Here is a 142,683-nt window from a genome sequence, read left to right as displayed (position 1 = left end):
CAGACCCTCGGACATCCCTTCGCGATTCTCCGGATCCGAGTCCGGCGGCACGGGCACGTTAACCATCACTGGGGTCCAAGCCGAGGACGAGGCTGTCTATTTCTGTGGTGGCTGGGACAGCAGTGCTGGTCAGGATTGAGGTACCCCAGAGGATGCTTGTTGCTGACCATGGATGCTGGGGGATGCTGTTTCTAAGGAATGACTGAGGTTTGAGAACTGCAGTTCACAGGAATGGTTTTGCAGATTGATAGTGCACCAGTGGCCCTTGGCTTTAGGGATCCCTGGCAGGACCAACACCCTGTTCTGCCGTCTGGACATTTGGCCAGCTCCATGTCCAGTGTAACTCTCCATAAATCTGACAGTTTTTCTCAGCAGTTGAAGTGTGGTATGGGAAGTATCCCCTAATGAGGGAGCTGAGTGGCAGCTGGGGAAAGATGTGCTGTCAGGTTCCTGCCTTGTGAATGGAGTCTGAATTTCATGGAGCAGCCATGGCCCAGGCATGTGGTGACTTAAAAGCTAGACAAAGTCCAGAGCACAACCCCACCAAGTGTGAGGACATGGAGCTGGTGGGATTGCACCATGGCCTGGACCCCTCCCCTCCTCCCAGTGTTCACCTACAGCTCAGGTGCCATGGCCAGACTTGCTGTGCCTGGACAGGGCTTCTGCACACAGGGCCACATCCTGCTGCTCTGGGAAAGCTGAGTCACTGGGACACAGATTTATCTCCTTCTTCCTCATCTTCTTCTTCCCTCAATTCTCTCTCTCTTCATGTTCCCTGGTCCAGGCAGCATCTCTGACTCAGCCATCCTCCCTGTCAGCCAACAAGGGAGACACCATCAGGATCACCTGCTCTGGGGGTAGCAGCAACTTGTATGGCTGGCACCAGCAGAAGGTTCCTTGCAGTGCCCCAGTCATTGTCATCTACCAGGAGGACAATAGACCTTCGGGCATCCCTTTGCATTTCTCCGGTTCTGCATCCGGCACCATGGCCACGTTAACCATCACTGGGGTCCAAGCTGAGGACGAGGCTGTCTATTTCTGTGGTAGCTGGGACAGCAGCAGTGATGCTGGTGAAGTGACACAGATTTTCAAATTAGGTGGAAGGGAATTAAAAAATTAGATTTTCAATTCCTCTCACGGCCAAGTAGAGTAGTAGATATGGCACTAAGGCAGGTTTATGTCTCCTCTGCATAGCCCTGGCTATTAGTACCATTTTTAGTCCTAGAGAACAGGAGGCTGGAGACCACTGTCCTTGTCCCTACAAAACTCATGGCATTGCTGTGTTTCCGACCTCACTGCCTCTTGCTACTTACAACCATGTCCTCCTGCATCTACCAGAGCTGCCTCTCTGCTGAAATGCCTTGGCCTGGGCTCCACTCCTCAGATATGCTGGTGACAGTGTCAGGCTCCATTCTCATCTGACTATCGCGTTCCCTGTAACCTTGCTCCCCAGCCAGGTCTGTTCTCCAGGGGCACTGACTGACCCCTGTCTCCTCCTCTCTCTCCTCTCTCTTTCCAGGTTCCCTGGTCCAGGCAGCAGAGACTCAGCCATCTGAGGTGTCAGCCAGTGTGGGAGACACGGTCAGGATCACCTGCTCTGGGGGTAGCAGCTACTATGGCTGGTATCAGCAGAAGGTCCCTGGCACTGGCCCTGTCACTGTGATCTACGAAAACACCAAGAGACCCTCAGGCATCCCTTCGCGATTCTCTGGATCCACATCCAGTGGCACGGGAACATTAACCATCGCTGGGGTCCAAGCCGAGCACGAGGCTGACTATTTCTGTGGTAGTGCTGACTACAGCAGTGGCGGTTATGGTGTATCATGAAAACAAGAAGTAGGAAGTGACAATTCCAAGGATTTCCAGACTCCAAAACAAAACAAAATATTTTCTCCCTCTTGGCTCACTGTGGGATAGGTTTCTATTCCCTCTGTACAGCAATGGCTTTGAATGTCCTTCTTTCATTGTCCCACAGAACTGGAGGTTCTCTTGTTCTCCACCACGACTGAAGGTCATTGTCCTTGTCCCTACAAAGATCAGTGTGGCTTTCTCCCACAGCCCATCACACCTTGCTACTGATGACCATGTCCTCCTCCTGCTGCCTCTGTGCCAAGGTGCCTTGGGCTGTGTCACTGTGATCTATGGCAGCAACAACAGACCCTCGGGCATCCCTTTGTGATTCTCTGGATCCTGGTCCAGCTCCACGGCCACGTTAACCATCACTGGGGTCCAAGCCGAGGACGAGGCTGTCTATTTCTGTGGTAATGGGGACAGCAGCAGTGGCAGCTTGTTTGGTGATACAGAGATACATGGAAATAATGTACAGACAAATTAAAACAGGAGACTCTCTCTCAGAGCTCTCTCTCAGAGCTGAGCACGGCTGTGGGTTTGATGCAGCTTCACGTCCCCCCTTCTAGAGGCCATTGGCTGTGAACAGCCTCCTCCTTGTCCCAGGCTGTGCACGAGGTGACCCTGGGGCTGTGCAGTGCCTGCCATTGCTGTGTCATCAGCCCCACCACCTCATTCTGCTGCCAGCCATGTCCTCTTCTCTGACAGGTCTCTTCATGGGGCCCTGGCCTTGGGCTCAGGCCTTGGGCTCTGTCTGAGGCAGTGATCCCTCTGTTCCATCAGGACTTCTTGGCACAGGAGCACTGGTCCTGCAGGTCAGACAGGGCTGTCCTGGGGCACACACTGACACCCCTCTTCTCCTCTCTCCCTCTCCACATTCCCTGGTCCAGGCAGCATCTCTGAGTCAGCTGCCCAAGGTGGCTGCCAATGTGGGAGAGACTTTCAAGGCCAGTAGCTGTGGCTATGCCTGGTCCCAGCAGAAGTCCCTGTCACTGTGATCTATGACAGCAGCAAGAGACCCACAGCGGTGGCTGCCAGTCCCTGCCAGTTCAGGGCTGATGCCAACTCATCTCTGGGGACAGCAACAGTGACAAAAGGACCCTGTGTCTGTGTGAGAGGCTCTCCCCTGTGAACACAGGCTGCCGTGGGCAGGGTGCCGTGCAGAAACAAACTCTGATGGTTGTGGCTGAGGCTGGAGGAATCTCTGCAGCTGGTGCAAGCCGTGGCAGGGCCGAGTGGCAGCAAGGGCAGAGTCCTGTGCCGGGCTCTGCTCTCAGTTCCTGCAGTGCTGTCCCTGAGGCCCTTCTTGTCCCCACACGGTGTCACTGTGGCTCCACCGCACAGTCCTGAGGCTCACGGGGCAGGCAGGAGCCAAAGGGGCTGTGGCCAGCGCGGTGCCCGCGTGTGCCAGCGAGGTTCAGAGCAGCCCCGCAGGCTCCGCTGGCAGCTGCCCTGGTTCGTGGTGTGTGCAGGAGGCACAGGGGCTGCCCCTGGCCGGACCGGAGTGCAGGTGCTGTGTGCTGGTGATTGGTACAAACACCGGCTCAGCTCTACCCACGGGTGCTGAGAAGCTACTGGAGACCCTCAGCTCACTTGGAATTTGGAGGAACCGGGGCTTGATTTTCCTTTCTTGAACTTTCTGGTCTGGGTGTGGTTCCCATTCCCTTTCAAAGCCCCATTTCTCTGCTCTGCACTTGCCCTGTGGCAATTCAGAGAGCCCGAGGGTGGCACTCTCGATTGAAGCAGGACATGTCCAGTGAGGCCATGTCCTAAGGGGCAAGAACAGGCTCGGGGTGGTCCCAGGCTTCTCTGTGAGCTCCGCAGCCACTCTGAGAAAGAACAAGACAACCCAGCCAAATGTTGCTGCCTTTTGGTGGGTCAGAATTGCCTATAGTAGGAAGAGGGAGCAGTGGAACAGGAGCTTCAGGGAGCAATGGAGGACCAGTGCCTGAGGATGGTAGAGGCTTAAAAGCCAGTCAAAGGCGCTGAGGACCGCCCCATCAATGTAAGGACATGGAGCTGGTGGGATTGCACCATGGCCTGAGCTCTTCGTCTCCTTGCAGTGCTCACTCACAGCCCAGGTACCATGGCCAGTCTTGCTGTGCCTGGACGGGGCCTTTGGGCACAGGGGCCCCGTCCTGCTGCCATGGCAGGTCTGTGCCCCTGGGACAATGACTGACCCCCGTCTTCTCCCCTCTCTTCTCTCCCTCTCCAGGTTCCCTGGTCCAGGCAGCGGTGACTCAGCAGCCATCCGAGGTGTCGGCCAATGTGGGAGGCACGGTCCAGATCACCTGCTCTGGTAGCAGTGGCAGCTATGCCAGGCACCAACAATGCCCCTGTAACTGTGATCTATAACGATGACGTCAGACCCTCGGACATCCCTTCACAATTCTCCGGATCCTATTCCAGCAGCATGAACACGTTGACCATCACTGGGGTCCAAGCTGAGGATGAGGCTGTCTATTTCTGTGCTACCTATGACAGCAGCAGTGGCAGCAACTATGGTGTGTGGTGACCATGAGTAAGAGCACATGACAAAGACTCAAAATGCTGAGGAAAGATTCTGGCCCTTCTCCCTCCTGGCATCTCTTGGTGTAGCTGGTCCCCCACAGCTTCTTGATACAGATGGCCGTGTCCTCCTGTGCTGCCAGAGCTGCTTTTGTGCAACCGTTCTGCAATGGGCTGGGCTCTGCTCCTGCACTGTGCCTGAGACCATGTCCCTGTGTGTTCTTGACTATGGCTGGCTCCAGCAGAAGGTCCCTGGCAGTGCCCCTGTCACTGTGATCAACTGGGATAACAGCAGACCCTCGGACATCCCTTCGCGATTCTCCGGATCCAACTCCGGCGGCACGGGCACGTTAACCATCACTGGGGTCCAAGCCGAGGACGAGGCTGTCTATTTCTGTGGTAGCTGGGACAGCAGTGCTGGTCAGGATTGAGGTACCCTGAAGGATGTTTGTTGCTGACCATGGATGCTGGGGGATGCTGTTTCTAAGGAATGACTGAGGTTTGAGAACTGCAGTTCACAGGAATGGTTTTGCAGATTGATAGTGCACCAGTGGCCCTTGGCTTTAGGGATCCCTGGCAGGACCAACACCCTGTTCCGCCATCTGGACATTTGACCAGCTCCATGTCCAGTGTAACTCTCCATAAATCTGACAATTTTTCCTCAGAAGTTGAAGTGTGGTATGGGAAGTATCCCCTAATGAGGGAGCTGAGTGGCAGCTGGGGAAAGATGTGCTGTCAGGTTCCTGCCTTGTGAATGGAGTCTGAATTTCATGGAGCAGCCATGGCCCAGGCATGTGGTGACTTAAAAGCTAGACAAAGTCCAGAGCACAGCCCCACCAAGTGTGAGGACATGGAGCTGGTGGGATTGCACCATGGCCTGGACCCCTCCCCTCCTCCCAGTGTTCACCTACAGCTCAGGTGCCATGGCCAGACTTGCTGTGCCTGGACAGGGCTTCTGCACACAGGGCCACATCCTGCTGCTCTGGAAAACCTGAATCACTGGGACACAGATTGATCTCCTGCTTCTTCATCTTCTTCTTCCCTCAATTCTCTCTCTCTTCATGTTCCCTGGTCCAGGCAGCATCTCTGACTCAGCCATCCTCCCTGTCAGCCAACATGGGAGACACCATCAGGATCACCGCTCTGGGGGTAGCAGCAACTTGTATGGCTGGTACCAGCAGAAGGCTCCTGGCTGTGCCCCAGTCACTGTGATCTGTATCAATAGCAACAGACCCTCGAGCATCCCTTCGCGTTTCTCTGGTTGTGCTTCCGGCAACACGGCCACGTTAACCATCACTGGGGTCCAAGCCGAGGACGAGGCTGTCTATTTCTGTGGTAGCTGGGACAGCAGCAGTGATGCTGTTGAAGTGGCAAAGACAGATATTCAAATGAGTTAGTGGGGAATTAAAAATTTAGATTTTCAATCCTTCGCATGACCGAGCAGAGTTGTGGGTGTAGGACTGATGTAGGTTTATGTCTCCTCTGCATAACCATGGCTATGAATACCATTTTTGGTCCCAGAGAACAGGAGGCTGGGGACCACTGTTCTCATCCCTACAAAACTCATGGTGTTCCCCACCTTACTGCCTCTTGCTACTGATGACCATGTCCTTCTGTATCTACCAGAGCTGCCTCTCTGCTGAAATGCCTTGGTTTGAGCTCCATTCCTCAGTGACTGTGCCGATGTCCATTCTCCCCTGACTGTGGCATTCCCTGTAACTTTGCTCCCCAGCCAGTTCTGTTCTCCTGGGGCACTGACTGACCCCCTCGCCTCCCCTCTCTCTCTCCAGGTCCCCTGGTCCAGGCAGCAGCAGTGACTCAGCCATCCTCCCTGTCAGCCAACATCGGAGACGCCATCAGAATCAGCTGCTCTGGAGCTAGCAACAACTGGTATGGCTGGTTCCAGCAGAAGGTCCCTGGCAGTGGCCCTGTCACTGTGATCTATGATAACACCAACAGACCCTCGGGCATCCCTTCGCGATTCTCCGGATCCTATTCCAGCGGCACGGGCACGTTAACCATCACTGGGGTCCAAGCCGAGGACGAGGCTGTCTATTTCTGTGCTAGTGCTGACGGCAGCAGTACTGTCCATGAAAGCAGTGCTCAGGCTCTTGGTGATGGTGTATTTTTCACTTCTCTTTATTGATGAACCTTTCCCTTGTGGGGAGGAGTTTCAGAGCATACACAGATCCTACCCTTGATGCCTGCGGCTAGTTTGGCACTTGATTTGCCAGGTTTTGTCTGCAGTTCTGTCCTAATGCCACATTCTATCTGGTGGCCATAGTGTGTTGAAGATATACCCAGTGTTTTGTCATGCATTTTAATCACACAGAGCTTCTCACTGCCTAGCAGCTCTGCTGGGCCAGGCTGGGCTCTGATTCCTCCATGTTTCTGTAGCCATGACCAGGTCCATTTCCCTTACTGGGTGATGTTCTATTGCTCTGCTGCTGCCGCCTCTCCTTCCAGGGCCATGGGTCTCTAATCTTCCTCTCTGTCTTGAGGCTGTGTGTCCCACTGTGGCACCAGAACCATTGGGCACGGGGACTGTCACACTGCCTAGGCAAGCCTGTGCTCCTGGGGAAATAACTGACCCTTCTGGTCTTACCCCTCTCCCTCTCCTGGCTCCCTGGCCTAGGCAGCATCACTGAGTCAGCCTTCCTCATTATCATTAAACATGGGAGAAACTGTCAAGATCACCTGCTCCAGGAGCAGCAACAAGCAGGAACTATGGCTGGCACCATCAGAAAGTTCCTGGCACAGCCCCTGCCACTGTGATCTATCTTACTGATAATAGACCCTTGGACATTCCTTCACTGTTCTCTCTATCTGTATTCACCACCATGAGCACATGAACCATCACTGGTTGTCCAAGCTGAGGACGAGGCTGTCTGTTTCTGTGGTAGTGCTGAAAGCAGCAGTACTGCTGGTGAAGTGACAAAGACAGAGGAATTAAAAGCATAGATTTTCAGCCCTTCTCGTGGCCAAGCAGAGTTGTGGATGCAAGACTGAGGCAGGTTTATGACTCCTCTAAATTACGATGGCTATGAATACCATTTAATGTCTAGAGAAGATAAGGTGATTTTGTAGCAGGGTCCATTGTCCTTGTCCCAGTGAAATTCATGGGATTGCTGTGTTCCCCACCTGAACAGGCTGATCTGTGCTCCTGGGACACTGACTGACCCCATTTTCTCCCCTCTCTTTTCTCTGTCTTTAGGTTCCCTGGTCCAGGCAGCATCTCTGACTCAGCCATCCTCCATGACAGCCAATTTGGGAGACACCTCAGAGTCACCTGCTCCGGGGGTAGCAGCAGCAGTGGCTATGGCTGGTTCCAGCAGAAGGTCCCTGGCAGTGGCCCTGTCACTGTGATCTACGACAGCAACAAGAGACCCTCGGGCATCCCTTCGCGATTCTCCGGATCCAGCTCCGGCACCACGGCCACGTTAACCATCACTGGGGTCCAAGCCGAGGACGAGGCTGTCTATTTCTGTGGTGGCTGGGAAAGCAGCAGTGGTAGCTATGGTGTGAGGTAACAGTGAGTAACACAAAGTGACAGATTCAAAAAACAGGGGAAATATTTTGGTCCTTCTTCCTCCTGGCAGCTCATGGTGTAGCTGTGTCCCCCACAGCCTCTTGGTACTGCTGGCCATGTCAATCCTGTGCTGCCAAAGCTGCTTCTGTGCAGCCATTCAGCACTGGGATGGGCTCTGCTCCTCAAAAGTGCCTGTGACCATGTCCATATCTGACAGTTGGATTCCCTGTAACCTTGTGCAGGCAGCTGAGTTTACCTGGGACACTGACTGAAGTCATATTCTCCCCTCTCTTTTCACACTCTTCAGGTTCCCTTGTCCAGGCAGCATCACTGAGTCAGCCATCCTCAGAGTCAGCCAATGTAAAAGACACAGTTAGGATCACATGCTCTGAAGGGAATCCCAAAAAATACTTTGCCTTGTACCAGCAGTAGGTCCCTGGCACTGGCCCTGTCACTGTGATCGATGCTGATGACAAGAGACCTGCGGGCATCCCTTCGCAATTCTCCGGTTCTGCATCCGGCTCCACGGCCACCTTAACCATCACTGGGGTCCAAGCCGAGGACGAGGCTGTCTATTTCTGTGGTAGTGCTGACAGCAGCAGCTATGCTGGTGAAGTGACAGAGGAAATAAAAGCATAGATTTTCAGTCCTTCTCATGGACAAGCAGAGTTGTGGATGCAAGACTGAGGCAGGTTTATGTCTCTTCTGCATAACCATGGAAATCAATACCATTTCTTGTCCTACAGAACAGGAAGTGATATTGTGGCGGGGGACCATTGTACTTGTCCCTACTAAACTCATGGCATTGCTGTGTTCCCCACCTCACTGCCTTTTGCTACTGATAACCATATCCTCCTGCATCTGCCAGAGCTGCCTCTCTGCTGAAATGCCTTGGCCTGGGTTTCACACCTCAGATATGCTGGTGACTGTGTTGAGATCCATTCTAAGCTGACTGAGGCATTCCCTCTAACCTTGCTCCCCAGCTAGGTCTGTTCTCCTGGGGCACTGACTGACCCGTTTTCCTCCCCTTCCTGTCTCCTCTCCCTCTCCAGGTTCCCTGGTCCAGGCAGTAAAAGTGACTCAGCCATCCTCCCTGTCAGCCAATTTGAGAGACACAATCAGGATCACCTGCTCTGGGAGCAGCTATGGCAGCTATGGCTGGTACCAGCAGAAGGTCCCTGGCACTGGCCCTGTCACTGTGATCTACAGCAGTACCAACAGACCCTCGGGCATCCCTTCACGATTCTCCGGATCCAAATCCGGCTCCACGGCCACGTTAACCATCACTGGGGTCCAAGCCGAGGACGAGGCTGTCTATTTCTGTGGTAATGGGGACAGCAGCAGTGGCAGCTGGATTAGTAATACAGAGATACATGGAAATGATGTACAGAGGAACTAAAGCTGGAGATTCTCTGTCCTCTCCCTCAGAGCTGAGCACAGCTGTGGGTTTGATGCAGCTTCATGTCCCCCCTTCTAGAGGCCATTGGCTGTGAACGGCCTCCTCCTTGTCCCAGGCTGTGCACGAGGTGACCCAGGGCTGTGCAGTGCCTGCCATTGCTGTGTCATCAGCCCCACCACCTCATTCTGCTGCCAGCCATGTCCTCTTCTCTGACAGGTCTCTTCATGGGGCCCTGGCCTTGGGCTCAGGCCTTGGGCTCTGTCTGAGGCAGTGATCCCTCTGTTCCATCAGGACTTCTTGGCACAGGAGCACTGGTCCTGCAGGTCAGACAGGGCTGTCCTGGGGCACACACTGACACCCCTCTTCTCCTCTCTCCCTCTCCATATTCCCTGGTCCAGGCAGCATCTCTGAGTCAGCTGCCCAAGGTGGCTGCCAATGTGGGAGAGACTTTCAAGGCCAGTAGCTGTGGCTATGCCTGGTCCCAGCAGAAGTCCCTGTCACTGTGATCTATGACAGCAGCAAGAGACCCACAGTGGTGGCTGCCAGTCCCTGCCAGTTCAGGGCTGATGCCAACTCATCTCTGGGGACAGCAACTGTGACAAAAGGACCCTGTGTCTGTGTGAGAGGCTCTCCCCTGTGAACACAGGCTGCCGTGGGCAGGGTGCCGTGCAGAAACAAACCCTGATGGTTGTGGCTGAGGCTGGAGGAATCTCTGCAGCTGGTGCAAGCCGTGGCAGGGCCGAGTGGCAGCAAGGGCAGAGTCCTGTGCCGGGCTCTGCTCTCAGTTCCTGCAGTGCTGTCCCTGAGGCCCTTCTTGTCCCCACACGGTGTCACTGTGGCTCCACCGCACAGTCCTGAGGCTCACGGGGCAGGCAAGGAGCCAAAGGGGCTGTGGCCAGCGCGGTGCCCGCGTGTGCCAGCGAGGTTCAGAGCAGCCCCGCAGGCTCCTCTGGCAGCTGCCCTGGTTCGTGGTGTGTGCAGGAGGCACAGGGGCTGCCCCTGGCCGGACCGGAGTGCAGGTGCTGTGTGCTAGTGATTGGTACAAACACCGGCTCAGCTCTACCCACGGGTGCTGAGAAGCTGCTGGAGACCCTCAGCTCACTTGGAATTTGGAGGAACTTAGGGCTTGATTTTCCTTTGTGTTGTTGAGCCTTGAAGTTTCTGGTCTTGGTGTGGCTCCCATTCTTTTTCAAAGCCCCATTTCTCTGCTCTGCACTTGCCTTGTGGCAATTCAGAGAGCCCCAGGGTGTCACTCTTGATTGAAACATCCTGTGGTTTTTCCAGCTGTTCTGTGTCTGCTGCTAATCAGCCCCCAGGGAGTACAGTGCCCTGGGACCAAGAGGCACCAACCAGCCTTAGGTGCTCCAAGGCAGGTGGATGTGTCCACATGGCCAGGTGGTGCTGTCCCCTGCCCTGTGCTCACAACTCCTGGTGCAGCAAAGCCATGGTCCTACTGGGAAGGAACAAGCTCAGGTTGCTCCCTGGCTGAGCTGAGTGTGCATCAGCCATACTGGGGATCGAGAAGGCAACATGGAGTGCTTTTTGGGGGGCCAGACGTGCCAGCAGCATACATAGGTGGAACTGGGACACGAGCCCCAGGGAACAATGGGCATCAGATATCCCTGGAGGACTTGTGCCTTACCAGGTAGGGGCTTAAAAGCGGCTCAAGGGCCCACAGAATAGTGCCATCAGTGTGAGGACATGCTGCTGCTGGGATTGCACCATGGCCTGAGCCCATCTTCTCATCAGTGTTTGCCCATGGCACAGGTGCCATGGCCAGACATGCTATGCATGAAAAAGGCTTGTTAGCACAGGGACCTTGAGAAGGTCTGTACCCCTGGGACACTTACTGATCCCCATCTTCTCCCCTCTCTTCTCTCCTTCTCCAGGTTCCCTGGTCCAGGCAGTGCTGACTCAGCCATCTGAGGTGTCAGCCAACGTGGGAGACACGGCCAAGATCACCTGCTCTGGGATTAGCAGCTATGCTAATGCTGCTGGCTGGTACCAGCAGAAGGTCCCTGGCAGTGCCCCTGTCACTGTGATCTACCAAAATGACAAGAGACCCTCGGGCATCCCTTCACGATTCTCCGGATCCAAGTCTGGCTCCACGGGCACGTTAACCATCACTGGGGTCCAAGCCGAGGATGAGACTGTCTATTTCTGTGGAGTCTATGACAGCAGTGGTGCTGGTATAATGACACAGATTTTGATGTGAGGTACATGAGAATTACAAATGGAAATTTTCTGTCATTCTCATGATGAGTCAGTGTTCCAGATGTGGGAGTGAGGCAGGTTTTTGTCTCCTCTACACTACCATTGCTCTTAGTTTTTCCCCATTTTGTGTACTAAAGAGTAGAAGTTGCCTTTCGATCTGGTGATCGTTGTTCTGCTCCCTACAAAAATGTGAGTCTTTGTTTCTCATAGAGTTTGTCTCTCTAAGACTTACAAGTAATGACCATGTCTTCCTGCTGGTGCCTCTGTGCTGGTGTGGCTAGGGCTGGGTTCTGCTCTCCTGCTGTGCCTGTGGCCATTTGCCATGTCTGTTCTCCTCTGACTGTCACATTCCCTATATCCTAATCCAGGCATGTCGGTACCTCTTGGACACCGACTGACCCCCTGTCTTCTCCACTCTCTCCTCTCGCTCTCCAGGTTCCCTGGTACAAGCAGCAGCAGTGACTCAGCCATCCTTCATGTCAGCAAACATGTGAGAGACTGCTAAGATCACTTCCTCCAGGGCTAGCAGTGGCGGGTATGCCTGGTACCAGCAGAAGGTCCCTGGCACTGGCCCTGTCACTGTGATCTACTACAATGACAGGAGACCCTCGGGCATCCCTTCGCGATTCTCCGGATCCGGGTCCGGCTCCACAAACACGTTAACCATCACTGGGGTCCAAGCCGAGGACGAGGCTGTCTATTTCTGTGGTGGCAGGGACAGCAGCAGTGATGCTGCCACAGTGGCACAGAGGATTACTGAAGTGATTTAAAAACCTACCATGGCAGAGTTCTGTGAGGAGTTCCTTCATTCCAGTGTGAGGTGTCAGGGTAGAGCTGCCTTCCTTACTGAGCCCTGTCTTTTCCAATCTACAATTCCCCTGGTCCAGGTAGTATTGCCAAGTCAGCCATCTTTGGTATCAGCTAACCTCAGAGAGACCTCAAAGAACAGCTCCTCTGGGCTTAGCAGTAGCTAGACTTAGGCTGGCTAGTCGAGGCAGAGGGACCCGGCCATGCCACTGCCACTAGAGCAACAACATACCCTCGAGCATTCCTTTGCAATTTTCCTTGTCTACCTCCATGGCCAAAGGAGCAGCATGGAAAGGCCGAGGCACGTCTGAAAGGGTGGTGGGGAGAGGTCTGTGCAGGTGGGTGGGGCTGGCCAGGCTGGGCATGCTCCAGGGGCTTCAGGATGCACAGCCCTTCTGTTCCTTATGGTGCTGCTGACAAGGGGGAGAGTCACTGGTGCTGGGGCTGTGCCTGCAGTGGGGGTGTTGTCGCACCTCAGCACTGCTGGGGAAACGTGGGCTTGGCTGGGGCAGCTGCAGGTGTGGAGCCCTGTGCAGAAGGGAAGGGAACAGCCAGACTAGCTGATCTTTGCTAAGATTGACGGGTCTTTGCCCACACACCTCAAACCAGCTGAGCATAGTCCTGTGGTTCCTGAGATACACAAGCTTGTGATGTCCTGCCTTGCAGCAGGACCTGTTTTCCCAGCTGAGTGCCCAAGGGAGAAGGTGGCCTGCAGTGATCCTCCTGCATTGGTGGGCAAGAAGGAAGAGGAGCAGTAGGACACAAGCTGTCAGGAAATGTTGGGGGACACATTTCCATGAAGGTCCCTCCAGGGTAGGCAGTGACAGAAGAGGGTTTTGGGTGCCCACAGCACAGCCTCATCAGTGTGAGGTAAGGAAGCAGGTGGGATGACACTGTGGCCTGGGCCCCTCCTCTCCTTTCAGTGCTCACCCACAGCACAGCACAGGTACCATTGCCAGACTTGCTGGACCAGAATGAGGCCTTTGGGCACAATGACCCCGTCCTGCTGTCATGGGCAAGTCTGTGTCCCTGGGACACTGACTGACCTCCCTCTTCTCCCCTCTCTTCTCTCCCTCTCCAGGTTCCCTGGTCCAGGCAGCGCTGACTCAGCCATCTGAGGTGTCAGCCAACATGGGAGACACGGTCAAGATCACCTGCTCTGGCCTTAGCAGTAGCTATGCTTATGCTGGCTGGTTCCAGCAGAAGGTCCCTGGCACTGCCCCTGTCACTGTGATCTACACCAATAGCAACAGACCCTCGGGCATCCCTTCGCGATTCTCCGGATCCACATCCGGCAACACGAACACGTTAACCATCACTGGGGTCCAAGCCGAGGACGAGGCTGTCTATTTCTGTGGTAGCTATGACTACAGCAGTGGCAGTTACTATGGTGTATCATGAGATCAAGAAGTAGGACATGAGAATTTCAAGGATTTCCAGACTCCAAAACAAATGAAAATCTTTCAGCCATCTTCCCTCTTGGCTCACTGTGGGATAGGTTTCTATCCCCTCTGTACAGCAATGGCTTTGAATGTCCTTCTTTCATTGTCCCACAGAACTGGAGGTTCTCTTGTTCTCCACCATGACTGAAGGTCATTGTCCTTGTCCCTACAAAGATCAGTGTGGCTTTCTCCCACAGCCCATCACACCTTGCTACTGATGACCATGTCCTCCTCCTGCTGCCTCTGTGCCAAGGTGCCTTGGGCTGTGTCACTGTGATCTATGGCAGCAACAACAGACCCTCAGGCATCCCTTTGTGATTCTCTGGATCCTGGTCCAGCTCCACAGGAACATTAACCATCACTGGGGTCCAAGCTGAGGACAGGGCTCTCTGTTTCTGTGGTAGCAGGGATGGCAGCAGTGCTGATGGGGTAATGAAGGCAGTGAGCAACGGGGAAGTGAGACATAGAACCCAGTGTTAAGACTGGAAGGTTTTGAGCCCTTTTTTCTCATGGACCAACAAAGCTCTGATAGTGGAATTGAGGCAGGTTCCTGGTCCCTTTGTAAGGACATGAATGTGCATGACAAGGCACAGGAGGTGTCTCTTTCTCCAGTCCCCATAACAGGAATGGCACTGCCTGATCCTCAGCCCTGTTGCCTTTTGCTTCACGCTGCCCCCTCATGCTGCTGCTCCTGCTGAAGCTGCTGCTGCTGGGCCAGACTGGGCTCTGATTCCTCCATGTTTCTGTAGCCATGACCAGGTCCATTTCCCTCACTGGGTGATGTTCTACTGCTCTGCTGCTGCCAGCTCTCCTTCCAGGGCCATGGGTCTCTAATCTTCCTCTCTGTCTTGAGGCTGTGTGTCCCACTGTGGCACCAGAACCATTGGGCACAGGGGACTGTCACACTGCCTGGGCAAGCCTGTGCTCCTGGGGAAATAACTGACCCTTCTGGTCTTACCCCTCTCCCTCTCCTGGCTCCCTGGCCTAGGCAGCATCACTGAGTCAGCCTTCCTCATTATCATTAAACATGGGAGAAACTGTCAAGATCACCTGCTCCAGGAGCAGCAACAACTATGGCTGGCACCAGCAGAAGGTCCCTGGCACAGCCCCTGTCACTGTGATCTATCTTACTGATAAGAGACCCTTGGACATGCCTTCACTGTTCTCTCAATCTGTATTCAGCACCATGGGCACATGAACCATCACTAGGGTCCCATCCAAGGATGAGGCTGTCTGTTTCTGTGTGCCTTGGACAGCAGCAGCTCTGCTGGTCAGGGTCCATGTGTGTGAGTACATGGGGCTGGTGGGATTGCACCATAGTCTGGGCCCCTCCTCTGTTGCAGTGCTTACCCACTGCTCACTTACCATGGCCAGAGTCACTGTGCCTGGAGAGCACAGGGGCCACGTTTCCCTGACCAGGCTCATCGTTGCTCCTGGGACACTGACTGATCCCCAATTTCTCTACTCTCTTCTCTCCCTCTCCAGGTTCACTGGTCCAGGCAGTGGTGACTCAGCCTTCCAAGGTATCAGCCAACATGGGAGACACATCTCAGGATCACCTGCTCCGGGGGTGGTAGCAACAGTGACTATGCCTGGTTTCAGCAGAAGATCCCTGGCAGTGGCCCTGTCACTGTGATCTATGCTGATAACAAGAGACCCTCGGGCATCCCTTCGCGATTCTCCGGATCCAAATCCGGCTCCACGGCCACGTTAACCATCACTGGGGTCCAAGCCGAGGACGAGGCTGTCTATTTCTGTGGTAATGGGAACAGCAGCAGTGGCAGCTTGTTTGGTGATACAGAGATACATGGAAATGACATACAGAGGAACTAAAGCTGGAGATCCTCTGTAAGAGCTCTCCCTCAGAGCTGAGCACTGCTGTGGGTTTGATGCAGCTTCACGTCCCCCCTTCTAGAGGCCATTGGCTGTGAATGGCCTCCTCCTTGTCCCAGGCTGTGCACGAGGTGACCCAGGGCTGTGCAGTGCCTGCCATTGCTGTGTCATCAGCCCCACCACCTCATTCTGCTGCCAGCCATGTCCTCTTGCTCTGACAGGTCTCTTCATGGGGCCCTGGCCTTGGGCTCAGGCCTTGGGCTCTGTCTGAGGCAGTGATCCCTCTGTTCCATCAGGACTTCTTGGCACAGGAGCACTGTCCTGCAGGTCAGACAGGGCTGTCCTGGGGCACACACTGACACCCCTCTTCTCCTCTCTCCCTCTCCACATTCCCTGGTCCAGGATGCATCTCTGAGTCAGCTGCCCAAGGTGGCTGCCAATGTGGGAGAGACTTTCAAGGCCAGTAGCTGTGGCTATGCCTGGTCCCAGCAGAAGTCCCTGTCACTGTGATCTATGACAGCAGCAAGAGACCCACAGTGGTGGCTGCCAGTCCCTGCCAGTTCAGGGCTGATGCCAACTCATCTCTGGGGACAGCAACTGTGACAAAAGGACCCTGTGTCTGTGTGAGAGGCTCTCCCCTGTGAACACAGGCTGCCGTGGGCAGGATGCCGTGCAGAAACAAACCCTGATGGTTGTGGCCGAGGCTGGAGGCATCTCTGCACCTGGTGCAAGCCGTGGCAGGGCCGAGTGGCAGCAAGGGCAGAGTCCTGTGCCGGGCTCTGCTCTCAGTTCCTGCAGTACTGTCCCTGAGGCCCTTCTTGTCCCCACACGGTGTCACTGTGGCTCCACCGCACAGTCCTGAGGCTCACGGGGCAGGCAGGAGCCAAAGGGGCTGTGGCCAGCGCGGTGCCCGCGTGTGCCAGCGAGGTTCAGAGCAGCCCCGCAGGCTCCTCTGGCAGCTGCCCTGGTTCGAGGCGTGTGCAGGAGGCACAGGGGCTGCCCCTGGCCGGACCGGAGTGCAGGTGCTGTGTGCTGGTGATTGGTACAAACACCGGCTCAGCTCTACCCACGGGTGCTGAGAAGCTTCTGGAGACCCTCAGCTCAGTTTGAATTTGAAGGAACTTGGGGCTTGATTTTCCTTTGTGTTGTTGAGCCTTGAAGTTTCTGGTCTTGGTGTGGCTCCCATTCTTTTTCAAAGCCTCATTTCTTATCTTGTGGCAATTCACAGAGATCCAAGGTGGCACTCTCGATTGAAGCAGAACGTGTGCAGTGAGGCCATGTCCTACGGCACAGGAACAGGCTCGGGTGTTCTCTCCATGATCTGAGAGGTCAGAAGTCATGCTGGGGGAAGGACAAGGCAACCCTGACCAACCTTGCTGCATTTTGGTGGGTCAGAGTTGCCAGCAGTAGGCAGAGGGAGCAGTGGAACAGCAGCTTCAGGGAAGAGTGGGTATCCCATATCTGCACAGGGTCCGTGCCTGAGGAAGGAGAGGCTCAAAAGCCGGTCAAGGGCCCACAGCACAGCCCATCAATGCGAGGACACGGAGCTCGTGGGATTGCACCATGGTCTGAGCCCTTCCTCTCCTTGCAGTGCTCACTCACAGCCCAGGTACCACGTCCAGACTTACGGGGCCACAATGAGGCCTTTGGGCACAGGGGCCCCATCCTCCTGCCATGGCAGGTCTGTGCCCCTGGGACAATGCCTGACCCTCGTCTTCTCCCCTCTCTTCTCTCCCTCTCCAGGTTCCCTCGTCCAGGCAGCGGTGACTCAGCCATCCGAGGTGTCGGCCAACGTGGGAGACACGGTCAAGATCACCTGCTCTGGGAGTAGCAGCAGCTACGGCTATGGCTGGTTCCAGCAGAAGGTAGTCCCTGTGGCCCTGTCACTGTGATCTATGCTGATGACAAGAGACCCTCGGGCATCCCTTCGCGATTCTCTGGATCCCAGTCTGGCACCACGGGCACGTTAACCATCACTGGGGTCCAAGCCGAGGACGAGGCTGTCTATTTCTGTGGTAATGCTGACAGCAGCAGTGGCATCTATGGTGTACAATGACAGTGAATACCAGGAAGTGAGACAGACTCCAAAACCAGGGGATAGATTTTGGCCCTTTTCCCTCCCATCCGGATGTGCAACTGAGGCAGATTCCTGTCCCTTCTGCATTGCCAACCACAGAATGTGCTCTCTGGTGTTGCAGAGATCAAGAATTGACTACTGCTCAGACCCATTGTCCTGTTCACTACAAAGATCTTGGTGTAGCTGTGTCTCCCACAGCCTTTTGATACAGATGACCATGACCTCCTGTGCTGCAAGAACTTCTGTGCAGCTGTTGTGCAATGGGCTGGGCTCTTCTCCTCAAATGGGCCGCTGACCTTGTCCCTGGCTGTTCTGTCCTTGAATGTTGCATTTCCTGTAACCTTGTTCAAGAAGGTCTGTGCTCCTGGGAAATTTGCTCATCCTGTACACTATCATTTTCCACAGGCCCACGTCCAGGCAGCAATAGTCAATCAGCCATCCTCAGTGTCAGGGAACATGGGACACACCATCTGGATAGCCACCTCTGGTGGCATCAGCAGCTATGGCTGGTACCAGCAGAAGGTCCCTGGCAGTGGCCCTGTCACTGTGATCTACAACAGCAACAACAGACCCTCGGGCATCCCTTCGCGATTCTCCGGCTCCGGGTCCGGCTCCACGGGCACATTGACCATCACTGGGGTCCAAGCCGAGGACGAGGCTGTCTATTTCTGTGGTGGTACTGACAGCAGCAGCAATGCTGCACGGTGACACGGAATAATGGGGAACCGATACAAAGCCTTCCACCTCTGCTGTCTCTTAGACACTTATGACTGTGCCCTTCTCCTGTCATTTGGGGAAGGAATGACCTCCCAGCAGCCCTGTCCCTGCACACTGCACCAGGGCCAGGTCTCCCTGTGCTCCTCAGCTGGTGCCAAGAGCCCTGCCGGCTGCCTCTGAGCCCAGCTGTGCCAGAACCCCCTGGACATCACCCAGGGAGCTCAGCCTTATGGCCCCAGCACCCAGAGCAGGGGACATGCCATGGGCCATGCCTTCAAAGCCTGGGAAGGGATGCTTCCCATGGGCACAGGAGCTCTGGTATCATGTGTGAGACTGCTGGGGCAGATCACAGCTGCTCAGGTCATGCTCTGTTGATCTGCAAAAGCAGCTGCCGGGCTAAGGCTGCATTGGCTGTGTTTACTCAGTGCCAGCCCACTGGGCTCACTTTCAGCCTGTGCAGGAGCCCCCGAGAATCTCCGGCCTTCAGGGAAGCCCCTGGCCCCAGTCAATGTCCCACTATGATCCCACAACAGCAAGGAGCTTGAGCCCATCCCCATCCTGTGTTGCCTGAGCAGCTGGCACCTGGCCAACCTTGTCCCCTTCCTTGACATGTTATTCACTCCTGGTGCAGATGTCCTGGCCAGACTCAGGGTGACCAGCTGGGGACTTTAAGCACATGTGTTCTATCCCTGTCCCACTGCCTAGGGAGATCTGTGTTCCCAGGTCACTCATCCTCTGAGGGGAATCACTCATCCCCTCTCCTCCCCTCTCTTCTCTCTCTCTCCAGGTTCCCTGGTCCAGGCAGCATCACTGAGGCAACCATCCTCCCTGTCAGCCAACATGGGAGAGACCATCAAAATCACCTGCTCTGGGAGTAGCTACAGCAACTATGGCTGGTACCAGCAGAAGGTCCCTGGCAGTGGCCCTGTCACTGTGATCTACAGCAATACCAACAGACCCTCGGGCATCCCTTCGCGATTCTCCGGATCCTTGTCCGGCTCCACGGCCACGTTAACCATCACTGGGGTCCAAGCCAAGGACGAGGCTGTCTATTTCTGTGGTGGCAGGGACAGCAGCAGTGATGCTGCCACAGTGGCACAGAGGATTGTTGAAGTGATTAAAAAACCTACCATGGCAGAGTTCTGTGAGGAGTTCCTTCATTCCAGTGTGAGGTGTCAGGGTAGAGCTGCCTTCCTTACTGAGCCCTGTCTTTTCCAATCTACAATTCCCCTGGTCCAGGTAGTATTGCCAAGTCAGCCATCTTTGGTATCAGCTAACCTCAGAGAGACCTCAAAGAACAGCTCCTCTGGGCTTAGCAATAGCTAGACTTAGGCTGGCTAGTTGAGGCAGAGGGACCCGGCCATGCCACTGCCACTAGAGCAACAACATACCCTCGAGCATTCCTTTGCAATTTTCCTTGTCTACCTCCATGGCCAAAGGAGCAGCATGGAAAGGCCGAGGCACGTCTGAAAGGGTGGTGGGGAGAGGTCTGTGCAGGTGGGTGGGGCTGGCCAGGCTGGGCATGCTCCAGGGGCTTCAGGATGCACAGCCCTTCTGTTCCTTACGGTGCTGATGACAAGGGGGAGAGTCACTGGTGCTGGGGCTGTGCCTGCAGTGGGGGTGTTGTCACACCTCAGCACTGCTGGGGAAACGTGGGCTTGGCTGGGGCAGCTGCAGGTGTGGAGCCCTGTGCAGAAGGGAAGGGAACAGCCAGACTAGCTGATCTTTGCTAAGATTGACGGGTCTTTGCCCACACACCTCAAACCAGCTGAGCATAGTCCTGTGGTTCCTGAGATACACAAGCTTGTGATGTCCTGCCTTGCAGCAGGACCTGTTTTCCCAGCTGAGTGCCCAAGGGAGACGGTGGCCTGCAGTGATCCTCCTGCATTGGTGGGCAAGAAGGAAGAGGAGCAGTAGGACACAAGCTGTCAGGAAATGTTGGGGGACACATTTCCATGAAGGTCCCTCCAGGGTAGGCAGTGACAGAAGAGGGTGTTGGGTGCCCACAGCACAGCCTCATCAGTGTGAGGTAAGGAAGCAGGTGGGATGACACTGTGGCCTGGGCCCCTCCTCTCCTTTCAGTGCTCACCCACAGCACAGGTACCGCAGCCATTCTTGCTGGACCAGAATGAGGCCTTTGGGCACAAAGACCCCGTCCTGCTGCCATGGCAAGTCTGTGTCCCTGGGACACTGACTGGCCCCTGTCTTCTCCCCTCTCTTTTCTCCCTCTCCAGGTTCCCTGGTCCAGGCAGCGCTGACTCAGCCATCTGAGGTGTCAGCCAACGTGGGAGACACGGTCAAGATCACCTGCTCTGGCCTTAGCAGCAGCAGCTATGCTTATGCTGGCTGGTACCAGCAGAAGGTCCCTGGCACTGCCCCTGTCACTGTGATCTACAGCAATAGCAACAGACCCTCGGGCATCCCTTCGCGATTCTCCGGATCCAGCTCCGGCTCCACGGCCACGTTAACCATCACTGGGGTCCAAGCCGAGGACGAGGCTGTCTATTTCTGTGGTGGTATTGACAGCAGCAGTGGCAGTTACTATGGTGTATCATGAGATCAAGAAGTAGGACATGAGAATTCCAAGGATTTCCAGACTCCAAAACAAAAGACAATATTTCCATCCTCCACCCTCATGACTCTCCTGGGGTAGGTTTCTATCCCCTCTGTACAGCAATGGCTTTGAATGTCCTTCTTTCATTGTCCCACAGAACTGGAGGTTCTCTTGTTCTCCACCATGTCCGAAGGTCATTGTCCTTGTCCCTACAAAGATCAGTGCGGCTTTCTCCCACAGCCCATCACACCTTGCTACTGATGACCATGTCCTCCTCCTGCTGCCTCTGTGCCAAGGTGCCTTGGGCTGTGTCACTGCGATCTATGGCAGCAACAACAGACCCTCGGGCATCCCTTTGTGATTCTCTGGATCCTGGTCCAGCTCCACAGGAACATTAACCATCACTGGGGTCCAAGCCGAGGACAGGGCTCTCTGTTTCTGTGGTAGCAGGGATGGCAGCAGTGCTGATGGGGTAATGAAGGCAGTGACTAATGGGAAAGTGAGACATAGAACCCAGTGTTAAGACTGGAAGGTTTTGAGCCCTTTTTTCTCATGGCCCAACAAAGCTCTGATAGTGGAATTGAGGCAGGTTCCTGGTCCCTTTGTAAGGACATGAATGTGCATAACAAGGCACAGGAGGTGACTTTTTCTCCAGTCCCCATAATAGGAATGGCACTGCCTGATCCTCAGCCATGCTGCCTTTTGCTTCACACTGTCCTCTCGTGCTGCTGCTCCTGCTGAAGCTGCTGCTGCTGGGCCAGGCTGGGCTCTGATTCCTCCATTTTTCTGTAGCCATGACCAGGTCCATTTCCCTCACTGGGTGATGTTCTATTGCTCTGCTGCTGCCACCTCTCCTTCCAGGGCCATGGGTCTCTTATCTTCCTCTCTGTCTTGAGGCTGTGTGTCCCAATGTGGCACCAGAACCACTGGGCACAGGGGACTGTCACACTGCCTGGGCAAGCCTGTGCTCCTGGGGAAATAACTGACCCTTCTGGTCTTACCCCTCTCCCTTTCCTGGCTCCCTGGCCTAGGCAGCATCACTGAGTCAGCCATCCTCATTATCATTAAACACGGGAGAAACTGTCAAGATCACCTGCTCCAGGAGCAGCAACAACTATGGCTGGCACCAGCAGAAGGTCCCTGGCACTGCTCCTGTCACTGTGATCTATCGTAATGATTAGAGACCCTTTGACATCCCTTCATTGTTCTCTCAATCCCTATTCCACACCACGAGCACATCACTGGGGTCCAAGCCGAGGAATGAGGCTGTCTGTTTCTGTGTGCCTTGGACAGCAGCAGCTGTGCTGGTCAGGGTCCATGGCAGAGCCCCATGAGTGTGACTACATGGAGCTGGTGGGATTGCAGCATAACCTGGGCTCCTCCTCCTCTGCAGTGCTCACCCATAACTCAGGTGCCATGGCCAGACTTGCTGGGCCTAGAGGGCACAGGGGCCACATTGCCCTGGCCAGACTAATCTTTCCTCTTGGGACACTGACCAACCCCCAATTTCTCCCCTCTCTTCTCTACCTCTCCACGTTCCCTGGTCCAGGCAGTGCTGACTCAGCCATCCTCCATGGCAGCCAATTTGGGAGACACCTCAGGATCACCTGCTCTGGGGGTAGCAGCAGCAATGCCTATGGCTGGTTCCAGCAGAAGATCCCTGGCAGTGGCCCTGTCACTGTGATCTACCGGGATAACAGCAGACCCTCGGGCATCCCTCCGCGATTCTCCGGATCCAGCTCCGGCACCACGGCCACGTTAACCATCACTGGGGTCCAAGCCGAGGACGAGGCTGTCTATTTCTGTGGTGGCTATGACAGCAGCAGTGGCAGCTATGGTGTGAGGAAACAATGAGTAACAGAAAGTGAAAGAAAATCAAACAACAGGGGAAAGATTTTGGTTCTTCTTCCTCCTGGCAGCTCATGGTGTAGCTGTGTCCCCCACAGCCTCTTGGTACTGCTGGCCATGTCAATCCTGTGCTGCCAAAGCTGCTTCTGTGCAGCCATTCAGCACTGGGATGGGCTCTACTCCTCAAAAGTGCCTGTGACCATGTCCATATCTGACAGTTGAATTTCTTGTAACCTTGTCCAGGCAGGTGTGTGTACACTGACTGAAATCCTCCCCTCTCTCCTCTCTCTCTTTAGGTTCCCTGCTCCAGGCAGCATCACTGAGTCAGCCATCCTCAGAGTCAGCCAATGTGGGAGACACCATCAGGATCACCTGCTCTGAAGGCAATCCACAGAGATAATCTGCCTGGTACCAGCAGAAGGTTCCTGGCAGTGCCCCAGTCACTGTCATCTATGAGGGCAACAAGAGACCCTCGGGCATCCCTTCGCAATTCTCCGGTTCTGCATCCGGCTTCACGGCCACGTTAACCATCACTGGGGTCCAAGCCGAGGACGAGGCTGTCTATTTCTGTGGTAGTGCTGACAGCAGCAGTACTGCTGGTGAAGTGACAGAGGAATTAAAATCATAGGTTTTCAGTCCTTCTCATGGCCAAGCAGACTAGTGGATATGGGACAGAGGCAGGTTTATGTCTCCTCTGCAAGACTATGGCTACGAATACCATTTTTGGTCCTAGAGAAGAGGAGGTGATTTGTGGCTGGGGACAACAGTTCTTGTCCGGACATTGTATAGCTGTGTTCCCTACCTTACTGCCTCTTCCTACTGATAATCAAGTCCTCCTGCATCTGCCAGAGCTGCCTCTCTGCTGAAATGCCTTGGCCTGGGCTCCACTCCTCAGATATGCTGCTGACTATCTTGGACTCCATTCTCCTCTGACTGTGGCATTCCTTATGACCTTGGTCCCCAGACAGCTCTGTGCTCCTGAGACACTGACTGACATTCTCTCTTCCCTCCCTCTCTCCTCCCCCTCTCCAGGTTCCCTGGTCCAAGCAGCAGCAGTGACTCAGCCATCCTCCCTGTCAGCCACTTTGGGAGACACCCTCAGGAACAACTGCTGTGGGAGTAGCTATGGCAGTTATGGCTGGTTCCAGCAGAAGGTCCCTGACAGGTGCACCATAGCCTGGGCCCCTCTTCTCCTCGTAGCGCTCACTCACAGCACAGGTACCCTGGCTGGCACTGCTGGGCCAGGATGAGGCCTTTGGGCACAGGAGACCCATCCTCCTGCCATGGCAGGTCTGTGCCCCTGGGACAATGACTGACCCCCGTCTTCTCCCCTCTCTTCTCTCCCTCTCCAGGTTCCCTGGTCCAGGCAGCAGTGACTCAGCCATCCGAGGTGTCGGCCAATGTGGGAGGCACGGTCAAGATCACCTGCTCTGGTAGCAACAGCGGCTATGGATGGCATCAACAGTACCCCTGTCACTGTGATCTATTACGATGACATCAGACCCTCGGACATCCCTTCACAATTCTCCAGATCCTATTCCAGCAGCACAAACACGTTGACCATCACTGGGGTCCAAGCTGAGGATGAGGCTGTCTATTTCTGTGCTAACTATGACAGCAGCAGCTATGTTGTGTGGTGACCATCTATAAGAGAAAGTGACAGAGAGTCAAAATGCTGAGGAAAGATTTTGGCCCTTCTCCCTCCTGGCATCTCTTGGTGTAGCTGGTCCCCCACAGCTTCTTGCTACAGATGGCCATGTCCTCCTGTGCTGCCAGAGCTGCTTTTGTGCAGCCGTTCTGCAATGGGCTGGGCTCTGCTCCTGCAATGTGCCTGAGACAATGTCCCTGAATGTTCTTGACTTGGCTGCTGCATTCCCTGTAACCTTGTCCAGGCAGGTCTGTGCTCCTGGGACTCTGACTGGCTCCACTCCTTTCTCCTCTCTTCTCCCTTTTCCATAGGCCCTGGTCCTGGCAGCGCTGAGTCAGCAACCATCCTCACTGCCAGCCAGAGTGGAAGAGACTGTCAGGATGTCCTGCTCTGGGGGCAGCAGTGGCTATGGCTATGCCTATGGCTGGTTCCAGCAGAAGGTCCCTGGCACTGCCCCTGTCACTGTGATCAACTGGGATAACAGCAGACCCTCGGACATCCCTTCGCGATTCTCCGGATCCAACTCCGGCGGCACGGGCACGTTAACCATCACTGGGGTCCAAGCCGAGGACGAGGCTGTCTATTTCTGTGGTGGCTGGGACAGCAGTGCTGGTCAGGATTGAGGTACCCCAGAGGATGCTTGTTGCTGACCATGGATGCTGGGGGATGCTGTTTCTAAGAAATGACTGAGGTTTGAGAACTGCAGTTCACAGGAATGGTTTTGCAGATTGATAGTGCACCAGTGGCCCTTGGCTTTAGGGATCCCTGGCAGGACCAACACCCTGTTCTGCCGTCTGGACATTTGGCCAGCTCCATGTCCAGTGTAACTCTCCATAAATCTGGCAGTTTTTCCTCAGCAGTTGAAGTGTGGTATGGGAAGTATCCCCTAATGAGGGAGCTGAGTGGCAGCTGGGGAAAGATGTACTGTCAGGTTCCTGCCTTGTGAATGGAGTCTGAATTTCATGGAGCAGCCATGGCCCTGGCATGTGGTGACTTAAAAGCTAGACAAAGTCCAGAGCACAGCCCCACCAAGTGTGAGGACATGCAGCTGGTGGGATTGCACCATGGCCTGGACCCCTCCCCTCCTCCCAGTGTTCACCTACAGCTCAGGTGCCATGGCCAGACTTGCTGTGCCTGGACAGGGCTTCTGCACACAGGGCCACATCCTGCTGCTCTGGGAAAGCTGAGTCACTGGGACACAGATTTATCTCCTTCTTCCTCATCTTCTTCTTCCCTCAATTCTCTCTCTCTTCATGTTCCCTGGTCCAGGCAGCATCTCTGACTCAGCCATCCTCCCTGTCAGCCAACAAGGGAGACACCATCAGGATCACCTGCTCTGGGGGTAGCAGCAACTTGTATGGCTGGCACCAGCAGAAGGTTCCTTGCAGTGCCCCAGTCATTGTCATCTACCAGGAGGACAATAGACCTTCGGGCATCCCTTTGCATTTCTCCGGTTCTGCATCCGGCACCACGGCCACATTAACCATCACCGGGGTCCAGGCTGAGGACGAGGCTGTCTATTTCTGTGGTAGCTGGGACAGCAGCAGTGATGCTGGTGAAGTGACACAGATTTTCAAATTAGGTGGAAGGGAATTAAAAAATTAGATTTTCAATTCCTCTCACGGCCAAGTAGAGTAGTAGATATGGCACTAAGGCAGGTTTATGTCTCCTATGCATAGCCATGGCTATTAGTACCATTTTTAGTCCTAGAGAACAGGAGGCTGGAGACCACTGTCCTTGTCCCTACAAAACTCATGGCATTGCTGTGTTTCCGACCTCACTGCCTCTTGCTACTTACAACCATGTCCTCCTGCATCTGCCAGAGCTGCCTCTCTGCTGAAATGCCTTGGCCTGGGCTCCACTCCTCAGATATGCTGGTGACTGTGTCAGGCTCCATTCTCATCTGACTATCGCGTTCCCTGTAACCTTGCTCCCCAGCCAGGTCTGTTCTCCAGGGGCACTGACTGACCCCTGTCTCCTCCTCTCTCTCCTCTCTCTTTCCAGGTTCCCTGGTCCACGCAGCACTGACTCGGCCATCTGAGGTGTCAGCCAATGTGGGAGACACGGTCAGGATCACCTGCTCTGGGGGTAGCAGCTACTATGGCTGGTATCAGCAGAAGGTCCCTGGCACTGGCCCTGTCACTGTGATCTACGAAAACACCAACAGACCCTCGAACATCCCTTCGTGATTCTCTGGATCCACATCCAGTGGCACGGGAACATTAACCATCGCTGGGGTCCAAGCCGAGCACGAGGCTGACTATTTCTGTGGTGGCTGGGACAGCAGCAGTGGTGGTTATGGTGTATCATGAAAACAAGAAGTAGGAAGTGAGAATTCCAAGGATTTCCAGACTGCAAAACAAAATAAAATATTTTCTCCCTCTTGCCTCTCTGTGGGATAGGTTTCTATTCCCTCTGTACAGCAATGGCTTTGAATGTCCTTCTTTCATTGTCCCACAGAACTGGAGGTTCTCTTGTTCTCCACCATGTCTGAAGGTCATTGTCCTTGTCCCTACAAAGATCAGTGCGGCTTTCTCCCACAGCCCATCACACCTTGCTACTGATGACCATGTCCTCCTCCTGCTGCCTCTGTGCCAAGGTGCCTTGGGCTGTGTCACTGTGATCAATGGCAGCAACAACAGACCCTCGGGCATCCCTTTGTGATTCTCTGGATCCTGGTCCAGCTCCACAGGAACATTAACCATCACTGGGGTCCAGGCCGAGGACGAGGCTGTCTATTTCTGTGGTAATGGGGACAGCAGCAGTGGCAGCTTGTTTGGTGATACAGACATTCATGGAAATGATGTACAGAGGAACTAAAGCTGGAGATTCTCTGTCCTCTCTCTCAGAGCTGAGCACGGCTGTGGGTTTGATGCAGCTTCACGTCCCCCCTTCTAGAGGCCATTGGCTGTGAACAGCCTCCTGCTTGTCCCATGCTGTGCACGAGGTGACCCAGGACTGTGCAGTGCCTGCCATTGCTGTGTCATCAGCCCCACCACCTCATTCTGCTGCCAGCCATGTCCTCTTCTCTGACAGGTCTCTTCATGGGGCCCTGGCCTTGGGCTCAGGCCTTGGGCTCTGTCTGAGGCAGTGATCCCTCTGTTCCATCAGGACTTCTTGGCACAGGAGCACTGTCCTGCAGGTCAGACAGGGCTGTCCTGGGGCACACACTGACACCCCTCTTCTCCTCTCTCCCTCTCCACATTCCCTGGTCCAGGATGCATCTCTGAGTCAGCTGCCCAAGGTGGCTGCCAATGTGGGAGAGACTTTCAAGGCCAGTAGCTGTGGCTATGCCTGGTCCCAGCAGAAGTCCCTGTCACTGTGATCTATGACAGCAGCAAGAGACCCACAGTGGTGGCTGCCAGGCCCTGCCAGTTCAGGGCTGATGCCAACTCATCTCTGGGGACAGCAACAGTGACAAAAGGACCCTGTGTCTGTGTGAGAGGCTCTCCCCTGTGAACACAGGCTGCCGTGGGCAGGATGCCGTGCAGAAACAAACCCTGATGGTTGTGGCCGAGGCTGGAGGAATCTCTGCACCTGGTGCAAGCCGTGGCAGGGCCGAGTGGCAGCAAGGGCAGAGTCCTGTGCGGGCTCTGCTCTCAGTTCCTGCAGTGCTGTCCCTGAGGCCCTTCTTGTCCCCACACGGTGTCACTGTGGCTCCACCGCACAGTCCTGAGGCTCACGGGGCAGGCAAGGAGCCAAAGGGGCTGTGGCCAGCGCGGTGCCCGCGTGTGCCAGCGAGGTTCAGAGCAGCCCCGCAGGCTCCTCTGGCAGCTGCCCTGGTTCGTGGTGTGTGCAGGAGGCACAGGGGCTGCCCCTGGCCGGACCGGAGTGCAGGTGCTGTGTGCTGGTGATTGGTACAAACACCGGCTCAGCTCTACCCACGGGTGCTGAGAAGCTACTGGAGACCCTCAGCTCACTTGGAATTTGGAGGAACCGGGGCTTGATTTTCCTTTCTTGAACTTTCTGGTCTGGGTGTGGTTCCCATTCCCTTTCAAAGCCCCATTTCTCTGCTCTGCACTTGCCCTGTGGCAATTCAGAGAGCCCGAGGGTGGCACTCTCGACTGAAGCAGGACATGTCCAGTGAGGCCATGTCCTAAGGGGCAAGAACAGGCTCGGGGTGGTCCCAGGCTTCTCTGTGAGCTCCGCAGCCACTCTGAGAAAGAACAAGACAACCCAGCCAAATGTTGCTGCCTTTTGGTGGGACAGAATTGCCTATAGTAGGAAGAGGGAGCAGTGGAACAGGAGCTTCAGGGAGCAATGGAGGACCAGTGCCTGAGGATGGTAGAGGCTTAAAAGCCAGTCAAAGGCGCTGAGGACCGCCCCATCAATGTAAGGACATGGAGCTGGAGGGATTGCACCATGGCCTGAGCTCTTCCTCTCCTTGCAGTGCTCACTCACAGCCCAGGTACCATGGCCAGTCTTGCTGTGCCTGGACGGGGCCTTTGGGCACAGGGGCCCCGTCCTGCTGCCATGGCAGGTCTGTGCCCCTGGGACAATAACTGACCCTCGTCTTCTCCCCTCTCTTCTCTCCCTCTCCAGGTTCCCTGGTCCAGGCAGCGGTGACTCAGCAGCCATCCGAGGTGTCGGCCAATGTGGGAGACACGGTCCAGATCACCTGCTCTGGTAGCAGTGGCAGCTATGCCAGGCACCAACAATGCCCCTGTCACTGTGATCTATTACGATGACGTCAGACCCTCGGACATCCCTTCACAATTCTCCGGATCCTATTCCAGCAGCACAAACACGTTGACCATCACTGGGGTCCAAGCTGAGGATGAGGCTGTCTATTTCTGTGCTAACTATGACAGCAGCAGTGGCAGCAACTATGGTGTGTGGTGACCATGAGTAAGAGCACATGACAGAGACTCAAAATGCTGAGGAAAGATTCTGGCCCTTCTCCCTCCTGGCATCTCTTGGTGTAGCTGGTCCCCCACAGCTTCTTGATACAGATGGCCGTGTCCTCCTGTGCTGCCAGAGCTGCTTTTGTGCAACCGTTCTGCAATGGGCTGGGCTCTGCTCCTGCAATGTGCCTGAGACCATGTCCCTGTGTGTTCTTGACTATGGCTGGCTCCAGCAGAAGGTCCCTGGCAGTGCCCCTGTCACTGTGATCAACTGGGATAGCAGCAGACCCTCGGACATCCCTTCGCGATTCTCCGGATCCAACTCCGGCGGCACGGGCACGTTAACCATCACTGGGGTCCAAGCCGAGGACGAGGCTGTCTATTTCTGTGGTGGCTGGGACAGCAGTGCTGGTCAGGATTGAGGTACCCTGAAGGATGTTTGTTGCTGACCATGGATGCTGGGGGATGCTGTTTCTAAGGAATGACTGAGGTTTGAGAACTGCAGTTCACAGGAATGGTTTTGCAGATTGATAGTGCACCAGTGGCCCTTGGCTTTAGGGATCCCTGGCAGGACCAACACCCTGTTCCTCCATCTGGACATTTGACCAGCTCCATGTCCAGTGTAACTCTCCATAAATCTGACAGTTTTTCTCAGCAGTTGAAGTGTGGTATGGGAAGTATCCCCTAATGAGGGAGCTGAGTGGCAGCTGGGGAAAGATGTGCTGTCAGGTTCCTGCCTTGTGAATGGAGTCTGAATTTCATGGAGCAGCCATGGCCCAGGCATGTGGTGACTTAAAAGCTAGACAAAGTCCAGAGCACAGCCCCACCAAGTGTGAGGACATGGAGCTGGTGGGATTGCACCATGGCCTGGACCCCTCCCCTCCTCCCAGTGTTCACCTACAGCTCAGGTGCCATGGCCAGACTTGCTGTGCCTGGACAGAGCTTCTGCACACAGGGCCACATCCTGCTGCTCTGGAAAACCTGAATCACTGGGGCACAGATTGATCTCCTACTTCTTCATCTTCTTCTTCCCTCAATTCTCTCTCTCTTCATGTTCCCTGGTCCAGGCAGCATCTCTGACTCAGCCATCCTCCCTGTCAGCCAACATGGGAGACACCATCAGGATCACCACTCTGGGGGTAGCAGCAACTATTATGGCTGGTACCAGCAGAAGGCTCCTGGCTGTGCCCCAGTCACTGTGATCTGTATCAATAGCTACAGACCCTCGGGCATCCCTTCGCGTTTCTCTGGTTGTGCATCCGGCAACACGGCCACATTAACCATCACTGGGGTCCAAGCCGAGGACGAGGCTGTCTATTTCTGTGGTAGCTGGGACGGCAGCAGTGATGCTGTTGAAGTGGCAAAGACAGATATTCAAATGAGTTAGTGGGGAATTAAAAATTTAGATTTTCAATCCTTCGCATGACCGAGCAGAGTTGTGGGTGTAGGACTGATGTAGGTTTATGTCTCCTCTGCATATCCATGGCTATGAATACCATTTTTGGTCCCAGAGAACAGGAGGCTGGGGACCACTGTTCTCATCCCTACAAAACTCATGGTGTTCCCCACCTTACTGCCTCTTGCTACTGATGACCATGTCCTTCTGTATCTACCAGAGCTGCCTCTCTGCTGAAATGCCTTGGTTTGAGCTCCATTCCTCAGTGACTGTGCCGATGTCCATTCTCCCCTGACTGTGGCATTCCCTGTAACTTTGCTCCCCAGCCAGTTCTGTTCTCCTGGGGCACTGACTGACCCCCTCGCCTCCCCTCTATCTCTCCAGGTCCCCTGGTCCAGGCAGCAGCAGCGACTCAGCCATCCTCCCTGTCAGCCAACATCGGAGACGCCATCAGAATCAGCTGCTCTGGAGCTAGCAACAACTGGTATGGCTGGTTCCAGCAGAAGGTCCCTGGCAGTGGCCCTGTCACTGTGATCTATGATAACACCAACAGACCCTCGGGCATCCCTTCGCGATTCTCCGGATCCTATTCCAGCGGCACGGGCACGTTAACCATCACTGGGGTCCAAGCCGAGGACGAGGCTGTCTATTTCTGTGCTAGTGCTGACAGCAGCAGTACTGCCCATGAAAGCAGTGCTCAGGCTCTTGGTGATGGTGTATTTTTCACTTCTCTTTATTGATGAACCTTTCCCTTGTGGGGAGGAGTTTCAGAGCATACACAGATCCTACCCTTGATGCCTGCGGCTAGTTTGGCACTTGATTTGCCAGGTTTTGTCTGCAGTTCTGTCCTAATGCCACATTCTATCTGGTGGCCATAGTGTGTTGAAGATATACCCAGTGTTTTGTCATGCATTTTAATCACACAGAGCTTCTCACTGCCTAGCAGCTCTGCTGGGCCAGGCTGGGCTCTGATTCCTCCATGTTTCTGTAGCCATGACCAGGTCCACTTCCCTCACTGGATGATGTTCTATTGCTCTGCTGCTGCCGCCTCTCCTTCCAGGGCCATGGGTCTCTAATCTTCCTCTCTGTCTTGAGGCTGTGTGTCCCACTGTGGCACCAGAACCATTGGGCACAGGGGACTGTCACACTGCCTAGGCAAGCCTGTGCTCCTGGGGAAATAACTGACCCTTCTGGTCTTACCCCTCTCCCTCTCCTGGCTCCCTGGCCTAGGCAGCATCACTGAGTCAGCCTTCCTCATTATCATTAAACATGGGAGAAACTGTCAAGATCACCTGCTCCAGGAGCAGCAACAAGCAGGAACTATGGCTGGCACCAGCAGAAAGTTCCTGGCACAGCCCCTGCCACTGTGATCTATCTTACTGATAATAGACCCTTGGACATTCCTTCACTGTTCTCTCTATCTGTATTCACCACCATGAGCACATGAACCATCACTGGTTGTCCAAGCTGAGGACGAGGCTGTCTGTTTCTGTGGTAGTGCTGAAAGCAGCAGTACTGCTGGTGAAGTGACAAAGACAGAGGAATTAAAAGCATAGATTTTCAGTCCTTCTCATGGCCAAGCAGAGTTGTGGATGCAAGACTGAGGCAGGTTTATGACTCCTCTAAATTACGATGGCTATGAATACCATTTAATGTCTAGAGAAGATGAGGTGATTTTGTAGCAGGGACCATTGTCCTTGTCCCAGTGAAATTCATGGGATTGCTGTGTTCCCCACCTCACTGCCTCTTGCTGCTGATAACTATGTCCTCCTGCATCTGATAGAGCTGCCTCCCTGCTGAAATGCCTTGGCCTGGGTTCCACTCCTAAGATATCTGGTGACAGTGTCAAGATCCATTCTAATGGATTGCTGTGTCATTCTCTGTAACATTGTTACCCAGACAGATCTGTTCTCTTAGGGCTCTGACTGACCCCATTTCTCCCCTCTCTTCCCTCTCTCTCCAGGTTCCCTGGTGCAGGCAGTGCTGACTCAGCCATCCTCGTGTTACCCAATTTGGGAGACATCTCAGGATCACCTGCTCTGGGGGTAGCAGCAGCAGTGACTATGCCTGGTTCCAGCAGAAGGTCCCTGGCACTGGCCCTGTCACTGTGATCTATGACGATAACAAGAGACTCTCGGGCATCCCTTCACGATTCTCTAGATCCACATCTGGCTCCACAAACACATTAACCATCACTGGGGTCCAAGCCGAGGATGAGGCTGTCTATTTCTGTGGTGCCGATGACAGCAGCAGTGGCAGTAACTATGGTGTATCATGAAAACAAGAAGCTGAATATGGGAATTCCAAGGATTTCCATACTCCAAAACAAAAGAAAATATTTCAGCCATCTTCCCTCTTGGCTCACTGTGAGGTAGGTTTCTTTTCCCTCTGTACAGCAATGGCTTTGATTGACCTTCTTTCCTTGTGCCACAGAACTGGAGGTTCTCTTGTTCTCCACCATGTCTGAAGGTCATTGTTCTTGCTCCTACAAAGATCAGTGTGGCTTTCTCCCACAGCCCATCACACCTTGCTACTGATGACCATGTCCTCCTCCTGCTGCCTCTGTGCCAAGGTGCCTTGGGCTGTGTCACTGTGATCTATGGCAGCAACAACAGACCCTCAGGCATCCCTTTGTGATTCTCTGGATCCTGGTCCAGCTCCACAGGAACATTAACCATCACTGGGGTCCAGGCCGAGGACAGGGCTCTCTGTTTCTGTGGTAGCAGGGATGGCAGCAGTGCTGATGGGGATAATGAAGGCAGTGAGCAACGGGGAAGTGAGACACAGAACCCAGTGTCAAGACTGGAAGGTTTTGAGCCCTTTTTTTCTCATGGCCCAAAAAGCTCTGATAGTGGAAGTTGAGGCAGGTTCCTGGTCCCTTTGTAAGGACATGAATGTGCATGACAAGGCACAGGAGGTGACTCTTTCTTGTGTCCCCATTATAGGAATGGCACTGCCTCACCCCCAGCCCTATTGCCTTTTGCTTCACGCTGCCCCCTCGTGCTGCTGCTCCTGCTGAAGCTGCTGCTGCTGGGCCAGACTGGGCTCTGATTCCTCCATGTTTCTGTAGCCATGACCAGGTCCATTTCCCTCACTGGGTGATGTTCTATTGCTCTGCTGCTGCCAGCTCTCCTTCCAGGGCCATGGGTCTCTAATCTTCCTCTCTGTCTTGAGGCTGTGTGTCCCAATGTGGCACCAGAACCATTGTGCACAGGGGACTGTCACACTGCCTGGGCAAGCCTGTGCTCCTGGGGAAATAACTGACCCTTCTGGTCTTACCCCTCTCCCTCTCCTGGCTCCCTGGCCTAGGCAGCATCACTGAGTCAGCCATCCTCATTATCATTAAACATGGGAGAAACTGTCAAGATCACCTGCTCCAGGTGCAGCAACAACTATGGCTGGCACCAGCAGAAGGTCCCTGGCACAGCCCCTGTGACTGTGATCTATCGTAATGATAAGAGACCCTCAGACATCCCTTCACTGTTCTCTCAATCTGTATTCCACACCACGGCCACATTAACCATCTCTGGGGTCCAAGCCGAGGAACGAGGCTGCCTATTTCTGTGTGCCTTGGACAGCAGCAGCTGTGCTGGTCAGGGTCCATGGCACAGCCCCAGTGCACCATAGCCTGGGCACCTCCCCCTCTGCAGTGCTCAGCCACAGCTCAGGTGCTATGGCCAGAATCACTGTGTGTGGAGGGCACGAAGGCCACAGTGCCCTGACCAGGCTGATCTGTGCTCCTGGGACACTGACTGACCCCATTTTCTACCCTCTCTTTTCTCTGTCTTTAGGTTCCCTGGTCCAGACTGTGCTGACTCAGCCATCCTCCATGGCAGACAATTTGGGAGACACCTCAGGGTCACCTGCTCCGGGGGTAGCAGCAGCAGTGGCTATGCCTGGTTCCAGCAGAAGGTCCCTGGCACTGGCCCTGTCACTGTGATCTACGACAGCAACAAGAGACCCTCGGGCATCCCTTCGCGATTCTCCGGATCCAGCTCCGGCACCACGGCCACATTAACCATCACTGGGGTCCAAGCCGAGGACGAGGCTGTCTATTTCTGTGGTGGCTGGGAAAGCAGCAGTGGCAGCTATGGTGTGAGGTAACAGTGAGTAACACAAAGTGACAGATTCAAAAAACAGGGGAAATATTTTGGTCCTTCTTCCTCCTGGCAGCTCATGGTGTAGCTGTGTTCCCCACAGCCTCTTGGTACTGCTGGCCATGTCAATCCTGTGCTGCCAAAGCTGCTTCTGGCAGCCATTCAGCACTGGGATGGGCTCTGCTCATCAAAAGTGCCTGTGACCATGTCCGTGTCTGACAGTTGGATTCCCTGTAACCTTGTTCAGGCAGCTGAGTTTACCTGGGACACTGACTGAAGTCATATTCTCCCCTCTCTTTTCACACTCTTCAGGTTCCCTGGTCCAGGCAGCATCACTGAGTCAGCCAATGTGAGAGACACGGTCAGGATCACATGCTCTGAAGGGAATCCCAAAAAATACTTTGCCTGGTACCAGCAGAAGGTCCCTGGCAGTGGCCCTGTCACTGTGATCTATGCTGATGACAAGAGACCCTCGGGCATCCCTTCGCGATTCTCCGGTTCTGCATCCGGCACCACGAACACGTTAACCATCACTGGGGTCCAAGCCGAGGACGAGGCTGTCTATTTCTGTGGTAGTGCTGACAGCAGCAGTACTGCTGGTTCAGTGACAGAGGAATTAAAAGCATAGATTTTCAGTCCTTCTCATGGCCAAGCAGACTAGTGGATATGGGACTGAGGCAGGTTTATGTCTCTTCTACATAACCATGGAAATCAATACCATTTCTTGTCCTGCAGAACAGGAAGTGATATTGTGGCGGGGGACCATTGTACTTGTCCCTACAAAACTCATGGCATTGCTGTGTTCCCCACCTCACTGCCTTTTGCTACTGATAACCATATCCTCCTGCATCTGCCAGAGCTGCCTCTCTGCTGAAATGCCTTGGCCTGGGTTTCACACCTCAGATACGCTGGAGACTGTGTTGAGATCCATTCTAATCTGACTGAGGCATTCCCTCTAACCTTGCTCCCCAGCTACGTCTGTTCTCCTGGGGCACTGACTGACCCGTTCTCCTCCCCTTCCTGTCTCCTTTCCCTCTCCAGTTTCCCTGGTCCAGGCAGTAAAAGTGACTCAGCCATCCTCCCTGTCAGCCAATTTGAGAGACACAATCAGGATCATCTGCTCTGGGAGCAGCTACGGCAGCTATGGCTGGTTCCAGCAGAAGGTCCCTGGCACTGGCCCTGTCACTGTGATCTACAGCAGTACCAACAGACCCTCGGGCATCCCTTCACGATTCTCCGGATCCAAATCCGGCTCCACGGCCACGTTAACCATCACTGGGGTCCAAGCCGAGGACGAGGCTGTCTATTTCTGTGGTAGTGAGGACAGCAGCAGTTGCAGCTTGTTTGGTGATACAGAGATACATGGAAATGATGTACAGAGGAATTAAAGCTGGAGATTCTCCTCTCCCTCAGAGCTGAACACGGCTGTGGGTTTGATGCAGCTTCACGTCCCCTCTTCAAGAGGCCATTGGCTGTGAACGGCCTCCTCCTTGTCCCATGCTGTGCACGAGGTGACCCAGGGCTGTGCAGTGCCTGCCATTGCTGTGTCATCAGCCCCACCACCTCATTCTGCTGCCAGCCATGTCCTCTTCTCTGACAGGTCTCTTCATGGGGCCCTGGCCTTGGGCTCAGGCCTTGGGCTCTGTCTGAGGCAGTGATCCCTCTGTTCCATAAGGACTTCTTGGCACAGGAGCACTGTCCTGCAGGTCAGACAGGGCTGTCCTGGGGCACACACTGACACCCCTCTTCTCCTCTCTCCCTCTCCACATTCCCTGGTCCAGGCAGCATCTCTGAGGCAGCTGCCCAAGGTGGCTGCCAATGTGGGAGAGACTTTCAAGGCCAGTAGCTGTGGCTATGCCTGGTCCCAGCAGAAGTCCCTGTCACTGTGATCTATGACAGCAGCAAGAGACCCACAGCGGTGGCTGCCAGTCCCTGCCAGTTCAGGGCTGATGCCAACTCATCTCTGGGGACAGCAACTGTGACAAAAGGACCCTGTGTCTGTGTGAGAGGCTCTCCCCTGTGAACACAGGCTGCCGTGGGCAGGGTGCCGTGCAGAAACAAACCCTGATGGTTGTGGCCGAGGCTGGAGGAATCTCTGCAGCTGGTGCAAGCCGTGGCAGGGCCGAGTGGCAGCAAGGGCAGAGTCCTGTGCCGGGCTCTGCTCTCAGTTCCTGCAGTGCTGTCCCTGAGGCCCTTCTTGTCCCCACACGGTGTCACTGTGGCTCCACCGCACAGTCCTGAGGCTCACGGGGCAGGCAGGAGCCAAAGGGGCTGTGGCCAGCGCGGTGCCCGCGTGTGCCAGCGAGGTTCAGAGCAGCCCCGCAGGCTCCGCTGGCAGCTGCCCTGGTTCGTGGTGTGTGCAGGAGGCACAGGGGCTGCCCCTGGCCGGACCGGAGTGCAGGTGCTGTGTGCCGGTGATTGGTACAAACACCGGCTCAGCTCTACCCACGGGTGCTGAGAAGCTGCTGGAGTCCCTCAGCTCACTTGGAATTTAGAGGAACTTAGGGCTTGATTTGCCTTTGTGCCGTTGAGCCTTGAAGTTTCTGGTCTGGGTGTGACTCCCATTCTTTTTCAAAGCCCCATTTCTCTGCTCTGCACTTGCCCTGTGGCAATTCAGAGAGACCCAAGGTGGCACTCTCGATTGAAACAGAACGTGTGCAATGAGGCCATGTCCTAAGGGGCAGGAAGAGGCTCAGCGAGGTCCCAGACTTCTCTGAGAGCTCCGCAGCCACGCTGGGAACGCCTTGGCCTGGGCTCCACTCCTCAGTGTCTGTGTCAAGGTCCTTTCTCCTCTGACTGTGGCATTCCCTGTAACCCTGCTCCCCAGCCAGGTCGGTTCTCCTGGGACACTGACTGACCCCCTCTCCTCCCCTCCCTCTCTGCTCTCCCTTTCCAGGTTCCCTTGACCATGCAGCCGCAGTGACTCAGCCATCCTCCCTGTCAGCCAACATGGGAAACACCATCTTCACCTGCTCTGGAGCTAGCAACAACCAGTATGGCTGGTTCCAGCAGAAGGTCCCTGGCAGTGGCCCTGTCACTGTGATCTATGGCAGTACCAGCAGACCCTCGGGCATCCCTTCGCGATTCTCCGGATCCAGCTCCGGCGGCACGGCCACGTTAACCATCACTGGGGTCCAAGCCGAGGACGAGGCTGTCTATTTCTGTGGTGCCCATGAAAGCAGTGCTGCTCAGGCTCTTGGTGATGGTGTATTTTTCACTCCTCTTTATTGATGAACCTTTCCCTTGTGGGGAGGAGTTTCAGAGCATACACAGTTTCTAGCCTTGATGCCTGCAGCTATTTCGGCTCTTGCTTTGCCAGGTCTTCTCTGCGATTCTGTCCTCGTACCACATTCTGTCTGGGGACCATAGTGTGTTGAAGATGTACCCAGTGCTTTGTCATGCATTTTAACCACACAGATCTTCTCACTGCCTTGCAGTCCCTGACTGCCTGCCTGGATGTGGTTCCTGTTGATCCATGGGCAAGGGTGTCTCCAGCTGCCCCAGACGCTGGTTTCCACTGTCTGGCTTCAGTGCAGGGGATGAGGAGAGCCCTGAGGGGCAAGGAGAGGTATCAGGCTCTGGCTACAGCAAACTCTCAGGAGTGCCCGGGGTGGGGGTTTCAACCAGGATCTCCATGTGTTCGTGAAGGCAGAGTTCTCCCATTGCTGTTCACGTCCTGAGGAGGGCAGTGCTCCTGTGGCACTAACTGGCTTCTTCTTCTCCCCTCTCTTCTCTCCCTCTCCAGGTTCCCTGGTCCAGGCAGCAGCAGTGACTCAGCCATCTGAGGTGTCAGCCAACGTGGGAGACACGGTCAGGATCACCTGCTCTGGGGATAGCAGCTGGTATGCCTGGTATCAGCAAAAGGTTCCTGGCAGTGCCCCTGTCACTGTGATCTATGAGGATAACAAGAGACCCTCGGGCATCCCTTCGCGATTCTCGGGATCCGAGTCCGGCGGCACGGCCACGTTAACCATCACTGGGGTCCAAGCCGAGGACGAGGCTGTCTATTTCTGTGGTAGCAGGGACAGCAGCAGTGGCAGTTACTATGGTGTATCATGAAAACAAGAAGTTGAACATGGGAATTACAAGGATTTCCATACTCCAAAACAAAAGCAAATATTTCAGCCATCTTCGCTCTCTGTGGGGTAGGTTTCTATCCCCTCTGTACAGCAATGGCTTTGAATGTCCTTCTTTCCTTGCCCCACAGAACTGGAGGTTCTCTTGTTCTCCACCACGACTGAAGGTCATTGTCCTTGTCCCTACAAAGATCAGTGTGGCTTTCTCCCACAGCCCATCACACCTTGCTACTGATGACCATGTCCTCCTCCTGCTGCCTCTGTGCCAAGGTGCCTTGGGCTGTGTCACTGTGATCTATGGCAGCAACAACAGACCCTCAGGCATCCCTTTGTGATTCTCTGGATCCTGGTCCAGCTCCACAGGAACATTAACCATCACTGGGGTCCAAGCCGAGGACAGGGCTCTCTGTTTCTGTGGTAGCAGGGATGGCAGCAGTGCTGATGGGGGTAATGAAGGCAGTGAGTAATGGGAAAGTGAGACACAGAACCCAGTGTTAAGACCGGAAGGTTTTGAGCCCTTTTTTCTCATGGCCCAACAAAGCTGTGATGGTGGAATTGAGGCAGATTCCTGGTCCCAGCCTAAGGTCATGTATGTGTATGACAAGGTGCAGGAGGTGACTCTTTCTCCTGTCCCCATAATAGGAATGGCACTGCCTGATCCTCAGCCCTCTTTGCCTTTTGCTTCACGCTGCCCCCTCATGCTGCTGCTCCTGCTGAAGCTGCTCCTGCTGGGCCAGACTGGGCTCTGATTCCTCCATGTTTCTGTAGCCATGACCAGGTCCATTTCCCTCACTGGGTGATGTTCTATTGCTCTGCTGCTGCCAGCTCTCCTTCCAGGGCCATGGGTCTCTAATCTTCCTCTCGGTCTTGAGGCTGTGTATCCCACTGTGGCACCAGAACCATTGGGCGCAGGGGACTGTCACACTGCCTGGGCAAGCCTGTGCTCCTGGGGAAATAACTGACCCTTCTGGTCTTACCCCTCTCCCTTTCCTGACTCCCTGGCCTAGGCAGCATCACTGAGTCAGCCATCCTCATTATCATTAAACATGGGAGAAACTGTCAAGATCACCTGCTCCAGGAGCAGCAACAACTATGGCTGGCACCAGCAGAAGGTCCCTGGCACAGCCCCTGTCACTATGATCTATACTACTGATAAGAGACCCTCAGACATCCCTTCACTGTTCTCTCTATCTGTATTCCACACCACGGCCACATTAACCATCTCTGGGGTCCAAGCCGAGGAACGAGGCTGCCTATTTCTGTGTGCCTTGGACAGCAGCAGCTGTGCTGGTCAGGGTCCATGGCACAGCCCCAGTGCACCATAGCCTGGGCACCTCCCCCTCTGCAGTGCTCAGCCACAGCTCAGGTGCTATGGCCAGAATCACTGTGTGTGGAGGGCACGAAGGCCACAGTGCCCTGACCAGGCTGATCTGTGCTCCTGGGACACTGACTGACCCCATTTTCTCCCCTCTCTTTTCTCTGTCTTTAGGTTCCCTGGTCCAGGCAGCATCACTGAGTCAGCCCTCCTCAGTGTCAGCCAGTGTGGGAGACACCATCAGGATCACCTGCTCTGAAGGCAATCCCAAAAAATACTTTGCCTGGTACCAGCAGAAGGTCCCTGGCAGTGGCCCTGTCACCGTGATCTATCAGGATAACAAGAGACCCTCGGGCATCCCTTCGCGATTCTCCAGTTCTGCATCCGGCTCCACGGGCACGTTAACCATCACTGGAGTCCAAGCTGAGGACGAGGCTGACTATTTCTGTGGTGGTGCTGACAGCAGTGGTACTGCTAGTGAAGTGACAAACACAGAGGAATTAAAAGCATAGATTTTCAGTCGTTCTAATGGTGCCAAGCAGCATTGTGGATGTGGGACTGAAGCAGGTTTATGTCTCCTCTGCAAAACCATGGCTACGAATACCATTTCTTGTCCTACAGAACTGGAGGTGATTTTGAGACTAGGGACCACTCAAGGACCACTGTCCTAGTCCCTACAAAAGTCATGGCATAGTTGTGTTTCCTACCACACTGCCTCTTCCTACTGATAAACATGTCCTCTTTCATCTGCCAGAGCTGCCTCTCTGCTGAAATACATTGGCCTGCCTCCACTCTTCAGATATGCTGGTGACTGTGTCAGGCTCCATTCCAATCTGACTGAGGCATTTCCTCTAACCTTGCTCCCCAGAAAAGTCTTTGATTTAGGGGCACTGACTCCCTCTCCAGGTTCCCTGGGCCAGGCAGTGTTACTGACTCAGCCATCCTCCCTCATTGCCAATTTGGGAGACACAATCAGGATCATCTTTTTCACAGGTAGTGATGGCAGCTATGGCTGGTTCCAGCAGAAGGTCCCTGGCACTGGCCCTGTCACTGTGATCTACAGCAGTACCAACAGACCCTCGGGCATCCCTTCGCGATTCTCCGGATCCAGGTCCGGCTCCACGGCCACATTAACCATCACTGGGGTCCAAGCCGAGGACGAGGCTGTCTATTTCTGTGGTAGCCAGGACAGCAACAGTGGCAGCTGGATTGGTGATACAGAGATACATGGAAATGACATACAGAGGAACTAAAGCTGGAAATACTCCTCTCCCTCAGAGCTGAGCACTGCTGTGGGTTTGATGCAGCTTCACATCCCCTCTTCAAGAAACCATTGGCTGTGAACGGCCTCCTGATTGTCCCAGGCTGTGCACGAGGTGACCCAGGGCTGTGCAGTGCCTGTCATTGCTGTGTCATCAGCCCCACCACCTCATTCTGCTGCCAGCCATGTCCTCTTGCTCTGACAGGTCTCTTCATGGGGCCCTGGCCTTGGGCTCAGGCCTTGGGCTCTGTCTGAGGCAGTGATCCCTCTGTTCCATAAGGACTTCTTGGCACAGGAGCACTGGTCCTGCAGGTCAGACAGGGCTGTCCTGGGGCACACACTGACACCCCTCTTCTCCTCTCTCCCTCTCCACATTCCCTGGTCCAGGCAGCATCTCTGAGGCAGCTGCCCAAGGTGGCTGCCAATGTGGGAGAGACTTTCAAGGCCAGTAGCTGTGGCTATGCCTGGTCCCAGCAGAAGTCCCTGTCACTGTGATCTATGACATCAGCAAGGGACCCACAGTGGTGGCTGCCAGTCCCTGCCAGTTCAGGGCTGATGCCAACTCATCTCTGGGGACAGCAACAGTGACAAAAGGACCCTGTGTCTGTGTGAGAGGCTCTCCCCTGTGAACACAGGCTGCCGTGGGCAGGGTGCCGTGCAGAAACAAACCCTGATGGTTGTGGCCGAGGCTGGAGGAATCTCTGCACCTGGTGCAAGCCGTGGCAGGGCCGAGTGGCAGCAAGGGCAGAGTCCTGTGCCGGGCTCTGCTCTCAGTTCCTGCAGTGCTGTCCCTGAGGCCCTTCTTGTCCCCACACGGTGTCACTGTGGCTCCACCGCACAGTCCTGAGGCTCACGGGGCAGGCAAGGAGCCAAAGGGGCTGTGGCCAGCGCGGTGCCCGCGTGTGCCAGCGAGGTTCAGAGCAGCCCCGCAGGCTCCTCTGGCAGCTGCCCTGGTTCGTGGTGTGTGCAGGAGGCACAGGGGCTGCCCCTGGCCGGACCGGAGTGCAGGTGCTGTGTGCTGGTGATTGGTACAAACACCGGCTCAGCTCTACCCACGGGTGCTGAGAAGCTACTGGAGACCCTCAGCTCACTTGGAATTTGGAGGAACCGGGGCTTGATTTTCCTTTCTTGAACTTTCTGGTCTGGGTGTGGTTCCCATTCCCTTTCAAAGCCCCATTTCTCTGCTCTGCACTTGCCCTGTGGCAATTCAGAGAGCCCGAGGGTGGCACTCTCGACTGAAGCAGGACATGTCCAGTGAGGCCATGTCCTAAGGGGCAAGAACAGGCTCGGGGTGGTCCCAGGCTTCTCTGTGAGCTCCGCAGCCACTCTGAGAAAGAACAAGACAACCCAGCCAAATGTTGCTGCCTTTTGGTGGGACAGAATTGCCTATAGTAGGAAGAGGGAGCAGTGGAACAGGAGCTTCAGGGAGCAATGGAGGACCAGTGCCTGAGGATGGTAGAGGCTTAAAAGCCAGTCAAAGGCGCTGAGGACCGCCCCATCAATGTAAGGACATGGAGCTGGTGGGATTGCACCATGGCCTGAGCTCTTCCTCTCCTTGCAGTGCTCACTCACAGCCCAGGTACCATGGCCAGTCTTGCTGTGCCTGGACGGGGCCTTTGGGCACAGGGGCCCCGTCCTGCTGCCGTGGCAGGTCTGTGCCCCTGGGACAATAACTGACCCTCGTCTTCTCCCCTCTCTTCTCTCCCTCTCCAGGTTCCCTGGTCCAGGCAGCGGTGACTCAGCAGCCATCCGAGGTGTCGGCCAATGTGGGAGACACGGTCCAGATCACCTGCTCTGGTAGCAGCAACAGCTATGGCTGGCACCAACAATGCCCCTACCACTGTCATCTATAATGATGACATCAGACCCTCAGACATCCCTTCACAATTCTCCAGATCCTATTGCAGCAGGATGAGCACATTAACCATCACTGGGGTCCAAGCTGAGGATGAGGCTGTCTATTTCTGTGCTAACTATGACAGCAGCAGTGGCAGCAGCTATGGTGTGTGGTGACCCTAAAAAAGAGAAAGTGACAGAGAGTCAAAATGCTGAGGAAAGATTTTGGCCCTTCTCCCTCCTGGCATCTCTTGGTGTAGCTGGTCCCCCACAGCTTCTTGCTACAGATGGCCATGTCCTCCTTTGCTGCCAGAGCTGCTTTTGTGCAACCATTCTGCAATGGGCGGGGCTCTGCTCCTGCAATGTGCCTGAGACCATGTCCCTGTGTGTTCTTGACTTGACTGCTGCATTCCCTGTAACCTTGTCCAGGCAGGTCTGTGCTCCTGGAACTCTGACTGGCTCCACTCCTTTCTCCTCTCTTCTCCCTTTTCCATAGGCCCTGGTCCTGGCAGCGCTGAGTCAGCAACCATCCTCACTGCCAGCCAGAGTGGAAGAGACTGTCAGGATGTCCTGCTCTGGGGGTAACAGTGGCTATGGCTATGCCTATGGCTGGTTCCAGCAGAAGGTCCCTGGCACTGGCCCTGTCACTGTGATCTACAGCAATAGCAACAGACCCTCGGGCATCCCTTCGCGATTCTCCGGATCCAACTCCGGCGGCACGGGCACGTTAACCATCACTGGGGTCCAAGCCGAGGACGAGGCTGTCTATTTCTGTGGTGGCTGGGACAGCAGTGCTGGTCAGGATTGAGGTACCCCAGAGGATGCTTGTTGCTGACCATGGATGCTGGGGGATGCTGTTTCTAAGGAATGACTGAGGTTTGAGAACTGCAGTTCACAGGAATGGTTTTGCAGATTGATAGTGCACCAGTGGCCCTTGGCTTTAGGGATCCCTGGCAGGACCAACACCCTGTTCCGCCATCTGGACATTTGGCCAGCTCCATGTCCAGTGTAACTCTCCATAAATCTGACAGTTTTTCTCAGCAGTTGAAGTGTGGTATGGGAAGTATCCCCTAATGAGGGAGCTGAGTGGCAGCTGGGGAAAGATGTACTGTCAGGTTCCTGCCTTGTGAATGGAGTCTGAATTTCATGGAGCAGCCATGGTCCTGGCATGTGGTGACTTAAAAGCTAGACAAAGTCCAGAGCACAGCCCCACCAAGTGTGAGGACATGGAGCTGGTGGGATTGCACCATGGCCTGGACCCCTCCCCTCCTCCCAGTGTTCACCTACAGCTCAGGTGCCATGGCCAGACTTGCTGTGCCTGGTCAGGGCTTCTGCACACAGGGCCACATCCTGCTGCTCTGGGAAAACTGCCTCAGATTGATCTCCTTCTGCTTCATCTTCTTCCCCCCTCTCTTCTCTCCCTCTCCAGGTTCCCTGGTCCAGGCAGCACTGACTCAGCCATCTGAGGTGTCAGCCAATGTGGGAGACACGGTCAGAATCACCTGCTCTGGGGGTAGCAGCAGCTATTATGGCTGGTACCAGCAGAAGATCCCTGGCACTGCCCCTGTCACTGTGATCTACAGCAATAGCAACAGACCCTCGGGCATCCCTTCGCGATTCTCCGGATCCACATCCGGCAACACGAACATGTTAACCATCACTGGGGTCCAAGCCGAGGACGAGGCTGTCTATTTCTGTGGTAGCTTAGACAGCAGCAGTGGCAGTTACTATGGTGTATCATGAAAACAAGAAGTAGAACAGAGAATTCAAAGTATTTCCATACTCCAAAACAAAAGCAAATATTTCAGCCATCTTCGCTCTCTGTGGGGTAGGTTTCTATCCCCTCTGTACAGCAATGGCTTTGAATGTCCTTCTTTCCTTGTCTCACAGAACTGGAGGTTCTCTTGTTCTCCACCACGACTGAAGGTCATTGTCCTTGTCCCTACAAAGATCAGTGTGGCTTTCTCCTACAGCCCATCACACCTTGCTACTGATGACCATGTCCTCCTCCTGCTGCCTCTGTGCCAAGGTGCCTTGGGCTGTGTCACTGTGATCTATGGCAGCAACAACAGACCCTCAGGCATCCCTTTGTGATCCTCTGGATCCTGGTCCAACTCCACAGGAACATTAACCATCACTGGGGTCCAAGCTGAGGACAGGGCTCTCTATTTCTGTGGCAGCAAGGATGGCAGCAGTGCTGATGGGGGTAATGAAGGCAGTGACTAATGGGAAAGTGAGACATAGAACCCAGTGTTAAGACTGGAAGGTTTTGAGCCCTTTTTTCTCATGGCCCAACAAAGCTGTGATGGTGGAGTTGAGACAGGTTCCTGGTCCCTAAGGTCATGAAGGCCCTAAGGCCTAAGGACATGAATGTGCATGACAAGGCACAGGAAGTGACTATTTCTCCTGTCCCCATATTAGGGGGACTCTGCCTCATCCTCAGCCCTCTTTGCCTTTTGCTTCAGCTCCTGCTGCTGCTGAAGCTGCTGCTGCTGGGCCAGGCTGGGCTCTGATTCCTCCATGTTTCTGTAGCCATGACCAGGTCCATTTCCCTCACTGGGTGATGTTCTATTGCTCTGCTGCTGCCAGGTCTCCTTCCTGGCCATGAGTCTCTAATCTTCCTCTCTGTCTTGAGGATGTGTGTTCCACTGTGGCATGAGGAGCATGAGTACAGCTGCCCTGTCATGCTGCCTGGGCTAGGCTGTGCTCCTGGGGCAATGGCTCACCTGCATCTTATTGCCTTTCACCTCTCCCTCTCCAGACTCCCTGCTACAGTCTGTCACCCTTGGTGCCAGCCAGCCTGGGACAAACTGTCTGGGCTACATGCTCTGGGAGCTACAATGAGTATGGCTGGTACCAGCAGAAGGTCCCTGGCAGTGCCCCTGTCACTGTGATCTACTGGAATGACAGAAGACCCTCGGACATCCCTTCATGATTCTCTGGTTTTGTGTCTGACTCCAGAAGGTCAGTGACGTTCAAGCTGAGGTCAAGGCTGTCTATTACTGCGATAGCTTCGACAGCAGCAGTGCTTATCTCATGGTGACACTGAGCCACAGACATGCAAGATCTTGAGTGTCAAAAAGGCTGATTTTGGTGTCCCGTTCCACTCTGCTAGGCATGACCACCTCTTCAGCTTTGGGACTTTTCCTTTCTCCCCTGGCTCCTTTCCCTTTGTGTTCCATGTCTCAGGGCTGTGACTCTGCACATGATGTGGCACAGGAGTAGGTTTCCCAGAGAGCTTGTGGATGACCCATCCCTGGAAGTGTTCTAGACAAGGATGGATGAGGCTTTGAGCAACCTGGTCTAGTGATGTTGAATGTCTGAGGCTCACCCCGCACCCTGTTAGCTCTGTAGCAGGGAAAGCCTGAGACAATCACATTAACTAGGATAAAATATACAAAAGAGGCTCTTTTCTCCCTGGGGGTTCCGTGGTTTATTTCTTCACGGCGTCCAGGAGGCAAAAGAGGAAGATCCCCAAGGACAGGGATCTTTTCTAGGGTCAGGAAGAGGCAGAGGTAATTGGCATCCTGCCAATAGGACAAAGCAGAGGAGATAGGGTGAGACCATAGGTATTACAGGGGTCACAGGAGTCAAGGGACATACCATTCTTAATACATCTTGGATAGTAAATTACAACATAGTGAAATGTGTCCCTGCCCATTGCAGGGGTGTTGATGGTGCTTAATGTCCCTTCCAACTCAAACCATTCCATGATTCTATGACTGTGTTCCCAATGACTGGGCCCTGGTGCTGCAGAAGCTGTGGCCTGGGCTCATCCTCACTGCCCACTGTTCATGTGAGGGCAGAGGAACCTGAGACAATGTTAGGAGCTGCAGCCTGTGGAGCTGCCCCAGAACACCTTTACCATATATAGGCTCCACAGTCTGAGTCGTGCCCAGGGCCTGGCAGCACTGCAGCCACCCTGGAGGCTCAGAGCTGGGCATGTGGGTGTTTGCCAGGACACAGGAGCCCTGGGTGCTCTGGCTGGGTGTGGAGAGCTTCTGCCACAGCCCATGGCTCTCACATGGCTCTGGCTTAGTTGTCCCCAGTGTCCAGTCTCTGCAGTAAAACACCTTGATCTGCTGTGGGGGCAGCAGCAGTGCTTCTGGCTGGTACCAGCAGAAGGTCCCTGGCACTGCCCCCGTCACTGTGATCTACTGGAATGACAAGAGACCCTCGGGCATCCCTTCACGATTCTCCGGCTCTGGGGGCACGTTAACCATCACTGGGGTCCAAGCCGAGGACGAGGCTGTCTATTTCTGTGGTGGTGAGGACAGCAGCAGCAGTGCTTCCACAGTGGCATGCAGCACCTGGGGAAGTGATGCAAAAACCTCCTGCTATTGCAGATATCGCTCAGGAGTCTCTGTTGTGCTCGTTTGATAGAGTGTCAGGTCCCCACCATGGCCCTTACTTCCCTGCACTGCATATGGCTCATGCATCTCAGCCTGGCACTCCTTTAGAGCCCCAGGTCCCTGCCCATTCCCTGGCATTTTGGGAGGGGATATATAGCACTTGGCACATCTCCAGAGGAGGAGGAGAAGCAGGAGGAGGCTCTCACTCTTCCCACTGGGACACCAGTGGTGATCAGGAACTTGTTAACTCCCAGCACAGAAAAAAGGAAACATAAGGCCACTGTTGCCCCTGTGAGGCACCCTCAGGTGCTGCCTGCATCTGCCCAGACACAACATGGAGCAGCACCTGTGCCTGTGTGGCAGTTCCTGCTATGGGACACATACTCTGCTCCAGCAGGTCTCTTCTGTGCTGCTCACAGGAAGACAGCCTGCAGCCCTGCCCTTCCCATGCCAACCAGGCTCCTGGTGCCCTGGGCACCCTGGGGACAGCATAGTCACGGCAGGGAGGGTCCTAGGGGAGAGGGAATTTCCTGGGGCACAGCCACTCTTTGTCTGGGTTGAAACTGCCAAAGACAGCCATGATCCCTGTGCCCTGAGTCAGAGCAGGACTGACCAGGAGCTGCTCTGGCTGCTGAGCACCAGCACACTGGGCTCATTATCAGGTAACAGGGAGGCATTGCTGGGCCCCAGGGCTCAGTGCTGGCATGCTCCCATTGTTCTCGGGTGTGAATGCCTGGGCAGAGCAAAGGTCTTGGTCTTGAGTGATGGATCTCAGCTGTTAGAGGAAGAGCCAGGGCACAAAAGCAGGAAAGCAATGGGGTATTTTACAGGCCTGGAACACTCCTGGGAGGGAAAAATGCCAAAAATGAGCTGTGGAACGGAGGAGCTTGGCATTGTTTCAGTGGCATCACTGGGAGCTGCAGGTGCTCTTGTATGCCCTTGCCACAGTGCCCAGCTCTCCTTTCTCCTTAGGCACTGCAGCTGCTTGGCATGGTACAGGGACAGAAGGGTCAATGCTGGTGGTTTTGAGGCTCAGAGCTGGGAGGTGTCTCTGCTTTGTGTCTGGGGACAAGCTCTGGTGCATCTGGGGTGGTGGGGTTGGGTGTGGAGCAGGGAGGGATGTGCGGAGAGAGGCGCGGGCAGGATCCGGCTGTGACCGCAAGGTCGGATTTGCATGGAGGGGACGTGTCCTGGGAGGGCGGGGGCTTAAAAGGGAGTCAGGGTCCACGGCACAGCCCCATCATTCTGGGACGCTGAGCTGGTGGGACTGAACCATGGCCTGGGCCCCTCTTCTCCTCGTGGTGCTCGCCCACAGCACAGGTGCCATGGCCAGATTTGCTGTGCCTGGACGGGGCCTTTGGGCACAGGGGCCCCGTCCTGCTGCCATGGCAGGTCTGTGCCCCTGGGACACTGACTGACCCCCGTCTTCTCCCCTCTCTTCTCTCCCTCTCCAGGTTCCCTGGTCCAGGCAGCGCTGACTCAGCCATCCGAGGTGTCGGCCAACGTGGGAGGCACGGTCCAGATCACCTGCTCTGGTAGCAGCTACAGCTATGGCTGGTACCAGCAGAAGGTCCCTGGCACTGCCCCTGTCACTGTGATCTACTACAATGACAAGAGACCCTCGGGCATCCCTTCGCGATTCTCCGGATCCAAATCCGGCTCCACGGCCACGTTAACCATCACTGGGGTCCAAGCCGAGGACGAGGCTGTCTATTTCTGTGGTAGCTATGACAGCAGCAGTACTGCTGCACTGTGACACAGAGCAATGGGGAAGTGGTACAAAAACCTCTTGCCTCAGCTTACCCTTGGAGCCCCAAGACTTTGCCCATCCCCTGTCATTTGAGGAAATTATGACCTCCCAGCAATGCTGCCGTGGCCCAGGGTGTCCCATGTAGGTGCCTGCAGACAGATTTGTCCTTTAACTGTTCCCTTGACCAGAGATAGCTATTCTTCATGCCACTGGCTGACCCTCATCTTCTTTTCTCGCTTCTCTCCCTCTCCATATTTTCTGGTCCAGGCAGTGCTCTGTCAGCTCTACTCAGTGTCAGCATTGTGGGACAATCCATCAAAGTCATCTGATCCAGGGATGGCAGCAGATGTGACTGGTACCACCCTAAGTTTCCTGGCTGTGCTCCTGTCACTGGGACCTGCTACAATGACTTGGGACTCCCAGATAACTGTTTGCCATTTTCCACACCCCAGTCTGGCTCCATGAGCACAGTAGCCATCTCTGGGGTCCAAGCCCAGGACAAGGCTGTCTGTTAATGTGGTAATTTCTGAAACAGCAGTGATGATGTTACCATGGTGAAACGGAGCAATGGGGAAGAGATACAAAGCCTTCCTGCCATGACAGGGGCCTGCTAGGAGTCTCTGCTGTTCAACTTTAGTGGGACAGGTCCCTGGCACAGCCCTGCCTTTTCCTGCCCTGTGGTGAATGTGGCTGTTCCCAGTGACGCATCTTCACCCCTACAGCCTTTTCTTTGTCATTTGTGGATGAGAGCGGCTAGGATAGAAGTGAATAGACCATCTCAGATGGAAGAGGCCTTCAATGATCACAGAGTCTAACTGTGTTGCCACTTCAGGGATGCCAAAAATGTAGGGCATGGTCCTAGTGCCTATATAACACTTTCAGGTCTGGGTTATCATCCAGCTCTCTAGGAAACCTGTCCAGTGTTTGCCCACACTCTCAAAAAAGAAATGCTGGGATGACCTCCTGGGCCTGCTTGTGCTCCAGAGCCAAGCTATTCCTGATCTCCCTGGCTGGTGCCCAGGGCCCTGCTGATGCCTCCCAGCCCAACTGTGCCAGGAGCCTCTGGACCCTGAGGAACAGCCCTCTGGAAACTGAGGAGTTAAAAATGGAGATTCTCTGTCCTCTCCCTCAGAGCTGAGCACGGCTGTGAGTTTGATGCAGCTTCACGTCCCCTCTTCAAGAGACCATTGGCTGTGAACGGCCTCCTCCTTGTCCCATGCTGTGCACGAGGTGACCCAGGGCTGTGCAGTGCCTGCCATTGCTGTGTCATCAGCCCCACCACCTCATTCTGCTGCCAGCCATGTCCTCTTCTCTGACAGGTCTCTTCATGGGGCCCTGGCCTTGGGCTCAGGCCTTGGGCTCTGTCTGAGGCAGTGATCCCTCTGTTCCATCAGGATTTCTTGGCACAGGAGCACTGTCCTGTAGGTCAGACAGGGCTGTCCTGGGGCACACACTGACACTCCTCTTCTCCTCTCCTCCACATTCCCTGGTCCAGGCAGCATCTCTGAGTCAGTTGTCCAAGGTGGCTGCCAATGTGGAGAGACTTTCAACGTCTCCTGCTCTGGTGGCAATGCCAAAAGTTACTTCAGCAACACCCTGCTGCATTCAGAACAGCCTCTGGCCTCCTCCATGTCTCTCTCCAAGGAGAAGAGCAGGACTGAAGAGCCCTCCTTTGTCCTCCCACAAAATGAATCTGAAACCCCACTGAAGCCTGAGAAATGCTCAGAAAATGATCATTCACCATAGAGGGCAGTGGCTTCCGCTTAATGCTTTACATAGACAATTTCAGTGATCTTTTTTCTTTTTTTGGATAGTTTCACACTTTGCACAAAAGCACAAACCTCCCCAGAGGCAAAGCAAACCTCTGAAAGAGAAAGTGTCTCAAACCACAAAATCTTCGAAGTGGTACCTGTTTTATTGTGAGCTATTTATATAGTTCCTGTGACTCAGGATGTTCACTGACTCTGCCTCCTTCTGTAACCACTTGCACAAACCACATCATTTGAAAATCTGTGGGTTCAATTTACGTTGCTGCTGTTGGCCTTCAGTGGTCCAAGCTGAGCATTGAATCTGCCAATCTGTGGAATTGGCACCACACTGGGAAAATACTTTTCAAAGAAGCAGCCAAGTCTTTACAGGGAAATTTGGAGTTAATTTGTTTTAGCTGAAACTCATTCTGGTTCACCCTTCCTTGGCTATCACAGCGCTATGTAGGCATCTCCACCTCTTGCCTTTTCATATTTTTAGGGTAAACATTAATTAAAATTAGTTGCCTGCAAAAACCTTCAGCTATTATCTCCACTGCTGGTGATGGGAGCTGCACTGAAAGAGCCCAGCCAGGAGAAATACTCCACAGGTACGATTGTGCCCATACCTTCATCCTGCTGTGTCCATCGGGGCATCTCCAACCCATCACCTGCATTCTTCTGCATCCCTTGGGATATTTCCAGACCATCCATGGGGTCCAGGACTGCTCTGCCATGAGGAAGGAGGTTTTTGTGTGGCCCTGTGTCACTGTGTGGTGTATTCGGGGCCGGGACGACGCTGACCGTGAAAGGTGAGTCGCCGACTTCCCCTCGGTCTGTCCTTTCCCACCACGGAATTTTGACATTTTGTCGATTTTTGGTGTTTTGGGGTTTTTTTCTCGGACTTGGCGCCGGGCTGGGGTCTGACGCCCGTTTGGGGTCGGGCACCGACCCCGGCGTTGGGGTCTCTGTCCCGTCCCTGCGGACTCTGACGACTCTGTGCGCGCCACGGAGAATTGGGGCGTATTTTCTTAATCGAAAAGTCTTAAAATTTGTCCAGGAAACATGTCTGAGGTCTCAAGGGGAAGGAAACTCAGGTTTAGGGCTGTAAAAGAGGTGATTTTTGTCTTTGCCAAAGAAATTTGTCAGTATAAACTCTAAGTCCTCAACTCTTAGTCCTGAGGACTAAGTTTGTCAGCCTCGGTGAGGGGCAGGGGCTCTTCTGCGGAGTCCCATGGCCAAGGGTGCAGGTGTTGTGAAAGGACAGCCTGTCCTCATCTGTGAGCAGTTAAAACAGCATGTCCCTGGAATCTTAGACAAAAAATTCCAGGGGTATCGTAAAGAACCCATTGTCCAGGTAAGTCACGTAAAAAATGTGCTGAAAAAATTGTGCTGAAAATGCTGCCGGAAATGTCGTTTGTCTGTCTTTGTCTGTAATTTTTAAAAGAATTTGATGAAAAATCCCAATTTGAAACAAATTATTTGGGGCTAAGATCAAGAAAAATGTTCTTTGACCATTTTTTCATCAAAAAGTATTTGATTTAATTTCTCGGTCTTCAAATGGAGATAGAGATAGAAATAGAGGTGAAGATAGAAATAGAAACACTGCACGTTGGAGGAGACAGCAGAACCACACCAGAAAGACCAAACGTCTTTTTTCCATCTTCCTTTGGGTGATTTTTAGTGGTAGTTTTTCAGAAACAAGAAAATGTCAGAAAGCAGAACTGGGCAGAAAATAGGATGGTTTGTCTGAAATTTTGGTGTTTTTTTTTTAAATTGCCTTGTAAAATAAAAGAAATTGCTTTATGGCGAAGAAATTAAGATGTAGATGGCAAACAAATTAAGATGTCATTAAATATATATATGTGCATATATATATGTATATATATAAAAAATATATAAAATAAGACTTTTCAGATGTGTATGAGACACAGAAATGTATAAATATTCATGTTAAATGCATTTTATAGAATTATACAGCTATTTATATGATATGGACTACATATGTACGTATACTGCACACTTTATATATATAATGTATATTAGCTGTAAATATAATATATAATACCTGTATGTACATATATGTACATATATGTACATATAGTGTATATAAAACAATATGTATATGTGTGTATGTATATGTGTATTTCACATATATGTATGTATATATGTGTAACATATATATATTATATATTTTTTAGATTTGTATCTATTTATATATTTTTTTATATTTTTATATATAAAAATATATATTTTTATATATATAAAGGGGAAGGTGGGGGTTTCTGGGTGGTGCCAGCAGGGCAGACAGGGGCTGTGTTGGGCACAGGGCCCTCTCTGACCCCGCACTGCTCTCGTCCCTCGCAGGCCAGCCCACGGTCGCTCCCACCGTCCACCTCTTCGCTCCATCCACCAAGGAGCTGGAGACGGGTAAAGCCACCCTGGTGTGTCTGATCGAGGACTTCTATCCGAGCCGTGTGACAGTGGAATGGGCGGCTGACGGCAAGACCATCTCCTCTGGTGTGCAGACCAGCCCGGCCCAGCGGCAGAGCAACAACAACCACTACCTGGCCAGCAGTTACCTGTCGTTGGATGCCAACGCATGGCAGAGTTACAATTCTGTCTCGTGCAAGGTCAGGCACGAGGCTGGAAATGTGGAGAAGACCGTGAACAGATCCGAGTGCTACTAACCCACCCCACCAGCCCTTTGCTGGTTCCCTCCCTCCTCCCCGCTCCTGGGAACAGCGGCTCCCCCACCGCAGATGTCTCTGTCCACATCCTCCCGTCCCCTCTCCTGTCCCCCCACTGTGAGTGTCACATAAATAAACACCGACACTGAACTAGCGCTGGCTCAGCATCCCTGGCTCTGTGTCCTTCCAATGCGCTCGCTCCCCACGCGCTGCCTGGTGTCAGCGCGGTGGCACCGGTATGGGGGGTGGGATGGGAACACGTACACGTGTACACACACACTCATATTGCAGGGGCTCTGTGAAGCTTTTACTCAACCCTGGGGACCCCAATGAAAACTCCTGGCACTGCCAAGACCAGGGAATGAACAGCCTGGGGCACAGCCTGCACTAAGCCCCCATGCACTCATTGAACACATGGCTCTGGCTCTGCCATCCTCGACCCTTGCTCATTGGCCTCTGTGTGCCAGGTGCCTTGTGGCCTGTGATGGAGGCATGGCCAGCCATGTCCCTTTGCTACCAGGCCTGGCTCTGTCCCCCTTTCTCAGTCACCCCTGTGCTTCCCGGAACGGGGGTCCCACTACAACTGCCAGTAAAGCACAAGCACCAGCCTGTCCATCACACCCTGTGCCACAACAACCTGGACTCCTGCATGCCATATGCCCTGTCCCCATCCCCAGCACAGCCCTGGGGATGTTTTCCTGCAGTCCTGCCCATGGAAGGGCTGACAGCCATGGCTGTGCTGGATCACCCCATCAGGGCTGCCAGGAGCCACACCAGGACAGGGGATGGGAGCACCCAGCCATGCTCTGTGCAATTCTGGGGGATGTGTCCCTCACCAGCCTCTTGGGAAAGGGGGAATGGCCCCACCACATACCCCTCCCCAGGCTGTGCCAGGGCAGTGCTTGCTTCACCAGGCTTTGGGTTGCCACGTGTCCCTGCAAATGTGTTCTGGGGACACAGAATCATAGAACTCTAGAATTGGTTGGGTTGGAAGGGACATCTAAAAGTCCCTTAAAAGTCAAGTTTTTATTTTCTTTCTTTTTAATTTGAAAAAAAAAAAAAAAAAAGGCAAAAAAAAAGCTTTAAAAGTCAAGCTCCCTGGAATGAACAGGGACGTCAGCCAGATCAAGTTGCTCAGAGCCCCTTTCAGCCTGACATGGAATCTTTCTAGGGATGGGACATCTGCAGCTTCCTTCAGCTACCTGTTTCAATATCTCACCACTCTCACAGTAAAAAATTTCTTAATTTTATCTGGCCTAAATTGATCCTTCTTTAGTTAAGAAACATTATCTTGTGCCCTACTGCATCAGGGTCTGCTAAAAAGTCTGTCTTCATCCTTCCTATAACCCCCCTTCAAATACTGAAAGGCTGCTGTAAGGTCTTGCCAGAGCCTTCTCCTCTCCAGGCTGAACAGCCCCAGCTCTCCCATTTTTTCCTCATAGCAGAGGCACTCCAGTGCTCTGAGGTATTTGTGACCTCCTCTAGACTAACCCAAACAGGTCCATGTCCTTTTAATGTTGTAGGATCCAGAGCTGGACACTGCACAGCAGTGCTCCCTCCTCATGAGAGAACACAGGGAGAATTCCCTCCCTCAAACCACTGTCCTTGCTGCTTTTGATGCAGCCCAGGATATGTCTGGCTTTTTGGGCTGCAGGTGCCCATTGCCAGGTCATTATCCTGAAATCCTTTGCAGCAGGACTGTTGTCAATTCCCTCGTGCCCCAGCCTGTATTGATAGGAGAGCACAGAGCCCCTTCCATCCTACTTTTTGTCAGGGAGCTGGCAGCAGGCCCTGACCCCAGCTGAGCTGCCAAAAGGCACCTCATGCTCCAAAACAACTTCATTGGCTTTAATCCTGCTTTATCCTCCTCCTCAGCTGGGCAGAGGAGGCCTTGGCACAGAACAGTCCCATGCATATGGTAAATCCCCCTTCCCATCACCCTGCTCAGGGGCTCAGTCACAATGTCCCCTCCCATGTATGGGGGGACAAATCCCATTGCTACAGAGCAAACCCATGTGCAGGCCAGAGCCCTGGGCTGCTGCTGGCCTTAAGGAAGGAGCCATCAGCAGGATGCTCAGCCTGCATCAGTGCCAGGGAAAAGAAGGAAGGGCAGTGATGGAGAGATCTGTCCCACTGTGTTTCAAGTAAGCTTCTTTAACACAGTTTCCTGAGCAGAGAGTGCCCACTGCAGCAGAGGTGCAGGGCCAGCTCCTGGGGGGCTGCTGGGCTTTGAAAGGTGCTCGTGAAGGTGAGGGTGCCTGCAGCACAGCCACATCCATCCATCCATCCATCCATCCCTCCATCCATCCATCCCTCCATCCATCCATCCATTCCAGCCCACTGCTGGGGAATGTGAGCCCGGAGATGACAGCAGCTCCTCCACACTGCCACTGATCCCCTTCCTTGCTCAAGCAAGGCTATTTCCCGGCAAACCCCTGCCTTTAGCATCTCATCCCCAGCCTTGTGCCGCTGCCAGGAGAGCTGCTGCCTGGGACTCTGCCAGCCAGAAATGCCCCAATGACTGAGACCTGCTGCCAGGAAGGATGTTCACATCTTTTCCACTGCAAAGATCAAGCCTCAATAATTACCAATTCCAGCGGTTGTTGAATAACCTTAGGCTGAGGCTGCAGTGAATGACAGGTAACACAGGACCCCCCAGCCCAGCTAGCTGCCAGGTTTTACCCTGAGAAATGCCACATTTCTGGGGAGGGGCACTGGAGGAGAGTGGCAGGGCAATACTTTCCCCAGGTCCTGAGATTCGTCTTGACATTTCCTGAGTAAAGGCCATTCCATGGTCACAGGACCAGCTTTCGTGGGCTCAATTTGGGGCATGAGCTGGGGTCTTGCTTAAGCTCAGGTCTGTGTGGGCAGAGCACAGGCACATCTCTGACTCAGGAGGCAGGAAACCTCACTAATTATTGATTAAAAGATTTTGCTAAATCTTTTCCATAAGCAACAACTGTCAAGAAAAAGCCTGATTAATTATAGATCAGTGGCCCTGGTCCCTCCAGGGCTCCCATCCTCCCCCGCTGCCTGCAACTTGGCAAACTCCCAGCCAAGTTTTACCCTTAACAAGCCTTCAACAGGGCCAGAGAGCCTCAGCTGGGAATTACAGAGGGATGCAGGGCCTGAACCATCCCCTGGCAGGGAAGGAAGCAGCGCCAGGGAAGAGCAATCTGGATCCACTCCTGCACCACCCTCACTGGGGGTGTCTGGTGAGCAAATGTGCTGAGCAGAAGCGAAACCTCCCTCCCCTTCCCAGCTGCAGCTCCTGCTCTCACTCTGCTGGCTCCTGCACTGCAATTTTAACAGTCATTTATTTTCTCATTTTCCCAGCTTGCCAGTAATTTTAAAATGAGGGGGATCTAATTTAGTAAATGAGATGCTTCAGGAAAGCTTTAATTAGCTGCAAAGAGAAGCAGTGGATCCCATGAAGAGTTAGGACTTGGTGAGAACTGCTCTCCCAGGCTGAGGCTCCCAAGTGAGGGCTTAACAAGGCTTTGAGGGCCATTTGATAAACCCTGGGGGTTTGGACACCTTGGGCTTGGAGGGGTCCCACAGTTGAAAACAGAGTGAGGGATGCAGGAATGTAGGCAAAGGAGTGTGGAACCAGGGGAGCTCTTGCAACCCTTGCTCCCAAACCACTGCAAAAAACCTCGAGCACAAAGCTCTGCTCTAGTTCCCAAACCCTCCCTGGGTTCCCTCCATGATGACCACCTCCGGCCACATTTGTGCCCCCAAAACCAGCCCTGACCTGCTTGTTTTTTTAATTGCACATTACTGGGTGATTTCCCCAGGCCAGGCAAGCTTCAACCTGATACCAGGAGGAGGTGGGGTCTCTTTTTGTGGGGACGTGGCAGGAGCAGAGAGAGTGCACCTGGAGCTGATGAAACAGCTCGTCTGGAGAGGCACGGGCGGCGTGGCACAGCGGGACAGGAGGGGACGGGTCCCGCCTGCCCCAGCGCAGCTGCAGCCGCACAAACAGCCGCGTTCCTGGAGGCAGGGCTGAAACTCGAAAGCAAGAGCAGGGTCCCAGAATAGCCCCAACCCAGGCTGGGGGGAGTGGGGCAGAGCCAGACCCACAGCAGTGGGAGGATGGCACAAGTCCCCTCACTTTGGTGCTACAGCTGTGCCCAGCTGAACAAGCCCAGGTGACACCCACAGCCTCTGCCGTGCCTGAGCCAGGGGCGAGCAGCCCCCCAGCACCTGGAGGGTGCTGCTGGTTCCTGCACCCCATCCTGACATACCCTCTGCTCACACAGCCCACTTCTCTGAAGGACTTGGGGAAAGGCTGTGCAGAGCCCAGATTGTGCCACGCCAGCACTGGCCTCCTGTTTTCCCCCAGCCAGCCCCACCGTGCAGCTGTGCAGCAGTGGGGCATCCCCTGGCTAAATTTACTCCTCACCCACTACAGCCCCCAGTCAGAAATTCAAAAGGGCGCCCCAAAAAAGGAAGCGAAACTGTCTCCAGTGGGTGCTGACGTGTGAAGGCAGTGAGCGCCGAGTCGGCTCGGCCCTGAGATGGTGGCCAGCTCTGTCCTCACTGGGCTCTCGCCTTGGGGTCATCACCTTGTGGGGGACATCAGCCCCCGAGATGGGGGGAAGGTCTTGGGACAGCGTGATGCAGCTCAGAATTGGCAGGGTGGGTGGTGCTGAACCAGGGACCCGCTGGGGGCTGGTGCCAAGGCTGTGCCATAGCAGGGAATGTGTCCCCAGGCCAGGGTCACCCCTCCTGTGCCCTGGAGGGTCTCTGACAGGGCACCCAGTGGGGTCTTGCCTGACAGGGTGGTCCCTGCCCTGGTGTGGGATGTCCCAGCTGCTGTACACATGCACCCACACGTGTATGCACACACACTGTACATGTATGTGCAGGTATGTGCACACACACCCCCCCACAGACATCCCAGGGCATCCAGCCCCTGGGCTGGCCACCACTGACCCTCACCTGCGGGCTTTGAGGCCAGGGAAGACCCTGACACTGCCCATATTGTGGCCTTGTGTCCCTGTGCCACCACCATGGGGCACCAGCCTGAACAGCTTCCTGATGCTTTCAGGTCACCCTGAATTTACTCACTCATTTACTGAATTAAACTAATCAGTCCCTGCCTGCTGCCAAGGCAGCCCCTTCTCTGGGGTCATCCTTCAGTCTGACCTGTTGCAGGGTACAGGGGCAGCCTCCACGTTCACAAAATATGGGGCAGGTTTCCCCGAGACTGGGAAATAAAACACAGGTTATAAATTAATAAAATACATGTTATAAATTAATAAAATACATGTTATAAATTATAAAATACAAGTCATGAATGACAAAATACTATCAAACAAACCTGGGCAGCCCTGGGTCAAAGCTCCAGCTAGAGACAGCCAAAGAGTGCAAGACCAAGGTTTATTGCCCTGCAATTAAAAGAGAATAAAACGAAATAAATAAATGTTTCAGGCTGGTGTGGTTGAAAACACAACCTGAGCATTCAAGCCCATTTGTGAAGACGAAAGCAATCATTTGCATAACTGTGTCAAAACAGCAACTGCCAGGGCCTGCAGCTGGCAGGAAGGTACCCCTTTGCTGGAGGTTATTTAGATGTGTATGAAACCACACCAGAGCCAGGGGGAGAGCCCAGTAAACAGCCCCAAAGATAAGTGCCCAGGCTTGTAAGCAGATTGTAAACAAGCTGAACCAACTCAACAATAAACACCTTACAGGTGCTTCAAAATATTTCTTATTTCAATTTTATTGTGGTAGTAAAATGTAATTCCCAGGAGAGCCTCAGCCGGGTCTGGGGTCTCAGCAAACCCTTGTGTGCTCTCATATTTGAGGTAAACAGCTGCTGATCCCCAGTCAGGTGTGCTGATGGAGAAAGATTTGATCACAGGGCTGGTGCTCCCTGTCTGGAGCATTGAATTGCAGACCTTGTTATGACTCCCTGGGTGGGACATTTTAGTTTAATGTTAATAAATTTCTAGGTAGGGAACAGTGGTGACATGGTGACAACAAGGGGGTGGCAGTGGTGGCTGAGGGGTGTGATGGGGGTGGCTGCCAGGGTCCTTACCAGGGCCTCAGGAGGGAGGAGAAGCATTAGGCTCACCCAGTTAGGGAGGACTTTTAGCCAAATTTTCCTTTTTCCCTCTCCACAGCCAGGGTGGGCAGAGCAGACAGCTTGAGGGGCAGTGGAGCAGAACATCGGGTGCAGCCCGGGGTTGGACCCTTCATCCTGTGCATGTGATGTTCAGGGACAGGGCTGGACCTGGCAGTGCCAGTATGATCTTAGACAGCTGTTTCCATTCATCAGGGTTTTGGGTACCTACCCCAGCCAATAACACCATCACCACAGCTCCCCACGCTGTGCACATGCTGCCAGCCCCACACCAGAGCCACAGCCCTTTCCCCTTCCTCTGCAGTCACTGCGGGGAAAGACCACCAGGTTTAAACATTTCTGCCATGTTTTGGGCACTTTTGGCCAGACCCCCCGAGCTGGCTGTGGGCAGGGGGTGCTGATGCACATCACAGCCCTCCAGCTGAGCCAGGCACACTCCCAGGCAGCTGTTTTGACCGCAGACCCACAGCTTGGAAATAGCCCTTGCTAAAATTACAGCCCGCCAAAACCAAGAGCCCGCCAAAACCAAGAGCCCGCTTCGGCCAAACATCAGCTGGGAGCCAGGAATAGCCCTGGCCTCGCCACGCTCTGCTGCCTTGGCACAAACTTTCCAGCACGTGGCACCCTGAGCACACTGCCTGGCCGTGCAAAAGCGGGAAAAGCTGAGTTTGGCCCCAGTTCAGCAATGGCTCATGGGAGGGGGTGCATTGCCATGTTCTTTCCCAGGCAGCCCAGCATTCCCAGCAGAGGCAAAGCACCTCCTCAGATTTCAGGTTCCAGCAGGGCTGCCCAGTGTGTGCTGAGCCTTTGGGGTGGTTTTGGTGTCCAGCTGTACAGAGGGTCTCTGCTGCCAGACCCTGCCTGGTGCCACTACTGTCCTCTGCTGGGGACACCACAGCCAGTCAGGATAGGTTCCCTAGGTGATGGGGACCCTGTGGAGCGCCTGCTCCCAGAGCTACTGCCCAACATTTTGGTCCCCAATGCCTTTGGGAGCCACAGCCTGTGCCTGCCATGGTTCCCCTGGGCAGGCACTCCTAATTCCACTGCCTGGGAATGGTGGGACATGGATGGACATGAGTGAGCAGACAGAATGGAGCACGTGGGAACATGGAGGGGCAGGGAGCACCGGGAGGGACATGATGGGACATGGGAGGAAGAGAGGGCACAGAAGGGGGGTAGTAGGACAGAGGGAGCATAGGAACGCTGAGGCCAGGGACATAAAGAGACAGGGCACAATGGCATCTGGACATGGAGGCTGGTGGCAAGAGGTCTTGGGAGCCAGTGGCACAGGGGACACAGGGGCCAGGGACATGGAGACACAAGGAACAGTTGTATGAAGACACAAGGGACAGCAGCAGAAGAACATGGGGCACAGGGGCATGAGGACATAGGGGGCAAGAACATATGGAATAGAGGCAGAGGGAAAAAGTGAATGACAGGAAGGGATGGGGCACAGGACTCAGGGGACAGGCCCCCAAGGACATGGGGAACAGGGACAGGAGGACACAGGTGGTGATGGCAGGACACAGAGACATAGGCACATGGATATTTGATGCAGGTGGCAATGGTAGAGACAGGGACACAAGAACAAGGGACACAGGGACAGGAGGCACAGGCACACGGGGCACATGGGGCGGTGTTGGGGATGGGGACAGGAGCACACGTGGCAGTGCCAGGGATGGGGACAGGGGCACACAGGGCAGAGGTGGCGGTGCCAGGGATGGGGACAGAGGCACACAGGGCAGTGTCAGGGATGGGGACAGGAGCACACAGGGCAGTGTCAGGGATGGGGACAGGGCACACAGGGGCGCACGTGGCGGTGTCAGGGATGGGGACAGGGGCACACAGGGCACAGGTGGCGGTGCCAGGGATGGAGACAGGGGCACACAGGGCAGTGCCAGGGATGGGGACAGGAGCACACAGGGCAGTGTCAGGGATGGGGACAGGGCACACAGGGCACAGGTGGCGGTGTCAGGGATGGGGACAGGGCACACAGGAGCGCACGTGGCGCTGGCGGGGCCGTGCGGGTGCCCGCGGCCGTGCGGAGGGCGCCTCCTGGCGGTGACCGAGCCGCTGCGGGGCCGCTCCGTGCGCGTGCCCGTGGCGCCCCCGCGCGTCCGTTGTGTCCCTGTGTCCCCGTGTCCCTGTGTCCCACGACTCCAGCCCTGAGCTTCGGGGGGGTCACAGAGCCACATCCCCCCGGCCTGGGCATCGGGGATCTGCGATCGCCTCCACCCACGGCGAGCCTCTTGTAGCCTGGGCTCCCCCCGGAGCTTCGCGCAGGGGGATGCTCGGCACCCACGGGCGGTGCGGCCACTGCTGGGGCTGGGGGCTGGAGCTCGGCTCTGGCAGAGATTCCCTGCAGAAATGATGAAAAACCTCAGCCTGCTCCACTCTTCTCCCAGATAACGGCCTGTGCTCTTCACCCATAATTTAGGAGAAGATGGGAACATGCCTGGAGCTCCAGTACATTAATTATGAACCACCCCACTCGCACAGCCCTGCCCCGGCAGCGCTGGCAGCTGCAGTTATTCCTGCCAGCACAAAATGAGCTCCATGGAAAGATCCCTGTGTCCTGCACAAGGGTACTGCAGGTGCTGTGTTCCAAGGGACACTTCCAAGAGCCAGCCCCAGCCCAGGGGAAAGCAGGGCAGCATCTGCAGCACACGGCCTGCATGGATCCTGAGCCAGGGCCGGGATTTGGCCCTTTCCTGCCCGAGTGCACCACCACACGGGGATATCCCTGAAAGCCTCCCAGACACCACCCCCAGCTCCCTCCCTGCTGATCCCACAGTGCCATGCCAAGCACCTGCCCCAGATGGCAAAGGGACACAGAGGCAGCAACCCACTGACGAGGACCTTGGCTTTATTCCAGTCAATACAGCATGCCCCTGCCAGCAGCTCCCACAGCCCATCTAGAGCAGCATCCCAGGGCAAGTCCAGGCTTGCAGAGATTCACCTCTGCAGAGATTCAGGTTCACAAAATCTTCACCCAGCCAAGGTTTCAACGTGCTTTGTTTTTTCATTTTTTCCCATTTCCCATGAACAAGATGCATCACCTCCATCTCCATCGCAGCAGGACCAGACTCTACAGGGCTGGCAAGAAGAGGCTGAGCAGGGCCAGGAGGAGCAGGGGCAAGAGGAGCTGGTGGTGGCCCCCATGCAGGGACCCACCACTGGCTGTGGCCCCCCGGGAGGCAAAGATCTTCCTGCTGCGGAGGGGCTGCGGCGGGCGGAAGTTGTTGATCATTTTTAGGAGCATGGATCCCTCGAGTGGGAAGTGGAGGGTGCTGACGAATGCCTTCAGCTGTGCAGGGAGAGAGGGAGGGTGGGCAGCTGCATTGCCAGGCACCACAAGCCCCTCCCTGCCCACTGTCAGCCTGCCTCATACTGCCCCACTGCCAACGGCACGCACCCTTGGCATGGCCCCACACCAGTGAGTATCCTCCCACCACCCCCACTGCTCTCCTGAGGCCAGACCCGTAGATAAGCACAGAGGCAGGTCCTTACAAGGATCAGGTCTGGAGTTTTAAAGGAGCTAATTGTGTTTTGGTGCCAACAGTGAGCTCTTAGAGAGCAGGCAGCCCATGACTCCCTCAAGAAAACACATCTGCTAAGATGCTTGAACAGCAGAGGAGAATTCCTTCCTTCCATCCATCCATCCATCCATCCATCCATCCATCCATCCATCCATCCATCCATCTCCTTGGAGCCTCTACTGAGCTTCAATGGACTCCCATTTCTCTTTCTGAATGCCAAGGCTGGACAGGAGAGCAGTATGGATGAGATTTCTCCCTGCTGGCAGATGGCCACATCTCCATTACTTAACCTTCATAAAATTAATTAACTGCCAAGTTGCCAGGAGCATTATTATAGAGATGACTTTTGCTGTGCTCTGCTCAAGGGTCAGGAAGGACAAGGAGAGAGGTCACCCTGGGGATCCAGCCTTTCATGTGCTGGCATGTGGGGCTGCACATGGCAGTACCTGCTCCTGGCCAATCTCCACGGGCTCCTCAAAAACAGTCCAGACGACGGCCTCGCTGCAGTCGGGGGTGGTGAGGGAGCCCTGGTAGCGGTAGTAGCCCGAGAGCCGGCCCACACGCGGCAGCAGCGTGCTCAGGCGGAACGTGGAGGCCAAATCCACAGAGTCCCCTGTGGGGCAAGACAGGGGCACTCAGCCTGTTCCCTGCCAGGGATGTGGTGGGGACAGCAGGGCCACCCCGACCAGTTTCCCCTCAGCAGATGAACCCAGAGACTGGCAGGTTCCCCCACCCAACCCCTTGGGTTGCATCCCTGCCCTCCCACAGCAGGGTCTCCCCTTTCCTGCCCTGCCCCGATGAGGTGGTGGCTCACCAGCGTGGGAGACGTTCCTCAGCCCTGCCACGATGGTGTTGTAGTTGGTGTTAGTGGTTTCAGAGACCTGTGTATGGGGAGAATAAGGGTTGAAGTCAGGCAGAGCCTGAGCAGGGCAGAGCTGGGTCATCCTGTCCTGCCAAGCAACCACAGGCAGAGCCAGCCCTGCCTCACGTTATTGCAGAGCAGTGGGGAAGGGTTCCCAGCCAGCCCTCTCTTGCACAGTCAGTGGGTTCCCAGCCTCTCCCAGCCTTCCTGCCCCTTCCCACTCCCTCAGGACACAGCACAATGCTTACCTGGCTGCACACCAGCACCCAGTTTCTAGGGAGCCCCTGCAGACCCACCTGGAAGAAGAAGCCGAGGACAGCCAGCCCATTGGGGTGCTCCTTGGCCTCTGCCAGTGTCTGGTACTTGGCATTCATGTGGACGATGTGCATCTGAGGACAGCACAGAGGAGTCAGGTGTGCACAACTGCCCCCAGCGAACACCCTGGCAGCAGGACATTCTGCTATGGATCCTTCCAGCCAGCTTGGGATGGCCAGACTCCGAGTCAGCCTTTCCCAGTAAAGCCCTTCTGGTCCTATGGGCATTTCTGTGGGGTGAGTGCTCAGAGGATCAAAGCACCCCAAAGATGCAAGCATCCTTTGAAGGGCATGCAAAAGGGGGCCAGCAGTCCCAGGGTGCTCACCAGACGCAGAACATAAATTCTGCTTTCTTCTGGCAGATAATGAATATTTTAGAGGCGCAGAGCCTCTTTCATCCAGAAGGATCCCAATGTGTTTGGCACAGCATGCTCCTGCTTGCTCTCACTCGCATTCACTAGCTCAGTGTGTGGTCCCAGCAGGGCACAGAGCCCCCCAAAAAAACCCACTGAGTGCCTTAGATGAAGTAGCTTGGTCCATGCATGGTAAAGAAACACCTCAAACCTCACATCAGCTGCTTTTTCACCACCCAGGCAGTTGTGCAGGAGCACAGTTGAACCCACCAGTGCAGAGTCACAGAACCCAGTCACCTGCTGTATGACAGGCTGGGGTCCCTCAGGATCACCCCTTCCCACCACACCAAGGGCCTGGACTGCTCAGAACGTGATGGGAGCTTTTTCTCATGTACCTCCATGGGGAGCTGGCGCCCGTCGAGGGTGTGCTCGGAACCGTTCCGGGCCGGGCTGCCCCAGTGGAAGTGGAGCTGGATGGCGCGGTACCTGCCGGGAAGGCCCCCACCACTGATGGTGATGTGCTCAGAGGCCGACTCACTCGCCAGGGTCAGCATCACTGCAAGGGCAGCAGGACAGGGTGAGGGGGGCTTAGGATGGGGAACAGCCCTGGCACAGCTCCTTTTGCCCCAGCTTCATCCCAGCACTAACATTGACATGCAGCACTTGGCCAGAGCCAAGTCCCTGTCAGGATGGTGACCAGGGAACTGGGACAGGGGAAGGTGCCCAGCCTCAGCACGCACCTGTGTGCCCGTTGTTTGTCAGCCTCCACTTGCCAGGGGGAGCCTGGTCATAACCCTCGAAGAGGATGTCCCCGAGGCCGCCATCCCGCTGCAGCCGGCGCCTGTCGATGTTCACAGGGGACTGCTTGTCGCCACCGCATGTGGCTTTCAGCTCCTTCCAGTGGCTGGGCCCTGCAGAGGAGGAACAGGGGCACCACGGGCAGCCACTGAACCACTGCTGCCCCCAGGGGGGACACAAGGCCAGGGGTGGCTCTGTCCCCAACCAGCCCTGCTGTCCCTGCCAGCCCGGCCATGCTCTCTTGCATCCCATGGGAACTGCTCTCCTGCCCGGCTAAGTTTCCTTCCTATTGATGAGCAGGGGCTTATTGCAGCCTCATCCATAATTCAGCAGGATTTCCTCGAGGGGCTGGGGGCTATATTTAGCCTGGCAGTGTCCACATTGATGCTGATGAAGGGCAGGCTCTTCTCCCTGTCCTTTCTGCCTGTTCCTGGGTTTTGGTGTGTTTAACCTACTCACTCTGGTTCTGTCCAGCTGTGACAGGTGACAGTACCACCTGACCACACGACTCATCCTGGGGCAAATCCTACACAGCTTCCAGAGTGACCACATGATGCTGATCAGCAGCTCCTGGGGTGGTGGGGTCACCATGGCAGGAGCTGGGTGAGGACACAGCAGTGCTGGCAGCCAACTGAACCCACTGCAAACCCACAGTGCTGCCTGGGGGCTGTGAGCAGCCCATGGCCACCACCACAGCCAGACCACACAACCAGCCCATATATGTGGCTTGTCCCCATCACCCCAGCATCTTCTCTTCTTGCAACACTTGTGGCAGCCCACAGCTGTAGGAGGTAGCCAGCCAGCCATCCTGCTGTTCACTGCTCCAGTGTGGCTGCCGCAGCACCCCACTCCTCCTGGGGCAGCCCAGGACAGAGGTGTCAGCACTGGGCACCGCCAGTATCTGGGCTCAGTCCCAGCCAGGGAACAGGAGCTCCCTCGGTGTTTCCAGCCCTGTCCTCCTGGGGCAGCTCCATTCCCAGGTGAGCTCAGCCCATCCCAGCAGGCACCTTGGCTCTTCTCACACCCACACATGGCTGGGCTGCCTTTGCCTACAGCCAGGGTTTGGGGAACTGTTCCCCCAGCAGTGCCCCATGGTTCAGCTCTGACGTTTACCTTCCTCTTGGGCAGACAAAACCACAGACACTTGTGGGCTGTATCCCACCTCCTGCCCCCCTGGGCTCAGCCCTTACCCTTTGTGTTTTCCTCTCATTACTTCAGGCACCTTCTTTCCTGGGAGCTGCAGCCTGGCCATGCCACCATCCCATTCCTGGCACGGTGTAACTGGGTGGCCCCACAGATTACTGGGTGCCGTCAATCAGAGGCCATTCCATGGCTCTGCTGCAGGCACACAGCCGGCTCCACGCTGCTCCAGCCGCTTCCCACCGGCCCCTCTGCCCTGCCAAAACCGGCCCTCGCTGCCAGCCCGGCAGCGTTAAACCGGATAAGACCAAGCCTTGCTCCGACAGGGATGAGCGGAGCCCAGCAATCCACACTCACAGGCCACAGGGCATGTAAACCCAAGAGCTATAAAACAGTTGGGCTGTAACAGCTGATTAAATGCTTGATGATCTTTAATTAACCTTTTACAAGCTATTTGTAATTTGTATTTGTGTGTTTTGAGACAAAGTGCCCCCAGCCATGCTTCCCTCCCCATCCAGGCAGGGCTGCTGCCTGCTCTAAGGGAGCTGTCCCTCCTCAGTCGGGCCCCTGGACTCCGGTCCTCCTTGCTCCCTGCACTGGGTTTCTAATAGAGTATTTTAAAACCTAGACTTAATCTGTTTCAGGTGGAAAGGGGAAAGCTGGTGCTGCTCCAGGAGCACCCGGACCTGGCTGAGGTGAGGGGTGGAGCTGAGTTGCTCCAAGAGGCTCAGGTGTTTGTTGAGTCTCTACAACAACACCCCCGAAAGCCAAGCTCTTCTAACCATTGCCACGTTTGTGTGACACAGGGGGATTTGCACTTTTCCATGCCACACTTCCCACTGGGCCTTGCTGATGCTGCCCAGGGTGCTCTCAGCTGGGCACTGTGGGGAGACACGAGGCTCTGAGCCCTGCAGAGCCCCAACACACCCACACCTGGCACCACTCACCGCATTGGGGGTCCTGTGAGTCGTAACACCACTGTCCTGCAGGAGAAAGGAAAGCTCAGGGCAGGTGATGGAGACAGGGACCCTTCCTCAAACCCACCTTCGGCCGTGCCCAACCCCCCGACAATGAGGACATCCCCCAGTGCAGCCCGGGGTCCCGCCAACACTTGTGTTCATCACGGATATTTTTGGCGCTAGTGTTTTCGCACCCTCCCTGCCTCCCCCAGACGCTTCACAGGGAAACCTCCCTCAGTATCGCTGCTCCAAGGCAGCCAAACCTCAGTGCTCGCTCTGCTCCTTCCCCAACTCTTGTGGGGCCATCCCCCCTCACCCATCCTGGGGAGCCCCTGACCCCCCAGCCGAGCCAAGGGAGCTGCGGCAGCGCTGCCCGGGTGCCCTGGCTCGCTGGGCTGGCTGCTGGGGCTGCAGCAGGAGGGCGGTGGGCAGGCCCGAGCCCACGCTGTGGGGGTGGTGGCTGGTCCCGTCACTCCGGGCACCTCAGCCAGCGCTGCCGAGCTCCCACTAGCGCTGGGGTGGCTGTGGGTACCACGGGCTGTGGTGGCGCAGCAGGTGCAGGGACTTCGAGGGGATGCCGAGAGAGCTGGCGCCCTGCTTGGCTGCACATCCACCAGGGCCATCAGCTCTGCAGAGGGAGCTGGGGAGTGCGCCCCTTCCCTCCTCAGCTCCCCGTTCTGCTCCTGGCAGGAGGCACAGAACAGCCCGGTGCTGCCCGGGCCCAGCCCGCCTGAGCGAGGGGCCGTGCCAGCGGGCCGGCTGCAGGCGAGCCCAGCCACGCGAGCGTGCCAGCCACAGCCGCTCGGACCAGCAGGACAAAGGCAGCCCTGCCGGCCTCCACCTGTGCTGCTCAAAGCCCAGTCTGCGGCACAGCATCCAAAGTCTCACTACGGTGGTACAGGAGACACCAGCCCAGGAGGAGAACTGGGAGCGGGACAGTGCAGGCAGGACTCCAACGGTCCCCAGAGCAGGGATCTTGGGGTCCAAGAGCAAGCAGAACTCCTGGGAAATCCTCAGATCTGCACGCAGCAGCCCTCGAGCATCCTCCGGCAGGAGCCAAGGTAGCGCTGGGCGCCCCCAGCCTGGCCGGGATGCAGGTGAGCGCCCAGCGCCTCGGCCGGGACGGCAGCGCCCGTTCGCTCTGAGCTTTCGTCCTCACTGGTGTTTCCCGCTGGTGCAGGTCTGTGGGGTGGATCGGCTGAAGCCCAGGACCCCACTGCCCCAAGGGGGTCCTGGCCCACCACCTCCTGCCAGCACAGACAGCCCCAGGAGGGCTGGGACCCCCCGAGCCCGGCGGCGCTCAGGGCCACCAGCAGCGGGGAGGGGGTGGTGGGAGGGCAGGAGAGGGTTCCTGGGACAGACTAGGTTCCCCAGTCCCTGTTGCCAAGCCCTCAGCCCGCATCACCCCTCGACACGTGGGAAGGGAATGGAATAAGCGCCCCCCCCCCCACCAAGCCCCCCAAATCCTCGTCCCCGTCCTCTCCAGCCGCGGGACCCCCGGCCCCACCGCCCCGGGCGCAGCTCACCTCCCGCGGCCGCTCGCACGACGAGGGGCAGTGTCAGGAAAGTTATGCCGAGCCCGGTGGGGCCCATGGTGGCGGGGGGCAGCGGGGGGACCCCCGCACCGCCCCGTCCCGTCCCTCCGCAGTGCGCCCGGTGCTGAGCTGGGGCGGGCGGCAGCGCTGGAAGCGCCCGCAGCCCGGGAGATGCTCGGCTCCAGCCTGGGCTCTGCTCTTACATATTCATCACCCGGGCTGAGTTTTTAACTCCTCGGCTGCTAGGAGGGAGCGGGGAGAGCCCGGCCCCCGGCCAGCCCCCCCCGCGCCCGGCGGGTCCCTGCCCGCGGTGACAGGGACAGGCGGGGAGCGGGGGCTGGCGGAGCCCACGGGTGCTGCACTGCCCGCCCCGCTCCCCGCCCGGCACCATCCCGCTCTCCATCCCCAAAGCTGGAGGTCGGCAGCATCCCCCCTGTGCCCCATCCCGCCCCCGCACAGTGTGTGGGACTGCAGATGGACTTCAGGGGCCTGCCAGGAGGCGGAACGGGCTGGGGACAGCAGCTTTGGCCCGTCCCCTCCCCATTCATTGCAGACACAGGCTGGGGTACATATCCTTCCCCCAGCTTTGGGAAATCCCCGGCCAGCAGCGTGTCCTGCATCTCCCATGTCTGAGCGTGGTGGTTCCCACCTGATGAGGTACAGGTGGTGCCATGGGGACCCACAGACCAAACCCAACCCATGCCTGCAAGCACACGTCCTCCTCTGGACAAAGCCCAGCGAGCACCTCCTGGAAGCCCCATCCTCGGGGCCCAGGCAGCCTCCACAGCCGTGCCATGGGGGACCTCAGTCCCTGCAGTCACCAAGAAGCCACACAGTGCTGGGGCGGGATCCAGCCCCTTCCTCCTCCAGCAGGCGCAAGGTTGCAGTGGCTCGCACTCTCCCAGCCACGGGGCACTGGCTGGCCAGTGCAGGGGGGCAGTGCTGGGGCACAAGCCTTGTGCACCCATCCGAGCATCACTGGAGCCCAGAGCAGGCATCCCGTGCTGGTGGAGGCAGCTGTTCAGCTCCTGAGCACAGAGTGAGCATATGCCATCCCCTTGCACCTGTCCAGGCAGGTCCCACAGGAGCCAGGATCTCAGCAGGTAGACAGGTAGGTAGGAAGGAGGTGAGAACACAGGAGCATGCTGTTATCACCTTCTCCTTAAATATCCGTGCCACCCTCACGCAGCAGAGGAAAGGAGGCCAAGGGCCCCAGCCTGCAGCTCCCTTCGCCGGCACTTGGCCCTGGCCTGGAGCACCGGCGAGTCACTGCCAGGATGAACAAACCCGGCAGCAGCGCGCAGGCAGCGGGAAGCAGCCTCCTGCTGCCAGCTTGGCCAGGGATGGGCTCTGGCTCAGCAGAGCTGCTTGGTGCCGTGTGTGCTACAATGGGCTCATCCTCAGCAGGGATTCTTTGAGGCACCTTCTTCCCCCACAAGCAGCACCAGCCCCAGGCAGTGCCTGGGCAGCACTGAGCCACATTTGGGCCCCAGTGCAGGCTGCAGAGGGCAGCAGCACAGGTGTTCCCTGGGCCAGGCTGGATCTGTGCCGTGCTAACACTTGGCCCCTGCTCCAGGGATGAGGTAGTCTGCAGAGGGCTGCGGTCATCCTTCCGGAGAGAGCCGCAAAGGGCGCGCAGGTGCGGCAGAGGGTCGCACCAGCTCTGCAGCCTGCTCTGATCACTACCGGGAAGGAGAGAGCTGTTCTGGCACTCATGGTGTCAAGACTTCGCTAGGAAACACGAGCCCACCAAGCGATCCCTCTTCCCTATACACCCACAGCAGGACAGCCCATATTGCCAGGTAATGGGGGAAAAGCCCAAGACTCTTGGGGTCAGAAGACAAGACTCATTGCTCCCTGGGTTTGGTTTTGTTTTTGTTTTGTTTTGTTTTCAAGCTTCTCTAGTGGTGATTTTTAGCGAGAGGGGCAAGAGCAGGGTGTGGCGCTCAGCACAACCCAGTCAAGAAGCAGAGTGAGGAAGCAGTGGGATGTACAAGGCATGTGGAAAGGCAGCACCACTGTGCCAGACCCTGCTCCCACCCATCCCCACTGCACTGCTCCCTAGGGTGAATGGCTGCCTGCTGACACCCGTGCCAGGCAGGAGCAACCTCCAGTTTCTATAGGAACCAGATCAAGCCTTGAAATTGCCGGCCTTGCTGGTGGTGGTGAGCTCACAGCTGATCCTGCAGCTTTGTGTCTCCTCATAGGGTGGCACCACGTCCATCAGACTGCTGCCACCGAGCCAGGAGGCGGCGAGGTCCCCGCAGACACGCGCAGTCACAGCACCAAGGGCAAGAGCCACAGTAAGGGGAACAATACCACTGAAAGACAAAAATAGTTACCTAAGCTGTAGCCATCGATCGATCGGTCATGGGCACGGTGCCACCCTGGTGGGAACCCCCACCACGTGCACCATCAGCAAGCCCCGTGCCAGCACACAGCAGAGGTGCCAGCAGCTCCTGGAGGTAAATCCTGCACTGTCACCCAGGCACCTGGCCAGGCACTCAGGCTGACAGGGACAGTGACAAGACCAAGACATGAGCCTCCAGAGTGTGGTTCACATCACACAAGGATAGGTGCACAAAGAGAGGCAGGCATCCAGAGAGGCAAAGTTCAGGCAGTAAATACTCTGATCTTTGACCCTCACTATAAGGTGGTGCTAGCCCGGGAAGAAAGCCGGGAGTAGGGCAGGGACCACAGCACAAAGGAGGCACTGTGGCTGGCAGATGCGCTCTGGCCACAGACTGCTGCACAGCCCCTTCATTCATCCCAGGCTCCCAGCGCTCTGGGGACAGCGACATCTCCCCCCAGGGCCTGGCACCCCCGGGGCACTGCCAGCACTCGTGTCTGACACACTGCCCCAGCCTGGCACTCTCCCAGGGCTGAGCACCCCGGACACGCCGTACTGGGCACAGCTGCTCATCACCCTCTCAGAAAAACACATTTTATGCTGCTAAGAGCTCACACCAGGAGGCTGCCCAGCAACTCTCTGCCCCAGCACCCGAGGGTCAACACAGACAGCTGCCTCTGGACACTAGGTGAGGGTGGGAAGCCCCAAGAGCCACGACTGTGCTTTGGACAATCCCTGTGCTCCCTACAGGAACTGTGTGGCCCCAGGCAACAGGCAAAGGCAGGTTCTATCTGCGTGGCCTCTCCCAGCATCTGCAGAGCCCCACGGGGTTCCAGGCCAGACAGAGCCTCTGCAAGAGCTGGGGCCGACATGGAGCTCTGTACCGCACTGTCCAGGTCACACTCAGACATGGAGCTCTGGAGCTGTGCGGTCCAGGTCACACTCAGACACGGAGCTCTGTATTGGCTGTCCAGGTCACACTCAGACATGGAGCTCTGGAGCTGTGCTGTCCAGCTCACACTCGGACATGGAGCTCTGTATTGGCTGTCCAGGTCACACTCTGACATGGAGCCCTGGAGCTGTGCTGTCCAGGTCACGCTCGGACATGGAGCTCAGGACTGTGCTGTCCAGGTCACACTTGGACATGGAGCTCAGGACTGTGCTGTCCAGGTCACACTCAGACATGGAGCTCAGGACTGTGCTGTCCAGGTCACACTCAGACATGGAGCTCAGGACTGTGCTGTCCAGCTCACACTTGGACATGGAGCTCAGGACTGTGCTGTCCAGCTCACACTTGGACATGGAGCTCAGGACTGTGCTGTCCAGGTCACACTCAGACATGGAGCTCAGGACTGTGCTGTCCAGGTCACGCTCGGACATGGAGCTCAGGACTGTGCTGTCCAGGTCACGCTCGGACATGGAGCTCTGTATTGGCTGTCCAGGTCACACTCAGACATGGAGCTCAGGACTGTGCTGTCCAGGTCACACTCAGACATGGAGCTCTGTATTGGCTGTCCCAGCTCACACTCGGACATGGAGCTCTGTATTGGCTGTCCAGGTCACACTCAGACATGGAGCTCTGGAGCTGTGCTGTCCAGGTCACACTCTGACATGGAGCTCTGGAGCTGTGCTGTCCAGGTCACGCTCAGCTGCTCTCTGCAGGCACAGGCACAGGGAGCAGAGCCTTTCAGCAGTGAACACATCTGTGAGCAGGCCACAGCCCCAGCACCCACTGCAAACACTGTGAGCCCAGCAGATCATGGAAAAAGAGAGTGGGCAGCCTGGACCAGCCTCTCCATTCTGCAGAAACCCCTGTCCCTCAGGGAAGCTCAGCAGCTTCCCATGAGTTTAGGGAGGGCAGAAAGAATACACTTCACTTAATTTTCTTGGGTATAAATCCAAGACTTTCCTAAAATTACACTAATACAGGTGAATCCCACTGGAATCTGTACGCACAGAAACCGTGGCAGACTACCTGCTCAAAGTTAAATGCTTCTATTGATCTTTTTGCAAGATCACAGCTGAGAACAGGGATTTAACAAAACCCTCCTACACAATGCTGGGGAACCACATTGATGCAGAAATCAGGAGACATTGGAACACATTTCTCTTACAGAACACAATTTATTTGGCATTTGGATGAAATGTTTCTCACAGCATCTTGGAAAAAAAAAAAAAAAAAAAAAAAAGAGAGATTAGTGCCAACCCCAAAGAAGTTAAAACAAAAACCAGTGTCACAGGGACTCAATTATTATAGTATCAAATTTAAATTCTACATGGTATTTCACAGAATATCAAAATCTTTTATACACTGCCACAGTTAAGTCCAGTCACAAACCAACTACACAGGAGAAGCCTGCAAGTGCAGCGCTGGCTAAAACGATTTTCCAGAGGAAGGTAAAAAGCAGTGTCTCATTCTCTCACAGCCTCCCAGGCACCCTCAGCCCAACACACAGGGACGGTGCAGCACAGCCACCTCTGCTGGCATCAACCCTGACCCACTCAACACTTGAGGGGCACACACTAGAAAATTAAAGCTATGCGGTACCGTAGCAGGCAGGCAATGCTGACTGTTGTTAGGGGGAAGCGCATCTTCATCACTGAAAGTGTCTATTCCAAGGCAACACCTATTTCACTTGGGACTAGGGAACATGAGAAGCAAACATGAACTTTGATTCAGCTCCTCTACACTCAACTGCTCTAATTTTACAGTCCAGCTCCCAACTTGCAAGGGAAATTTAAAAGAAATTTCTACATATTACATGTTTCCTTAGCTAGGGAGAAAAAAGACGCAACCGAAAAAAGGAGATGCACATCATGGTTTGTATGAGGCAACATTAAAACATCAGTGTTTTGACACTGACAAGTCACATCTGAAAGATAAAAACACCTTGAAATACCAAGTTCAAATTTATTTAACATGAGATGGGAAAAGAATGGTAATAATCACAGGTCACAAAAAATTTTCTCCCCAGTACTGAAACAAGCCATCACCCCATGGCACCTGTGGAGGCAGAGCAGCTACTAACTGTAAGATTCAGCCTTCAGAAAAATATATCCACCTACTTAATTTTTCATCTAGATCAGTGTCCTGCTGTGCATGGCTAAAGGAACAGTCTGAGGCTCAAACTAAACAGGACTGAACATTACACAGACAAGCTCCTTGCACACCCAAATGATGGTGCTGATCCTGCACAACAGAACCCCTGTAACATTTTAACTCTCAACTCACCCAGTACAGAGCCAGAGGCTGCTGTGAGATTCTGGATGGGCATCCCTGACAGACCAGAGTGTCTGGGGCTGCTCTCAGGGAACAGTAGAGACTTCAATATGGCACCACAGGATGGGGAAGCTGAGGAGCAGCTCTGTCCAAGGCCACAGTGGACAAGACCAGCCCGGCATGGAACCAAGCGCTGGGACTTGACAACAACTGCAGTCAAGGGCAGCCTGAGAAAAACACACCTGGGCTCACACATGCTGCTGGAAACCATGTGGCAATGCCATCTCCCTGCTGGGGCTGCAGGGACATTTAGGATGCACCAGTTGTTACAAAAAACCATCCAGAGATGTGAATGGCAGTGGGGAAAAAAAATCAATGCAGAAAGGAACTCCAAAGATCTCGTCAATCTAATGGCAATCAAAGCACAGAGGTTTTCCTTGGGCAAGCACCAACTCTCTGTCATCGGCACTCGGGACAAACTGCCCACCAGTCACCTTGCCAAGGGCAAGTGCTGAGGAGTCCACTGTTGTCAGGAAAACTTAACTCTTCCCCACTTGGTCCTGCAGTCTGAGTAGCTGGGACATTTTTTCAACAAAGGCTTTTACTCCAAGAGAAAGTATTCAATGTGAAAAAGCTACATTAAAAGGGAAAAAAAAAGACAATTTTATTGCCAAATTAGAAGCTCACCGAGAGGTAAATGAGCTGTACTTGGTGAGCTGCTTCATTCAAGGCAGAATTTCCCTTGTTTACAGCTAAGATAAAGAAGGACAGGGGAAAACAGAGAAAATAGCAGCCTCCTGCCAATATACAAATGGGAAAGGCTCAGAAGCAATGGGGAAAATATCACAGTGAGGCTTTTACAAAGAAGCCTCCATTTGGAATAGCTACAACCAGGAGCCACAATGAAGTTGCCAGTTGTAACAGAGCTTATTTGCAAATAAAATTCACCACAGAACCAAAAGTAAAATACAAAAACATTGAACAGATTCCCGCAGTGTTAGGAGAAGTGTGAGGTAAGGTATCTGTTCACCTCAGCCACAAAATACAGCTTCAGAGACTGAACCAAGCCAAAAGGCCTTTTGTTATTGCGCTAGGATACTACAAAGAATTTCCATCTGGCTTCAAAAGAAATTGGAAATTTTCTATTTTGCACCGCTAACAAAGTATTTTTCAGGAACAGATTGCAGTAGCATAGACTTTGCATCCTATTTAAGTGTACACTATCACAGCCTGTCCTACAAGAGAGTGTAGCCAGCTCGAGAGAAGTATTAACCCTAGAGCTTAATTTCTATCTCAGTGCTTAGCTTCACCTAGCTCGATGCAGCACAAAGGTTACTCTCTACAGTATGTATAGATATATATATATATGTGTGTGTATATATATATATATCATCACCAGCCAGAAACACACACACGCACACACACATTCGTACCTATAAAACTAAAGAAAAATCAGTACATACAATGTATAAAACGTATGAATGTGCTCAAAAACGCACAAAACCCGCTTTATTTTCATACTTCAGAAATGCTCAATAATTTGTATGCATGGTTCTGACTACTGCTATCTATCCACTTCATTAGACCAGGACTTGGAACTCGGAGGAGGACTCGGTCAGAGGATCCCACAGGGTGGAGAACTGCTCCTCTCATTTGGTAGCACTGCTGCTGGAGCCAGGCACAGCAGAGAGCAGGATGGGGTGGTGGAAGAGCTCCAGGCAGAGAGGCTTCCCACCCGTGCTGCCTCCCACTCGTGTGCCAGCAGCACTCCCCACAACTGTGATTCACGCTCTCCGCTGGAGTCAGGGCTGTTTGCAAGTGTCTGCATGTCCACACACCAGGCATGACCTCAATAACCAAACTCACAGCTTTCTGTGCAAAACGAGTTGAATTGTCAAGACCAATCCCCAAGTACAGTATAAGCCTATAGGCAAGATAGGGAATAGAAAGTAGCAGCATATTCCATGGGGAAAGAGTCAGCTGCACTGGGAAACCACAACAGTGGGTTAGGATTTGTCATACAACTATGACTTCTCATCATTACTAGAAAAATAGATCACATACACACCCCCATGCAGTGTTTTCTTCCTGTCCCTCTAGGCTTGTACCCTTCATAAGGTAACAGGAGACCACTCACACAAGGCATTCTTTACGAATTCCTTAAAATTCATCTCATCTGCTGACTGTTACAATAAATCAAGGAGAAGCAGAGGCAATGGGAGGATGGGAGAAAAGGGTAAATTATTTGTACACTGAAATCCAAACTTAAATTTAAAATTGCCTGTAAAGATTATTTTGTACTCATTATCAAAACCAACAGTGCTTGACATTGGGCTTCATGAGGGATTGAATGAATCTTTGCTATCTGTAAATTAACTTAGCTTAAAGAGTTCAATACGAGGGGGAAATTTAAGATGACATATCAGACTGAAGCAAACTGCTTTATTGATTTAAGTACACTAACCTCATTATAACCCCTCATGAGACCTGGATAAATGGTTTGGGAGGCACAGGGGAAATCTCTAGAACAGGGTTGGCTATTCATGGGACTGAGATAACGAACAGGTATCCAATTAGAATTAAACATCACCTATAGTACATGATCACCATTTTTAAGTGGTATTTGTAGAACTGCAAAGAAGTGAAATGAAGGGGAAGGAACACACATGCTAAATATAGCATGCAATAAGAAAAGCAAGAACAGTGGTCTTTTATCCAGGCCAGTTTTGTGCAACCGTTTACTGTAAAAAAGTTAAACTAGAAAGAAAATACCTCAATCTTCCTTATGGGGTTAGAAGGAACAGGGGCTTCATACAGTGAACTCAGGCTGCATCAAAGTTAATTGCTCCCCATCTCTTCCCTAACACACGTGAGGGTTCTACCAAAGGGATATCATACACACCCAGTTTTCTTCATGGGCCAGAAGTTTATCCAACAATATGAGGTTTTGCAGCTACTGACAACAAATAATTGGAATCGCAAATCTCGGTTTTCTCAGCACCCACTGGACACACATTGCGCAGACCATTCCTTCTCCAGTTCCTCTGGTGCTCAGATCAAGGCAGATCAAAACCCCAAGTGTCTTGCACAGTGTAACTCTTGATGGCACATGTCCCACTTCAAAAAACAGGCCCCCATCTCCCTCCCCTGCAGTTCCATCTTCTCTGCTTCAACAGTGATTGCCCCCACCCTTCTTTTCCATTGTCTGTTTCCTGGGCCCAGTGGTATCCAGCCAAATCCAAGCAGCTTTTTTCTGATGTAGATTTTGATTCCTCTCAGGTTAAGAAAAAAAAACAACCCAAATACCCATACTTCTTACCTCCTCAGAAGTCAAAGGAATTCTCTGCTCTCCTTTCCATAGGCAATGGAAAAAGAGAGCAGTTGTACAATCCATATTTACAGGACAAACTGATTAGTGAATGAGTAAGGACAGCCAAAAAAAGAGAGGCACGATCCTAACCTAGAACATAAAAGCAGTGTTCGAAAAACAAAGTGGAGATTCCTTCTGAAGTTCAAGTCACGGGTTAGTGTTTGTCTGTGCAAACAGTTGCTAAAACTCTGAGCAGTGCTGGGCGTTTCTCTCCTTTATACAATGGTGTTGAGGGAACAGTGGCTGTGGCGACTGCCTGTCAAAGTTTCTGCTGGGGTGTTTTCATTTATGGGTGTGTCAGGAGGGACAAGAAAGGTGCTGCTGTCAGCAGAATCTTCCAGCTCCACTGGAGAAGGACCAACCGAGGGAGGAAGCGATCCTTCTGTAAGCTGTGGGGATGCATCACAGTTTCCTAGTGATGGAGGACTGCTTTGCACAGCCTGAGAGAGCACTCCATCTGCAAAGGACAAAACAACAAGCAGAATCAGAACGTGAAGTTTATCATTTCACGTTCCCAAACAAGTTTACGGTCTGTATTTCTGGAAGCTCTGAGTTTTTCCTGGTTTTGCGCTAATGCACAACAAGATGAGACTGCAAAAGAGGAAAATTGTGTAATAAAAATAAAACTTTGACATATAAATAAGATGCTTGCACTAATCAGGCTCACTTATCTTGTGAAATATGCTGCTATGAAATCCCAAATTGGAATGATTTCTACAGTATGTGAATATCACAGCTGCAAAACTGAAGAGCACTGGGTGAATCATTAGAAAGTGGTATTTTTGGTCAATTTTTGGGGGGTGTGGGTGGGGGAAGCAGGGAGGAGAGAAGAGGCTGGATACATTTTATCCAAAATCTCTTGTACTTGACATTTATTCTACTTCTTAATACCAAACTCTATGGTCCTATCTTCAAAAGGCCAAAAATGGTATCAGCATGGTAGAGAAAAGGTAACCAGCTAATCCATCCAATGTAAAGCTCAAAAACAGGTAAGGTTTAAGAGGCAGACTGCTTACAGATTGGATTCCACTGCTAATTTGGATGATTCAAAGAACCTTTGAGAAAAAACAAGCTTAATGATACATTTTAACAGAAGACTTTTCCATTACAGAAATTTGAGACTTTTTTGTAAAACGTCTTTTTCCATCACAATTGCTAAAACACACGATTATAGCTTAAAAAAATGCCAAAATGAAAAACTGGGGAAAAAGAGAAATTATTGCCTACGTACCTGGAGTGGAACAAAGGATGCTGTCTGGATTGACAGACGCCTCATAAGGAGGAGGTGGGTCATCAGGATGTTGAATATCTGGATACTTGTAAGCAGTATAGGGTGGAGGGGGATCGTGAAAATGAAATGCTCCACCTTCCCCATCGTCTGACAGATGCAGTGGAGTAAGGCCAGTTCCAAAACCATCGGGACCATAATCAAAACCAGGCATCCTGCGGCCCAAGTTGAAATGGTGCACTATTTCAAGAGAAGGAAAAGGAGTAAGTGACTTTATCTCGTGCTGTCTTCTTCAGTTTAAGTCACATCTCAACACTTTTTTCCACTTTTCACGCCCCAGGAACTCATGTCTCCTGAAGACCTAGAAAAGTCTACATAACCCATACAAGTCAACTTGCTGCAATTACACAATACCCAGGCCCACCTGCTCCCAAGTCTGTTTGTCCTGCATCACATCTAAATTTGATTCTAACCTCTTCAACTACAGACTACTGTTCACACAGAAGATTTTTCAGATTTGCAGACCACATACAAAAAATATTTTTCCACTACCCACTACAAAAGCTTGAGTTGGAAGAGCCCCCCCAAGACACAGGCCCAGCCAAGCAAGACAATGACTTTTCTCCCCTTTACACACACCAGTGTGTCAATAACAAGAACAGGTGAGAGCTGATACTCACAGTTTGCTCCAATCAAGGACTCGATGCGCTCTCTCCGCCTCTGGCGCAGCCGGTGCACCATGAAGAGCAGCAGAGAGAGGATGAGGAAGGAGGAGATGCAGCTCACGATCAGGCGCATTCCGCCGGCCATTGAGTCAAACAGGCTGTTGCCATCTGTTACATAAAACAGATAAAAACAGTCTGTTATTTTTGTTCAGGAATCATTTTTCTTGATGTTTTTCTGTCAGTAACAGAGAGATAAACGTAGAGTGGAGATTCATTAGCCTGGTTTAACACTTCGCCATATTTCAAACATATAAGACAATCATGAATCATCAGGTGATTTATCTTTTTACTGCAAGAAGATCTGAGAGTTTCTAAGAAAATTTTTCTCAGCAAAAGGGGCAAAACGCTGAAGGCTTAGAGCCTCCGAAAACTAGAAAAAAGAAAGGTTACGGCATTTTGCACATCCACTTGTTTCCCTTTCATGGCTGATGGTATTATACTAAAGAGGAAAAGGCTTGAGAATTGGCACATCTATACACTACATAAACTTCTGAACGCCCTAACCCTTCCATTTCCACTAAAAAAATAATCTCTCAATATTGTCATTGTGACCCAGATGTGGCTATCTAAATGACACATGACACCAGTACATTGGTTAGCATCACTATGTGATAGGAACATGGAAATCATCACTCAGGAACTGAAGAGATTAAGGTGAATGGGAATTAAACCTTATCCTAGAGTCATACCAAAAGCAAGTGGCAGAACAAGAACAGACCCAGGAGTTCAGAACTTGCAGAGTTCTATCCCATTGCTAACCAGATTCACACTGAGAAGCTGTTGAGAACAAATTACCACTGTACTCCCAGCACCAGCCACAAGACGGATGAATTTTTCACAATTCAGCTAATCACACTTGGTTATGCCTAAGCAGCACACGCACATACAGGTACTCTACACAAAGAAAAACGACCTAAAGGATGATGTACTGTGTTCTTTGCACCAACTTCCCATTAAAGAGTTCTCTATGAGAAACACACCTGATTAGGGGTGGGTGAGGAAACAAATGAGGTGGCTTCACAACGTGGTCACCTGCTGCTGCAGAACACAATCATTAGCAGGGATGGCCCCTCTTCCCAGTCACTGCAGGGCCACTTCCCAGAGGAACCAGCCAGATCCTGGCCATGTCTCCTTTTCCAAACCCACTCCAGTTGCAAGAGCTCCCTCCATACTTTTCCTTTCCCTAACTGAAGTTTTATCAAAGATTCCTTATAACAGAAGGCTAGAAGTTTCACAAAAATTTTAAGTATTAGTTTGATACACATGCTAGTAACAGAAAAATCCACCTAATTTCTCTCGTTCCAGTACATGGCTAACAGGCTGGCATTTATTATGTGACACCTTCTTGGCAAGAAGAAATTCATTTAATAGTGCACTACGCATAAAGCTCGAACATGACACCCTCTCAGATCCGGCTGTGCAGCACAAAAGCCTGGCTGCTGTCAAACCTTTTAGCAACTCTCCCTGACAGAGCTTCAACTGCTGCAGTCACACACCTCCAACCAGCACAGCCTCCTGAGCACCACAGACCTGCCCCTGCTCCTCCTCCACCTTATGGCAATGCCAACTCCATGATCACTGCAGAATATTCTGGGCTGTCAGTAACATTGAAGTGCCTTTAGTAAAATACACAGAGGTGCAGAGGTCCACAGAAGCTGACTTTAGTTGTGAGATGGATTCTGGTGACGGATCCCTGCTCTGCAAGCTGCACTATCATCTGAGAAATGCTCATTAGACCTCAGCCTTGATGAGCTGCACTTGTACTAAGTCCTCTTGAGCTCAACAGAAACACTGTCTGTTCCCAGGAACTAACAGGTGTCTAATGAACACCTGTTTTTAAATGAAAAGCCTTGGAAAATTATTTTTCTTGCCTGAATAACAATCTACTTGGAGTGGTATTTTTGTTATTGCACCTTCAAATAAAGTTACTGTAAACCGTAGTCAGGATGGAAAATTACTACAAGTAGAGCCCATTCTCTTACAAGCCTATAAACAGGAGTGCAAAGTGAGATCCTTTTGATCCCTCAGGTCCCAGATAAGGGGCTCATGTGCAAGTCTCAAACACCAACAACCAGCTGGCTGTAGAGCCAACCAAGGATTGCTAGTAACAACAGATGAGAATTGTTGTTAATAACCAAGGACTATTGGTATTAACATGCCATGAGAAAGAACAAGATTTGATGGGAGAAGGGGGGGCAGGTGGAGATAGGGCAGCACTTTCCTGTGAGAAAGAACCACATCACAGTACAATGCAGGTGCAAGAATGAGTAGCAGGAAGTGGGCAAGGACTCTAGGGTGGGATTGAGACCACCAAAGACACCTGAAGCCCACATAAATACAAAACTAATTATTTCAGAAAACTTGTTTTTACCCTCAGTATAGTAGTGCCCTGTAACTGCATCAGTTCAGTCACTAGAAAAGCTTCAGCACATCAGTTCTTTCCAAGTATTCTATTTCTTCTACTACCTTTTCACAGATGCAGGTCTGTCTAAACAAGAGCCACAACAGAAAAATTATTTTCTACCGCGACATGGAGCAGCAACAGACAGACTACCTTGGTTTCAAAATATTCCTCTGCTATGTATCTTTGGCTAAATGAGGAGAAGCATCTTTCAAGTGAGTATAGCTGTGATTGCTCAACTTACTCCTACCACTGAAAAATCCCCCTACTACCAAGTCCTTCAGTAATATTTGTCACCATTGCTCACCCACTCACTATGCAAGAGTTGATTACCTGCCAACCCAACAGCAGCATTTATTTCCCTCAGGTCTCTCCTTGGGTGATTAACTTACTTACTGTTGATTTGTAAACTGTTTTCTTTCCTTTGCAACAGAGCTTAGGGAAGACACATGAAAGAACTGGACAAAGATAAATACACGTTGATTAAAGAAAGTAATACATTAATTTTGGAATAATCATTTGTAACCACCCAGAAGGAAAACTGAAATGTTTAATTTAAAATTCTCAGTGTTTATGACTAGCTGAAGTAACTTCAAGAAAAAAGAAGTTGGATGACTGCTTGATAATTCCTCTCTAAAAAACTAAGTTACTGAAAAATCCACCAGAACACTTCAAGCAAGAGTAAAATGAAACAGTCTCATTTAGCATCAATACAGAAGAAGAGCTTAAGGATGAGAAAGGCTGTGGTAAAATAAACTCTTCAAATGAGTATTCATGAAATAGTTAAGACCCACAGCAATAAGGATTAAAGAACATGACATGAGGTTATCCCAGGTCATCTTATCCTGTCTGCTGGATGATGCTTTGCTGACACTGTTCCTGCAGATAAAAAAAGTGAAGCCTAAGTCTTAACTCAGCTGATAAGAGTAGGAGAGAGACTCCTGCTTTTTCCCCACTCTTTCACTGACAGACATGCCACACTAGCTGAAAACATCTATTAAGCTTAACCCTCCAAACAAATGTGACACAAGGAGAGCCAGTGATCTTTACTGATTAATTTCTCTAGCTAGGACCAATAACATTGCAAATTTGGAAGCCAATAAGCACCCCTTTATTTGTAACTGATTGAAATAGAAGCCTCTGATGGGAAGAATTGACGTATGTTTTCCACAGGAGTTCAGAACAATAGTTACTTAAGGCACGATAAGATGGGGTTCTTCTAAAATACCAAAAAGCCCAGTATGACACAATGGTTGAGCTTAAAGGCAACATCCTGAGATCACCTACTCCAACCCCTGTTCAAGCAGCATCAGATAGAGCAGGTTGTGCAGGACAGAGACCAATCAGTAACTGAGCATCTGCACAGAAGGTAATTCCACAAACAATCTGCTCCTCACAGTAAACTCCACGTAACATACATTTCGTTTCTGTACAGAAAAACGAACTCCCCAAAATCTGCACCCAAAACAGTGACTGACAAACTGTTCAAAATCAACTTTATTGACTTCATCAATCCAAACCAAAAACCTACACTGATATGCCAAATCCAATAACCAAGGTTGTAGGACCTGATTATTATTGAAACTGTATATAATTTTAAAACTCTGCTTCCCACATGATCCCTACCACACACATAAATATGCTCATGACCAGAAAAAGATGCTTAATTAGTGCTCAAGAAGAAAGTGTTTTGTTTTCATGACAACTAAATATGACAAAGGAAATGCAGCAGATGCTCTGCTAAAAACCCACAGTACTGTCCCTCTCCAAATTGAAAACAAATTCCTGCTTCTCCTTTCTAAGTACCATCAGGGATAACTCATTATTATCAGCCACAGGCTGAAGTGTTTCCTTTCCCTCGGTTTGAGACCTTTCACCACAGGAAATGTAGAGACACTTCAAGGATGTGTTGTTTCAAACAAAGCTATACCCAAAGATACCCAAATTGGGCACTGAGCTATTTTTTACAGACAAAACCGTAGCAATAGAGTCTCACCTGGGTCTAGACAGGTAAATTTGCAGCACTCCTTGGGGTCCTTGCGGTACTGCTGACAGCCCTGGGGCCGTTCACACAGAGCAGCCACGCACATCTCAGCCTCACCGTTGTGACACGTGCAGCTCAAACAGGGATCATTCCCTTTGGGGGTGAAATAGTAGCCTTCATCAACAATGTTGTCTTTGATATCAACACAAGTCTGGCCTAGAACAGAAAGGCACATTGTAAACATAAGCAGACCACCACCAGAAATCCAAGCCTTCACATTAAAGAACTTTGGAAAAAAAAGGGAGTCAGGCAGTAGTACGTCCACTGTCCTAGCAGCATCCTGATCCCTGCCCAGCAGGGGAAGCTTAGCCACCTTTAGCCCAGTGACCTAAGGCACGTGCCAACAGCAGATAGAGAAAACAGTGCTGGGACCTGGCAGCTGGAACAACTGCTCAGGGAGGATGGCCTGGCCCCTCCACTTCAATCTCTGATCAAAGCAGGATCAGCCATGACATCTCAATGACTTGCTCAGGATTTTATCTAACCTGAGGATTTTAAAAACCTCTCAGGACAGAGGCTGCACAACTTCCCTGGCAGTCACTTGCACTCTTTACAGCCCACAGGTTAAACAACTTTTCTCCTTGTAAAGAAGCACCATCTAGATCAGGAAAGGTTTAAGATTACCTGATAATGTTGCAAATACCTCTGTTGGTATCAAGGTTTTTGGAGTACAGGTATGCAAGATACTGAACAAAAGCCTTTTCTTTTTACATCCCACTTTTAAGTCCATGATCTCCACTTGTCTTTCACTTCTACGTCTAATTTATTGGAAAGAATTTAGTAGAATTTGCTATACTCTAAATAAACCAGAAATAAGTGTTTCCTGATTTCAATGTGAAATTAATAACTTAAGAGCATTCTTTACTAATACGGTATTAAAAAATAAATAAATCAAACAAACAACTTTTTTTCCCCAAGTTTATTTTGGGGTTGATACTGAGGTCTAATGATTTTATAGTAAAACTCCATACTGTGTGATAGACACACATTATGATGCTCTTATTTTCAAAATCAAGAAGAAATATAACTCCACCCTTTTTTTTTTCCCTAGCTCACTGGGCAAAAATTAGAAAGGGAAATGAAACAATTTCCAGATACTTATTATATGCACATTTAAACATGCAACATCGTTAACACTCAACTGAACACCACTTACTCCTTTTGCAGAGGAATGAAGATTTCTCATAGCAGTTTTCAGCATACCAGCTGTGGAAACCATCGTGCCGGAGGGCAGGTGAACGGAAACACTGGAGTTGGGCACAAAGAATGTTTTCCTTTTCAGATATAGCTGAATCAAAGGTAGGATCAGGGGGTAAAAACACTTCTGAAGAGCCTGGAACAAGACACATTGGGATTAGCAGCCTGTGGGTATGTAAAGCGTTAGAGAGGCTCTGTAACATCACTCATTTCATGCACACCAACTCCAATACAAAGAGTCCCCCAGCTTCAGCTCCCATTGGCAACACTGCTCTGGGGGAAGGCAAACAGCTGGAAGGGAAGGGGTGACTCACACAAAAAAGGTTGCTGTTTTCAAAGTACTGGGTAATTCTGCTACTCTGAACCAGAAGTGATACTCCAACATCTCCTCGAGTGCTGCTTCACAGAGCCCCATGGGGTTTGCCTGACAATAGTTATACACCTCCTCAAACCAACGCTGAGTTTGGACACAGTTGCTCTCAGTGGAGCAAGAGCCCACACAGCAATCTTGTGCCTGGCACTCCACACACCCAGCAGTGCTTCCAAAGATGTGCATCCACCCGTACAGCCCCTGCAGAGCTGTTCCATGGTTGGGGATGCACTAGGGCATCCACAGTTTGGTCCTTCCAACTCATGAAACAGCATCCTGATGGGCTCCAAACACTGCAAAAGGTGTTGAGAGCATTTTCTGGAGTTCTTATATTCCACATGTCCCAACAATAAATTAAAATTTTCAAGCCATAGAACCCTAAATCACTTTTTTCAAACAAGTATTAGGAATTCAGAGTCTGCCTCAATACAAGCCTAAGAAAAGTTTTTCACAAACCACTGAATGTTACTATGTGCAGTAATTTCACAACTATAAGGCATACCCTTTTGATTAAAATTTTGGTCCGAACCCGGAAGTGCGCCTTATAGTCTGGAGTGCCTTATATATGGACAAAGTTCGGAAATTTGCCAACCCGGAAGTGTGAGCTGCGAGTCGCTACAAAGAAACAAACCCCAAACACTGACAAAGCGTCTTGGGTTACAATACAGGATGTGATCAAAGTATCTATTCTATCACTATCTGTTGTGACCAGGTGGGGCAGTGATCCTTATCTCTGTGAGAGATATTCTGCTAATGGACCATCCATTGAAACCAGGTGGGGCATTGTTCTTTATCTTTTCACAACCCATCCCTCCTCCAGGGAGTTATCTTCTGCTAATGGCCCATTGAGTCCCACTGTGTGACTGATAAAATTACTGCATCCCATTGGAAGTTGCTCCAGCCAGGGGGGAGAGCCAAGCCTTTCTTGCCTAGATAAAAACTGAAATTCTAGGACAGACAGTAGCCCTTTATCTACTGGACTCTAAAAAAAAAAAAAAGATTTCTCTACATCACCACTGGACCTCTGGAAAGAAACTGCACCTTCTACAAGACCACTGCTTCAACTAAACCACATCTGTCACTGCAGAACACTGCAGACACTATTTAATCAAACTGCTACCAACACCCTGCCTGACGGATGTCAGGTTGTACTCTGACTTTGTCAGGGTTTGGAGTTTGTTTCTTTGTAGTAGGGTATTTCCATTTTAATTTCCTTAGTAAAGAACTGTTACTCCTAATTCCCATATCTTTACATGAGAGCCCCTTGACTTCAAAATTATAATAATTTGGAGGGAGGGGGTTTACATTCTCCATTTCAAAGAGAGGCTCCTGCCTTTCTTAGCAGACACCTGTCATCCAAACTAAGGCACAAAGTCAGAGTACAACTTGACACCACGTCAGGGTGCCACCTGTCAGTCAGGGTGTTGGTAACAGTCCCCTTAAATGGTGGCTACAGTCCTCCTGCAGTGACAGATGAGGCTCAGTTGAAGCAGTGGTCTTGTAGAAGGGTGCAGCCTCCCTCCGAAGGTCCAGCGATGATATGGAAAAGTCCGGTTTTCCTCTGGAGTCCAAGGAAAAGAGGGGAATTTGGTGTCCCAGAATTTCAGTTTTTATCTAGGTAGGAAAGGCCTGGGTCTCCCCTCAGTCTGCAGTAACTCTCAATGGGATGAACTAATTTTATCAGTCACACAGCGGGACTCAGTGGGCCATTAGCAGAAGATAACTCCCTGGAGGAAGGATGGGGAGTGTAAAGATAAATAATAATGCCCTACTGGTTTCAGTGAACGGCCCATTAGCAGAGTATCCCCCACGGAGATAAGGATCACGGCCCCACCTGGTCACAACAGAGATACAATAGATGCATTGATCATATCCTGTATTGTAACCCAAGACAGCACAGCTGGTGTGATTGTTACTAATTCATTACTTTGTTGCACACAGATCCTCGGGGCAAAAAAAAAAAAAAAAAAGTGCACCTTATACTCCAGTGCACTTTATATACGGACAAAGTACAGAGATTTGCCGACTCCCAGAGGTGCGCCTTATAATCCGCTGCTCCTTATACTGGTGAAATTCCAGTACTTTATTTTGTAGAGCCATTTCTTTAATATGAAGCTTGAAAACATAGGATTATGCGGTACTGAGAAGGTTTAAATTCATATAATCCATCAAATTTAATAAAACTAATGATCAAGTTATGATGATTTTCCTGTAACTCATGCCTCCCTGTTGTGACCACTCTGTCAGCAGATGGCAGTGCAGGCAGCTTTCCAAAGAGCAAAGAAAGGTCCTTTTAAGGAGAATCTTTGTATTCATGTATCAAAAGAAGTATTTTTCAAGACCCAACTGTTTGAAAATTCTGATCAGAATTATGTGTCTGTACCTAAAGGAAGGTTTTCCTTCTAGATATATATTCCATGGATACTGAAAACTGTACATCAGAAAAGCACTCTCCAGATTCATTTCCAAATGCTACACAGGAATCCACAGTGCTGATGCTTAAAAACTAGACCTTTGTTATAAATTTTCTATTACCTAAACCAGTACATGAATTAGGCAACTGTCTATGTAAGAGCTCATACTGTCACTTAATCTCTAAACTAAACTGCCTAAACATAAAAGGTGCAGAAACACAACTTTGCATTTTCAGCAGAGGGAAATGCTTGCTTTGCTATTGAAACGGTTTAGCCAGTGATGCCCATCAAATTAATGTTCAGTGTTTCAGATAAAATGAGACATATTTCAGGGATTACACAAATTCTGACATGGTTTAAGTAAACCACCTGAAATTCTTTAAAAAGAAAAAAATCAGTGTAAATTCTGCAAAACTCAAGTGTGCTGTTTTAGTACATAAAATTCTACCAATTTTTAAAAAGCTAAAGCCTCCCAACGTGCTACACTAGTGTGCAAATACTAGAACCAGCAATCAGCAGTTCATCCAAACATTCACCACAAAGAATTAGAAATTACAGAGTCGTTTCCTTTCTCTCATCTTCATCAAGGGGGAAACCCAAATAAAACGACACATGTTCTTTCCATGCCAGCATGAAAACCCATAAAACTTGTTAAAGTTTAAAATAAGATGCATAATGAGTATTAAACTCTTCCACTTCTACCCTGTAAAGCAAAGCACTTCACCTGTACTATTTGAACACTACCAGTGAAAGAAGTCATGTTGTTCTTTCAAATCATATTCATGCTTTAATACAGTTTTCATGGGCACTGAACTAAGCAGTCATTTGAGACCTACCTTTATAAGCCACTTCCCAGTGACCTTCCAGAGAGTGATTTCGATTGGTGATCACATACTGATATCCCACCCAGAACCTGCAAAACAAATTAAGTTACATTCTAAAATTACAGGCCAAAAGCACAGTAACAAACTACATTACATGGAACCTTCTAACGTCTTCATATGAAAAAGATAATTTTCAAAATATTCAGATGCCTTTTTTCCTTCGCTTTCTGGCTCATACATTGGCAATAGAGAGAGAGACTACAGCTGAAGAACAGAGAAAAATACTTGATAAAACACTTAGTAGTTTTCTAGGTCTAAAATTGTAACTGACTATTTCTACTCATAAGCAGCACCTTATTCTGTTGTCATGGCAGCACTCCAGTATCTCAAAAATCACACAGCAGCATCCAGAAGTCAAGTATTTCTGAACATAAAAAACTTAGGTCATACTGCTCTGGATCAAACCATTTACAGTAATTTCACTACTATAAGGTACACCCTTTTCACAAAAATTTTGGTCCGAACACAGAAGTGCGCCTTACAGTCCAGTGTGCCATATATACGCATAAAGTTTGGAAATTTGTCAACATGAAAGGGCGAGCCCGCAACAGCCCCGAGCCTAGCAGAGCCCGCCCGGTGGCGACATCGGGGCAGCACCGGACTGGAGCGAGCCCGGTGGCATTGGGGCAGCACTGGCACGGGTCGAACCCTCCGGCATCTGGGCTGTTCCGGCACGAGGGAAAGTGCCCGGGGGGATATGGGGCTCCCAGCGCGGCATGGAGCACTGGGAGTGCCAGAGGGGCAAGGGGTTCCCAGAGCTGCACAGAGCGCAAGGGCGGCACAGGGAGGGAGGGAGCGGGCTGCCGCAGAAGCCGCAGCCATCCGAGCCAACCCCAAAGTGCCCACCGCGGCCGCGCCAAAGTGGCCCCAAGCCACCGCAGCCACCCGGCACCAGGGGCAGGCGGGTGTGCCGCGGCCCGCGCATGGGGAGGGCACTTGGGGCTGCCTTTAAGGGCTACGCTAATCTGTGAAAACTGTTTGCAAATTGAGCACCTGACAGTAAACTCCACGATCTTGGGATTCCGTTACTAATTAGTTACTTTGCTACCCACAGCACAGATCTTCGCGGCAAAAAAAAAGTGCGCCTCATAGTCCGGTGCGCCTTATGCAATGTACAAAGTTGCGAATTTTGCCGACTCCCGTAGATGCGCCTTATAATCCGGTGCGCCTTATGGTCGTGAAATTACTCTCACCCTCCAGAGACAGAAATACACCTTTACACAGACATTCCTGGTGATCTGGCATGGAAGACCAGGAGGCACAAAAAACATGCAAGAAAAGAAGGAATTGTCGGGAACTAACAGAATGAAATATCTAAAGCCACCCAAAGACGGTGGTTGCAACTCAAAATGACTTTTTATTTTCTTTACTTCATTTCCATCTCCTTAAAGTTACACTTTGTTAGACCTAAGGGTACTCCATGGAAACCAAAATCCTGTTGAAAACTTAAAATGATTATTTTTATACAAGCAAGTGCAGTAGCAGTTATTGTTAAATCCACCTTTCCTGAGGAAGTTCAAGAATACCTGGACATTGCTAAGACAACCTGAAGATGACTCTGCTGGAAAAGAGACTCTGCTGAATTGAATAATCTGTTAATATTAATTAAAACAAACTGCACATGGGGCACTGTCAAACAGCCAACCAACAAGTTCATACTGCCTTATCCATCTGATGTAAATTTTACCACCAAATTTTCTAGACAAACTGAACCACCAGCATTTCTGCTACACAGAAATCATCCTCTAGAACATGAGATCTTTGTCCTTCTCCTCCTACTCACCTACTCTGGTCCTTCCTCACAAATGTTTTTTCTTCCAAGTCCCACTCCTGTGCTACGATGAATCTCAGCTCCTGGTCGGCAGTGAAGGTGGCAAGGGATCCATTCACCTGCTGACATGTCTGCACAGCATCCCAGTAGTTCTCCCCATTTAAATACACCCTGTAACAGCTGGCTGTGCCCTCATAGTAGTGCCATCCTGTTGGGCACTTTCCTAGGAAACATGAAGAATAGAAGGGAAACCATTCCCCCCAAATTAGGATCTTTAAGATAACACAACCTAATCAATAATCACTGGGACATCTACAAATAACAGTGTGTACACTTCACCTCCACAGGAGGAGGCGCACACATTACACATCCCTGAAGAATTACTTTACCATAGTTTCCGATAAATGTCGATTTTTTAAAATGTTTTTAAAAAGATTAAGCGCCTACTAAAATTCCATCACACTGTCACAGCCTTCAAAATCTTTAATTAAACCACTGTGGTTTAATCTACTGTGAAACACATTTCTCTGCACATCTCTATAAAACAAATACATTTGATCAATCCAAGCGAAAACAAGCAGCACAAAAACCCTGGAGGTGGCCAATTTAGTAACTGTGTCTTCCTATCAGGTGATTAGCAATACATCCAACTTGCTGTGAGGTTTTCAACCTACTATTACAGTCTCAATAGTATTCATATAATCCTGCTCCCAGAGCCAATCATTCAACACAATAGGAGTTCCAGGGAAATTCTTGGCTCCTTTGGAAAAAACATCATGTAAAGCAGATCTTTAGGAATTAAGAAGTGATGCTGTGAACTGCTGTCTCTGCCTTCTCCCGATTAGCTCAACTGAGGGAATCTCAAACAAAAGCCTTGAGGCATTTCTGGACAAAACAGGCCCATGGGTTTTTTGACTGACATTCTTGGACATGATGGGTGACTAACAGAGAATCACAGGACAGGACAGGATGACATTCAAAATAAATATGAAATATGATTTTAGCACCTGCATCTGCACTCCTCGTTTTGCATTACCTAAGAAACTTAAAATTCAAAAACTCTTGCTCGGTTCATTGCAAGTCACAGCTCTGTTCTCAAGCCTCTTTATTCTGTTTTCTGTAATTGCGATGAGTTGTAACAGAAAATTGCAACTCTGGTTTCACAAAAAGAGGATTAACAGGGACATGGCCTTCTTTGCATGTCCTGGTCTGCTACATAAACCATGCAGGACATATACAAAAGAAATGCACAAACACCTGAAATAGCACTGCATGTCAAAGTTTGGTCAAAAAGCTATGAAAGAGAAAAGAATATTACTCTTCATTTTAAAATAGTCTAAATTTGAAAATTAATTAGCAGAAAGATGGCCCAGATTTCCCAGTCTGCAACTTACTGCTGAAGCGCACGGGTTGTGCCACGTTGACCGTGTGGAAGCGGGTGGTCTCTCCTCTTCTCCCTCGAGCATGCCACGAGTCCACATTCTCCTTCACATGGTAAGTTTGTTGGTCCTCTGTCAAACCTGGGGACCAGGAGCAATAGTTAGTACTGGTGAAAGATGCAAGCAATGGCAGATTTCATTTTATTAAGCTTTCTAGAGGGTTTAATTCAAGACATATGTGATACATGACTCAGGTAAGCAAAGATGGCAGGTGCCTGCAATAGCAGCTTTCACATTAAAGAACTTTGAAAAGGGATCTCCAGAGAGTGGGAAAGATAATGGAAAGTCTCTAGGGACACAGAGACTATTTTCAGCTCATTGACAAGGTGAGTTTTACCTGTTTAATGGAACTGACACACTTCCAAGCATCCTCTCCAAGACAGAGGAAAGCAACTGGTCTGAGAAGCTCAACATTTACTGCCACAGCCTGCTGCAGCTCCCTTCCTCTTTCCTGCTATTAGCAAAAGCTGGATCTTTTCTAGACCAAATCTGAAGGCCTTTTAAACAGGCCAGGACTTAAAAAGGGAGTCAGGCAGTAGTACGTCCACTGTCCTAGCAGCATCCTGATCCTGGCCCAGCAGGGGAAGTTCAGCCACCTTTAGCCCAGTGACCTGAAGCACGTGCCAACAGCAGATAGAGAAAACAGTGCTGGGACCTGGCAGCTGGAACAACTGCTCAGGGAGGATGGCCTGGCCCTTCCACTTCAATCCCTGATCAAAGCAGGATCAGCCATGACATCCCAATGGGTTTCTCAGGATTTTATCTAACCTGAGGATTTCAAAAACCTCTCAGGACAGAGGCTGCACAACTTCCCTGGCAGTCACTTGCACTCTTTGCCGCCCTCAAGTTAAACAACTTTTCTGCTTGAGAAGAAGCACCATTCTAGATCAGGAAAGGTTTAAGATTACCTGATAATGTTGCAAATACCTCTGTTGGTATCATGGCTTTTGGAGTACAGGTATGCAAGATACTGAACAAAAGCCTTGTTTTTTAACCCACTTTTAAGTCCATGATCTCCACTTGTCTTTCCCCTCTACGTCTAATTCACTGGAAATAATTTAGTAGAATTTGCTATACTCTAAATAAACCAGAAATAAGTGTTTCCTGATTTCAATGTAAAATTAATAACTTAAGAGCAATGTTTACTAATAAGGTATTAAAAAAAAAAACCCACAAACTTTTTGGCCCAACTTTATTTTGGGGTTGACACTGAGGCCTAATGATTTTATAGTAAAAGTCTGTACTGTGTGATAGACACACATTATGATGCTCTTATTTTCAAAATCAAGCAGAAATATAACTCCACCCCTTTTTTTTTTTCCTAGTTCACAGGCAAAAATTAGACAGGGAAATGAAACAATTTCCAGATACTTATTAAATGCACATTTAAAAACACAACATCGTTAACACTCAACTGAACACCACTTACTCCTTTTGCAGAGGAATGAAGATTTCTCATAGCAGTTTTCAGCATACCAGCTGTGTAAACCGTTGTGCCGGAGGTTAGGTGAACGGAAACACTGGAGTTGGGCACAAAGAATGTTTTCCTTTTCAGATGTAGCTGAATCAAAGGTAGGATCAGGGGGTAAAAACACTTCTGAAGAGCCTGGAACAAGACACATTGGGATTAGCAGCCTGTGGGTATGTAAAGCTTTAGAAAGGCCCTGTAACATCACTCATTTCATGCACACCAATTCCAATACAAAGAGTCCCCCAGCTTCAGCTCCCATTGGCAACACTGCTCTGGGGTAAGGCAAACAGCTGGAAGGGAAGGGGTGACTCACACAAAAAAGGCTGCTGTTTTCAAAGTCCTGGGTAATTCTGCCACTCTGAACCAGAAGTGATACTCCAACATCTCCTCGAGTGCTGCTTCACAGAGCCCCATGGGGTTTGCCTGACAATAGTTATACACCTCCTCAAACCAACGCTGAGTTTGGACACAGTTGCTCTCAGTGGAGCAAGAACCCACACAGCAATCTTGTGCCTGGCACTCCACACACCCAACAGTGCTTCCAAAGATGTGCATCCACCCGTGCAGCCCCTGCAGAGCTGTTCCATGCTTGGGGATGCACTAGGGCATCCACAGTTTGGTCCTTCCAACTCATGAAACAGCATCCTGATGGGCTCCAAACACTGCAAAAGGTGTTGACAGCATTTTCTGGAATTCTTGTATTCCACATGTCCCAATAATAAATCACAATTTTCAAGCCATAGAACCCTAAATCATTTTTTTTCAAACAGGTATTAAGAATTCAGAGTCTGCCTCAATACAAGCCTAAGAAAAGTTTTTCACAAACCACTGAATGTTACTATGTACTTTATTTTGTAGAGGCATCTCTTTCTTAAATATAAAGCTTGAAAACATAGGATTATGTGGTACTAAGAAGGTTTAAATTCATATAATCCATCAAATTAAATAAAACTAATGTTCAAGTTATGATGATTTTCCTGTAATTCATGCCTCCCTGTTGTGACCACTCTGTCAGCAGATGGCAGTGCAGGCAGCTTTCCAAAGAGCAAAGAAAGATCCTTTTAAGGAGAATCTTTGTATTCATGTGTCAAAAGAAGTATTTTTCAAGACCCAACTGTTTGAAAATTCTGATCAGAATTATGTGTCTGTACCTAAAGGAAGGTTTTCCTTCTAGATATCCCATGAATACTGAAAACTGTACATCAGAAACAAACTCTCCAGATTCGTTTCCAAATGCTACACTGCAATCCACAATGCTGATGCTTAAAAACTAGACCTTTGTTATAAATTTTCTATTACCTAAACCAGTACATGAATTAGGCAACTGTATATGTAAGAGCTCATACTGTCAGTTAATCTCTAAACTGAAAGAGATAAAAATAAAAGGTGCAGAAATACAACTTTGCATTTTCAGCAGAGGGAGCTAGCTACTTGTTTTGCAACTGAAACAGTTTAGACCGTGATGCCCATCAAATTAATGTTCAGTTTTTCAGATAAAATGAGACATATTTCAGGGATTATGCAAATTCTGACACGGTTTAAGTAAACTACCTGAAATTCTTTAAAAAGAAAAAATCAGTGTAAATTCTGCAAAACTCAAGTGTGCTGTTTTAGTACATAAAATTCTACCAATTTTCAAAAAGCTAAAACCTCCTAACATGCTACACTAGTGTGTAAATACTAGAACCAGCAATCAGCAGTTCATCCAAACATTCACCACAAAGAATTAGAAATTACAGAGCCGTTTCCTTTCTCTCATCTTCATCAAGGGGGAAACCCAAATAAAATGACACATGTTCTTTCCATGCCAGCATGAAAACCCATAAAACTTGTTAAACTTTAAAATAAGATGCACATTGAGTATTAAACTCTTCCACTTCTACCCTGTAAAGCAAAGCACTTCACCTGTACTATTTGAACATTACCAGTGAAAGAAGTCATGTTGTTCTTCCAAATCATATTCATGCTTTAATACAGTTTTCCTGGGCACTGAACTAAGCAGTCATTTGAGACCTACCTTTATAAGCCACTTCCCAGTGACCTTCCAGAGAGTGATTTCGATTGGTGATCACATACTGATATCCCACCCAGAACCTGCAAAACAAATTAAGTTACATTCTAAAATTACAGGCCAAAAGCACAGTAACAAACTACATTACATGGAACCTTCTAACGTCTTCATATGAAAAAGATAATTTTTAAAAATATTCTGACGCCTTCCTTCCTTTGCTTTCTGGCTCATACATTGGCAGTACAGAGAGACTACAGCTGAGGAACAGAGAAAAATACTTGATAAAACACTTAGTAGTTTTCTAGGGCTACAAATTATAACTGACTATTTCTACTCATAAGCAGCACCTTATTCTGTTGCCATGGCAGCACTCCAGTATCTCAAAAATCACACAGCAGCATCCAGAAGTCAAGTATTTCTGAACATAAACAACTTAGGTCAGACTGCTCTGGATCAAACCATTTAACTCTCCAGAGACAGAAATACACCTTTACTCAGATCAACTCCTGTTGATCTGTCATGGCTGCCCAGGAGTCACAAAAAACATGCAAAAAGAGAAGGAATTGTTTGTGGTGATCTAACAGAATGAAATATCTCAACACACACAAACATGTTAGTTGCAAAACAAAATGCCTTTTTATTCTCTTTACTTCATCTCCATCTCCTTAAATTCATTCTTTGTTAGAGCTAAGGGTAGAGTAATTTAAGGATTATAAGCCACAAGCTTTCGATTAAAATTTTGATCCCAACCCGGAAGTGCGGTTTACACTGAGGAGCAGCCAATATATGGATGAAGTTATGAAATTTGCCAACCTGGAAGTGCAATCCCGCAGCAGCCCTGAGCCAATCCGAGTCTACACAGCCCCGAGCGGGGTCGAGCCAGTAAACCCCGCGATTCTGTTACTAATTGGCAACTTTGTGAAAGTTGCACGCGGATCCTCGCTGCGAACAAATGTGCGGCTTATAATCAGGTGGAGCTTATAATAGTGAAATTACTGTACTTCTGGGAAATCAAAATCTTGTTGAAAAATTTAAATTATTATTTTTTTACAAGGTATTGTAGCAGCATTGTTAAATCCACCTTCCCTGATGAAGTTCAAGGACACCTGGACATTGCTAAGACAACCTGATGATGACTCTGCTGAAAAAGAGACTCTGCTGAATTGAATAATCTGTTAATATTAATTAAAACAAATTGCACATGGGGCAATGCCAAACAGCCAGCCAACACGTTCGTATTGGTTTATCCACCTGATGTAAATTTTACCACCAGATTCTCTACACAAACTGAACCACCATCATTTCTGTGTAGTACACTACACTACAAAGAAATCATCCTCTGTAACATGGGATCTTTGTCCTTCTCTCCTTACTCACCTATGCAGGTCCCACCTCACAAATGTTTTTTCTTCCAAGTCCCACTCCTGTGCTACGATGAATCTCAGCTCCTGGTCGGCAGTGAAGGTGGCAAGGGATCCGTTCACCTGCTGACATGTCTGCACAGCATCCCAATAGTTCTTCCCATTTAAATACACCCTGTAACAGCTGGCTGTGCCCTCATAGTAGTGCCATCCTGTTGGGCACTTTCCTAGGAAACATGAAGAATAGAAGGGAAACCATTCCCCCCAAATTAGGATCTTTAAGATAACACATCCTAATCAATGATCACTGGGACATCTACAAATAACAGTGTGTACACTTCACCTCCACAGGAGGAGGTGCACACATTACACATCCCTGAAGAATTACTTTACCATAGTTTCTGATAAATGGCGATTTTTTTTTTAACATGTTGACAAAATGATTAAGCTCCTACTAAAATTCCATCACACTGTCACAAGCCTTCAAAATCTTTAATTAAACCACTGTGGTTTAATCTACTGTGAAACACATTTCTCTTCACATCTTTATAAAATAAACACATTTGATCAATCCAAGCGAAAACAAGCAGCACAAAAACCCTGGAGGTGGCCAATTTAGTAACTGTGTCTTCCTATCAGGTGATTAGCAATACATCCAACTTGCTGTGAGGTTTTCAACCTACTATTACAGTCTCAATAGTATTCATATAATCCTGCTCCCAGAGTCAATCATTCAACACAATAGGAGTTCCAGGGAAATTCTTGGCTCCTTTGGAAAAAACATCATGTAAAGCAGATCTTTAGGAATTAAGAAGTGACGCTGTGAACTGCTGTCTGTGCCTTCTCCCGATTAGCTCAACTGAGGGAACCTCAAACAAAAGCCTTGAGGCATTTCTGGACAAAACAGGCCCATAGGTTTTTGACTGACATTCTTGGACATGATGGGTGACTAACAGAGAATCACAGGACAGGACAGGATGACATTCAAAATAAATGTGAAATATGATTTTAGCACCTGCATCTGCACTCCTCGTTTTGCATTACCTAAGAAACTTAAAATTCAAAAACTGTCCTCTGCTCATTGCAAGTCACATTTCTGTTCTCAAGCCTCTTTATTCTGTTTTCTGTAACTGAGTTGTAACAGAAAATTGCAACTCTGGTTTCACAAAAAACAGGGACACGGTCTTCTTTGCATGTCCTGGTCTGCTACATAAACCATGCAGGACATATACAAAAGAAATGCACAAACACCTGAAACAGCACTGCATCTCAAAGTTTGATCAAATAGCTATGAAAGAGAAAAGAATATTACAGTAATTTCACGAATACAAGCCACACTGAGTATAAGCTGCATCACCGGGTGTTGGCAAATATTTCGTTCTTTGTCCATAAATAAGCCGCACCTGAGTATAAGCCGCTCTGTCGTTCGCAGCGAGGACCCGCGTGCAACAAAGCTGCCAATTAGTAACAGAACCGCGGCAGGGCGGGGTTTACTGGCTCGGCTCGGGCTGTGCAGGCTCGGCCCGCACGGGGCTGCCGACGAGGCCAGGTGGTCCAGCTCAGTGGGGCTGCTCCGGGCCAGTCGCCACCTCTGGGTTCGCTCGACCTGGCCCAGCGTTGCTCTGTGGTGGCAGGCAGGGACGCAGCCCTCCCTGCTCCCGCGGTGGCAGAGACAGGCGGGGACAGAGCACCCTGCCTCCTGCCCGAGCTGCGGCGGTGGCGGCACGGGGCACCCGCGTTCCCCCCGGGCCGCGGCGATGGTGGCGCGGGGCCCCCCTGTCGCTCCCCGGGGCTGCAGCAGAGGAGGGAAGGAGAGAGTTCTCCCGCCTCTCTCCCCGCCCCCCGTGCTGCCTGCAGGGAGTCAGGCTCCACCCACGGCGCAACAGAGTAACACTTTCCCGGCTTCTAATGGCAGCTGCTTGGCTCGGAAGCCTGGCTGGCACTTCTGAGGTTGTAAATGTCAGAAAATTATTCACATATTAGCCGCTCCTGAGTATAAGCCGCATTTCCGGTTTGGGATCAAAAACTTAGTCAAAATGGTGCGGCTTGTATTCATGAAATTACTGTACTCTTCACTTTAAAATAGCCTAAATTTGCAATTAATTAGCAGAAAGATTGCCCAGATTTCCCAGTCTGCAACTTACTGCTGAAGCGCACGGGCTGTGCCACGTTGACCGTGTGGAAGCGGGTGGTCTCTCCTCCTCTCCCTCGAGCGTGCCACGAGTCCACATTCTCCTTCACATGGTAAGTTTGTTGGTCCTCTGTCAAACCTGGGAACCAGGAGCAATGGTTAGTACTGGTGAAAGATGCAAGCAAGGGCAGATTTCATTTTATTAAGCTTTCTAGGGGGTTTAATTCAAGACATATGTGATACATGACTCAGGTAAGCAAAGATGGCAGGTGCCTGCAATAGCAGTTTTCACATTAAAGAACTTCGAAAAGGGATCTCCAGGGAGTGGGAAAGATAATGGATGGTCTCCAGGGACACAGAGACTATTTTCAGCTCATTGACAAGATGAGTTTTACCTATTTAATGGAACTGACACACTTCCAAGCATCCTCTCCAAGACAGAGGAAAGCAAATGGTCTGAGAAGCTCAACATTTACTGCCACAGCCTGCTGCAGCTCCCTTCCTCTTTCCTGCTGTTTTCTAGACCAAATCTGAAGGCCTTTTAAACAGGCCAGGACTTAAAAAGGGAGTCAGGCAGTAGTACGTCCACTGTCCTAGCAGCATCCTGATCCCTGCCCAGCAGGGGAAGCTTAGCCACCTTTAGCCCAGTGACCTAAAGCACATGCCAACAGCAGATAGAGAAAACAGTGCTGGGACCTGGCAGCTGGAACAACTGCTCAGGGAGGATGGCCTGGCCCCTCCACTTCAATCCCTGATCAAAGCAGGGTCAGCCATGACATCTCAATGAGTTGCTCAGGATTTTATCTAACCTGAGGATTTTAAAAACCTCTCAGGACAGAGGCTGCACAACTTCCCTGGCAATCACTTGCACTCTTTACAGTCCTCAAGTTAAACAACTTTTCACCTTGTTAAGAAGCACCATCTAGATCAGGTAAGGGTTAAGATCACCTGATAATGTTGCAAAAACCTCTGTTGGTATCAAGGCTTTTGGAGTACAGGTATGCAAGATACAGAACAAAAGCCTTGTTTTTTAACCCACTTTAAGTCCATGATCTCCACCTGTCTTTCCCTTCCACGTCTAATTCACTGGAAAGAATTTAGTAGAATTTCCTATACTCTAAATAAACCAGAAATAAGTGTTTCCTGATTTCAATGTGAAATTAATAACTTAAGAGCAAAGTTTACTAATAAGGTATTAGAAAAAAAAAACCAAACAAGTCTTTTTCCCAAGTTTATTTTGGGATTGACACTGAGGCCTAATGATTTTTTAGTAAAACTCTATACTGTGTGACAGTCATACATTATGATGCTCTTATTTTCAAAATCAAGCAGAATTATAACTCCACCCTTTGTTTTTTCTCTAATTCACTGGGCAAAAATTAGAAAGGGAAATGCAACAATTTCCAGATATTTATTACATGCACATTTAAACACACAACATCGATAACACTCAGCTGAACACCACTTACTCGTTTTGCAGAGGAATGAAGATTTCTCATAGCAGTTTTCAGGATACCAGCTGTATAAACCATGGTGCCGGAGGGTAGGTAAATAGAAATACTGAAACTGGGCACAAAGAATGTTTTCCTTTTCAGACATAGCTGGATCAAAGGGAGGATCAGGGGGCAAAAACACTTCTGAAGAGCCTGGAACAAGACACATTGGGATTAGGAGCCTGTGAGTATGTAAAGCTTTAGAAAGGCCCTGCAACATCACTCATTTCATGCACACCAATTCCAATACAAAGAGTCCCCCAGCTTCAGCTCCCATTGGCAATGCTGCTGTGGGGGAAGGCAAACAGCTGGAAGGAAAGGGGTGACTCACACAAAAAAGGCTGCTGTTTTCAAAGTACTGGGTAATTCTGCCACTCAACCAGGAGAAGTGATACTCCAACATCTCCTCGAGTGCTGCTTCACAGAGCCCCATGGGGCTTGCCTGACAATAGTTATACACCTCCTCAAACCAACGCTGAGTTTGGACACAGTTGCTCCCAGTGGAGCAAGAACCCACACAGCAATCTTGTGCCTGGCACTCCACACACCCAGCAGTGCTTCCAAAGATGTGCATCCACCCGTGCAGCCCCTGCAGAGCTGTTCCATGCTTGGGGATGCACTAGGGCATCCACAGTTTGGTCCTTTCAACTCATGAAACAGCATCCTGATGGGCTCCAAACACCGCAAAAGGTGTCGACAGCATTTTCTGGAGTTCTTGTATTCCACATGTCCCAATAATAAATCACAATTTTCAAGATATAGAACCCTAAATCATTTTTTTCCAACGGGTATTAACAATTCAGAGTCTGCCTCAATACAAGCCTAAGAAAAGTTTTTCACAAACCACTGAATGTTACTATGTACAGTAAATTCACGAATACAAGCCGCACTGACTATAAGCCGCATCTCTGGGTGTTGGTAAATATTTTGGTTTTTGTCCATAGATAAGCCGCACACGAATATAAGCCGCTCTGTCGTTCGCAGCGAGGACCCGCGTGCAATTATTAACAGAACGGCGGCAGGGCGGGGTTTACTGGCTGAGCTAAGGCTGTGCAGGCTCGGCCCGCTAGGGGCCGCTGATGGGGCCAGGCGGTCCAGCACGGTGCTGCAGCTCGGGGCCGGCCGGCCCTGCCACTGGGCTCGGTCACCCCGGGTCGGCGCTGCCCCGCGGTGGCAGGCAGGGACGGAGCTTCCCCCGCTCCTACGGCAGCGGCGGCGGGCGGGGACGGAGCTTTCCCGCGCCCGTGGCACCGGCGGCGGGCAGGGACGGAGTTTCCCCGCTCCTGCCGGGGCGGCGGCGGGCGGGGACAAAGCACCCCGTCGGCTCCCCGAGCCGCGGCAATGGCTGCGCGGGGCTCCCGTCGGCTCCCCGGGCCACAGCAATGGCGGCGCGCGCTTCCCCTCCCTCCCTGGGCCGCAGCAATGGCGGCGCCGGCTTCCCCCCCCCTCCCCGGGCCGCAGCAATGGCGGCGCCGGCTTCCCCCCCGCCTCCCCGGGCCGCGGCAGGGGCGGCCCGGGTCCCCCCTCTCCTCCCCGGGCCGCGGTAGGGGCGGCCCGGGTCCCCCCTCTCCTCCCCGGGCCGCGGTAGGGGCGGCCCGGGTCCCCCCTCTCCTCCCCGGGCCGCGGTAGGGGCGGCCCGGGTCCCCCCTCTCCTCCCCGGGCCGCGGCAATGGCGGCGCCGGGCCCCCCCCGTCTCTCCCCTGGGCTGTGGCAGAGGAGGAAAGAGAGCTCTCCCGCCTCTCTCCCCGCCCCCCGTGCTGCCTACAGGGAGCCAGGCTCCACCCGCGGTGCAACAAAGTAGCGATTTGTAACAATCGCAAAATGCCGACTTTGCAGCTGCTCGGCTCAGCACTCTGGCAGGCACTTCTGAGGTTGTATTAGCCGCTCCTGATTATTAGCCGCATTTCCGGTTTAGGAGCAAAATCTTAGTCAAATTGGTGCGGCTTGTATTCGTGAAATTACTGTACTTTATTTTGTAGAGGCATCTCTTTATTAAATATAAAGCTTGAAATCAGAGGATTATGCGGTACTAAGGGTTAAATTCATATAATCCATCAAATTAAATAAAACTAATGTTCAAGTTATGATGATTTTCCTGTAATTCATGCCTCCCTGTTGTGACCACTCTGTCAGCAGATGGTAGTGCAGGCAGCTTTCCAAAGAGCAAAGAAAGGTCCTTTTAAGGAGAATCTTTGTATTCATGTGTCAAAAGAAGTATTTTTCAAGACCCAGCTGTTTGAAAATTCTGATCAGAATTATGTGTCTGTACCTAAAGGAAGGTTTTCCTTCTAGATATCCCATGAATACTGAAAACTGTACATCAGAAACAAACTCTCCAGATTCGTTTCCAAATGCTACACTGGAATCCACAATGCTGATGCTTAAAAACTAGACCTTTGTTATAAATTTTCTATTACCTAAACCAGTACATGAATTAGGCAACTGTATAGGTAAGAGCTCATACTGTGAGTTAATCTCTAAACAAAATGCCCAAAAATAAAAATAAAAGGTGCAGAAATACAACTTTGCATTTTCAGCAGAGGGAGCTAGCTACTTGTTTTGCAATTGAAACAGTTTAGACCGTGATGCCCATCAAATTAATGTTCAGTTTTTCAGATAAAATGAGACATATTTCAGGGATTATGCAAATTCTGACACGGTTTAAGTAAACTACCCGAAATTCTTTAAAAAGAAAAAATCAGTGTAAATTCTGCAAAACTCAAGTGTGCTGTTTTAGTACATAAAATTCTACCAATTTTTAAAAAGCTAAAACCTCCCAACGTGCTACACTAGTGTGCAAATACTAGAACCAGCAATCAGCAGTTCATCCAAACATTCACCACAAAGAATGAGAAATTACAGAGTCGTTTCCTTTCTCTCATCTTCATCAAGGGGGAAACCCAAATAAAATGACACATGTTCTTTCCATGCCAGCATGAAAACCCATAAAACTTCTTAAACTTTAAAATAAGATGTGCATTGAGTATTAAACTCTTCCACTTCTACCCTGTAAAGCAAAGCACTTCACCTGTACTATTTGAACATTACCAGTGAAAGAAGTCCTGTCGTTCTTCCAAATCATATTCATGCTTTAACACAGTTTTCATGGACACTGAACTAAGCAGTCATTTGAGACCTACCTTTATAAGCCACTTCCCAGTGACCTTCCAGAGAGTGATTTCGATTGGTGATCACATACTGATATCCCACCCAGAACCTGCAAAACAAATTAAGTTACATTCTAAAATTACAGGCCAAAAACACAGTAACAAACTACATTACATGGAACCTTCTAACGTCTTCATATGAATAAGATAATTTTCAAAATATTCTGACGCCTTCTTTCCTTCGCTTTCTGGCTCATACATTGGCAATAGAGAGAGACTACAGCTGAGGAACAGAGAAAAATACTTGATAAAATACTTAGCAGTTTTCTAGGGCTACAAATTATAACTGACTATTTCTACTCATAAGCAGCACCTTATTCTGTTGTCATGGCAGCACTCCAGTATCTCAAAAATCACACAGCAGCATCCAGAAGTCAAGTATTTCTGAACATAAACAACTTAGGTCAGACTGCTCTGGATCAAACCATTTAACTCTCCAGAGACAGAAATACACCTTTACTCAGACAATCCTGTTGATCTGTCATGGCAGCCCAGGAGTCACAAAAAACATGCAAAAAGAGAAGGAATTGTTTGTTGTGAACTAACAGAACGAAATATCTAAAGCCACCCAAACATGGTGGTTGCCTCTCAAAATGCCTTTTTACTCTCTTTACTTCATTTCCATCTCCTTCAATTTACTCTTTGTTAGAGCTAAGGGTTCTTAATGGAAACCAAAACATTGTTGAAAAACTTAAATAAAGTAATATCACGATTATAATCCACACTTCCAGGTGTCGGCAACGTTTCCTTCTTGGTTCATATATAAGCCCCACCTGATTATAATCCGTACTTGCATTCGCAGGAGGATCCACGTGCAACTTTCACAAAGTTGCCAATTAGTAACAGAACCGCGGGATCGCGGGGTTTACTGGCTCGGCCCCGCATGGGGCCACGCGGGCTCGGATCAGCTCAGGGCTGTTGCTGGCTTGCACTTCCCAGCAGAAAATTTGTGAATTTCATACATATATTGGCCTCACCGAATTATATGCTGCACTTCCGGGTTCGAACCAAAATTTTAGTCTAAATGGTGCGACTTATAATAGTGAAATTACTGTAATTATTTGTATACAAGGTAGTGCAGCAGTCATGGTTTAATCCATCTTCCCTGATGAAGTTCAACAATACCTGGACATTGCTAAGACAACCTGAAGATGACTCTGCTGATAAAAAGACACTGCTGAATTGAATAATCTATTAATATCAAGTAAAACAAACTGTACATGGGGCACTGCCAAACAGCCAACCAACATGTTCATACTGGGTTATCCACCTGATGTAAATTTTACCACCAGATTTTCTACACAAACTGCACGACCAGTATTTCTGCTACACAGAAATCATCCTCTAGAACATGGGATCTTTGTCCTTCTCTCCTTACTCACCTACGCAGGTAGTTCCTCACAAATTTTTTTTCTTCCAAGTCCCACTCCTGTGCTACGATGAATCTCAGCTCCTGGTCGGCAGTGAAGGTGGCGAGGGATCCGTTCACCTGCTGACATGTCTGCACAGCGTCCCAGTAGTTCTCCCCATTTAAATACATCCTGTAACAGCTGGCTGTGCCCTCATAGTAGTGCCATCCTGTTGGGCACTTTCCTAGGAAACATGAAGAATAGAAGGGAAACCATTCCCCCCAAATTAGGATCTTTAAGATAACACATCCTAATCAATAATCACTGGGACATCTACAAATAACAGTGTGTACACTCCACCTCCACAGGAGGAGGTGCACACATTACACATCCCTGAAGAATTACTTTACCATAGTTTCTGATAAATGTTGACATGTTTTTTACATGTTTTCAAAAAGATTAAGCTCCCACTAAAATTCCATCACACTGTCACAGCCTTCAAAATCTTTAATTAAACCACTGTGGTTTAATCTACTGTGAAACACATTTCTCTGCACATCTTTATAAAATAAACACATTTGATCAATCCAAGCGAAAACAAGCAGCACAAAAACCCTGGAGGTGGCCAATTTAGTAACTGTGTCTTCCTATCAGGTGATTAGCAATACATCCAACTTGCTGTGAGGTTTTCAACCTACTATTACAGTCTCAATAGTATTCATATAATCCTGCTCCCAGAGTCAATCATTCAACACAATAGGAGTTCCAGGGAAATTCGTGGCTCCTTTGGAAAAAGCATCATGTAAAGCAGATCTTGAGGAAGTAAGAAGTGATGCTGTGAACTGCTGTCTCTGCCTTCTCCCAATTAGCTCAACTGAGGGAATCTCAAACAAAAGCCGTGAGGCATTTCTGGACAAAACAGGCCCATGGGTTTTTGACTGACATTCTTGGACGTGATGGGTGACTAACAGAGAATCACAGGACAGGATGACATTCAAAATAAATGTGAAATATGATTTTAGCACCTGCATCTGCACACCTCGTTTTGCATTACCTAAGAAACTTAAAATTCAAAAACTCTTGCTCGGTTCATTGCAAGTCACAGCTCTGTTCTCAAACCTCTTTATTCTGTTTTTTGTAATTGTGATGTGTTGTAACAGAAAATTGCAACTCTGGTTTCACAAAAAGAGGATTAACAGGGACATTGCCTTCTTTGCATGTCCTGGTCTGCTATATAAACCATGCAAGACATATACAAAAGAAATGCACAAACACCTGAAACAGCACTGCATCTCAAAGTTTGGTCAAAAAGCTGTGAAAGAGAAAAGACTATTACTCTTCATTTTAAAATAGTCTAAATTTGAAAATTAATTAGCAGAAAGATGGCCCAGATTTCCCAGTCTGCAACTTACTGCTGAAGCGCACGGGCTGTGCCACGTTGACCGTGTGGAAGCGGGTGGTCTCTCCTCCTCTCCCTCGAGCGTGCCACGAGTCCACATTCTCCTTCACATGGTAAGTTTGTTGGTCCTCTGTCACACCTGGGGACCAGGAGCAATAGTTAGTACTGGTGAAAGATGCAAGCAATGGCAGATTTCATTTTATTAAGCTTTCTAGGGGTTTTAATTCAAGACATATGTGATACATGACTCAGGTAAGCAAAGATGGCAGGTGCCTGCAATAGCAGTTTTCACATTAAAGAACTTTGAAAAGGGATCTCCAGGGAGTGGGAAAGATAATGGATGGTCTCCAGGGACACAGAGACTATTTTCAGCTCATTGACAAGGTGAGTTTTATCTATTTAATGGATCTGACACACTTCCAAGCATCCTCTCCAAGACAGAGGAAAGCAACTGGTCTGAGAAGCTCAACATTTACTGCCACAGCCTGCTGCAGCTCCCTTCCTCTTTCCTGCTGTTAGGAAAAGCTGGATCTTTTCTAGACCAAATCTGAAGGCCTTTTAAACAGGCCAGGACTTAAAAAGGGAGTCAGGCAGTAGTACAGTAATTTCACGAATACAAGCCGCACCAATTTGATAAAAATTTTGGTGGAAACCCGGAAGTGCGGCCAATATTCCGGGGCGGTTAATACATGAACAATATTCTAAAAGCTGCCAACACGGAAGTGAGAGCCCGCGGCAGCCCCAAGCCAAGCTGGAGCCCGGCCGGCCCCGGCAGAGGTGGGAAAGCCTGGCAGAGCCTGGGCCAGCATGGCGGGGGAGCCCGGCAGAAGCGGGGCTGGCAGTGCACGGGAGCCCGACTGCATAGGGGAGGATAGCAGAAGCAGGAAGCCCAGCGGCGCGGGGCTACCCGGCGGCGGAGAAAAGCCCCGTAGAAGCAGGGCTGGCAGTGCACGGGAGCCACACTGCATAGGAGAGGATAGCAGAAGCAGGAAGCCCAGCGGCGCGGGGCTGCCCAGCGGCAGGGAAAAGCCCCGTAGAAGCAGGGCTGGCAGTGCACGGGAGCCCAGGAGAACCGGGGCTAGCAGCGTGGGGGAGCCCGGCGGTGCGGCGGCCAGCAGTGCCGGCCAGGGCGAGCCAACATGGCAGCGGCGGTGCAGACGGGAGCGGGGAGCCAGGGAGCCTGGCAGCGGCGGCGGCAGCAGCACCACCCGCAGGGCAAGCAAACGCGGCACCGGCAGTGCAGACGGGAGCAGGGAGCCTGGCGGTGGCGGCGGCAGCAACACCGCCCGGCCGGCCCAGCCAAGCCGTAGCGCCGAGCCGGGCCATCCACCCCTGTCGGCAACCATGAGCGGGCCGAGCCTGCCTGGCCCCGCCCTGAGCCAGTAAACCCCGCTATGCCGCGATCCTGTTACTAATTGGCCAATTTGTGAAAGCTGCGCACGGATTCTCGCTACGAACGAAAGTGCGGCTAATATTCGGGGTGCGGCTTATCTATTGACAAAGACAGCAACATTGTCGAGGCACCGGAAGTGCGGCTTATACTCCGTGCGGCTTGTATTCGTGAAACCACTGTACTTCCACTGTCCTAGCAGCATCCTGATCCCGGCCCAGCAGGGGAAGCTTAGCCACCTTTAGCCCAGTGACCTAAAGCACATGCCAACACCAGACAGAGAAAACAGTGCTGGGACCTGGCAGCTGGAACAACTGCTCAGGGAGGATGGCCTGGCCCCTCCACTTCAATCCCTGATCAAAGCAGGGTCAGCCATGACATCTCAATGAGTTGCTCAGGATTTTATCTAACCTGAGGATTTTAAAAACCTCTCAGGACAGAGGCTGCACAACTTCCCTGGCAATCACTTGCACTCTTTACAGTCCTCAAGTTAAACAACTTTTCTCCTTTTTAAGAAGCACCATCTAGATCAGGTAAGGTTTAAGATTACCTGATAATGTTGCAAATACCTCTGTTGGTATCAAGGCTTTTGGAGTACAGGTATGCAAGATACAGAACAAAAGCCTTGTTTTTTAACCCACTTTAAGTCCATGATCTCCACTTGTCTTTCCCTTCCACGTCTAATTCACTGGAAAGAATTTAGTAGAATTTATAATACTCTAAATAAACCAGAAATAAGTGCTTCCTTATTTCAATGTGAAATTAATAACTTAAGAGCATTGGTTACTAATAAGGTGTTATACAAAACAAAACCCACAAACTTTTTGGCCCAAGTTTATTTTGGGGCTGATACTGAGGCCTAATGATTTTTTACTAAAACTCTGTACTGTGTGATAGACACACATTATGATGCTATTATTTATTAAAATCAAGCAGAAATATAACTCCATTTTATTTTAATTCACTGGGCAAAAATTAGAAAGGGAAATGAAACAATTTCCAGATACTTATTAAATGCACATTTAAACACACAACACAGCACTGAACTGAAGCCCACTTACTCCTTTTGCAGAGGAATGAAGATTTCTCACAGCAGTTTTCAGCATACCAGGTGTGTAAACCGTGGCGCCGGAGGGCAGGTAAACGGAAACACTGGAGCTGGGCACAAAGAATGTTTTCCTTTTCAGACACAGCCGAACCAAAGACAGGGTCAGGGGGTAAAAACACTTCTGAAGAGCCTGGAACAAGACACATTGGGATTAGCAGCCTGTGAGTATGTAAAGCTTTAGAGAGGCTCTGTAACATCACTCATTTCATGCACACCAATTCCAATACAAAGAGTCCCCCAGCTTCAGCTCCCATTGGAAACACTGCTGTGGGGGAAGGCAAACAGCTGGAAGGGAAGGGGTGACTCACACAAAAAAGGCTGCTGTTTTCAAAGTACTGGGTAATTCTGCCACTCTGAACCAGGAGAAGTGATACTCCAACATCGCCTTGAGTGCTGCTTCACAGAGCCCCATGGGGTTTGCCTGACAATAGTTATACACCTCCTCAAACCAACGCTGAGTTTGGACACAGTTGCTCTCAGTGGAGCAAGAACCCACACAGCAATCTTGTGCCTGGCACTCCACACACCCAGCAGTGCTTCCAAAGATGTGCATCCACCCGTGCAGCCCCTGCAGAGCTGTTCCATGCTTGGGGATGCACTAGGGCATCCACAGTTTGGTCCTTCCAACTCATGAAACAGCATCCTGATGGGCTCCAAACACCACAAAAGGTGTCGACAGCATTTTCTGGAAGTGTTATATTCCACAATAAATTAAATTATTCCCAATAATAAATCACAATTTTCAAGCCATAGAACCCTAAATCATTTTTTTCAAACAGGCATTAAGAATTCAGAGTCGGCCTCAATACAAGCCTAAGAAAAGTTTTTCACAAACCACTGAATGTTACTATGTACTTTATTTTGTAGAGGCATCTCTTTATTAAATATGAAGTTTAAAAACACAGGATTATACGGTACTAAGAAGGTTTAAATTCATATAATCCATCAAATTAAATAAAACTAATGATCAAGTTATGATGATTTTTCTGTAATTCATGCCTCCCTGTTGTGACCACTCTGTCAGCAGATGGCAGTGCAGGCAGCTTTCCAAAGAGCAAAGAAAGATCCTTTTAAGGAGAATCTTTGTATTCATGTGTCAAAAGAAGTATTTTTCAAGACCCAACTGTTTGAAAATTCTGATCAGAATTATGTGTCTGTACCTAAAGGAAGGTTTTCCTTCTAGATTTTCCATGGATACTGAAAACTGTACATCAGAAACAAACTCTCCAGATTCGTTTCCAAATGCTACTCTGGAATCCACAGTGCTGATGCTTAAAAACTAGACCTTTGTTATAAATTTTCTATTACCTAAACCAGTACATGAATTAGGTAACTGTATATGTAAGAGTTCATATTGTGACTTCATCTCTAAACTGAAAGAGATAAAAATAAAAGGTGCAGAAATACAACTTTGCATTTTCAGCAGAGGGAGATGCTTGCTTTGCTATTGAAACGGTTTAGACAGTGATGCCCATCAAATTAATGTTCAGTTTTTCAGATAAAATGAGACATATTTCAGGGATCACGCAAATTCTGACATGGTTTAAGTAAACTACCCGAAATTCTTTAAAAATAAAAAAATCAGTGTAAATTCTGCAAAACTCAAGTGTGCTGTTTTAGTACATAAAATTCTACCAATTTTTAAAAAGCTAAAACCTCCTAACATGCTACACTAGTGTGCAAATACTAGAACCAGCAATCAGCAGTTCATCCAAACATTCACCACAAAGAATGAGAAATTACAGAGTCGTTTCCTTTCTCTCATCTTCATCAAGGGGGAAATCCAAATAAAATGACACATGTTCTTTCCATGCCAGCATGAAAACCCATAAAACTTCTTAAACTTTAAAATAAGATGCGCATTGAGTATTAAACTCTTCCACTTCTACCCTGTAAAGCAAAGCACTTCACCTGTACTATTTGAACACTACCAGTGAAAGAAGTCATGTTGTTCTTCCAAATCATATTCATGCTTTAATACAGTTTTCATGGGCACTGAACTAAGCAGTAATTTGAGACCTACCTTTACAAGCCACTTCCCAGTGACCTTCCAGAGAGTGATTTCGATTGGTGATCACATACTGATATCCCACCCAGAACCTGCAAAACAAATTAAGTTACATTCTAAAATTACAGGCCAAAAACACAGTAACAAACTACATTACATGGAACTTTCTAACGTCTTCATATGAATAAGATAATTTTTAAAAATATTCTGATGCCTTTTTTCCTTCGCTTTCTGGCTCATACATTGGCAATAGAGAGAGACAACAGCTGAAGAACAGAGAAAAATACTTGATAAAACACTTAGTAGTTTTCTAGGGCTACAAATTATAACTGACTATTTCTACTCATAAGCAGCACCTTATTCTGTTGCCATGGCAGCACTCCAGTATCTCAAAAATCACACAGCAGCATCCAGAAGTCAAGTATTTCTGAACATAAACAACTTAGGTCAGACTGCTCTGGATCAAACCATTTAACTCTCCAGAGACAGAAATACACCTTTACTCAGACACTCCTGGGGATCTGTCATGGCTGCCCAGGAGTCACAAAAAACATGCAAAAAGAGAAGGAATTGTTTGTTGTGAACTAACAGAATGAAATATCTAAAGCCACCCAAACACGGTGGTTGCAAAACAAAATGCCTTTTCACTCTCTTTACTTCATTTCCATCTCCTTAAATTTTCTCTTAGTTAGAGCTAAGATTACCGTAATTTCATTATTATAAGCTGCAACCTTTCGATTAAAATTATGGTCCCATCCTGGAAGTGAGGCTTACACTCAGGAGCAGCAATATATGGATGAAGTTATGAATTTTGCCAACCTGGAAGTGCAATCCCGCAGCAGCCCCCAGCTGAACCAGAGTCCCCCTGGTCCCAGTGATGGTGCAGCAGGGTCGATCTGAGCCCGCACAGCCCCAAGCGGGGCCGAGCCAGTAAACCCCGCGATTCTGTTACTAATTGGCAACTTTGTGAAAGTTGCACGCGGATCCTCGTTGCAAACAAATGTGCGGCTTATAATCAGGTGGGGCTTATAATAGTGAAATTACTGTACTTCATGGACATCAAAATCTTGTTGAAAAATTTAAATTATTATTTTTTTACAAGATAGTGCAGTAGCAGTTATTGTTAAATCCACTTTCCCTGATGAAGTTCAAGGACACCTGTACATTGCAAAGACAACCCGAAGATGACTCTGCTGAAATAGACTATGCTGAAACGAATAATCTGTTAATATTAATTAAAACAAATTGCACATGGGGCATTGCCAAACAGCCAACCAACACGTTCATACTGGGTTATTCATCTGGTGTAAATTTTACCACCAGATTTTCTACACAAACTGAACCACCATCATTTCTGTGTAGTACACTACACTACAAAGAAATCGTCCTCTGTAACATGGGATCTTTGTCCTTCTCTCCTTACTCACCTATGCAGGTCCCACCTCACAAATGTTTTTTCTTCCAAGTCCCACTCCTGTGCTACGATGAATCTCAGCTCCTGGTCGGCAGTGAAGGTGGCAAGGGATCCATTCACCTGCTGACATGTCTGCACAGCATCCCAATAGTTCTTCCCATTTAAATACACCCTGTAACAGCTGGCTGTGCCCTCATAGTAGTGCCATCCTGTTGGGCACTTTCCTAGGAAACATGAAGAATAGAAGGGAAACCATTCCATTCCCCCCAAATTAGGATCTTTAAGATAACACATCCTAATCAATGATCACTGGGACATCTACAAATAACAGTGTGTACACTTCACCTCCACAGGAGGAGGTGCACACATTACACATCCCTGAAGAATTACTTTACCATAGTTTCTGATAAATGTTGACATGTTTTTTACATGTTTTCAAAAAGATTAAGTTCCTACTAAAATTCCATCACACTGTCACAGCCTTCAAAATCTTTAATTAAACCATTGTGGTTTAATCTACTGTGAAACACATTTCTCTGCACATCTTTATAAAACAAATACATTTGATCAATCCAAGCGAAAACAAGCAGCACAAAAACCCTGGAGGTGGCCAATTTAGTAACTGTGTCTTCCTATCAGGTGATTAGCAATACATCCAACTTGCTGTGAGGTTTTCAACCTACTATTACAGTCTCAATAGTATTCATATAATCCTGCTCCCAGAGTCAATCATTCAACACAATAGGAGTTCCAGGGAAATTCTTGGCTCCTTTGGAAAAAACATCATGTAAAGCAGATCTTTAGGAATTAAGAAGTGATGCTGTGAACTGCTGTCTCTGCCTTCTCCCAATTAGCTCAACTGAGGGAACCTCAAACAAAAGCCTTGAGGCATTTCTGGACAAAACAGGCCCATGGGTTTTTGACTGACATTCTTGGACGTGATGGGTGACTAACAGAGAATCACAGGACAGGATGACATTCAAAATAAATGTGAAATATGATTTTAGCACCTGCATCTGCACTCTTCGTTTTGCATTACCTAAGAAACTTAAAATTCAAAAACTCTTGCTCTATTCATTGCAAGTCACAGATCTCTTATCAAGCCTCTTTATTATGTTTTTTGTAATTGTGATGTGTTGTAACAGAAGATTGCAACTCTGGTTTCACAAAAAGAGGATTAACAGGGACATTGCCTTCTTTGCATGTCCTGGTCTGCTATATAAACCATGCAAGACATATACAAAAGATATGCACAAACACCTGAAATAACACTGCATGTTAAAGTTTGATCAAAAAGCTATGAAAGAGAAAAGACTATTACTCTTCATTTTAAAATAGCCTAAATTTGTAAATTAATTAGCAGAAAGATGGCCCAGATTTCCCAGCCTGCAACTTACTGCTGAAGCGCACGGGCTGTGCCACGTTGACCGTGTGGAAGCGGGTGGTCTCTCCTTCTCTCCCTCGAGGGCGCCACGAGTCCACATTCTCCTTCACATGGTAAGTTTGTTGGTCCTCTGTCACACCTGGGGACCAGGAGCAATGGTTAGTACTGGTGAACGATGCACGCCAAGGTAGATTTCATTTTATTGAGCTTTCTATGGGTTTTAATTCATGACATACATGAGACATGATTCGGGTAAGCAAAGAAGGCAGGTCCCTGTAATAGCAGTTTGGCCATTTTACTCAGCAGCTAACTGAAATACCTACAATTAAAAAGAACCAACAAGCTGTTACATGAGTCATGCAGGGTGAACTAAATATTTTGGCAGATCCTCACCAGCCTGCAATGCACAGAGGACTTGCTGCTCATCATCTCAACTGCTGCAGCAAATGCATCATCTCCAGTGCATTGTATCTGTTCCTGTTTACTATCCACTCTCCAGCTGCTTTGGTCCTCAGCTGTGTTTCAAGGACATAAGACAACTCCTCCACTATGTTTTCCAACACATGCTCTGAGATGTAGGATGTAATTAAAACCAGGAAAGGAGACCCATCTTCAGCCAGAAGAATGAGGCTTTTTTATTCACTCTCAAGCTTGTAAGGGAAAAGTTAGTTGATGACTTCTGAAATAAACCCCCATACCTCCTCATCTCAGTGTCGGGGCTAACAGGTGTACGTGACAACTGGATTCAATAACTTAGGAAGAATATGGTGTAAGATGTTATTCAAGAAAAGGGGCTGGAGGGCTCCATGTGCCTATCAGGAGTAAATACGAAACACCCAGCTCAGCTGGAGGCACTGCAGGGTGGGCCATAGCCAGCAAAACTAACAGGCTCCTAAGCAGGAAGGCTGGCACGGTGACTGGGAGAAACTTTAGAGAAACATGGAGATGGGCACCGAGAAAGGTTAATGTGGAAACAAGGGATTAACCTTAAAAAGAGAAAAATTAAAAACCCAAGAACATAAACATTATCAATATCTGCTAGGATGTTACTGAAGTAGATGTTATTGAAGGTAAATAGGGTTTAACCAGCACAGAGCTATGCAGACATTCATTTCCATATAAAAAATCTGCTTATTTTCCTTTAAAGCTGATTAGCTCAATTTAGCCTCACTAAACCAAACAAACTAAATCATGATCCCAAATAAAGAGAAGTTACACAGTCTTCTTCAACAGGTTTAACTACATCTATTTGAAATAGATATGAAACTACATCAATAAAACTTTCTCTTTTTGGACTATCTTTGGAAAGAAAGAGGTCCACAGCAATTTCATGGCAATTTAAACCTCAAGCTGCAGGGTGTTCAGTGCACTACCCAGGGGAAAGACCTCCACAAGACCCAACATCAAACAGTGCACTCCTTGGAACAAATGTAGGTACTGAAGAGCAAAAAAAAATCCCTAGCTGGAGCCCAGGAACAGCAGAGTCGCTTTGCATTCATCTGGCTCTAGCATACTGAGTTTGCCCTGGGTTAATGGGATAAGCAAGGGTTATTTAATTATCACGTTATCCTAGGAATTACATGTCTACAGAGATCACCCATTAAGGAATGGTTGTGCATAATACACTCGCATGGCCTTACAGGAATAAAGCAGCAATTCCAGTGTTCGGTATTAGAATATGCTATCTATCACAGGCAAGAAGTCATGCCAAGAAATTCACACAGCATGCATTTCAAAGCAAACAAAATGGTAAAATAATTTGACAGTGAAGATTACTGATTTTTTTATTACTTTAAAGGCTAATCTATTTTTAGTTTTAGAATCTGTTTTTAATCCTAATGGTTCAGTAGCACTATTTACACTATGATTTTCAGAGCGATACTGAGACACTAAAAAAGCAATTATAGCAAGACTTTAAAAATAACACTAACAGTGTAGAATGCTTTATCAGATTCTACTGAGCTCAGCACGGGGAGCTCTATTTTCCCAAGGCATTAAATGGCAACAGCTAAACCCAAAGAACCAGTCAGAACCAAACACATGAAGAATCAGTTCCCCTTCAGAAGTGAGAGCAGATGCAGCACCATATGGCTGACCCTCCACAGCTAAACAACGCCCACGAGGACTTAACAATTTATCTCCCCCAGGAATAAAACAAAAGTTCACAGGTTTTAACATGCAAGGTTAAGGAAGGGTTACACAGGCTAACATCCTAAATGAACAGAATTTATGCCAGATGCTTTGAAAAATAGCTACACGGATCCCACACAAAGAGAGTTCCACCAGCCTGCACCCAGGAAGCGGAACTCATTCCTTCCTCAGCATCTGCCCTCGTCAGCAGATTTGCTGCTGAAACTGGGGCTGAAGTGGCACAAAACAGCCACCACAAGTCACTTCTTCAAGCCCAACACTGTCAGCTGCTTAACAAACTGGTGCTCTTCAAATATTAACTTGTTTCTATTTGACTTGAATATCTCTCTCCCAAGAAAAGAAATTATGGAAACTTTTTCAAGGGCAATAAAGAGATTGCTAACAAGCCTCTAAGTCACTTGACTGCCATGAAAAGCTGTTGCAGATTCTGGTGGCAAAGGTATAATTTGACTGGTTTTCTATTTTATTTTTACAATACTCTGTGGAAGAATTCTCCATCTACTTTGCTGTTCCTACTTCCATTTTGCAAATAATTTCATCTTTAAAAATAAATTAAGAGTGTCATGGACTCATCTTTAGATAACAGCTTAACTCAGAAGATCAGAACCTAAGCATGTTTGAGTGTTTCACAAAGAAAAGGTCATCATTTTCACTGTTTACTTTATATCCTGAAAGCGACGAAATTTTGGAAGATCAGTTATTTTCCAAGACCTTTATTCTAAATACTAAAACCACAGACAATATCAGCAACAGTGGTATTTTTACTAGACAAGAGAGATCTAGATCTGTTTCTTTGACTTTTTATAATTACTCCAGAAATATCATTTGCTGGTTAGTTGGTGCAGAAAATGAAAAAATGGGTTCAAGGAAAAACTGATGGGGCACGATTTTTTTCATTCTTTGAATATTAGTGTGGTGAACACGAGCATCCTCCAATCTGTTTCCCAATGGATCAAGTCACATTTAGTATTCACCCAGCTCCTTCCAATTTACAGTTGCTATCTAATTCACTCCAGCACAATTAGTCTAAGTATAGGGCTATACATCAAGAGAAAGTTGTCCAACAGTGGTGATTCTGTGGCTATTTTCAGTTGTTTAAAACTTGAAGCTACCAATTTAGAATGAAAGTTTGCCGTGCTGATGGCTCCTTCTACCTTTTGGAAAATGTCTGTGTCACAGATGTCAAGTCACTCAAGCAAAACTCTTCATAAGCATGGATGTACTATGTCAAACAATGTCAAAATTAAACTGATTGTAAAGAACCAAGTCTTGCCATATCTTATTAGTTCCAAGATTTGAGTTGCTCCTGTTTAAACACAGATTCTCAAAATTTACATAAAAGCTGCCTTGCCCCCTAAGCTTCAAATTTTCTGTCCAGCATATTACCTACTGGAATCTAAGAAAGCTTCTAATTTCATCTGGCAATTTGAGAGGTGAGAGAACTTCAAGATTAAGTCCACTTTTGTGCCTCAGTATTTGGAAATACAGTTCAGAAGCTCCTAGAGAGGAGTGATTTTTCTCAGATCAAGCAGTTCCATGCTGTGTGTTATCAACTGTATTGTGCTAGGACATCAATGGCAAGCAAGAACAGCATCCTGCTGTGCTGAGTGCTATTCAAGGTAATAGACTGGCAGAAAACATCTTATAATTTAAACAACACAAGGTAGGGTAAAAAAAATAGGAGTTCAGCAAGGGCTCAGGGAAGGTGTGGAAGTGCTCAGAGGTTTTTATCATTAATACCTAACTGCTAAAAAGGAGCTGTACTAAAAAGTGCACAAATGTCAAGAGTCACTTCAACTATACAAAATATCCTTGGTAAAACAAAACACAAAGGTATTTTTGATCACTTCAAAACAGGTTGCTGCAGCTGCTGCTTCATCAGAAGGGAAAGATGTAAAACCGACATGGATAGGATTTATGAAGGGCACTCAAATTTAAAACATCCATTTTCATTCATAGGCAACAGAAAAAAACATCAAGCCTGCAGTTTGGAGCTCTGTAGCCAGAGCTATACTAACCCTGCTTAGCCTCCTGAAAATGAGTTACACCAGAAGGTCTGCAAAGAAGGTAGGATATCTGCAAAAGCTGATCTGATATTCTGGTAGAAGCAAAGCTGGAAATCCAATAAGCAGTAAAAGGTAAACTGCAGATCCCTTCCCTCTTACGGGTTTAAATACAGAACTTTTATAAAGGTAAAAAAGTTCTGTTTCCACTTTGATTGCTTGTGTAGAAACATGACAGAAAGTGATTAGAAATAATAAATTCCCATGTGTAAAAGTCCTTGTTTAAGATATTAATGCCTGTTTCTACCATTTCAATACACCACTTTGGGATAAACTATTTTTAGGATCAATTACTGTTGACATGGAAGAGTCCACAAATTTCTTAAAGCTCCACTGCTTAAATAGAAGGAGTCACAGGCACATGCTAAATAATAAACCCTCCCAGCAATTTTTAGTATTGCTCACAAAAGCAAGCAGCCACTGGTTTTAGTCTATCACAGAGATGAACTGAGAGCAATTACTGCTGCAAATTCCACTGACACATAGGTGCCTAGTGGGAAGGGCAGGGGGAGCTGTACTTTGCACATGGCAAATTTGGGACTGAAAGAAATTCCATTTTTTAAATAAAAATGGTCATTGTGATAAGAGACAGTAAGAATAGAAACAGTTATAATGACAATCTTCAGAGAAATATAGCAAAAATACACATCTCACACACTTACTCAGATAGTCAATGAATTAAATGTCTCAAGTGTGTTCTGAAAAAAATGCCAGAAGAAATTCAAACAAAAAGTCTTACAATTTGGAATGTACTTCAGCCAATACATGATTACCAAACTAATATATTAATTAGGGATCCTCTTCTTTTAATAGGACCTTCGTTACTAACACAAATGGAATTAGGCCTAAAAAAAGTGAACCAACAGTAGCAAACAACTTACAATGGCTTTGTAATAAACCTTTCAAAACACTAACATGACTAAGCAGTCATTGAAACACACTTTTAACACCTCCACAAAACCTAATTCTCTGCCATTGATGTCTTCCACGTTGCTCATGTTGAAGTGTGCCATTAGTGGCTCAAAGGCTGAAGATTAACAAGTTTCCCAACTAGATTCAGGACCCTTTCTTGAACGCTTCATTTTCATGCTTCAGAGAGTTTTCATGTCTTTTAATTTAAAGATACTGTAATTCTCCAAGTTTCACAAGTCCAGGTGGCTTCACTAACTAGCTCTTTTAGTGTTCATCCTGCGTTTATTGAAGGGAAGAACTTTTTAATTAAAGTATTTACATTTAGCTGAATCATCACACAACTGCTCATCTAATCCACAGGTATTTTCTAAATTTAAAGCTGCATCATTTCTTGTTAATTCAGTGGCCACAGAAGAAAGTTGCCACTCCTGAGTAAGACTGTGCTACTATTATTAGCTCCCAAACCAATGTCCCAAGACAGTCTCTCCTGCGACTCACCAAGCATGTGCTGCTTTGCTCAACACAAGCACACTGCTCTTCCAAACTGATTCTGCCCTCAGGTTTACTTTCATTGATGCTCCAGCACAGCACTCCCATGCACACCAACCCCTCATTATTCTTGACAGTTGTGGATAGCACCTGCCCTTCAAGACCCATTGCAGGTAACAATGCAATCCCACCAAGTTTTTTGTTACAGGTATAATAGTTTTTACATCCTACACCAGTAGTTCTTGTTCCTCTGGTTTGCTGGCTGCACTCCCTGCATTACTGTGCAAATACTTCAGTTCTTTCACAAACACCACACCTCCTTTCTGGTTGTTTTACTGAGCACACAATTACTTATCTAATTACTCCTCTCATCAAGTGGAATACTTTCTTTCTCTCTGCTGTCCAGCATTTTCCCCTCTAGTATTTACAGATGTTATTCTTCTCTTCCTGCACACAGACATGGTGGCGAATCAAGTCTGTCCCACATTTCATTTCTCTAACCTTCAAGTTTTTCTCATCATGTCAGGCTAGACAGTCCAGTGAAACCTATACCACAAATACACCACCAGAACCTATGTATTGAGAAATGTTACTTCTATAAAATCCTCCTCCTGTCCATATACCAAACATTCTTTGGAACTCCAGTCCTTAGTCAACACCATCCTGGTGCATTCTCCAGGCAACAACTTAAGTCGCTGACTAATACATCAGGAACAGAAGAAGATAAAAATAGCTTTCTACTAATGTGGAAGTTCAAGTGTTCCCACAAGCAAAGTCTTCAGTGGTTTTTGAGTGAATCCAAACATTAACGTGACTCTGCCTTCCCCTAGCCACTGAATTCCATTATATTCTAGAATAATTTTATTAGGTCCATAGCTTTTTCATATTTGGCCAAAGTTATCTAAAACGGAAGAATAACAGCACAGTTATAAAAGCAGCTTTCTTTAGGACATCCACATTGTAAAGAATATCTTTCAATAGACTATCAATGGACTATCAGCTTAATTTTCAGTGACAGCAGAAACTACTGACTATTTTTTCCCTTTACCACACATTCCCACACACAAACTAACAAGAAGTTTTCTTAAAAGAGCACTGATAGTCTTTTCATTATTTGTCCATAGTACATGCTGGGGAGATGAATAACTCCAGCACATTTTCAAAGTTTGAGTGTTAGATTTATTTCTTTAATTATTTTAGATAAATATGAATATTTAAAAGCATTTGTTGCTGTAAAACATCACTGTTACTACTTTGTAGCACCTCTAAAATAGCCAAGAACTCAGAATGATGACAGACTGAATGCTGTTATGGCAATGCCACAGAGTTCACGTGATTCTCTGCCAAAAAAATTAAGTAGTTCACTGGCAAAGAACTTCTTAAAACAGTTTTTGAACGTCATTTAGTCACACTGTAAAGATAAAAAGTTTTGAATTGCGCCACAGTTATTCATGCTTTCAGACACCTGTCTCATTGTTCTTAACAGAAAAAAAATTACAGGTCACTTCACTTTTAAAATACACAGAAAGAGCTGCACTAGCCTGTTTTTCAAGAACAACTGAAAATGTTCAAAATTGTGATTGTACAGCCACAATATTTGTTTGCTTGTTTTTCAGCACAGCTCAGTATCCAGCAGCTTTAGCAGAGATCCACTGCTGGTGACAGGCTCTTCAAAGCATACGGTCAAGGAGCTTATGAAGTGCAAATACACTACCTTGTCTGGCAGAACAAAGCACAAGAAGCATAATCAGAACTGGAAGCAATGAAACAAGCTCTCCACCCAAGTCCAGCAATGTTACCCAGCACTGTCTGAGTGATACACAACCCAATCAGTAACTCCAAATTTAACCACAGGCTTATGTGTCATTTCAGTTTAACTGCAACATTTTTTCCTTGTCAGGAAAGTCTCTTTTTAGACCACAAACTCTCCTCATCTTCAGGATACCTGTTCTGACAGTAAGATTGGAATGATAATTAAGACAAGTAAAAAACTGTTTGTGGCATTAGCTACTCAAAACAAATAGAAGCCAACTCAGTCTTTGTTAACAATGGGTACTACCAAACGATCACCAAATTCAAAAACAACCAAACAACCTGAAAGAGTCACAGTACTGCTGCAAAGTAAGCTGGTACAGGGCTGAGCACTCTCTCAGATTTACTTACTTGGACAGTCATCTTCATCGCTCTCGTCCTCGCAGGTGGGCCATCCATCACACTGCCAGCTGGAAGGGATGCACTGAATGGTTCCACTCCGACACGCAAACTGCCCCGGGGCGCAGCGCAGCTCTGCGAAAGAAGAAAAATTCTGCTTTGTTTGAAATGTTATTTATTCTTCCTGATTTATACATATATTAATCATCTGTCATGTAATGGATCGCTGAAGCGTAACAGACAAAATCTCTGGTTAACTCAGCCTGTTAAAAACTCGGTCAGTTCAGATCACTTCACGTCCTAAACTGCATGTTTGTGGTTTTAACAGACAGGAGGGTATGGGAAATAATTCCCTCAAGACATCCTTCGTAAAACCTTCTTGATAAAGATAGCCTGTGAGCAGCTATTACCACAGCATCATCCATTTATTTCTTGTGGGGCACCGAGGAGCTCTTGTTCAATTTTCTCAGAGCAGAAGTTCAACAAAAATATGTTTCAATAGTTAAGCACTACATTATGCAACAGCCTCAGAATCCTATTTCCATTCTAATCACTGTGTATGCCAGAATCCACTAGACTTGCACAAATGGCTTGTCTGACTTCGAGACATTTCACAGAACTACTTGTAAAACAGTATCTATATCCATGAACCTGTTTTCACTTTCTAGCTTCAGCTCTTTTGTAGAATTTCTCCCTGCGAACATACCCTTTTCTAGAAACTGTCACTATCTGCAAACATGTAGCTCCTGCTTGCGAGTTCACTGCCTACTTGCCATCATTACACCGTCTCACCTAATTAGCATTATAAAAAGTACAACTTTTTCAAAATCTTTTCTTTTTTTTTTTTCAATTCCATCTATCAAATGCCAGAACCTAATAACTCAGCTTCATTTTATGTCCCTCAAAACATTTTGCAGGGAAGAAAAACGTCTGTCTCCAAAAGTGAACAATTCTAAGCTTGTTCACAGCCGGTCTGCCAGTGCCAACACCATCCACAGGCTCACTTTTGCACCTGATCATTACTGTCCATTCTTTCTTCTAGACAGTGGCTGCCAATTTTCCAACCATTGTTTTTGAGCAATTTAGCACATTTTCCTCTCAATGAGCTGCACTAATCCCAGGTAATTTGTGTCTAGAGAATGAGCACATTTTTAAACAGAAAAAAAAAAAGTTCATATGTAAAACACACTGATTTTGAATGGATACAGTAGGCAACTATTTCACAGAAGGAAATCACTACAAGAGAATTTAAAATACAGGTATGCATTCTCTCATCCACAGTTTACAACATAAGAGCAGACTGTAATTGCAGTTGTTATTTCTTGAAACACATGTCTAAGCTAAATCAAGACAGAGGTCACATTTAAGGGTTCAAACAACATGACTGGGTGTAATAAACCCAGTAATCAGGCACTCTCAATAAAAGCTGTACACGTACACCTAGTAATTGGTAAAACGTATTGATAACAGGCTTCTAATTTGATGTTAGACTAAAATCCAGTCCTACTACTGGTTCCTCTATAAAGCACAGACCTGCTCTTCTAGAAGAATAAAAGCAGGCACATCCTCTTAGCAACCACCTACTCAGAGCAAACATTCAGGTCACAAGATGCTAGGACCTGCCAGACTACTGACAGCAACAACAGACCTGACAGCACCACAAATATTCTCACCCATTTAGAGCTTTACTCAGCCCAAACAGCATAGGGGAAATGGGAAAAAAATAGAATTACCAGTCATAATGACTTCCCCATCAGAAAAAAATATGAAATAATTTATTTAACCTGAAGAGGGAAAGGGGAAGCAAATGTTTGGGGGGGTTCTAAAAAATGGAGGAAAAGCCTCACTTGCCCAATATAGCAAGAGAGAAAATTTTAAATCTATTTTTAAGCTAAAGAATTTCAAATCTCATCTCTGTGAGTTAATTGAATCTCCTTCTAACTTAGAGGAAAAAACCCAACAACACACAACCCACCAACTCAAACAAATACAAAACCTCAAGCTGAAATTAAAAGCATTCAGATTTCAAGTCCACAGAAAAAGGTCATTTGCTAAATCACTGCAGCTTCTTTTGCCACTTTTGCACAAGGTCAGGACACAGTGGGAGGTTCCTTAGAAAGTCTTGCTACTACAGTTTCAAGTACAGAATTTACAAAGGGGTCTGTGGTAGATCTTTTAACACATCAAGGACTATTCTCAGCCCAGCTCCAGGTTTCCACTGCATCCACCTGCAATTACAGCAAAATTCAATACTTTAAAAGAAACTTGATTTTTTTTCTTTTACTGCTTAATTTCAGTGGAATTCGCACATATACCCTGTGAACAAAGTTATTCTGCAGCCTTCTGGCTTCACAGGCAGCATCCACTAGGAATGCCAACCTGCACAAGGGAAAAACAGAATACTTTTGTCTGTCTGCAATTCCATACATGCTATTACTATTTTATGTACAATTACATATGACTGGCTCAGATAAAAGGATGACTCCATCTCAGTATTATGGGAATTAAAAAAATACCAGCTACATGCTGTAATGTCATTACTTCCTGTGTTAGAGACACTCCTCTCTGATGAATGTGGATACATGGAAGACTACAAAACATTTCTATTAAAACACCTTTCAGACCAGCTGTACCATTGCTCCCAATGGAGATCACGCTGTCAGATGCACTAATTATTTCAGACCAGGGAACATGAACTGCTACGTAATTCTGCTGCAGAGGGTGAAATGTGACACAAAGAAATACTGTGAAATTAAAATCTCTGTCAATAAGCCCTCCTGCCATCCTGAGCAGTAAGACAGAGGCATAAAAATAGATGGAAGTCTATAACAAAGCTGTAAGATACTTAGCCAAGGAATGGAGATACTTGGGAGAGGCAAGGATGTACAAGGTATACATGCTGCTCTCCAGAACCCCGTGAAACATTTCACATCAGTAGTCTATTTTTAAATTAAATCAGCAGATAAATGAAAATATCTCAAGCCCATCTCTACCACAGAAAAGGCAAGTCACACTGCCAGCACAAGAATCAGGAAGATGTATGAGGAGTACTGAATAGTACAATATTACATGACCATCCATCTTTCCAGGAATGCAAGTCATTACTTAACACATGGTCAGACTTTGGACTTTCCAGGAATGTGGTAAATAAAAACTGTTTCTTCTCCCATATATTTTCAGTTCTTTTGAAGAATAGCAAAGATTTCAAAAATATCAGTCCATTTCTGTCCATAAAGCCAGATATCCCTCACAGATCACAGCTGTTGATGGTAACAGCAAGAAAGGATGAAGAAAGTACTTTAAACTATCATGTCCTCACAGCACTAAACCATACTTTCCACCAGCTGTTTAATGCAGAAACATTTCATGTTTTGAAAACCATTAGTAAATACGTAATGGTACAAGTTCAGCTAAGAGCAAGCAGCTGCTGGAGCAGAAGCACAAGACAACATTAAGCCAAGGGCATCAACAATTGCCTGGAAGTGAAAATGTGGAAATGCAACCTCCCCCAGTGTTCACGTACGATGTGATGAGTGGCATCAGCCCTATCATAATTCACATGTGAAATTCTAACATAAAAAGCTTATTTTTCTTTTAAGGATCAGATGCAGTCTTTGCTATGCTACAGGATGAAATTTCGTACACTGAAATTTTATTGCAGAGCAATTAAATTCATCTGGCATTTGCTGGGAAGAAAGAAGACAACTAAAACACTGAAAATAGCAGCAATTGTAGTTTTTGCTCTATACAGAGTATAAACTTACAAAACATCACAAAGTTGAGGCAGTGTGAGAACCTGAAAACATTTGAAGCAGTGAGGTGTGATAGTCTCTTCATTTCACTATCTCAAAGCACTTCTGTAACATAAACCCTCAGCAATCTTACCAACATCCTCCTGAACCATTCACAATGAAGTACAGAAAAACTCAGGAGTTTGCCAAAGGTTATGGACAAGATGAACCTGTAGGAAGTCAGCTGTCCTGACTGCTGGTTCTATGCTTTCATGATGACACTGAGCTTATTTCCTAGACCCCAAGGAACCTGCTCATTCACCAGCACATCTGTACCTGAACAAACATCTGTCAGAAATACTGAGTAACAACAGTGCACTCTCTGGTAACACTTCACCTGTTTCTCTACTATAAATTGGATACAGAAAAGAAGAAATTCCATAACTTGATATAAAAAAAGCAGACAAATTTAAATCATATTCAGACCATCAATTCTACAAGCTAAATATATGACCCAAGATAAAACTTACTATCAAGTGAAGGTAAAAAAAAAAAAACAATAACAACTTGCTAGGACAGGTTATTAGATAATATAACCCATCCACCTGAAACTCATCTGAAAGAAGTCTCACCAACGCTGGTTGTGGACTTGTAATTCAAAATTTAAAAGAAAACTCGAATTTACTTCATCAAACCAAGAATTACAAGATTATAAATCAATTTAAACAGTGCCACACAAAAAAGAGGCCTTCATCTCCTTTAGCTGTGACATTTTTCTAAGTTACCCAGTAGCAAAACCAACAAGATTTTTGACTAACAGAAAAACTGTTACAGGAAAAACCTTCTCTTTCAAGGTAGTTGCTTACACGCTCACAGAGAGCTTTTGTTCTGAAGATTTTGCCCACTGCACGTTGAATGCCAGGTGTTTCACAGAACTCATGTATTTCAACAAAGGGGTCAACTAGCTTTTAGAACTTTCTTTACAACAGGATAATTTCCTGATTTTCTGTTAAGTACTCAAAAAAATAAAACCATTTACAAGAAGCATTATCCACAGGAAAGACTTCATGATAAATGAATAAAACACACACATACACACCCACTTCTCCAATTTTCAGCCAGTTTCATGTGTTTCACAAAACAAACAGATTTTGGCCACTATAAAAATGATCCAGGAAGTCCTTTCAGGTTTAACAATCCCATGTACTCCCTGTGTGTAATTGAGAACATTTTCCTCCTGGAGCCCAAGAGCTGAGAAGCTGCAGTGCATCCTTCCTGCAGCAGGTGCACACTGGTCAGTGAGCTGCCCTGAGCAGTACACTACCTCAAACCTGTATTTTCTGCATCATTTAAGACTTTTGAGGTTCATTCAGACTAAGACACCTCTGCTCACATCTAAACTGCAACTAATTTTTTATTAATCTTCCCCCTTTTTATGCGGGACCTAAGGGATAAATGGTTATTCAAAACAATTCTTTTATTTTAAAGAAAGGTAGGGAGGATCCATATCCAGTATGTGAAACTACTTTTTCAACACAGTACATCTCATTTTAGAGCTTCCAACACCAAAGAAAGGCTGTAACAGACACATGAGACAAAATGTTGACTCAAAACAAGTTCACCTTGCCGGTTCAGTTTTCTAAATGAATGTGATCAGTTGGCTTTGAAACAGCAAGCTTTAGATCAAATTAGCTACTGTCTGTCCACATTAAGTCAAATCAGCTCTGGTTTGTCCCCTTGCAACCAGAAAGATTGCATGCTCCAGCTAATTCAGCAGAAATACGGCTGTACAAATCCAGTACCCATTAATGTGGAATTGGGGCATCATAACAGTTGTCTGCCCCAAAGACAGAACATCTACTAACGTTCTATCATATTAAATATTTGTTCTTACAGAAAACATTTAAACAGTTGGGACCTTCACCTCCATGGCATCAGAAAAGCCTCAAGTGAGGAGCAGGGTTGCAGCTGTGAGGCACAAAAGGCTGGTACCAGGTCACACAGCACTGGGGTGAGAAGGAGCAGGGCTGGAAAACAGCTTGTGGCAATAGGCACAACACTTCCTGCAAAGCTGCTGGGTAAATGAGAAAACTTTGATACTGTTTTAGCAGGATTCTCCATCCTCCTTCAATTGAAGACAGAGACACAAAAGAAATTCAGCTGGAAGAAATGTTTTATCCAATAAAAATTATGAAAGCCCTATCTCAGGTACATGTAATAAACATCTACTGTAAAGTATTAGGTGAACACATCAAAGTTCTCAAAATCTACATTTCAGCCTTATATTTTCAAGACACCAAAGACAAACACTACAGAAACGTGTGGACAAAAGGAGCACTAGATCCTAAAGTATAAATGTATCCCTGGCAAACAGAACATTCCCCTCACCTATGTTCCTACCTCTAACATATAAAACCTCCAGCAGTACAAAAACCTTGGTATCACAGCAATTCACCAATTCAGAGGTACAGATGAGGAACCAGAGGTTGAAACTAAAGCCTCCAAAATATAACTCTAAATTCAGCAGAGTGCTTCAATACAGAAATTAAGCTCTGTAACTACCATCACTGGTATCAAAGTTTGGGTTCTTCTGGCTGCAATTACTGAATTTTTCTTTATTAAGTTAGTAAGGTTATTAGTTAGTAAAGTCTGATACATTAAGATAGTCTTTTAGTAGCTAAGACTACTAGAGGTACTGGATGTGTTTACACAGCGAGTATAGATTCAAACCCATTTCAGTTTGTAACACAAAGAAACGTCATTTTTTATTTGCTACACTAATTGTTCTTGTCTGCTGAGCTTCATTTGTATGGAAATTGAGATTTGATTAAATGTACACCCAGTATTTAATGTTATTTCAATTATAAGCTATTACTCTGAAATCCATGTACTGGAAGAGTTAAGTTTGAAGTACATGGTTTGGTTTTATACGTAAGCTTTTAATGAACAATGGCAGGTTCATGTGTACACCAAATTTACTTTGCTTATTTTGATCACATTACCCAAGGTTGGACATGGTAGATCCTCTGGCATCATTTTTATTTACAGACCAAAGGAAAACAAAAGACAAAAATACTTCCTCCTTTCCCTGTGTAAGTCACTCATTGTCCCAGATCAGATGAATTACCTGTAAGGGAATATTCTGTTCAGATTTCAAGAAGCAATTACAGTCATGAAAAGCTGATTAAGCATTAACAAAAACTCTAACTACAAGTGCTTAAACCAGTAACTCTTCTTATTCAGATTTTAACTTGTCCAACAGGTCTTTCTTATGTTTTATAATATTCAACCTACTTACTTAAGACCTGTACCTACATGTTGCACTATCCTTTCATATTTTAACACATTTAGGAATAAGTTTAATATTTTTTAATTAAATCACTGTTTCTATATGATCTGAGCCATGCTACACTATGTAAGTATGATCAGATCCCTGTCCCTGACAGCAAGAAGCCCAACTTCTTAAGTCCTTCACTCCTGGAAATTCTGCTGAACACCAGTGCTCACCAAATGCCTGCAAACAAGCACCAGAAACAAAACAACAGAAGGAACACCACACCCACTGCCATCAAACACACACACAGAGCTCTGTATTTAGTATTTATGCTCAAGAGGAAGCATAACAAGAACAATATTGCTCTAGACTGGTATTTACTGCAGTACCATAAACTTTAAAGTACTCTTAATAGTTCCAACACAACAATAACACGATGGTAATCATATCATAGTCCTCAGCAGATATGTGAAAAAACTGTCCTTAAAGTAATCCTCTGTAATTAAAAAGCAGTTTCCCTAACTTGGATGTCTCCCAAGACCACAGTGAAGTTCACTGGAGCAGGTATGGTGCGTCTCTCACAAAAAAAAAAAATTCCTGAAAATTTGCCAGCCTGTAAGGAGCAGGGCTGTCCTGCCCCACCTCTGCTCGCAGCGGCCAAGGCAGCTGCTGACCAGCTCTAAGGGACACAGCAGCTACAAACTGCACCTGAGGATGTTCTGACTCAGCCTTCAAACAGATTTTCTTGGTTTTAACCTGTCTTTGAGGTATCCCCAGAGCCATACAAGGGCTCTGCTCTCAGGAAAGAAAAGCCATATGTAAATGGTATTTCCCTCAGCTCCAGATCTCAGTTTTCACTAACCATTCATTTCCCAGCAGGTCTTTGTGCCACTTGGTGAATCTGATGTCCATTACGTATTTTTGAATTTATCATAGTTTATCATTATACCACCCACTGCTTCATTCAGTGTGGCAGAATAAATACATACAGTACTTTATAACAAAGTCACAGTAGGAGAAAAGTAGACTGTAACACCAACTTTTTCCAGAGAAGAAAACTATTTATGAAGCTCATGTGTCACCATGAGTTATCCATTTCATATATTAAAGTTTCTCATTAAAACTGGTTCTATTTACTGTTCTTTAAATTAAAAGCCTATAGAAAAATTAAAATTAAAATCTTCAGAAGAAATAAAAGCTGGAGAAAAACAGAGCATTCTATTTTCATGTCCAATTCCACAGAAGATAAAATGCTTGGTTATTCACCTGTGATACTGAAAATATGCTTAGGAAGTACCCTTAGATCATGTAGCTTTGGTTCATCATGGCCTGAGTATGTGCAAGACAGTATGAAAGCACAACAGCACCTAATAGCAGAGAGCCTGGAGGGGGAAAAAGGCCACATGATATGCTCATAGCTAAAACACAGCCCATGCCTCTTCTCAAATGTAATTCCAGCTCCTGACAATTAGAGATTCTTTAGTTATATTCCCATTTAATAGGAATGCATCAGTTCCAAAAATAAATAAATAATACATGTCAGAGGCATTGGCATTTTCTGCATGACCTCAGCATGCTGTTTCATGAAGTAATTAAAATTGTGACAGCACTCCAACTGAAAACTGTAAGTCCTTAATGAGTAACATTCATCAACATTCAGTATTACTCAGTGTTCTGTCATAGTAAGTTATGCTAGATCAACTCAACATCCATCTGAAGATTTTACAGCACAGTAAGGAATGGTAGCTGTCTCCTTCCCTCACTCCCTTGTATTTGTTCTCCAGGTACCACTCCCCAGAGCTGAAGACAAGGCCAGGGAGCCGAATGAAACCCCTATAATCCAAGGGGAGATGTTAAGAGACCTGTTGTGGCCACTTAGATACACACAGGTCTATGGGGCTGGACAGGAGCCACCCAAGGATACTGAGGGAGCTGGTGCAAGTGCTCACAGAGCCACTTTATCATGTACCACCCGTCCTGGCTAACTCACCTGGTCCCAGCTGACTGGAAGTCAACAAGTATGACAGCCAGCTGCTACAAGAAGGGTTATAAGGTGGATTTGGAGAATTTCAGGCTGATCAGTCTGACCTCAGTGCCAGGGAAGGTTATGGAGCAGATCATTCTTCATGAATGGCACGCACAGGACAAGCTGGTGATGGGGCCCAGCCAGTGTGGGTTTATGAAAGGTAGGTCCTGCTCGACTAACCTATCTCCTCCTAGGAAAAGGTCACCCACTTAGCAGTCCAGGGAAAGCCTGTGGATGTCATTTACCTGGTGGATTTTAGTAAATCTTTGACACCACAGCATTCTCCTGGATAAACTAGCTACTCACGGTTCATACTCTTCGCTCAGTAAAAAACTTTCCAGACAGCAAGGCCCAGGGAAGTGCTTATCACTCTCTACAACAACGTGGAAGCAGGTGGTAGCAAGGTGGGGCTCAGCCTCTTCTCCCAAGTTACAAGCAACAGGACAAGAGGAATTGGCCTTAAATTGCATCAGAGGAGGTTTAGATTTGACACGAGGAAAAATTTCTTCACCAAGAAGGTTGTCAAGCATTGGAACAGGCAGCCCAGAGAAATGGAGTCACAGTCCCTGAAGATATGTAAAAGAGGTGTAGATGTGGCACTTTGGAACATGTTTTACTGGCAGGCTTGGCAGTGCTGGGTTAATGGTTGGACTAGACAGTCCCAAAGGTCTTTTCCGACTGAAATGATCCTATGATTCTCTATTTATTATACCTACACCCTGCATGAGCTTGGAACTGACCCAGTTTTTCCTTGCTCACAAGTGTCATTCACTGCAACTCATTTTCTGCTCTTTGTCTGGAGGGCAAACTCAAGGCCAGGAATGATGGAGAAGAGAAAGAGAACTCAAAATAACTGAGAAAAAAAAAACAAAGGCAGGCAAGAGACACAGCATTCAGCCAAAGCAAAACATCAGAGCTTCTGGAACGGGAATCCTGGCTATAATTTTTCAAGACTTAAAAAATACGGGCTTTGAGCTTCATGAAAGTGAGTACTTATTCCTAAGACCGAAACAGAAAAAAATATTTCTCCTAATCCTCCAGCACTGCTAAAACCAAAGAGAAAACAAAACTTGCTACTTGAATTAAGCTGAAAGAATACTGTGAATTAAGCAATGCAGCATTCCAGACTGAAAACCAGTTTATTTTCACAGTGAGAATACCAGGCTAAGCAACAGTCTTGCACTTCTTCCTCCCTAAGAAACTGTTATATTATGATAATAAGTAAAGAGGCAGAAGGGAAAATAAAAATAAAGCACAGGCACAAAGAGCAGTCAGTACAAACAAAACCAAAGCCATTGGTACTCGAGAAGCCTCTAACATGGCTCAAAATTAAAGCCTACTGTTTCTCCATACTAATAACCTTGTTCAGGACTTCGAGTGCTTTGTACAGCCTTAGGCAGGATTTCAGTGTTTTAGTACAACAGTGACAAGTGACTTAAACCCGTGCAGCACCAAATTTTTAACCCTTTCCCTAAAGAAAGCTGGTCAGTGGAAGTGCCAATCACACCTCGCAAATTCACTGAACAATTTCAAGCAAGCTTGAAAAAAGTCAAGACCAGGAAAAGACAGCATATGTCTTTCCAAAGCTTGCACAAGGGAAGGAAATTATGATTTTTTTAAGCTTCAAAGAGCAGGAAACCCCCACATGGCTTGCACTGTTCAGCAGGTGCCAGCCTGCCAGCACACCTGGATGCCACACTGTCACCATCGGGGTGGTTTCCCAGCTGGCAGCAGAGGAAGTGGTGAGCTGGGGTAACTGAACCTTTGCCAGAGACCCTGCAAGACCCCAAGCTTTTTCATGCCAGAGGACCTATTGTGGATAGGCAGAGGGACATAGGCAAGATATGGTCTTATTAAATTAGTGTCAGGCAAGGGTACTACAGAAGAGGAGGACAGGGACATAGACAAACCCACTGCAGTCCAGGTTTCATTAAGCACCACTGCTTATGAAACATGCTCACAGGAAATAGTGCTGAGTAAAAAGCACTATTGCTCACATAGAATTTAAATACAGCTACACACACAAAATACTAATTCTCCCAAGAAATGAAGCAGCAAAGAAAAAGTCCATTAAGAACAACATCAGCAGTGATAAACTCAGCAAGTCATCAATTGTGTCCAGAAAAGGGCACCATCAACAACAGTGCTTTTTCCCCTACAACCCATATAGCAGGTCAGGGCAGATGGATTATCCCATGCACACCACAAATCCTTCAACTACCCGGGTACCATAGCTCAAAGTACTTTTATATCTAAAGCTATTACCTGGTAGCTGCCCACCCAGAACTACTCCCAAAAAAATCTAGGCACACAAGATGCTTCCGCTCCTCTTCCTGTATCCTCAAGATTAATACATCCTACCAAGTCAGTCTGGATCACTATATGTTCATATACAGAACAGGTTCACTAAAAATCAGCAGAGGAAGAGGCTGTATTCCCTTTGACCAAATCAACTATAAGTGTACAAACAAACAAAAAGACCCCGAACAAATAAACAAAACCAACACAAACCCCAAGCCCACCAATAAAACCCAACCAAACAACTAAAAGTGAACAAATATTCTACAGAAACTCATTTTCCTCAAAGGAAAAATTCAAATTCAAAATTTTACATGAACTGAATTAGTATTTTCTTTAGATCACGTTGCAACAAGAAGAGTACCCAGATGAAACACGATAACAGCAATTCAAGAACTGTCAGAGTAATCAAGGCTAATTTGTAGTCACCATTAAACTGAAAGTAGGAATTGCCAGATTTCAGCAGTATTACTTAGCAAGCCCATTTACTTTTAGCAAGACAACACATGTTCCTTCTTTGCAGGAAAACAAAAAAAGTTCCTATCTCATCTTTTTTTTTAGTACACGATTCAGCAGTATTTAAGTATATTCCTTAAACTTTCAGCACATGAGCAATCCTATCAAATCTAATGAAAATATACAATTTAAAGCTAAGTATGTACTTTAAAAACCTTGCTGAATTAAAATATGAGGAATTGCAGTAATCTTAATAGCAAATAGCTGACAAAGTTCTACCTATGAAATCAGCTATTTTTTAACTATGCCACTCTCCTAAAAACTAACATTATCTTTCAGTTTTAAAACCAAATTAACATGGAAGAAGTTCTCTACAGGGCCCTAGGAAAGTTCAAGGTCTTAAACAAGAATCTAACAATTCAGGGAGACAGGAAAACTGTGCCTGAGCACTGTTCAAATGGAGGTCACACTAAAAAAAGCTTTTGCTCCTGTTTCAATTTTGTTCTTCACATCTTGCACAAGACTCGATGAGCAAGCACCTAGAACACTTAAGAGCAAAAATTCAATCCACAGAAATATTATGACCTCAAATAGGGAAACCCAGTTTTATCCTTTGCACAGGAGTTGTCGTGCACTGGAGCAAATGGCTCATGCTTTGAATAGCATTCCCCTGCTCCACTGAAGCTGAACACAGCAGGAATGTGGCCAATGTCAGCCACAGCTACATCTGTCCACACTGGCTGAGATCCTGTGCTTCCCTCTTCCCCAGCAAAACAAATACCTGAGGAGAAATTCTACATAGCAAACTCCTAAGTCTAACAGTTCTACCAGAAGTCAGAAAATACAGATCCAACTGTAAAAAGCCATGTAACCCTCCCCTCAGAACAGTTTTCTCATTCCCCACACCTTCTAACAACTCAAGTACTGCCAGCACTCTTCAACATCTATTATGCCCATGTATCAGGTACTGTGCCACAAAACTTGATCTTTGCCATTTTTTAGCTGCCACATCAATAGAAAAGTGACATTAAATTCCATTACTGCTCAGAAAGACAAAGATGGGCACTACAGCTTTCTTGAATCATTTCCTCCTACCTGCTTACTGCCAGAACTGAGGTGGCATGATGACTTCTACTTAAATCTCTGATTTTCCTCCTGCAAGATTCCCAACATTTCATGAAGATTTTCCCAGATGACATTAATAGAATACTCTTATGTCACTGATGTTAATCAGTGAAGAAGTAATTTAAGTGCATCAAATAATTCCACAAATTCAACAGAGAGAAAAAAAAACAGTTTTGACCATCTCTAGATTAAAACAAGCTGCAATAAGTTTTAGAGGTTTAACATATACAAAGCAAAACGCTACCTGTGCACAAACTCAAACCCAGCAAGTGATAGAAGCAGGGTTATCTGTTTTCTTTTAAAGTGTACAAGAGACGACAAGTTATTTTAAGTCAGAAGAAATCTTTTTATTTACATTTCTAAAGAAATGTAAATAAAATTTACATTAATCCCATTTTTCTACTAACTCTGACTTTCAGATAGTTCCACTGGGCACTCCAAGTAACTGGTCCTATTGTGGGATAGGTATGAGGAAGCACAACAGAGGTGGTGTATGAAAGAGAAGACAACACAGGATAAAAAGAGTTACACAAATGAAAACATGACAAAGAAAAATCAGTTAAAGGACAAAAGAGCAGGGAACATCCTAAGAGCAGCTACCAAAAGCTACTTCTACATTTCTACCCCATGAGCTGGTTGACAATTCTCAAGCACAATAATCAATAAACAGAACAGAAGCTAAATATGTTAGACCAACCAATTTTAATTTTAATTAAGTAAGAAGTTGAATGTTATTTAGTTTAGCTATAGGTAATGAAGTAGCTATCAATTGCAATTAAACCTAAAACTGTATTTACTAAATTATCTGAATGGCAGGCAAACACTACTAATAACTTTCTTAGGAGTTCATATAGCAAGTACCATTAAAATGCTGTTCATGAAACCCAGAATTAGCAGGCTGACCCTTTAAAACAAAGAAAAATGTAAAGTTTCACGGGAAACCACAAGATGCCAGAGGATTTCACAGTTCAGGGAATATGGAATAAAGGTTAATCCCAAACTCATGTTTTTAAGCAACTAAGTTGCTTGAGTCCTGCTGCAGCAAATCAAGGACTTCACCAACTGATCCATGATTCCTCCTGGACTCAGGGTCCTCTACAAAACCACCACTGAAGTGTAGTGCAGACATGTGAGCCTGTCATGCAGGGATCCAGCATGAAACAGAAACCATTCCAGGGAGTGGAAAGCCAGGAAGCATTGGGCATAGCAGGCACCCACCACACCTAGTACTACAGAATAACTGGCACCTGAACTGTCCTGGAAAACTGTGAATCTTCTTTAAAGCTGCAGCTTATGAGGGACCCCTGCATTAGACTGCATTTATGCAAATAATAAACTATAACTGCAGAACAAACAAGACTGGCAACTAGAGTTACCAAAAGAATTTGGTGTTTGGAGTCTATCCCATATTAAGAAAGTATTTGACAAACACCTTCAGGAGTTGCCTGGGTTTGCCAGATTTTGTTTTGGGACAGGAAGACTCTGATGCTCCTTTCTAGCCATAACTTTCTATCAGCCTACACAGAATAAATTATTAGCAAGGCTCTTCCTAGCACAGGTTAACCCTTCAGATCACACAGGCAAAGATTTGCAGAGCCTCTCACTGAGCCTACCACTGGCTGTGCTCTGTTCCCTTTTTAACTAAGCTCTCCCTTGTTCAGGCTATCACTGCAAGAACCCAATGCACATATCCACTTCAAAATACAAAACAATCCTGAGCACACACATTAAGCCCTGGAGGGCAGGAGCTGTGATTCTAGGTTGTGCTCCAGACAGATTTCGGGTACCCGAAACTCCACTTGGGGTACATAGGTCTGCACTGCACAATGGGAAGCTCTGCTAATCACAGAAGAAGTTATTCATATGCATCTCACAGCATCAAACAAGATTTATAAAAGTTGCAAGAAATAACCATGTAAAAACCCAGAGACCCAGGCATTACTCAGAGATGGACCACAGAGGAAGCTACTACACTTGCATTACAATTCAACATCAACACCAGCCCTTACAAAGGTAATGCCAGGGGACAGAATGATTCATTAAAGTCTTGACTGGTTTTCTGACATTCACCAGGGGATTTTACATTTTTCATGTTTGGTATCTAAAATTCTAAAATACCCTTCAGTCTAGCTGTGCCTTTCCCCTCATATACCAGGAAAGAAGCACAGCTGCCTCCTCCTGCTGCAGAGAGGAGCTGTGGCAGTGCTCTGTTCTCCATCACTTCTGCTGTTCTGGACCAACCTTCCCCTGCCCCCAAACCTACTACAGGGACATAAAGTTCATGCCTTTGCAAACCCCCAAGGTGCCCCTCTCAATTATTACTTCTCAGAGCCAAAGCAATGCAAAAACTCCAGCCTATTGACTCCTTTTTTCTACTTTACTTTTTAGCCACAGCTAGCAAATCCACTTGAACCTCAAAAATTTTGCTTTATAATTAACATCAGGAATTACCAGTCTTAAAGTATCAGACCTGCTAATAAGGTCTGATACCTTCTGCTTTGTCTCTCTGCTACACTGAGACCAGACACAAAAAAGCTTTTTTGCATCCATCAGCCTCACTCTGCAGCTGTAAAAACAGCAAAAAAAACAGCAGAGCAAGAAACATCAGGAGAATAACTCAGCAATAGGTAACAGTAGGAAGAAATATAAAATTTAAAGCCAGTAGATTAAGAAGCAAAGGGATGAGGAGGAAAAACACCACATTGGAAGACAGGCCAAGTCCTACTTTCAGCAAAATTAACTGAGGAGGTGTGATAAAAACCCTTCCATCCCTCACTCCTAGAACCTTCCACTGGGGAATTCACCTAAATACACAGACAGGAACTGCAGCTAGCAACAACATGAACCTGAATAAATATCACTCACCACAGCTCTCACTGAGGTGGAGATGGTGAACAAAGAGCAAAATAAGGGTTTGTATTTGCCTACCAATAAAGTCTCTCCAGAGCAGAGGAACACTGGTCAGAGCAAATTCTATGACTGATACATTTGGGTCTCCATTAGAATTAATCAATACAGTTCAACTGGACTAAACCAGACCCATCCAGCCACAGCACACCAGTGGATCACCTTGAAACTATGCTGATCGTGGGTTTGCTTAGACCACTACTCTGATGAGCTCTGCCTTGCACATACGACCAACACGTCTTGACTAAAAGACAAAAAAGAGCAATTTGAACACACTTGTCAGTTGTATCGTGTCAAAACACCAACACCCCACCTGTAAGAGCACAACAGCAGCTGCCAGCAAGCTCCAAAGAGAAGGGAAGCACCAACTGTGAGCCGGAGTGTTGGGCTTTAACCAGACCACTTGCACTGGCAGGTCTTTCTAAGCATTGCAGATTAAGTACGTTGTGCAATATTTTTTTGAAACAGAACTTGGGTAATAAAATTATTTCCTCTAGCTGGCTTTGAAGTGGAGGAAAAAAAGCTGCAAGAACAAGAACTCAATTGGCTTTTAGCTGCCTGGCAAATGCTCTAATAAGAAAGCCCGATGACCTACATTCACAAGGCTCTGTACTAAACCACTATTACAAAATCCAATATAAAGCCTGACCATGTTTAAGTGTTTTCCATTAGCAAGCAGCAGTATCTTGTTAGAGAAATATGAAAACATGTTATTGTCTTTAGCAATGATGATCTTAATTAATCCTCTAAATACTATTCTGAAACATGTCAGCGTAGTCATTCCAGACTGCTTAAGCTCCCAACGCTACACAAAGGCACCAAAACCTCTGCTTCTCAGTGGGATGCATTGGGATGTTAACAGAAAAATAAACTTCTTAAATATTCTCAAACTGTGAAAAACTGAATCCATAACAATTTACATCTCTGATGCTCTTCCAACAACTGACAGAAATGCACTGGTTCAGAAACTCAGGCAAAATCTAAGCCAGCACCAGAACAGCTTATTGCAACTCAGTTAACACACCACTGAAATATTTCCTCACACAAAGACATCAGCTCTGTCAGCCACCTAGTCAGATAACCTGAAGCAGATGGGTTCAAGTTGTCCTGGAAAAGATGTTATTACATTTAACCCTATTGTAGTAAGTATCCCCAAAAAGCAACAGATAGAGTAAAATCAGCACGTGTTTAAAGGAAATATTAAGTTAGTCCTTCACTCTACACCCTTATAGTTGGAAGAGTCTGATGCACTGAGCTTCAATTCACATTAGCAGATTCCAAAAATAGTAAGTAACACAACTCGAGGAGAAATGCCCTACTTTGTCAAAAAAATAACACTTTCAAAAATGCACTACAAAGCAGACAACTAGTCAAAACAAGAAGGATATGGTCAAAACAGAACAGGAAAAAACGGAAACACTGGGACAAAAAAAAAAAAAAGATATCCACATGGTAATTCTCAAAGGCTCAAATTACCATTAAAAGTCAAGCTCAGAAAAATCCAACCGCCACAGTGTCTTCAGGAACCCAAGTCTGCTCTGCTGGGGTCAATGGCATGTTGAAAGTACCTTGTGCTGTTAGTGATGGCAGTAGCACAAAACAGAGTCATGTAACCAAGAGAGGAAAAGGCAGTGGGGGGAAAGAAATTTTAATTAATTTCTAATTTACTAAAGCTCACCTCACCCTAAATGCAGGGAAAAAATAGGCCCATGTGAAATCACTGCCTTTCAGATGGCATGAAAAGATACTACAGTTGAGGAGGCTTAAAAGAAGGTTTTATTTGTCTGAAGAGCACAGCAAGAACATGGATACAAAGCTAGTGTCAAATTAACATGGAAATACAAAGAGATGCCTGATCCGCCAGGACTGAATTGTGAAGGGACTACACATTCATCTCTGAGTACATAAAACCTCCCAGCACTCTGCAGCACTCATCTGATAGCTCCAAGTACAGATTTCAGCTAAGCGAGCTGCAGGCGTCCTTCCTAAACCAAAAAGACACTTGCTACAACACACAGGTTTAAAGAAGAAAAAAGTCAAGTAAACACCACCTGGGAAATAAATTCTAGAGTCCAAGTACTCTTCTCTTTCTGCTGTCTCTCCCCACAGAAGACTAGGGAGACTTCTTCACTACAGATTAAAGTGGTAAATTTGGTTCTCTATGTCCTCTGTACTTGCATGAGCCAGGTTTTCCCTACCTGCACCTTTGTGTTTCAGGATCAAACCATGTGCTATTAATCTATCAAATGGGTGATTTGTTCGAGACAGCATTCAAGATACTGAATAGAGCAAATCAAAAACACCAGATGACATTGCCAAAGAGCTGTGAGGCCACCCAGAAGAGATGGGCTCTCCTCTGAGGAGGGAAAGGCATCACCATGGACAGCTCAGGCACCACGTAAACAGGATGGATGAGTATATTCCAAATGGAACTCAGAAACTCCTCACACAGCAAGGAATTCCAGCTGCAGCACTATATCCAGTTGCACTACTTCACCTTAGGTTCAGGAATACATATGGTTTGAGCAAAATTCATGGAATGCTTATGGAGCTGCCACAGGGGAATTCTAACACTACAAGTTTCAAAGCCAGTGGTGTAGAACCTCAGCAGATGAGCTAAGGTTTGCTCACAAGGGCACTTCAGCCAGCAAGGCTACAGCACCACAAAACTCTAAAGCAGGTACATTAGAGCAGCATCATTCATCTTAACAAAGCAAATCTAAGTGAAAAATCTGTGTTCATCCATCAAGCATCAGCTGCTGACAGAGGTACAATATCAAACTGGAGTGACAAATATGACACAATATGAAAAATGCCATTTTTTAGTTTCTAGGAGGCTACAATGCTCAACACCAGCAGAGTTCAGGGTCAAGTCTACCCACCTGTAAAAGCACAGAGACAGCTCTGAATAAGCTGAACCTTTTCACCCAGCAATCCAGCAGCCTGGAGCACTTAGTGCCAGCAAAAAGGAGCTGCTTGAAATCAGTTTTACACAGTACCTTCTCAGCCATAAAAGCCTCTAGGTGTAATAATACCAGGCTACCAACACAACAGGGGTTTTTTGGCTACTTAAGTGCATATCATAAGCCCTGTATATACAATGCAGTGCCAAAAAAAAAAAAAAAAAAGCTAAAACAAAACAAGGTAGACACAGAGACGTTTCAACACCCAGGTTAGTTATTTCAATAACTCTGCCTACACTGACCCAATTGTGTTTCAGCTCTGCTGGGAACTCACTTAGACGCAGTTCATTAATACTGTTATGTTTTATTAGTCTGGGTCATAAAAAGTTATTTTGGAGAGAAATAACTAGGGGGTTTCAAAGTACACCATGGTTCTTATTCTCCTAGTTACTAGGAACACATATAACCCAGAACAGTTGCTTCGTGCCATGGGAGGGCGATTTCCAAACCTGCAAAGCCACCCCAGGCAGCCTCACGCTCTGGCTACTGATGCTCTTTGGCAAGAGCTGCCCATCATACCCGAGGGCTTTACCAAGCTCCCAGAGAGTTCAACACCCAAAAAGAAACCCCAGCTGAGCGATATATGTAGAAAAACCTGTAGTTTTCGATCCGCAAACACTAATCATTTCTCCCAAGTTAATCATCTTAAGATTTTAAGCACCGTGCCAAGCAGCAAGCACACAAACTCCATCGCTGAATTATTTCCCTAAAAGAAGCACCAACAGAATCAAAAAGACGAACCAGGTGCAGCAGGTTTTCTTCTCTTTCTGGGAGGATTAAATGGCTTTTCGAAAGCAAGCATTTTGTCTGGCCGTGTAGGGCACCCAAGGCCCACAACATAAAAGCAGGTAAGTAACAAGCACCTGGAAACTTAGTTACCACATTTTCTGCGCTCACTACCCTTAGTTGTTTATGTAGATTTCCAGCCAAGCTTTAACACTTTGACACGGACGTTTTAGCCGGACTCCCAGGGTAAATCCAGGCTCTCTCGGATCCAGGCAGCCGGCACAGGGGACCGATGCTCGGCCGCGTCCCGGCTCTGTCTCACCGCACAAAGCGGCGGCAAAGCCCGCAGCTCCCCGGAGGGGCCGGCTCGGAGCCGTCCCGCCCCCGGTCCGGGCTGTCCCCGGCCACCCGGGGCTCACCCTGCCCCGCCCGGCACCCCCGGCCCCGCCGCCGCCCCTACCTGGCCGCAGCGGCTCGATGATGCTCAGCACCAGGAGGAAGAGGAGGAGGAAGGTGCCGCTGTGCGCCTTGGGCACCATTTATCCTCCGTTCATCCTCCCCCGGCACAGCGCCACAAACCCGCGGGGAGGGACGCGCGGAGCGGCGGGAGGAGTGGCCGCCGCCGGGCCCGCGGGGGGCCCCGGTCCGCACCGAGCTTTTCCCTTGCCCTCCCTCCGCCGTTCGCCGCCGCCCCGGGCGGAGCCGGCGGCCCTGGCTGCGGCGGGAGCGGCGCGGGTCGGGCGGCCGCGCTGGGGCGGCTCGCAGAGCTCCGCCGGCGCACAAGATGGCGGCCGCGCCTCCCCGCCGCCGTGCCCGCGCCGGCACGCCCCCTCCCGCCGCGCGCCGCCCGCCCAATCGGCACCCAGGGGGCGGGGCCGAGCGCGGGGAGCAGCGCACGCCCCGCCCCCTTACGGCGGGGTGGGCGGGGCCGGGCG

The 142,683-nt window shown here is 48.9% G+C and overlaps 3 protein-coding genes and 1 gene segment (V, D, J or C); 2 read left to right on the top strand and 2 right to left on the bottom strand.

The window, feature by feature from the left end:
- The first annotated feature begins 12,277 nt into the window (after window positions 1–12,277).
- LOC117004849 lies at window positions 12,278–13,706 on the top strand. The segment is given in 3 exon segments: window positions 12,278–12,313; window positions 13,242–13,251; window positions 13,387–13,706. Coding segments are annotated over 3 exon segments (366 nt in total).
- Window positions 13,707–48,835: 35,129 nt separating this feature from the next.
- LOC117004936 (immunoglobulin lambda-1 light chain-like) lies at window positions 48,836–53,953 on the top strand. The gene is made up of 4 exons (XM_033076119.1): window positions 48,836–48,921; window positions 49,056–49,340; window positions 51,870–51,908; window positions 53,464–53,953. Exons 1-4 carry the CDS (start codon window positions 48,876–48,878, stop codon window positions 53,784–53,786), a joined length of 693 nt encoding a protein of 230 aa, XP_032932010.1. The 5' UTR covers window positions 48,836–48,875; the 3' UTR covers window positions 53,787–53,953.
- Window positions 53,954–62,726: 8,773 nt separating this feature from the next.
- On the bottom strand, window positions 62,727–69,584 carry LOC117004915 (carbonic anhydrase 15-like). Of its 2 annotated transcripts, XM_033076088.2 has the most exons (8): window positions 69,369–69,584; window positions 67,831–67,866; window positions 65,686–65,856; window positions 65,341–65,501; window positions 64,575–64,667; window positions 64,231–64,297; window positions 63,863–64,029; window positions 62,727–63,184 (listed from the first exon to the last, which is right to left on the bottom strand). In XM_033076088.2, the coding sequence occupies exons 1-8, from the start codon at window positions 69,433–69,435 to the stop codon at window positions 62,966–62,968; spliced, it is 981 nt and encodes a 326-aa protein (XP_032931979.1). In that variant the 5' UTR covers window positions 69,436–69,584; the 3' UTR covers window positions 62,727–62,965. The 2 variants fall into 2 exon arrangements, with proteins under 2 accessions (XP_032931979.1, XP_032931978.1); XM_033076087.2 differs by lacking the exons at window positions 67,831–67,866; window positions 69,369–69,584 and having other exon boundaries at window positions 65,686–67,824.
- A 4,251-nt stretch (window positions 69,585–73,835) lies between these two features.
- DGCR2 (DiGeorge syndrome critical region gene 2) lies at window positions 73,836–142,394 on the bottom strand. 4 transcript variants are annotated; one of them, XM_033075708.2, is made up of 22 exons: window positions 142,209–142,392; window positions 122,255–122,377; window positions 114,490–114,615; window positions 113,106–113,316; window positions 111,694–111,770; window positions 109,624–109,800; window positions 107,186–107,311; window positions 105,807–106,017; window positions 104,398–104,474; window positions 101,234–101,410; window positions 99,778–99,903; window positions 97,650–97,860; window positions 96,279–96,355; window positions 94,220–94,396; window positions 92,746–92,871; window positions 91,364–91,574; window positions 89,533–89,609; window positions 85,872–86,048; window positions 84,668–84,871; window positions 80,226–80,378; window positions 79,549–79,785; window positions 73,836–78,774 (listed from the first exon to the last, which is right to left on the bottom strand). In XM_033075708.2, exons 1-22 carry the CDS (start codon window positions 142,285–142,287, stop codon window positions 78,533–78,535), a joined length of 3,402 nt encoding a protein of 1,133 aa, XP_032931599.1. In that variant the 5' UTR covers window positions 142,288–142,392; the 3' UTR covers window positions 73,836–78,532. The 4 variants fall into 4 exon arrangements, with proteins under 4 accessions (XP_032931599.1, XP_032931601.1, XP_032931600.1 ...); XM_033075710.2 differs by lacking the exons at window positions 101,234–101,410; window positions 104,398–104,474; window positions 105,807–106,017; window positions 107,186–107,311 and having other exon boundaries at window positions 142,209–142,394; XM_033075709.2 differs by lacking the exons at window positions 109,624–109,800; window positions 111,694–111,770; window positions 113,106–113,316; window positions 114,490–114,615.
- Window positions 142,395–142,683: the final 289 nt, after the last annotated feature.

This window comes from Catharus ustulatus, chromosome 18 (assembly GCF_009819885.2).
Source record: "Catharus ustulatus isolate bCatUst1 chromosome 18, bCatUst1.pri.v2, whole genome shotgun sequence".
Classification (NCBI taxonomy): domain Eukaryota; kingdom Metazoa; phylum Chordata; class Aves; order Passeriformes; family Turdidae; genus Catharus; species Catharus ustulatus.
The sequence above is the reverse complement of the archived record's forward strand: the minus strand, read 5'-3'. Positions and strand labels throughout refer to the sequence as shown.

What these genes read in the sequence shown, in the direction of transcription:
- LOC117004936 (XM_033076119.1), top strand. Translation starts at nt 48,876, where the DNA reads ATGGCCTGGGCCCCTCTTCTCCTCGTGGTGCTCGCCCACAGCACAG. An exon ending in TGGTAGCTATGACAGCAGCA is followed by an intron (nt 49,341 to 51,869) that starts GTACTGCTGCAC and finishes CTGTGTCACTGT; the next exon opens with GTGGTGTATTCGGGGCCGGG. An exon ending in GACGACGCTGACCGTGAAAG is followed by an intron (nt 51,909 to 53,463) that starts GTGAGTCGCCGA and finishes CGTCCCTCGCAG; the next exon opens with GCCAGCCCACGGTCGCTCCC.
- LOC117004915 (XM_033076087.2), bottom strand. Translation starts at nt 65,995, where the DNA reads ATGGGATGCAAGAGAGCATGGCCGGGCTGGCAGGGACAGCAGGGCTGG. An exon ending in GAGGAACGTCTCCCACGCTG is followed by an intron (nt 64,030 to 64,230) that starts GTGAGCCACCAC and finishes CTTGCCCCACAG; the next exon opens with GGGACTCTGTGGATTTGGCC. An exon ending in TGGAGATTGGCCAGGAGCAG is followed by an intron (nt 63,185 to 63,862) that starts GTACTGCCATGT and finishes CTCCCTGCACAG; the next exon opens with CTGAAGGCATTCGTCAGCAC.
- DGCR2 (XM_033075708.2), bottom strand. Translation starts at nt 142,287, where the DNA reads ATGGTGCCCAAGGCGCACAGCGGCACCTTCCTCCTCCTCTTCCTCCTG. An exon ending in TTCATTCCTCTGCAAAAGGA is followed by an intron (nt 92,872 to 94,219) that starts GTAAGTGGTGTT and finishes CCTGGTCCCCAG; the next exon opens with GTTTGACAGAGGACCAACAA. An exon ending in TTCATTCCTCTGCAAAAGGA is followed by an intron (nt 84,872 to 85,871) that starts GTAAGTGGTGTT and finishes TTTCTGTTCTAG; the next exon opens with GCCAGACTTGTGTTGATATC.